General features: G+C 42.0%; 5 protein-coding genes across 5 annotated transcripts; 3 read left to right on the forward strand and 2 right to left on the reverse strand.

The window, feature by feature from the left end:
• Positions 1 to 10,681: 10,681 nt before the first annotated feature.
• Positions 10,682 to 22,693, forward strand: LOC311045377 (nuclear envelope integral membrane protein 1-like; the record flags this gene model as incomplete). Its single annotated transcript, XM_084057222.1, has 3 exons — positions 10,682 to 11,140; positions 12,804 to 12,870; positions 21,861 to 22,693. 3 exons carry the CDS (start codon positions 10,682 to 10,684, stop codon positions 22,691 to 22,693), a joined length of 1,359 nt encoding a protein of 452 aa, XP_083913348.1.
• Positions 22,694 to 24,224: 1,531 nt separating this feature from the next.
• LOC311045465 (GPI ethanolamine phosphate transferase 3-like) lies at positions 24,225 to 30,499 on the forward strand (the record flags this gene model as incomplete). Its single annotated transcript, XM_084057340.1, has 2 exons — positions 24,225 to 27,473; positions 30,491 to 30,499. 2 exons carry the CDS (start codon positions 24,225 to 24,227, stop codon positions 30,497 to 30,499), a joined length of 3,258 nt encoding a protein of 1,085 aa, XP_083913466.1.
• A 26,688-nt stretch (positions 30,500 to 57,187) lies between these two features.
• LOC311044116 (ATP synthase subunit s, mitochondrial-like) lies at positions 57,188 to 101,291 on the forward strand (the record flags this gene model as incomplete). Its single annotated transcript, XM_084055536.1, has 2 exons — positions 57,188 to 57,258; positions 100,700 to 101,291. 2 exons carry the CDS (start codon positions 57,188 to 57,190, stop codon positions 101,289 to 101,291), a joined length of 663 nt encoding a protein of 220 aa, XP_083911662.1.
• Positions 101,292 to 118,850: 17,559 nt separating this feature from the next.
• On the reverse strand, positions 118,851 to 119,735 carry LOC311044127 (phosphatidylinositol N-acetylglucosaminyltransferase subunit H-like; the record flags this gene model as incomplete). The annotated part of the gene is made up of 1 exon (XM_084055547.1): positions 118,851 to 119,735. One exon carries the CDS (start codon positions 119,733 to 119,735, stop codon positions 118,851 to 118,853), a length of 885 nt encoding a protein of 294 aa, XP_083911673.1.
• Positions 119,736 to 120,333: 598 nt separating this feature from the next.
• Positions 120,334 to 121,197, reverse strand: LOC311044137 (endoribonuclease LACTB2-like; the record flags this gene model as incomplete). Its single annotated transcript, XM_084055557.1, has 1 exon — positions 120,334 to 121,197. One exon carries the CDS (start codon positions 121,195 to 121,197, stop codon positions 120,334 to 120,336), a length of 864 nt encoding a protein of 287 aa, XP_083911683.1.
• Positions 121,198 to 124,406: the final 3,209 nt, after the last annotated feature.

Genomic DNA, 124,406 nt, shown 5'->3' on the forward strand with positions numbered 1-124,406 from the left:
TAATGTGTGGGGGATGGGAACAAATCTCTTCTCAATTTGGACATCGACTCAATGTGTTCTAATCGGACATGCTTTAGTGGTCGCAGTGGTTGGACATCAGCACCGGAGATTCTACTTTTTGGTTCTTCAAACTAAGAACTTCTTTTCATTTATAAACGTTTCATAAACTCACGGTCAAACAATGGACCTTTAGGGACTAAAACAATTATCTCACCGGTGTTAAAGGGCAGCAGCAGGTCAATGGCTATGGGACTGGAGAGAGAAAGAGGGAGATATACGTGCGACCTGGAGAAAAGGATGATTTGCATTCATGGTGAGGCCTTTTTTTTGGTTTATTGCCAGTAATCAGTATTATGATGATGAGGGTAAGCAGGGTCCTTTGTGCAAGAAAGCCCTGCCGCTGGTTCTCATTACGACCATAATGCTGCTACTTAGCTGTCGCCTCTTTTCACAACAATTGCCATTGATTTTGGCAGAGCCGTGCTGCTGCACACCAGCTGATTGGAAAGTCAGGTTCACGGCACAAGGTGGCGGCTGTTGATTGGACCCTGAGGGGGCGAACAGGGAATGGGCGATGACACGGGACAGAGGCAGATGGTCTTTTCCCTCCGTTGATTGACAGATATAAACAGGGAAGCTAGCAGAGGAGGAGATAAAGAAAGAAGAGGAGCTCATAGCAAGAGACAAGTTGTCACAACCACAGAAGGGGGGAGAGAGAGAGAGAGAGAGAGAGAGAGAGAGAAAGAGAGCATTTTCTTCTTGCCACTACTTCTTCAGATTTTATCCAAAACTCACACAAATTGGTACACATTATCTCTGTACACTAGTGATGCGCGGGTCAGGTTTTTTTCATAATCTGCCCGCACCGCCCCGCCCCGCCACGGAGCTCAACCCGCCACAACCCGTTCCGCAAAACAATATTTAAATCGCCAAAAAAAACACACAAGCAAGTCCATTCAATTGCTTTGCAGAGAGAGAGAGAGAGAGAGAGAGATTGACCTTGCGTCGTAATCTATAACCCGTCCGCCCGCCCTGCGGTTCAACCCGCGGGACCTGCGGGCTACGGGTCGGCCCGCGCATCACTACTGTACACATTATCTCAATTAGCTTCAAAGTTTGTGGGAGGGGCCCATTTGACCAAAAAAAAGGCTATTATTCATGAACACATATTCCGATTGAACCCAAATTTGAAGCACACATTGAGGGGCCTCTACACAACACAGTGCCTCAAGCGATTTCACTTACACTTAATATAGGGCACCACTGCCACCACAAATGCTAAAAATGTCAATGATGGTTTTACTTTCTTTTTTTATCCACCAAATGAGGTACAACTTATTTTGCGACCCGTGGCAATGAGCGTCAAACAGGCTTTCGTAATGGTGCCTATTTCTTACCAATAAACACCATATATCATGAACGCAACATCCAATCGATCCCACTTTGGAATTGCACGTTGAAGGGCATCTAGCGCACCTCCAAAAGAACTGTCAATTCTGCCCATAGGGGTGCCGCAAATAATGTGAAAGGTTTCCCCGTACTGTATGTTGTACAAATGCTATCCCATTCAGGTGACCCATTAGCTCACACAGGCTGCAGATACAAAGTAGACAACATACAACAAAAGAAAGGCAACAACAGTGATGCAGCTTGCCAGGTGTAGTTGTTGAACTGTTCATTTTTCTTTTTTTCTCACACAGATGATTCTATGTCATCTCAATCATCCAACAGCTGCTCTGTGTGGACTTGACGTGGCCTAGTGATATTTTAAAACTACTATAAGCTAACCTACTTCTGATTCAGAGGCATACTGTATACGTTAACCCATTTGCACGATGTGCTGTGTAGAAGATATACACTACCTTCAAGCTTACCTTGCAGTGGAGAATACACAACCCATTTCTGTCCTGGGGAGGCCACATGCACCTGCATAAATTGATGTATGCTTTACCAAGGCACGCACGCACACGCGCACACACACGCACACACACACACACACGCACACACACACACGCACACACGCACGCACATGCGCACACGCACACACACATATACACACACACACACACACACACACACACACGCGCACGCACGCACGCGCACACACGCACACGCACACGCACACACACGCACACGCACACGCACACGCACACACGCACAGGCTGTTTTGAGTTAATTTCAGCATGAGAAAATGTATATCTAACGTGTGTGTGCGTGTGTTGTGTCCAGTGACATTTAATGGCATTTATGTCAGGTTGTCTGGAAAGTATTATATTTTATTTTACATTTCATCCAGCCAACACATTAGCTCTAAACGATATTGAAAACGGATTCAGTAATGATGAATGACACCTCCTGTTCTCTTTGCTGTGCTTCAGAGCCAGATGGACAATGAGCTGCACGTACCTGTATGTTCATTTCCACATACCTGGTTATTTTTGGACCATAATGCCAGGTCGCCCTCTGAAATTAGACTATTAACCACTAAACCACATGAACCCTTGTGTCCGGGCCCTGTTCTGGGCACACAGGTAACGCCCTGGGCGGCAGTGGCTCAGGGGTAGAGTGGTCGGTAGAGTGGCCGGAGGGTTCCAGTTCGATCCCAGGCTCCCCTAGAAGAGTTACTGTCGAAGTGTCCTTGAGCAAGACACCGATGGTGAATGTGTGTGTGAATGGGTGAATGTAATGCACAATCTATGTAAAGTGCTTTGGATAAAAGCGCTATATAAATGCATCATTTACCATTATGACATGCCCAGAATAGGGACGCTAGGGTTCGTATGGTTAATCTCAAGGTGACTTTTGTGTTGAAATGAAATATTATATAAGATGGGAGTCTACATTTCGTGGTTGATAAGTCAGTGTCCATAACGCCCAACAAACCAACACACTCACTAGCTAGTCCTACAGTACGATACATGTTTTTCAATCACAGTTGTCTGACAGCAGTGTGATATCAGAGTAGATGCTGGCCTGTCTGCCCAGGTCAAAATTAAATACTTCCTTGCTCAACTGATTTTCTTTTTTCTTTTCTTAAAATGTCTCCCCAATGTATTGTCATTATGCCAACCCCCTGTCGTAATCTCCTCTGATACATGCAGGATTCACCAGGCACTTAATCGGATCTTTTCATCTGACAAGCGTTTCACCGGGATGGTGTAACGTGTGTGGACAAATTCAGGTAACGCCCCAGTGGCGTAGCCAGAACGCTAGCACAGGCTGGGCCTAGGCTGGAGCGGGGGATGCTTTTTTTGCTGGTTTGTGATGGATTTCGGATACCTATATATACACTGTTATCAAAATGGCTGAATATGATATTAAAAAATGAAAAATGCAAAATAAAACTATAATGTTTTTTTGTTTTTTTTTGGGTGGGCAGAAAAAAACAAATGGGTGGGCCCAGGCCTACCTATGCCCACCCGTGGCTACGCCCCTGTAACGCCCTCCCCTGCCAGCAAACACGTCCATTTGTGGTCATTGGAGTGGCTGGCCAGGCTGGAGGCACCGGGGATGAAATCAAACCCCAGTCTCCACAATGGTGAGCAGGTACCTCACCCCTGCGCCACCAGGATGCCAAAACACAGTACTGCTCTTTCCTCAACCATGTCAGAAATACCCACAGACATGGGCATCATGGGACGTGTTACCTTTATTTATTTAGCAATTAATTTCCCCAGCCAACAGTTAGACTGAGCTGAATAAAATCCTACTTAAGTGTGATGATGTTGTTTGATAGAACCCCCGGTGAAGCCATTTCTCTTAGTACAAATGACCTTGCAGCACAGCATGCGGTCACCCAGACAACCTGTAATCCATTTCAATGTATTCCCAGGAGAAACGGGAGCCTGACAGAAATATGAATTCCCTATACGAGCCTGAAGCAACATCAAAGTCCAATTAAGGTTTACTGGGTCCAATGTTAGGTCTCTGAGGGGTCACCACTTCTATTCTCACATTGTTTTGTGTTCTTTCCCATTATTCTCCAGATGAATGGTGGAGGTTGGTTTGAGGTGCTTTCCCTGAGGTAGTTCATGCGGGGGTTTCTCGGCAGGTGGTCTGCTGCCCTGCCCATGGTAAGAGAACTGTAATTAACTCACAGTGAGTTATGTCTGAGGCAGACACAATGGACTAGCATACTGGCTCGCACTGAACCTGTCTCCTAGCAGCGGGACATGGCTATAGGCTGTGCCGCCAGGAACGCCCTTTTAAACCTGTTAGTCCCTTTTGCCCTTTCAGAAGTGTTTTTAGTTTCTTTTTTCCCCCACACCATTCTGTATGCCAGTGGTTCTTAAACATTTTCATGTCAAGGTCATGAAAACGGCTTGACGGAAAACTTCGCTCTGAAAACTGTAAATACACAAGAAAATCACAAGACAGTGGAAAAAATTAATCAGAAAGACAGCTGACAGATGACTAAACTGTATTTAAACGCTGTTTCTCTTGTCTGCTCGCTGCATTCAGTTATGCAGCTGGTGTGCCAAGGCTCATGATGCGTTTCATATTGCATTAATCTGAATTCCCAGACCGGCGAGGAACTTCTGGGCCAAAACCCCTGTATTTGTGGGCGGGATGTAACTTACGCTCAGAATCTGAGCGGACACGCCTCTTACCGGTCTGAGAGCTGCACAACTCGTCTAAACAGTCCGACTCAATGAGAAATGACTTCCCGTCGCTACTATTTACATGCAACACCCACTCCATGTGGATCCCGCCCCCTTTTCTTCATTGGCTATTGATTTCAATCAGAAGGCAGTTGCCGCGCCCCTGCTGTCCAGGCTCTCAGCCCAAGCCTCCCAGACTAATATTGCATTGACCTGCATGTTACATTTACAAAATCCTTATGTTATGAAATACATATCTATTTTTATTCAATATTAAATTAGTAATAACACTAGTTTGGAGGTAGGGGATAAATAGGTTAATTTGAACATAAACATTATTATTTAGGTTAAAAAAATACATTTAAAAAGACCGGTTGATAGAAGCGATGAATGAGGGCCCTTCTCCATCACCCAGTCCCCAGTTGGGGCTGTGCTGTCCATGGCTCCCTGACTGCATATACATCTAATGGCACTCCATTATCGCAATAATATGACTAATATACTGTAATATAAAGAACATCACAGGCCAGAACCCTTTCCGTGCAACGTGCGTATTCATGTACAGCAGAGATCTGCCATTATCGAGATCTGAATGGGTTACTGATTAAGCAGCATCTAAACTCCTAAATTCCTCGGTTTTAAATGATTGCAATTATGTCACCTGTTGACCCCGTAATTTCAACCTTCTTCGTGTTAGGGTTATGTTAGATATTACATGTTGGGTTACATCATTTGAAGTGAATAGTGGCTGCTGCATATGTTTAGATTGCTTGTCAGATTGTCAGACTATGTTGCACTGCAAGTCTACGATGAAAACCACTGCCTTACGCAAGCTGAGACCTGACGTGAGATTTGAGCGTTGGCTACGTTCGCGTCAAATTGACGACAGATTGATAAATGCCGACAGTTGTGTTGAGATGACCGTATGCCCATTCATTTTGGTTTTCGCAAGTTCGATAAATGAGGGCCAGAGTGTTTATGCCAGTGGCTGGCCCCATGTGTCACAGCCAGCTCAGAGTCTAATTAGTTTAACTCAGGCCAGGCCGTGTGGTGGCTTAAATCAGCATCACCTACACAACATGTTACTTTAGTATGGACTGGGATTTCTGTATCATTGTCAGCTTAGCTGTGTTCGCTATGATTGGTCTACTTTTGTTGGTGCGCGCACACGTGCGCACACGCACGCACGCACGCACGCACGCACGCACATACAGACATACAGATCAACCCTGTTCTAGGGGGCCCCTTTGGAGCCACATCGTAAAAATATGTAAGGCCATTAACTGTTTATGTATGGTATGGTATGGTGTAGAGCTTAGAATTCACAATAACATGTACACAGGTATATGTCCTTTAACAGTTCTACTCATTGAAACTTCACATTTTCCCAGTAAAGCCACACAATACATAACTGTGTAATGAACTAAAAGATTTTTTTTTTTTTTTGGTAATCAAATGTGTCTCTTGTTCCATCCCACTTGTTATGTATTCACAGCAGGGTGCTAGTTCACTGAGGTGTGTAAAATGGGGTTAAATGGAGAGCTGTGTCCTCACAAAATCTTGGCAGGTGTCTGATTAAATCTTTTCAGGGGAAAAATCAATAGACGGACACTTGTTTAAGCCCGTTTAGAAAGGTCTGCCTTTCACCTCACACTATTCAAACTTCCCTTCTCCTCTTTTGACATTCAACAGACAAAAAAGTTTATTTTCTAGGTTAGGTGTTTCGTTCTTTCATGCTGTCATAGGAGAAGCCAAAGTTTATAAATTATATCTGCCATGTTCATTTTCCTGACCCCAGTCAATAAATGTTGTAAAGGTAAACAGGAGAGGAGAGGAGAGGAGAGGAGAGGAGAGTAATACAAAGCGACAGCACAGTGAATTACACTGCACTGCATTTACTATAGCTTTCTATAGGCCAGACATAAACAGGAAAACAAATTGACCAAACATTACTTACAGTATACAGTAAATACATACAGTTCATGCAGCATACTGTAGGTCTTCTGAAGCAAATATTCACATGGTTGCCTCGCTGCCAAATCTGTCCCCTGTTTACATCCCTAAACAGAAGTTGACCTCACACAGAAGAACACATGCTTGTGACCAGGCCACAGAATGCTGTGGTGATCAAACACAATCGAATATTCAACAAGGCTGTGAAATACAATTGTATAGTAAACATATAACTGACCAACCCCTCGATACAAGAGGCAGTGATGGAGAATTTTAAAATCCTAATGGTTTGAAAATAGTCAGGTCATGCCTGATGTTTGAATCAGGTAAAGAGCATCAATAAATGCATTTCATCTTTGACCCGCACGCACGCACGCACGCACGCACGCACGCACGCACGCACGCACGCACGCACGCACGCACGCACGCACGCACGCACGCACGCACGCACGCACGCACGCACGCACGCACGCACGCACACACACACACACACACACACACACACACACACACACACACACACACACACACACACACACACACACACACACACACACACACTCCGGTCTTTGTTGACTCGGTGTTAGATTTTTTTCCAACGTACTTCTCTTTTTTCCTCTCACTGTTTCCAGTTGTTGCTTATCTTGTGTGATTGGCCCTGGCCTCCGTAATAGTTTAGGCCGTACTGTTTGCTCTCTCTCTGGCCGTCTACCTTCACCCCAATCATTGCACCACATTGTAGAGGAGCTACAGTAGCATCCTCGGCTGGCTTCTTCCTGAACCACTCCTCTGCCCCGTGTCAGTCACACAGAATTCACTTAGCCCCACATCCCCCCACACAGCCCACTGTTCTGCATCACAGAGTGGGCTGCATCACAGGAGGCAGTAAGAAATCAATGAAAAATACTGTGAAATCACTGTCCCAGTCTATCGTAACAAGGCTGAGCATTAACCCTCTTCTACTTAGATTCTCTGTCTGTCTGACTATCTAACAAGTGCTGACAGCAGGCTCCGATTAACTTCATTAGCCCATGTACATGTACTAAATATATTTTTAAAGGGCATATGGGTGCATCTTCAGCTCCATTTTTATTATCCAATCTGAACATGCATAAAACTCTGCACAGCATGTAATGTTACTACTTTTACTCAAGTAACACATCTGAATAGCCTACTTCTTACATTCTAGACGCTAACTATTATTTTCTTCTCCCCTAGGCTAGTCCCTTACTTCTATTCCATTACATCTCAGTGGCAAATATTGTACTTTTTACTCCACTACAGTTATATGAAAACTTTAGTTATTTTGTAGATTTTGATTATACAAAACACATTAACCACTTGAGCCCATATTTGTTTCGGCCATTTGGAACAATGCATTGTGAGTTTGTAGATCTGCTATTTTGAAAAGAATGTTCATACATTTTGAACTTGTGAAATGGGACATTCTGCACAATAAGTACCGTACTTTTACTTTTGCTAATTTAAATACAGGACTTTCACTTGTAACTGAGTATTTCTACATTGCATGTATTGATACTTTTACTTAAGTAAAACATGTGAGTACTTCTTCCATCACTGTCTGCAACCATATCTACTGGATTGACATCCGGTATAACTTGGTGGATGAGCATCAGCAGCTTTTTAAACTTTAGTTTTTTTAATATCTATTATCTCTCCTGTCTAAGGAATCGTAATCCCTACTCCTCAGTCTCTCTGATTGGAGATCTGTGGTAGATAAAGGCTGCCTTATGATTATCAATCCAATCTTTAATAAGACGATTTTGGAATGAAATAGACCCTCAGTCATTTTGAGTGAATCTGCCGTCGTACTCACCGACACGACACCTACTGTAGCAGTAAAGGCTACTACGGGAGATAAGTGGCTACCTCCTATACAGGCTGGGATACAAGTGATATTATATTTTGATATTACTGTTTAGACTAACGATAGGTCCTTGGTTTACCTATGATCCTAGATTACTATTTCTATGGGTTTGATGTATTACCACATGTTTACCTGCTTAGGCTACTGTAAATCGCTCTCGATCAAGAGCATCTGATAAATGCCTAAATTGTGAATTGTAATTGTAAATTGTAAGTGATGATGACAATGTGATCAATAATGTCCCTACTCAAGTAAAAGTATCAATACCCTATTGTAAAATAGTCTCTCTCTCTCTCTCTCTCTCTCTCTCTCTCTCTCTCTCTCTCTCTCTCTCTCTCTCTCTCTCTCTCGTTTTTATCATTCTTTCTATTGTTCTGTCACAAGTACAAGTTCGGCATTCAAAATTGGAGTAAAAGTACAAAAGTATTGGCAGAAAAATGTAGCCTACTTAAAGTACCAAAAGTAAAAGTACTCGTTATGCAGAAGTAGAAGAACAAGTTTTCTTGCTTCTTGCTTTGAAAATAGCAGATCTACAAGTTCACAACGCGCCGCAAAGCGACGCAGCTATTTTCACTCACTGGAAACACTCTGCTACACCAGTGGGTCTCAAATTGTGGTCCAGGGACCCTCATGGTTCCTTGAGGGGGTCCCAAATGGACCCTTATGGGTTCCATTTGTACACTCTCAGAGTTATGGGGGTCCTTGAAATGAAAAAGTTTGAGAACCATTGTGCTACACTAAATGGAACAGAGCCTTCGTTAGTATCATTGGTAGGCTAAGTAAGGAAGAGGCCAAATTTCTTTCCAAAATGGCTGCTGTGCATAGAGCCTACAGTGTCGTACAGTAGTAACCATATAACTGACCAATCCTCAACGCACGAGGTAGAGATAGAAAATTTTAAGATCCAAGTAAGTCATGCTCGTTATTTGAATTAAAGGACAAGAGCATTAATAAACGCATTTTAGCTTTGATGTCTCACTGCACTCTGTATGTGAATCAACGTCCTTTGATTTCACAAACACACAAACATATCCTCTGGTCTTTGTTGACTGAGATTTTATTCAACCTGCTCTTGTTTTTTGGCACTGATGACAATGTGTTGTATATATCTCCTCACCTTCAGCCAGTGCTGTGGCACATTGGACTGTTTTGACAGCAACACTTTAGATCGTGTCACCACTCCAAGGCAGCTCCATAGAACCGACAGAATCTTCCCCACTGTCACTGCCTCAGACTATCCTGTCATCCAGTAGGTACAAGCACACATGCACGCAACGCACGCACGCACGCACGCACGCACGCACGCACGCACGCACGCACGCACGCACACACACACACACACACACACACACACACACACACACACACACACACACACACACACACACACACACACACACACACACACACACACACACACACACACACACACACACACACACACACACACACACACACAATGCAACAATGAGCTGGTCCCAAGTGACATTTGGAAACAGAAACAATCAGAACCACTTTTGTTATGGTTTACTCTGTAAAATCCTCCTGAGTGTTAATTTAAAAGTGAGAGTGTACAAATTGGTAAATTAAAACAGCCAAGATGGCATCATGTGCTGCACGTGTACTCTGTCTAATATCATCGTGTATAGAGAGGGCGACAAGCTCTTTTTCTACAAGAGAGAAGACAACTCTGACTTTGTGCCATGCTGGAGGTGTCGTTTATTTAATTTGATTTGAGGAAGAGAATTTAAGCTACCAGTCACATACAACAAGTTTCAGCAGCAGAAATTCCAGGTAGCATACAGTATATAAAAAATTATAACATGGATTGACCTAATCTTTTTTTTACTCTGGGAAACACTTGTTTTATCATTATTGCTTTTATTTTTACTGAAGAGTTTGACTATTCCTGATTGCCATTGTGTCCTCCTCTTACCTCCATATCTTTATTCATTAAGGATCAGTGGAAGGAGCACAAACACTCCCCTGTTAAGGCCAATGAAGTTGTGATCAACCCAAGTTCAGGAGTGGAGACCACCCTCTATTTATCTCGGCCACTCCCCGTTCAATCTTTGCAATCGCCACAATATAAATACACCTGCGATTGTTCAACTAACAAACAGAACGTATTAGGTATCGTTGCTCCCTGATATTGTCCCTGTTATTTTGGTCCCTGATATTGATATAAGTGCTTCTTTTCAGTACTGCTAAAAATACCATCTAGCTCGCTCTGTCAGCGATGAATGAGCAGGAGCTCATTCTTAACGCCTCAGATGAAAATGTCTTTTCTTCACCCGTCTCGAGAGCTACAGTGCCAGAGTCCAGCCCCTCCGGCTCCGTCCACCGGGGAACGGACGGCGAGCGTTCGCTCCCCCCAGGGAACATCTATCTGTGCAGCGGGTCCGCTTCGCACTCCGGTCGGTCCTCCGACTCTCGCCGCGACGTGTCTGTTGTCGGCGGCGGTCGACATGGGCACACCGTGCCCCTGCTTTCCATCTTCGATTGGACAGTCGCCGGCTTGCAGCGGGTGCTTGCGGCGAGGGGCATCCCTTTACAGCAGAACGACGGGAATGCCGGATCTGTTCAGCGACTATCTCGCACAACCCAGGTGCGCCGCACCTCGCCCTCTTCCAACCACCCCCTTCCACAAGCTTTGTTGTACAGTGTTCGAGGCCAGGGCTTCCCTGTCATGCGACATGTGTGGAGATTTTCGCTCATAATAACATGCCCAAAATAGGGACGACTGGTTGAAAGTGGTTAAAAATGACACCTTTCAGGGGTGCCTCTTTGAAAGCACAAAAGCTGCAGAGTACGATAACGGCAACCGTTCTTATATTGACTGCCACTGTCACAGAAGCTATGATGAAGGACAGAGAGATTGCATCACCCATCTGCGACAGTACAAATGGTTGCTGCCTGACACTACTGTCAGAGAGAGCCTTCAGAATGTAGGAGGAGGAAGAAGTGAATGAGGGGTGGACAGCCCTGGAACTTCTTGTCCATGACAGGATAATGACCTTCCAGATTGTAGTGAGACACTTTTCATCTGTCCATCGGAGGAAGGGGACTGGCACCACTGATCCTAGCCCCTTTTCGGAAACCTGCATACCTTTTTTGTATTTGGGATGACGGTATCCAGGGTTCTTTGATAGTAATGGAGTGCGAGAGTTAGCAAAAATACATTTTAAAATATGGATTAAACATGTTTAATGGCAATGCCGATCAGCGCCGATCAACACGGCAAGGAACCCTGAATACCGTCAGACTCATCCCAAATACCAAAAAGGTATACAGGGTTCTGAAAGGGGCTAAACAGTTCCCATTTAGCCTGGGGCAAAACAACTAATGAAACAGCTTACATTTGGGAAATGTTACAAATCAGCTTCAATCAATTTTAAGATCTCACTGAGGAGAAAAATGCATTGAGTACAGCCACATAGCTGTATGAAAGTCCCTGGCCGCCAATTGGTCATGTTACTGTAACACACTGAGTGGTATTGTGAGTTCTTGAAGACACAATTGATGATATTCTGTACTTTATTGACTACATATTGGTGCACCAAATCTATCTGTAGCCCAGCCTTAGGTCTGCTTTGTCAGGACTCAACTCAAAGTTGATGAGTTGAAAGTTGAAAGTTAATGAGGTACGGGTCCATCGCAGCAGCCAACTTCACTGCAGCTGCAGGTGAAATACTGCTTGGCCTCTGTATCATAACAGCAGCGTAGTGTGAACCACAGTGCTGAGTGTGTGTGTGTGTGTGTGTGTGTGTGTGTGTGTGTGTGCGTGCGTGCCTGCGTGCGTGTGTGTGTGTGCGTGTGTGCTGGTGATCCAGCCTAGCACATATCACGGATTGGTTGTTGGAGGGTTTCGATAACTTGGGGGCTGGCACAAGTATTGTGCTGTCTCTGCTGCCATGTATGGCAGCACCGCCGTTACTTGTGCCCATGGAGTGCTGAGTTTCACGCGTGTTGTATCATGAGGACATATACCCATGAGTTTGTGAATGTAACCTCTAGCTGCACCTAAAATATTTGTGTCCCTGTATGCTTTCCCTGTGTGTGGACATAAATAAATTGTTAAACTGTGTGTGTGTGTGTGTGTGTGTGTGTGTGTGTGTGTGTGTGTGTGTGTGTGTGTGTGTGTGTGTGTGTGTGTGTGTGTGTGTGTGTGTGTGTGTGTGTGTGTGTGCGCGCGCTTTTTACGCCTAGTAGATTCTAATCAGCACAACCATACCATGACTTACCTAGCCATTTTATCCACACAATGTTTACCACAAAGTGCATGCATCTAACAACATGCTTTTTGGGTTGATGCAGTGCCACAAATCATCCCTGCAATGTCACATTTTGCCTCTTACCAGCCAGGGCCGCTGACAGGCGGGGCTAAAGGGTACAGATGTCCCCCCACCCGGAGCGGGGGGGCCTCAGGTGTGGGGGGCCCCGCCGTAACAGAGACGTCGCAAATTTATTTATTTATATTTGTGTGGCGAGTGGCGACGACGAGGCCACTGGACGGGTTTAACTGCGAATACCACCCAACTCACTCCAAATCCAACTCACTCCATGAAGACTTAAGAAATATTCGGCCAACTCACTCCAGGGCTCGGCCAACTCACTCCAGGGCTCGGACAACTCCCTCCAGGACCAAAGACCAACTCCCTCCAGGACCAAAGCCAACTCACTCCATGCAATGTCACCAGTGTAATATTGGTTCAATGTGTCAGTGGTGTGAAGTAACTAAGTACATTTACTTAAGTACTGTACTTAAGTACAATGTTGGGTATTTGTGCGTTATTTGAGTATTCCCAACTTCCAATGCTTTTACCTCTACTCCACTACATATTGGATCCAAATATTGTTTTTTTACTCCACTAAATGTATTTGTTTTACTAGTTACTTTGCTGCTATAAATGATGATATTATAAAAAGCATGCATTACACACTTTAGCCCTGTGTTTGTGTGTGTGTGTGTGTGTGTGTGTGTGTGTGTGTGTGTGTGTGTGTGTGTGTGTGGGTTGAATCGGTGGAGACTCTTACATTCTAACCCTAAACCCTAACCCTAACCTGGGTGGAGGGTGATTATGCGGGTGAACTCAGTGGAGGAGGGCCATTAGGTGTAAGCAGTGGGGTGGAGTGAGTTGTCCTCTGCTGTGGAGGGAGTTGGCCAAATTTTTGGAGTGAGTTGGGCTCTGCTGTGGAGGGAGATGTCTGGAGTGAGTTAAGCTCGATTTGGAGTGAGTTGGTTTTGGAGTGAGTTGGGCTGTTATTAGTGTGGTTGCCCAACAGGGCAACCAGACTATAGTTATCTTCACACTTTATTATTATTGAGTATAGATAAACAATACTTTCAGCCGCATCTCCTCCCACAGTTTTTATCCCCTAATGTTGTGCCATATATCAAAATGACCGTCTTGAACGGGAATCATGCGCGTGTATAGGGCTAAGAGATTGGTTAAATAGTTTAATTGATATTAATTTATTAGTGCATTAAATTTCCCCATCCGCTTTAATGTAAAAGTGAAAAAAATCAAATTCAAGTATTTTTTTCTCAGAAACCGTAAGAGCTAGAGTTACCAGATTTGGAGGGAAGGTTCGTAATATTGTCCGAAATTATTTAAAAAAATATCACACCAATCGGCCTCATGGTGGCGCTATAACAGCCCCCTTTACGTTTTGGCCTGTAACTCTTGAACCGTAGGTCGTAAAATCAAAATTTATTTTTCCCTGGATTCCTTGGGTCATTACGCAACTTTCTATATAGGCCACGCCCATTTGCGTCTGGATAGATTTTCCGCCATTTTGAATTTTCTTCAAAACACACTTTTAGCTCCTCCTCCCATATATTTTGTCCAAATTTCACAAAAATCGGTACACATGATCTCTGGACCCATGCGATAATCTGGACCGAAACAGAATTTTGATAGTCCATACCGTTCGTCCGTAAATGGCTTCCAAAGTTAGCGGAAGGGGCCCGTTTTACAAAAAAGGCCACAAATCACGAACGAAACGTCCAGTCAATCCCAAATTTGAATCACATGTCAAGGGTGGTTTACTCAACAAATCCCCAAAAGCATTTCCACTTTGATCCATAGGGGGCGCCACAAATGCTCAAACTGTAACCGTTTGATGCAAAAACCTTATGTTGGGGGGATCAATCCTCTCAAAATGAAACGCAAGTGATCTCAGGAGTTATGTGACAATGTAATTGGCGCAGCCTCTGATGGTATTCCTCCCAGCGTATTCCTCGAGTCCCGACGGCAGCGATCCGCGACTCGCGTCGGCGCAACCACACTCTGCAATTGCCCTGAATTGCGACGCGTCTAGTTTACCTTAACTGCGCGCTGCGCCGCGCTGCGACTCGCCGGCTGGTGGAGGGGGGCGGGGGGATCACACAGCTGAGCTAGCTACCCATAATCACTGTGTATGCGCGCTGCGTGCGTCGCGACGAGAGAGAGAGAGAGAGAGAGAGAGGGAGGGGGTTGCCAGGCAAAGTCCATGTAAAAAGCAAACATTTGCGAAAACCTGCCCTTACAGTATTGATTGATTGATTGAATATTTTATTGGCAGAAAGTACAGTTAAAACACTTTGTCTAAAAGGTCCGTCCAAAAAAGTCCTTGTGGTCTTGTTTCCATTGAGGTCCTTGGTATTCAATTCATAAACATGATATTCATTGACCGGTTGCTTATTGCTCTCACAGAATACATGGCAACACTAGAAGGGCCGGGGTCGGATGAGAAAAGTAAACAGGATTTATGATGATACAGAAAATAGCATGTTTTCAACTAGAAATGATGAATTTAGGAGATATTTGGACGTTGGAGGGACATCTATTGTGAGTGAGTAAAGAATGTTTAATGTGCATAAATGGCCGCCGTGCCTAAGTAAAAGTGCAAAAGAATAAAATGCACTCGTATCAAAAGTAAAAGTACTCATTATGCAGAATGTCCCATTTCAAGTTTTCAAATGTATAAAAACCTTTTGAAAATAGCAGATCTACAAGCTCTGTGAGCTTGTAGATCTATGTGAGCTGTAGATCTCACCCTATAAAGGCTAGTAAAAGTACTCACAAGGACTGGAGTACTTTTACTTTTGTTACTCAAAGTACATTTTTATACCAATACTTTTGTACCTTTACTGAAATACATTTTGAATTGACTTTTACTTGTAAGGGGGTATTTCTACATTGCATGCCAGTATTTATGCTTTTACTTAAGTAAAACATGAGAATACTTTTTCCACCACTGTTTATGAACAGAACTGACTATATATTGGCTTGAGGTGGCTAAAGTGGCCAACGCGAAATCGCGCAAAGACACCCGACTTAATGTTTTGAGGTAAAAATAATAATAATACATTAATTCAAAAACCGCGAGCGTTATAGCCCCTTTCGGAAACCTGCATACCTTTTTTGTATTTGGGATGACGGTATCCAGGGTTCTTTGATAGTAATGGAGTGCGAGAGTTAGCAAAAATACGTTTTAAAATATGGATTAAACATGTTTAATGGCAATGCCGATCAACACGGCAAGGAACCAGCTGAATACCGTCAGACTCATCCCAAATACCAAAAAGGTATACAGGGTTCTGAAAGGGGCTAAACAGTTCCCATATAGCCTGGGGCAAAACAACTAATGAAACAGCTTACATTTGGGAAATGTTACAAATCAGCTTCAATCAATTTTAAGATCTCACTGAGGAGAAAAATGCATTGAGTACAGCCACAGCTGTATGAAAGTCCCAGGCCGCCAATTGGTCATGTTACTGTAACACACTGAGTGGTATTGTGAGTTATTGAAGACACAATTGATGAGATTCTGTACTTTATTGACTACATATTGGTGCACCAAATCTATCTGTAGCCCAGCCTTAGGTCTGCTTTGTCAGGACTCAACTCATAGTTGATGAGTTGAAAGTTGAAAGTTAATGAGGTACGGGTCCATCGCAGCAGCCAACTTCACTGCAGCTGCAGGTGAAATACTGCTTGGCCTCTGTATCATAACAGCAGCGTAGTGTGAACCACAGTGCTGTGTGTGTGTGTGTGTGTGTGTGTGTGTGTGTGTGTGCGTGCGTGCGAGTGTGTATGTGCGCTTTTTACGCCTAGTAGATTCTAATCAGCACAACCATACCATGACTTACCTAGCCATTTTATCCACACAATGTTTACCACAAAGTGCATGCATCTAACAACATGCTTTTTGGGTTGATGCAGTGCCACAAATCATCCCTGCAATGTCACATTTTGCCTCTTACCAGCTACTTCGGCCTAATGCAAAAGCAAAAGAGGAGGCAAGAGCCCATGCTGATACTTTGCAGTGGAAAAGCGACATTACAAAACCCTGGCCAGGACATCTGCGCTCCCCGGAGCACCCCTTTCTAGTTTTAGATGTCGAGTAGCCAAAACCAAAGATTGCTATACTCTTGAGTGCAGCAGTATATCAGATGTAACAAATATAGAACCTTGAATCTTCAATCAAGATCCTTGCCGGTTAAATTTGCCGTGGCTGTTTGTTCTCCTAGATCTGACACACTCGGCCTGTTGGCGGGATTAAACCCTGTGGAGTTTGATTTCTCTCCTGATGGTTTTTTGTGTCATTCTTGTGGGTTCTTAACTGTTCTGAGCCAGTGAGCGTTGCAGTCTCCTCGGTGTGGTGTAGACAGATAGTCTATACAGCTGGCTGCTTCAGTCTTCTTCTTTCCTGTTCTTTTAAGAAACAACTTACTCACACACACACACGCACACGCGCGCACACACACACACACACACACACACACACACACACACACACACACACACACACACACACACACACACACACACACACACACACACACACAGAGAGAGAGAGAGAGAGAGAGAGAGAGAGAGAGAGAGAGAGAGAGAGAGAGAGAGAGAGAGAGAGAGAGAGAGAGAGAGAGAGAGAGAGAGAGAGAGAGAGAGAGAGAGAGAGAGAGAGAGAGAGAGAGAGAGAGAGAGAGAGAGAGAGAGAAAGCATTGGAGAGTGAATGACAGAGAGGGTTGAAGGAGAGAGAGAGAGGCGGAGGGAAAGAGATGAGGCATGGGATAGATCGGTGTAGTGGTCTGCAATGCGTCGCTACGGCGTATGGCCACCTTGTTTGACCAACACGCACACGCCCGCAGATGCACGTGCGTGACCGAGAGACTGTATGACCGCTACATCAAATCGAGCTCTGTGACTGTGAATGCCTGGCTGATTTGCATGCATACTACCTCTGTAGTAGTGTAGCATACAGCTTTGTTGTTACCCAAAGCCTAATCCTAAACTGAGGGAACATAGGGCTGAGGGAACATAGGCATGACCCCCAAACGGTGATGTTAACATGGTCTCAGCCAGAGCAATTAGAGTTAATTTCACCTCTCTGCTGTCTGTGCGTGTCTTCATGAAAAAATTGAACATAGCCATACACGTGACGGTAGCCATATTATGGTGATGCTGATTTAATCAGCGTCATGCTGACTCATGCACAAACACACACGCACGCGCACGGCACACGCACACACACACACACACTCCATTAATTGCATAAACCTATCGTTGTTTTAGTTCTTCCACCTGTTGACATGCATTCTATTGTCCTACCTTTGTATACCTTCTATAAGGGGACAGAGGAGACAGAGGAGAGAGCAGTACAGAAATACAGTCTTGCACGTACATGCACACACACGCACGCATGGACGCACGAGCATGCACACGCACACGCACACACACACACACACACACACACACACACACACACACACACACACACACACACACACACACACACACACACACACACACACACACAGTTTTCTGATTATGATAATCACTGGCTGCACATAATATCATGCTTTTCATTTGTGCAATTTGCATGGAGCTTCAAAACATTACTTTATGTATTCTACTTAATTCACTATAGGCAGGCGGAAATGTCCATGCAAAACAAACAACTGCAACATGATCTCTGAAATTGTGATTGTTAGTTTTGAATGGAAATTTCTGTCTCTGAAGTTATTTTGCTTTACGTGTTAGAAAATATTCTCTGAGCATTTAGTTCTTTCTGGGACGGGGGGCATAGCAACTTAATAGTGCTAGCTGAAGATTGAACAAGGAGGCCACTCCTGTTTGTTTGTTATTTATTTATTTATTTAGTTATGTTTTACATCAGAGCATCAGCAGTACACCAGTGATACAATTTCAGATATCATTGGAATGTTGATGAGCCTGCAAGTCTGATCATTTTATATTTGCACTGTCTGATCCAGAACTGATTATTTAAAAGCTGTTTAAAAATGGGCAGAAATGTTTTTAATAAAAATGGTCCAACCCCAACTTCCATGCAGATGGCATCACATTATCTGAGGATTCTGCATGCATTGTGTGCTGTGCATCATCATACATTTACTTGACTCTATATTTATTTAACCACATGGATCTCTTAGCATCCTATTCTGGGCATGTCATAATAGGTGAATATTCGGCGAAAATAGGTGAATATTCACTTGAAATAGTAGGAAAAAAACAGTAGGACACCAAGTAGAGCTCAAGGGGACGCCGCTCAATGCACAGTACACAGTACATAATGGTTTAAGGGTTTAATGTTGCACACAGAGTCTAGCACTTGTGCCCTGTCATCTTTTCTCCTCTCTTCCCTAGCGGTCACAAAAAGCAGAGTTCCAGCTCTGCTTCAGGCTGTTAAATAACAACATGATGAGAGGGAAATAAACGCTGGTATTTTCCACACAGAGGGAGAACTGGTACAGATGCATCAGCAGCACGGCCCACAGTGGGCTGACGGTACTTTACGGCCAGTAGGAGGCACTGTGGTCACTTAGCAGATCTGCACCAGCTGTGTTTGAAGACAGATGAGTCTTGCAGCGGTGATAATGAAACCATCACAGCCTAGCTTGTGTGTGTGTGTGTGTGTGTGTGTGTGTGTGTGTGTGTGTGTGTGTGTGTGTGTGTGTGTGTGTGTGTGTGTGTGTGTGTGTGTGTGTGTGTGTGTGTGTGTGTGTGTGTGTGTGTGTGTGTGTGTGTGTGTGTGTGTGTGTGTGTGTGTGTGTGTGTGTGTGTGTGTGTTAGTGCGTGCGCGCAGTACTCTTATGTTCTGTGCACAGAACTGGTAGGATTGGTGTTTTATGCTTATACTCTTGACTGGCTTTGTGTGCTTGTGTGTACACATTATGGATATGTATCTTATGAGCAACTACATGTAGCCTGATTGATTGATTGATTGATTGATTGATTAATTGATTGATTGAGATTGGTTGAGATTGGTTGGTTAATTGGTTAGTTGGTTGATTGATTGATTGACATCTTTACTAAATGCACACACAAACATTTGTCAGAATGACAAAACACAAAAGCTTGGGAGCTCCATTGTGGTGGTGGGGAGGGGGCAGTTATTTCAGAAGAATTAAAATGAATAATAAATTCATAAATGTTTCCAATGTTACAGGTTCCAATGCAAAAATAGTTAATGCAGCGTCAAAATGAGTTTAACCACTTTAACTCTGTATATATTAGCTATATGAAAATAGCCAATACAAGCTCGCAACGCGATGCGGCAAGTTGTGAGCTTGTAGATCTAATTTAAAAACATATTGAAAAAAATGTGGATTTGGAACATTATAAAAACAATTTAACAACACAAATCTTGTATGGGGGTCCTTGGCACAAAATATTTTCAGATGGGTGTCCGCGGCCAAATACTTGCCGTCATATTGGAAGGAAATTGGGCCTCTTCCTTCACAGGTGTTACCAATGATGCTAATTAAGGCTGTGTTCCATTCTGATCAAATAGAGTCAGGGTGCTGAGATTGTGCATGTTGGCTCACTGGAAACACTCTGGGTCTCAAAGGGCCGTCCAGCGACCCTCATGGTTCCTGACAGACAAACAAGTTGTAAAACGACAATCCAAATCAGACCCATCAGCATGACATCATTAGATAATGATGCCATGGAAGTATCTGGTTTGTCATTATTCTGTTGTAATAATCTTTCCAAAAAACGTGGTCCGGCAACATAATGCTTTGTGATCTTGTAGATCGGCTGTTTTCACTATAAGTGGTTAAGAAAATGTCCCCCCCTCTGTTTTTTTTATTTATTATTTTGGTACAAATGGAACCCTGAATATACTATAGTAAACAGTAGTTCAATGGTTCAATCCATATGCATAGATGGATGTGTTGGAGGTACCATTCCTGTGCTCCTGTTTCTGAACTCACCTTGAAGGTTCAAGGACTCCCTCGAGTCCTTGCCGATGCGCGTGCCGAGTTTTAAGTCAGTTGGTCCCATATATTGCACATGACCATAATGAGCATATATATGAAGATCGCTGATGTCATCAGTATATTCCCATATATGGGCATACCCCCTTTTGTGCCAAATATGGAGCTGACTGATATGTTGCGCCTGATGCCATGACGACAGATGAGGTTAGTTAGACAACACACTCCATATTTGGGCGTAGCTACATTGTGAACTCGTTGAGTTATATTGACGTGAGTGTGACGACGTGGTCCGCCAGCCGACTGGCCGCTCCTTCCCTTAAGCCAATTTTTATATAAGATAATATATACTGTTCTGAGTTCCTGTTTCCTGTACTTCCGAGTTCCTGTTTCCCTTAAGCCAATTTTTATATAAGATAGGGTTTATCCACACATAAGATGCAAGTCATCGGAAGTCCCATCCACTCCCATGTTATGGGAAAAAACGGAAAAAGACCGTCCCGATGCGTGTCTGAATCTCATATTCGGGTTCCGCTCTTCCTTGAGTAACGGCCAAAAATGTCCGGAACCGGAACAAGGGCTTGCGACAACTAGCGTCAACTTGCATCTCATGTGTGGATGCACCCATAGAATGAGTTCCTGTTTTGTGTACTTCCGAGTTCCTGTTACTCAGTCTCGGGATCGCAGCTGTTCAAATGCTGTCATGTCATACAGTTTGTTTACAATAGGTCCCCATGATTACACAATATGTTGGAGAGAGTCCACCACGGAACTACATATTTGGGCACGGATGACTCGTCATGACCTCATCATGGCGACAGTAGTAAGCACAGGTATAAAAGCAGTGCATTTTCAGTTAGACACTCAGATCGACCTTCACCACTCAAATATAGATTTAGCAGACCATTGAGCTATAAGACTTTTCAAACCTTTCTCAGTACCATTGCTATAGTCATTGAAATTCCTGATCGAACACCACAACAGCGGTTCCTTTTACCAGTCAATAAATAGTCAATAATCACATTTTTTTCCTAATAGTATATTTTACAAGGGCTATTATGGTTGGTGAAAATACAAAGATCACGGTTTGGCTGTTATTATTGCTTTCATGTTTACCTCAGATATTGTGCCAAGTTACAGGTTCCAAACCTCAAGTAATCAATCTCCAGCATGGTCACCAACTTGAAGGTTCAGGTTCTGATCACTTTGGGTCTAACACCTTCTGCTACATCAATTCCATTGTGCCCGACTGGAAGCAAACCTGGACAAGAATTCAGGTTGGAGTGCAGAGTTCAAACAAGCTCAAGGTGATAGTTGCTGAAGATGAGGAGAAGCTGCAGCAACTGGAAAGCTTCAGTATTTGGAATGTGTTACAGCGGTTCTCGCACGGCCGTTCCAATGAAACCACCATCAACATCAGCGTATACAGCAAAAAGAAGTGCTTTAAGATTGAGCCTGCGGATGAGAAAGCTCATTACACAGTAAAGACCATCATTCGCAAGTTTGATGTATTTCTGTTTGTGGTGTTCCTTGCTGGGGTGTTATTGTTTGTCTTTTCAGACTCACTCAGTGGGAGTCAGGTATTTTACTACTCAGCTGGTGTAAGCACGGGATTGATGGCCTCCCTCATAATTCTCATATTCATCATGTCACGCTCTTTGCCAAAGAAAGGCCCCTTCTATGTACTAGTAGTCGGTGGGTGGTCATTCTCCGTTTACGTCATCCGGCTTGTCTTCCGGAACCTAAATGTGATTCTGCAAGAGCACTGGCAGCTGGTTCTTGGTTATACAGCGGTGGTGGGGTTCATCAGTTTTGCTCTGTGTTACCTTTATGGTCCCCTAGTGGATGAGAGGACCATTAACATCCTGTCCTGGACCCTGCAGCTGTTTGGCCTTATGTTGATATATGCAGGGATTCAGATTCAACCTGTGGCTTTTGCTGTCATTCTGGCAGCTTTCTGCTCCAAGTATGTGGAGTACCCAGTATCATTGGCACTGTCTGCATGGGATTTGCTACTTTAGTTAATCTTTTTTAAAGACTTAGTGTTAGTTTACTTTTTAGCATTTCAATTCAATTCATTTCAATTGGTCTTTATTGGCATGAGAAAACATGTGTTTGCAATGTAAACATCTCTATCTCTCTATAGATAATAGAACAGGTAAGTGTAACAAGTACAACCAGGTACATATAGGTAAGCATAATAGGTACGTATAACAGGTGAATATAACTAATGCAGTGTTTCAAGGACAAAGAAAAACAGGCAGAGCTGAGAATGATTGAGGGGAAGGTTGAAGACCTCTGCTAGCATGGTCTGGTACCAAGAGACATGTGGTTACTGACAACCTATATGAAGTGCCTGACATCAGTGGAAGGAGTCGACTCGAGAGGCGAGTGAATAAACACTGCATTGGAATTGGAATTCCAGGCAAGTTACATTTCAGTAGGGAAATGTACAGTTACTAACACTTTGCTAGACTTTCAATCTTAAACACTGGCAGATTTTCTATTATTATTATTACTGTATGTATAGAAAAGGATGAAAATAATGCATGCATTGTCAGAACTGGTTAGTACTATTATAGCCACAACAGGGCACTCATTGTCGATTGTCAATAACTTTTTTTCATGTATCAGAATTGAGTGCTTCGTCGATAGCTATAAACTATTGCAGTGACCCATTATTTTACCTTGGTCACACCTTCTGATAGTTCTACTCAAATGTTGTCTAACTTGAAATAATGACTCGTATAGCCTAGTCTAGTGTCTCATGTAGCCTGCCCCTGCGCGTCTGATATCTGGCATAGATGGGCGGATTCAAACTCTCCGGAGAAAACATCTGTGGGCTCCCATTGGTTCACCGATCTGTGCCTTTAGGCTTGGTTGGCAAAAGATACAACGGATGCGTTAGGGATGCCGCTGTCTTTAGTTCCTTCGCCTATACTGGCAGCGTGCACAAGAAATTTGATGACCAGTCTGTGAAGTCAGTCATTTATAACAGGTGTTCACAAACTCAACAGCTCGAGACCCAAAAGAGGAATTTAGTGTCTCCCGGGGACTCAAACTTACAAAAATACATTATGAATGAGTTACTTAAGCCCTATTTAATAGTGAAATGGACATTGTTTTTCTATATTTTACAAATTTGGACAGGTCCTTACTTCTGAGAAAACAGAAAACAAAACCTGTACATTCTATTTTTTTCAGAAGCATTTATTGGTTATGGAGTCTCATCCTCTAGTCTAACCTGTCATGATGTCATTATATCCTGCACAGCCATGATGTCATCGGCATGTCTTCTCCTTCCTCACTATTAATGGCTAAATCCTGAAGCAGTCACTTAGAAGGATGCATGATATGCATTGAACCAGTTTATGTCTGAAAGAGTTATTTTCTTCACACAATATCACATTACGGTAAATCGCCCCGACCCGTGAACTGTGGTGGCATCCTCTTGTTTAACTGAGGTGCCTGACAGCGCCCTTACTGTGTGAACCCACACATACGTTCACATCCTGGCCAGGTCGAAAGAGGACAGAACCGGCCACTGCAAGGATGCAGAGCCTCAAAATCCTGTCCCTACTGCTCTGGGTGTGTGCTGTGTTCTATGTTGGCATCTACTTATTTGTGGGTGGATTTCTGCTGGTCAGGCTGGAGGTGAACAGGACCAGCACCTGTGAGGACGTGCTCCTCCCGGCAGGCGAGCAGAGAGACTTCTGCAATGCCAAGCCCCGCTTCCGCCGGGCTGTGCTTCTCGTCATCGATGCGCTGAGGTACGACTTTGCTCGCTTTGACCACGCCAACGGGGCGCCGCGTCACCACGAGAACAAGCTACCCGTGTTCGAGGAAACAATTTCTTCGAGGCCCTTCCACAGCCGCTTGTACAACTTCCGCGCTGACCCGCCCACCACCACCATGCAGAGGATCAAGGGCCTCACCACGGGTTCACTGCCCACCTTCATCGATGTCGGGAATAACTTTGCCTCCAGCGCCGTCTTGGAGGACAACCTCATTCACCAGCTTGTGCAACTGGGGAAACGGGTGGTGTTCATGGGTGATGATACTTGGGAAAGTCTTTTCCCTAAGAAGTTCCACCGCTCTCTGCCCTTCCATGCTCTCAACGTCAAGGATTTGCATACAGTCGACAATGGGATTCTCCAGCATCTCTATTCAACAATGGTGGGTGATGACTGGGATGTCCTGATCACTCATTTCATTGGAGTGGATCACTGTGGCCACAATTTTTTTATCGACCACCCTGCCATGGCCGACAAACTCACCCAGATGGATGGAGTCATCAGATCGGTGATGGAGCGCCTGCAGAACGACACCCTCCTGGTGGTGATGGGAGACCATGGGATGACGGACACGGGAGACCACGGTGGAGAAAGTCAGAAGGAAACTGATGCTGCACTCTTCCTCTACAGTCCTTCACCTCTCTTTTCAGGGCCCCCATCCAAGAAAGAACCACAAGTGGTCCCACAGACAGACTTGGTTCCTACCTTGGCTCTGCAGTTGGGAGCGCCTATACCTTACAGCAGTTTGGGCCAAGTCCTCCTTCCTCTGTTCCCTCCTCAAAGCCAAAAAAGTAAAGGTGCACTCGGGGGTCCCAGCCAGTTGGAGGCACTGTGGATCAACATCAAACAGGTCAATCGTTTTCTGGAGACCTACTCCAGCATGGCCAAAGATCTCCCAAAAAACAGCCTCTCTAAGCTGCAGGAGGAGTTCTCACACATCTCTACCGAGTACCTCGCCACCATAACAAACGGTCTGTCTCCTTCCCCAGAGCTGGTTGTCTCCATGCAGTCCTACCTCACATCTGTCAGAGACACCTGCCAGGCCAGATGGGCCCGTTTCGATCTGCTCAAGATGGCTGCAGGGTTAACCATTCTGCTGTTTGCCTGCCTGCTGTGTTTTATCCTCTCCGAGCTGTCCTGTGTGCTGGTCAATGAGAGTGCTCTGCTAAAGGCCAATGTCGTGGCAGCACTGTCGGTAGGATTTTGCATTGCTGTTGGTCAGCTGTTTGTCCAGGGTCATGTTGAGGTGACGTGGTGCCTGGCATCCACTGCCCTAGCCTCAGAACTGATGGTTTTCTGGTGGGCTCATCAGGCTAAGGCTCACACTGGTAACGGAGCCAAAGCTCAAAAGCGGGCCAGCTGGCAGAGCATGCATCGCTTCGTTGTCCCGCCTCTCTTGTTGCTACTCCTGCGCGATGCCTCCCTGTTTTCAGATAGCTACGTGATAGCCGAAGGCCAGGTTGTCACCTTTTTGGTCTTTTCACTGGCTCTGTACGTTCCCATCCATCTCAACTGGGACAGACTGCTACTGCCACCCAACCGGGACCTCCATAAACTTGCCAGGCTTCCGCCCTCCTCGGCCCTTTCCCCTGTTTCTATAAGGAAGGAGAGCTGCACCCTCATGGCCTGTCTGGGGCTCCTGGTGGGCAGTCTCTACCTCTCTCTCTCCTTCCACAGCTGCTGGGAGGAGCAGGACTCGTGCCAGCCCTCCCCCTTCCTCTCTCCCCTCTCCCGGCTACAGGACAGCCAACTGAAGAATGTCCTCTACACTCTCTCTCTAGCCTCGCTGAGCTTGTGGACGTACCTGCTGAGATGCTGGCTGCGTCACTACGGTATTCTCGACTCCTCAGGCGGTGCAGCGTTCACAGCCCGCTGGATCCTACCACTGCTGTCCCTCTGCCTGGGGCTTAACTGGGCCGTCAGTGCCACTCTGGAGGACAGCTTTAGGAACGAGGCCGAGCTCATCAGCATGGCCCAGGTGGCGCTTCCCAGAACCATCTTCTCCCTCATGGGTGTTGGGATGCTGTTGCTGTGGCTGGACCCTCTCACTGTGTTTGTGAAGACCAGGGCCACGGCATCAGCAAAGGCTTTGTCCTTGCCCCCGCCACCCCGCTACCGAGTGACTATTGGCATCACCCCGCAGACGGAACTGCACCACCTCATCCCCCCAGATCGCGTGCAAGACGGTGAGCCAGGCGGGGGAGCCGAGACAGACAGCAGACCCGCTGTGGAGGCCTACGGTCTGGGGACCGTTTACTCCGCGCCGCTACTGTTGTTCTGTGGACTGTTGGGCGTAGGTCTACTTCTGCTGCACCCAGAGGGCATGGCTTTGTCCTTTCTCCTGCTTCTGCTGGAGATGGGCGCCATCCTACACATCCACGCCACCTCTACCAACCTCAGAAGTCTGCATGGGACACATCCAGGAGGTTTTTATGTACCCTGGACTCCAGTGGTGCTGTGGTCCCTGGCCGCCACCCAGTTCTTCCATGCAACAGGACACCTGCCCACCTTCTCCTCCATCCAGTGGGACGCCGCCTTTGTGGGCTTCCCTGGTGGACACACGGGCATCACATTGCCAGCCACACTGGTCACCCTCAACACCTTTTCATCCCACATCCTGTTTGCGGCGAGTTGTCCATTGCTCCTGTTCTGGCCACTGGTGTGCAAGGTGCGTGGCAGTGGGAGGGCGGTAGCGGAGGAGGGAAAGGATTCTGCGATGGAGATGAGACTGAGAGAGAACCCGCGCCAGTTCAGCTCTGCCCTCCTGCAGCTCTCGGCACGCTGCCTCTTCATTCATGGCACGCAGCTCTTTGCGTCCGCCTGTGCCGCTGCTATCCTCAGGAGACACTTAGAGATTCGGAAGGTGTTCACACCTAAGTTGATGTTCGAGACCTCAGGCTTCCTGGTCACCAGCGTGTTTTTGCTAATCGGCATCACTCTGGTAATGAGAGTAGATGTAGCTGTTGGTGGCTGGTTCAAAAGACTCAAGCAAAGCACAAGCAAGCAAGTAATCAAGCACGCACGCACGCACGCACGCACGCACGCACGCACGCACACACACACACACGCACACACACGCATGCACACAAACAAACAAACAGAATCATAAATAGTTACTAACATGAGGACATTGTGTCACATGAGGTGGTGTCCTCCGGAAGCAATATCAGGGGTTAAAGTGGGCCGGTACTCCATCGTGAGCTTGTACAGTATATCGGCTATTTGCTATGCGATATGGTGCAACAATCAGACATTGACCGATTAATTGATAATAGGCTAAGCTACTTTATTGACGGCGGTCCATATTTTGTCTTGCATCATCAGTGTTGGGCAAATTACTTTTTAGTAACCAGTGTACATTTTGACAGCAAAATTGTATTTAGTTTTAGTTACATTTTAGTCATCTGAAATATTTTTGTTTAGTTTTTGTTGACTAAATATCATAACATTTTGGTCGAATAAATCTGCAGTTGATTAATCGACTTAAGTGATTAAAGTGTAATGCATTCTTTTAAATGATTCTGAAACGTGCATTCTTTTCAGTACATATTTGTTTCAATTTGAGAACTGTGAAACTTTACACTCATCCAGCGTGTAAATCAATCTTTTAATTGATAAACTAAGTTTGTCAAAACGCTTCTCAGATCAGTACAAGATGGTTCTTTAGCTTGCATTGTATTTCAAGTTTAATGTAAACACATGAGCTTATATGATTGTGTGCTTTACCTTGAATGAGATTTACAATGAGTTGACTTGGTTCTACTGGATCTTTTGTCGACTAGTCCCTCCCTAACTTATGTGTCTAGTTTTTTTATTTGTTGTTAATATAATGAGTAGCTTGGGGGAATCCAAGCTAGTAGAAACTGCATTGCAGGCTTTCTATTCCTGGAAAGTTAGCATGCTATTATAGTAGAAGCCATTGTTCTAAAACAACATACAAAAAAAATAACAAATATGGAATCTTGTTTGAAAAGGCCAAACCTGCCTACTGATGATGTCACTGGTAGGTGTTTTCCTGTCCACAGCCCTCATCTGAGACACAGACCGAGTAGACAAAAACGGTACCATATTATAATGAGCATTAGTGGGGACCAATTACTGTATATGAATATAGGTTGAAAATGAGGGACATGGTCCTTTAATGCAATTTAATGATAAATGTTTCATTATTTTGTATGCGTTTTATGTGTTTTGTTGTGGACCCCAGTAAGACTATAGCTGATTGCCATGGCATCAGCTAATGGGTATCCCTTTCAAATAAACAAATTAACTGTGTAGTACCAGAGAAAGAGAGATCAACCAGGTGCTCAAATTAGTTTCGTAGATTTGTGCTCCAGTTTTGTCGCAACATGTTGTTTTTTTTATTTTTTGTAATATGTGATTAAAGTATATTGATTTTACAAAACAGTAGTACTAGTCTGTATTAAGTAAGCAAGGACAATGAATGGTAATACTGACAACTAGAAAATGTGCTCCTCGGAGCACAAGTCTCCGCCAGCAAATATTGGAATTTATTCCAATATTTGCTCAAGATTGGAACTTTGATGATAGTGTGTACGTCAGATGGCACATTGACTGCATTACCGTGGATTGCCTTGAACTTGTTGGCAACTTGTTGGCAAGCCAACAAGTTTCATGAAGGCAATACGTTGACTTATCAACCTTTCCTCTAACGGGTGCAAATCCTGCAGTTCTCGGGGTATGGCATCCAGTAATAAGTTGTTAGCCCATAAGTTGTTCTCGGTGTCAGCTGCTCGTCTTCGTGCTTTGTCATTTTCAGATGCGAGTGTTCTTCGTCTTCGTTTCTTAGCTTTGTCCTTCTCCTGTTGGCGTTGCGCCTTTGCTTCTTCATCGGTTTGCAGACAATGATTAGCTTCTTCAGTTTGCATAATAAGAGTTAGTTGCACTGTGTCATCAACTGTGATCTCAGTTTGCACTGGAATGTACTGTTCTTGATTAATCCTGTCTAAGCTATATATATTACATATTGTGATGACACCAGTGTGTCTACATAATGTATTGCTCCGCCATTTCTCAGCCATTTCGTGATTATTCCTGTCTTACCTCACTTTGAAAGAGACACAGACTATACGTCATGCGTCTCACTAGCCAATCAGAGCACACTCTTTCAACGTATTGTCACGTGTCACGTGAGGCTTGACCAATGTTAGCTTGGCCGAGGGGGACGGGACGGAAAGTGAAAACATAGTCTCATGGCGGAGACAACAATCATTATTGAGAAATTAACCCTACAGGCGAGGTGCTCTTTTAAATGTGTATTGTATTGTGAGTCTTTTGCATGTTTCTTTCCATCATTTTACATTTTATTTGGGTCCAAAGGCCTTGCCCCTTTTTCTTCATCCTTTTTTCTGGCATCCCAATGTATCTACAGGTCCTGGCTTGGCAAGGGAATTCACAAACGCAAAAAAACAACACAAGCATTTGTGTATCTAAATCAATCGACTGTGTTTTAAAAAGGAAAATGAAAATGACGTACACCAGACAATGAGAATCAACAGAGCAACTAATTGTGTTTATTTTATTCAGTTATGTTGATACAGTACTGTGAGATTCCTCTGCTTTAGTATGTCATCCTGGATTAGAGTGAATAATCAATACATCTATTTTGTCTGATATCACGTGTTAACTCAGGTGGCTTCTTTAAAAATAAAAATAAAACGTTTTCTACTGTTCTGTATCGTTCTAGTCCTTGTGATCTTCAGATGTGCATTTTGGCCAAAGAATTACTAAATGCGACTAAGCCCCCCCCCCCCCCCCCCCCTCCGTATGAATCGTCATGTGTGTTTTTAGAGGGCTTGCACAATGTACAAGAAAGCGGCTTTTCCCTGTATGAATCTTGTGTGCACTTTCAGAAGTCCCCCAAGGTTAAACATTTTGCCACACTCTGTACACACTCTGACTCCTCATGGAGCACATTTGTTTTGAGGATTTCAGGTCCTGTGACGGCTTGTGACTCAAAGACAATCTTTTTCCTCACACATTTTGTGTCTTGTCTGATTTCAGTGGGTTTAAAGCCACTACAGATTTAAAAATAATAATAATGGTGCATTATACACCAGTGCACTACATGATTTTAAGACCTGGAGAATCATCTGTGTCATTTTTAGATTTGAGCCAAAAAGCATTATTTTAAACTTTGGATATTCAAAAATAGCAGATCTACTATTTTTAAATCATGAAAATGTGTGCAAATCTTTGAATATATATTATTTAAAAACAAACATTTTTAATTCAAATCTTTGCTTTTGGGGGTCCCTGGAACAAAATATTTTGAGATTGGGGTCCGCGGCCAAGTACATATACATTTTGGGGTCCTTGACATGAAAAAGTTTGAGAATCACTGACATAGTAGCATACGTTTTTAAAAAAAACATTTTTTTTCAGGATTTAGAAGATATTTTGTAGAATCGGCCTCAGGTCTTAATGGGTTAAGATCATTGTGCCTGAGTGAGCACCGCAGCATCTCACATGGTCTCATCTCTCATGATCAAATGATGTGGAAGCACATGTGAACAACAGAGCCAGTAATGGACTTGTGGTAACGGACTAACAGTTATATGTCTGGGAAGACACATTATAGAGAGACAGTTGTGTTCTTGCCACAATGCCACATATTGACAAGCCTCAGCTGTCCAATCAACAATGCACCCATAATAGGTCGTGTTGATAGGTTGCCATGTCAAAAAAAAAATCTCATTCACTTCACATCTGTCTCCTTGTCTCTCTCTCGAACGCGTGTGACTTCCGCCATCCCACTCTGATAATAGCATCATCCAGAAATATTTGATATTTTTGATGAACCCTCTCATAGAGTATACAATAGGACATGTGACAGTTTGGTGTCACGTGCATGATAGAAAACATGCTAACTCTGCTGTCGCTCCAGCAGAGTTACTAGTGTCCCTATCTCTCTCTGGAGGAGGTTGCACATGAACCCTGCAGCCGCACTGAAGCGGTCCAAGACAAACACTCTGATAAGCTTCACACAACAAACTTCACTTTGCTGTCTTTCCAAAACACTCTCCTCTCCCACCGACGTCAGGTGTTCATTTATCGACAACCGTAGAGACTCCATTTGTTGCATTGTCTCAATGCCTTTCGCTACCTGTAAAGATAATAGATAGATAGATATAGACTTTAATTAAAAGCAAAACAATAGCTGTGTAGTCTCTGCAGAGCAAACCAACCATGCTTTATATAAACTTGACGTAGTTAGGTCACAGTTTGCAGACCTGTTTGCAGACCACATCTTCCACACATGGTGCTATCAAAATCACTGACTGAACACTCACCATCTATTTTATTCAGGTGACAGGTGTTGAACCCATGGACATTTTTAAATATAGCAATTCAAACTAGAAGAGTGTCTCAGGGGAACGAATAAACACATACAGTAATCTAAAAACAATAATACATATGTTAATCAGTTAATGTAATTAAATAGCAAAGAAAACTAAACGTGGGTACTTGTTACAACTCAGTTAATTGATGGTTAGCTCTATATGTCAGCTCTGTTTGAAGAACAGAAGTTAAAGCAAAATAAATTATTACCTTTCTGCGTCAATGGCGTTATAGGCCCCCTTGCTCAAGGCCAGTGTGTCATTTCTAGACTTCTAACCAAGCGAACAATTTCCCAGCCCATGTTCCTATATGAGGCATTGAGTTCCTCGTACACTGTGGACTCATTACAAGTACACACAAATAGACTTCACAGACAGGAGAGAAATAATGCAAGAGTACCGTTTAAACGCTGTTTCATTTAGACTGAAAAAGTGCACCAGCATGGATTCGATTTGTAAAAAGAAAGAGGGGATATTTTATCAACTAGTGAAGCGTACGGATTTATTATTATTATTTTTTAATGTACCTAATACAGGACCACCAGGGTTAAGGTGGTAAACATTTTAACATGTATAACTAAATTGTTAAATTGAGATATTATTATCAAAGATAAGTATCAGACAGTCTACATTTCCCAAAAGGAAATGCATCTATTTAATTCTGTCTGACCAGAAGGATAAAACATATCCCCACCAGCCATAAAAATGAATGACCAGAGAGGGGATATCACAAGCAGAGGCATGCATGCCCCCACACCCCCCCTGCTCCAGCTAATCCAACCCTGAGAATACCAGTAAAATCCTTTTAAACCCTGTGATTGTTTCATTTAGACTGACAAAGTGTACCAGAAGCAGCGGTGTTGTAGCATTCATGGGATTTCCTGTTTCCTGGCTCAATCCATCAAAGAGCTGCACTTGGAGTGGTTTCACGTTTCTACTACGTGAATCCAGATCTTAAGCTCTTACATGTTCCACCACAAGGTTCCCAGAGGAACACCCTCGAGTGGAACAATGTTCAAACAAAGTAGTGTGTCTGTCCTTAACTGTGTGCATATCTAAAGGACTGGTAATTCCACGCTCTGCTATCCACGCCTCGACTCGTCTCTCATGTCGTTTGATCTCTGCTCTCCTCATCTCCCCATTTCCCCCTTCTCCTTTACTCCTTTACTCATTTCCCATTTTGCCCCATGCTCTCTCTCTCTCTCTCTCTCTCTCTCTCTCTCTCTCTCTCAAATTGCTTCATGGATGCTGCTACTGCAGGAAGGGCTGTGTTAAGCCCTATTCATATGTTTTGGGAAAATAGCTAACCTACTAGCTCGGAACACATCACATCATGGCATGTTGTGAGTTTGTAGATATTAATAAATTGATACATTAATAAGTGTGACATGGCCAAAATAGGAACACTAGGTTTAAAAAGTGGTTAAGGTGGTGTGTTTCTTTGTTTTTCATGGCCCCATGCATCATTAACCTTGGCTATCACACGTACGCGCACACACACACACACACACACACACACACACACACACACACACACACACACACACACACACACACACACACACACACACACACACACACACACACACACATCTGCAATAACATTTTACTTTTGCCAATCTGTGCTAGAATATGTTTCATTGTAGTTGGTTTGCCTGCTCTTCTATTGAGAAACGCATGACCTGTGGTCAGGCAGGACCACTACTGACAAGTGGTACTGCTCAACGCTCAAAAGCATTATCCACTGTCCACACAGGCTCTCTGCATTAGCTCAGCAGTGGATCTTAGGATCTCAGAGGAGATCTCAGCATCTGTATGTCAGACCCGTGTTTGAAACCCGGGTAGCTAGGGTAGCAAACACTTCAAACCCCCTGAGCGGTACTTCAGCAACTACTGAGCAACATCTGACGTGTGTACACTGGGTACACTATTGCAACCGTGACACCACCTTTCGAACCCTTAGATAATGACAAGTATTATCATTATTATTATTACATTTATAGGTTTTTTGTGTTCACCGGCCATAGCGGCTATGGCCGGTGAACAGGCCAAATTTCGAGGCCCCACTGTGCGGCCTGTGGGGGCGTGAAAATTCAGGGGGCGGACTCTACATGTCCTCTGGGCCCCCCTCTAAGCGTGAACACCACTTATTATTATTATTATTCAGTATTATATGTGAACACATGTAGAGGAATAAATGTTTGCTGTGCGTTCAAACACAACTCATTCACTGCCAGAATAAATACATAAATAAATCGTCCACTGCCAGCGATCTTTCGATTTTCTTACCTTTTGAAGTAGTCACAGAATATTTATCTCCAGTATGATCGGTCCCCTGATCGTTGCTAATCACGGGGGGTTTCACTAAATGTGCACTGCTCTTGTTGTTAGGCAAGTGAACAAAACACAATCTTTTTACAGTGGCGTGTCCTCTTTTGACCATAAAAGGCCCAAAATAGACAAACCACCATTTACAAATGTAGATGTAGACTAGTTTGGGTCTTTTATGGTCAAAAGAGGACACGCCACTGTAAAAAGATATGGTGTTTTGTTCACTTGCCTAACAACAAAAGCAGTGCACATAGAGGTTGCACATACACTGACTGGACACTGACTCCTGCTTGAATGCAATCCGGCCGTTTGTGTGCAGGAGAGGCCACCCATCCTAGCCTGGTAAACCCTCCCTCCGGAAATCTCATTTCCATTTGATTTCAGGAGTGAGTCTGGCCTGAACGCCCATTCTGCAATATTGGCTGTGTACGCCAAACTGACGAGCCTATCAGCTTCGTCGCACATCGTTCTGTGATTGACAGCGACAGTTGGCCAATCAGGTGGCGAGTACGAGTGAGCCCGAATGGGACCGAGTGCAGCCGACAAAATTGGAACGATCCGCCATTGTTTCTGTGGCCAGTTACTTTTGTTTTTAAAACGCTCTCAAACTTCGTTTTTGAGGCACGGAATTTACTTTTAAGATATCGTTTGGATAGAATTTAGTTGTTTAACTTCATATATGTGGTAAATTAATCATGACAGAGCCTATTTAAAAATACAAATTTAGAGAACCGGGAGGGGCGGGCAGTGCCACGCATTTATCCGAATAAGGCAACCTATTTTGGGCATGGCCGTCTCAAAAGTCCCGTTGCGTCACATTAGTCTGGAGGTCTGCTGATTGGCTGGAGGGCAACAACGATCATTGGCTGAAGGGGTTGTCAGTCAACGGTATTACTCCCGCCCAACTCCAGCCCACAGCCAATATTGCAGAATGGGCGATCAGGCCAGACTCACTCCTGAAATGAGTGAAATCAAATGGAAATGAGATTTCCGGAGGGAGGGTTTGCCAGGCTACACCCATCCATAATGCGGTCTGATAATGGCACCAATCTTGTTGCTGCTGAACGAGAACTTTGTGAAGCAACACAAAACTGGAATACTGTGGATTTTTAAGTTCATTTTGGAGGGATCTGGGAAAGGCAGATCAGATCAGACAGAAAAATACTGAAATCTGTGCTAAAAGAGCAGGTTGTTGATGATGCAGCTCTCCAAACACTGTCGCCATTATAAGGCTACCTCAGCATACAAAGTCGTCCAGGTGCCCTTTGAGCAAGCAAGTGAACACAAGGATGCTTCAAAGGTGGACATTGGTTTTACAGCAGAGACAGCACTCAGCAAACTGAAAAAGATCTCAGAGAGGCAGGTGCTTGAGATAAAAATAGATTGTACAAAATTCCTCATTTCACTCTTGCTCAAGCTTGTTAACAGGACACCTGTGCAGTACCCACTTGTTAGAAGCATGCAATGCCTGGAGCAAGACAAATGGTTGCACAAAGAGCAGTGTGGGAACAAAAGAGTCCTGCAAACCCTTGTGGCTGCAAATCAAATGCAGGAGTCAGTATGTGATGATGTCTTGAGAGAGCACAAGGAATTCTGTGATTTCTCTCTGGCCACTCCAGGGTTCAGAGAATTTGACCCCTCCTCAGATAGAGTGGATACTTTGTTGCATGAGAACATGGGCTCCAGCAGTGAATTCAAACATCTGTGGGTTGTGGTGAAGGTGCTCCTTGTGATGTCCCATGGACAGGCAAGTGTGGAGATGACATTTTATGTGAATAAAGAAGTTGTGGTGGAAAATCTGAAGCAACAGTCTTTAGTGGCACAGAGACTCATCATCGACCATATCAGGGCAGTTGGGTGTGAGTAAGGTTAAGCTCACAAAAGAACTGCTCACATCAGCTGCAGGTGCAAGGCAGAAGTATGTTGCCCACCTTGATGAGCAAAAGAGAGAAAAGTAGAAAGACTCTGGCTATGAAAAGACACTCTCATGGATGAATTAGGTGAGCTGAAAAAAAGAGGCCTAGAATTGATGCTGATGCCAAAGCCATGGAGAAAGCTGCAGATGAGTATACAGAAAACGCATAGACCAGCAAACGTCATTGCAAAGTCCAACAGCCAAACAGAAAGAAACAAGCCTGCTAGACATTTTGATGAGAAGCTAAGAGAAATGAAAGAACGAGAATCCCTAAGTGGTCACCGTTTAGCAGTTAAATTGCCATGGTTAATTGTTGGAATGTGCCGTTTGACTGTCATTATTGTGCTTAAATATTGTAGCACATACTGTACTATGTTCAGTTCCTAAAATAAATTGCACTTTAAGTTTACCACTCTTGATTTGTTTTACATAATTATGTTCTTCCCTTATTTTGTCTGGCAGTATCCTCTTGTTGAAATTGAAATTTACTTAAATTTACTTAAATGAATGTAATTTAAAACATCCATGCATCCTTCATTACTTTTAAATGCATACATGGGGCAAATGCAAGGCAATGGTTAGGTGGTGTAGCAAAACATTTGGCACGTAATTCGGAATGGAATTGTGCCATTCTATATTCTTGTCACGGTTTGAGTCAGGGCAGAATGTAGGACCCGAATGCAGGAGAGACAGAGCTGAGCGTGAACAGGTCGGTTCAAAGTGCTTAATAACTCAAAAACTAATAATACAAACTAAAGGCACTGAACTCAAGATATATTACAAATAACACTGGACAATGAACTAGCAGTAACAAACACACCGTTCATACACAGGGCTTAAATAGACAGGGACATAACAGGACACAGGTGAACTCAACAGACAATCAACACTGGGATAGGCTGGGGGACTAGACGACACAGGAGGAGAACATGACATATCAAAGGGTAGGTGAGAGAAGATAGGCAACAGCTACAAAGAGAACCTAAAGCTACAAAGAGAACCTAGGAGTAAAGCAAAACCTAGCAATGAAACAGGGAATGCAACATTACTTCAAAATAACAGGAACACTACTGAAAAGTAAAACACTATAACTGGGAAACAACAAATACATGAAAACACAACAGGCATGTCACGGATCGTGACAATTCTTTATTGTCTCCGCCAGGCCGAAAGGCATGGCGAGAGAGTATGTTTTACCCCCTGTCCGTCCGTCCGTCCGTCCGTCCGTCCATCTGTCTGTGAGCAGCTAATCTCCGGCACCGTCGGCCCGATCGCTGCAAAACTGTGCACACACTCTCCCTGGATGACAAACCAACAACCTACCTAGCCTGGCGGAGACCTGTGCTCCGAGGAGCACTTTTTCTAGTTTTTGCTACACTGCCTGTGTTTGGGCATTGCACATAGGATTAAGAGACTGATTATAGCGCTGAATGATTGTTATTTAGGCCTGGAAATTGGGTTAAATATTCTAGAAAAAGTTTTGGAAAAGTTTTGGAAATTGGGTGCCACAGGTGCACCATTGCTCCGCCCCCTCCGTGTTCCCATTGGCTGGGCTTAAAACAGCCATAACAGTTCCCAGCATGCTAAATACCCCAAGCTTGGTAGGTGCTCTTCAACGGCCAATAGCGAAGGCTGTAATTGCTTAAGCCCCACCCCCTCAGTGTTCCTATTGGCTGGGCTTTAAAAAGCCATAAATCCAGTTCCCAGCATGCTAAATGCCCCAAACGTGGTAGGTGCTCTTAGACGGCCAATAGGGACAGACGCGGATGTCTACTCGGGCATGATGATACATTTGCATCATAAGGACCCCAGTGGACACTCGCAGCTACGCAGATGCAGAAAGTATTTGGCCTTATGCAGAACCTTTGTTAATATGTACTCTATCAGATAAGCCATTCTAGAAAAAAACTAGAGGGTGGTAACAAAGTGACCACTTAAGCCCTGTTTAAGAAATAGCAAAAATAGCAGATCTACCAGCTCACAACGTGGCCCATCAAGACACATGGATTGTGATGCACTGCAGAGCCGATCAAAAAAATAAATGTTTAATATATCAAAGATGGAGAACATATGCATGAAATAGCTGAATTTTAGGTTAAATGTGAATGCTAGTCGCTGGTTATTACCACCCCAAAATTCACCCCTGGTATATGTCTGCTCTGAAGGAGAGAGTTGATGAGAATATGTGTAGATGAGAATGAAAGGGTATAGAAGGGCATTGGTGGGCAGAGAGAGAGAGAGAGAGAGAGAGAGAGAGAGAGAGAGAGAGAGAGAGAGAGAGAGAGAGAGAGAGAGAGAGAGAGAGAGAGAGAGAGAGAGAGAGAGAGAGAGAGAGAGAGAGAGAGAGAGAGAGAGAGAGAGAGAGAGAGAGAGAGAGAGAGAGAGCGAGATGAGTAGAAGTAAGAGCTCAGGTAGGGACAGCATAGCCGTGATGATGACTGAGTCTTATTCAGTTTTCTCTTGTGTCGTTGTTCAGCGCAGTCCCAGATAGAGGAGATGTATGTCATTTTCAAGAATTGATGGACCCAATCCACACTGTCACTCACAGCAGATCCACTCTGCCAGTGGTGGCAGTAACAAAGTACATGTACTTGAGTACTGTGCTAAGGATAAGGATAAGGATAATTTTTTTTTTTGGAAAAAGTACCTTATGAATTAACCCATTAACACCTGAAGCCGGTTCTACAAATGTCTTCTAAATCCCAACAGTATTCTGAAAAACGTATGTTTCTATATCAGTGGTGCTCAAACTTTTTCATGTCAAGGACCACCAAAATTATTATGTATTTGGCCGCCATGTCAAAATATTTTGTTCCAGGGACCCCCAGAGGCAAAGAATAGAGTTTAAAATGTTCGCTTTAAACAATACATATTCAAAGATTTGCACACATTTTCATGATTTTTGAATAGCCAAAGTGTAAAATAATGCTTTTTAGCTCAAAAAGTTAAACTCAAAAAGTGGCACAGATGCGTTCCAGGTCATGGGTTGGGTTAACCACTGAAGCCATATTTCAAATAATAGCAAAATAGCACATAGTAGCACATACTAGCATATAGTGAAAATAGCACAATCTACAAGCTCACAACGCGTCATGAAGCAATGTGTCGTGAGTTTGTAAATCTACTATTTTCACAATTATTGTTTTTTTTATAGATTCTTTGGAATTCTTAAGTTTTTTTTTTCAAAGCAACTACACCAGTACTTTAACTCAAGTACACATTTGACTGAGCAACTTTCACTTGCTGTTGAGTAGTTATTTGACCAGGACTATCAAGTACCGGGATTGAGTAATTTGTCCACAACTGCACTGCACTAGCTCAGCGCCATGTGATTATTTGCAGGAGAGGTTCTAACTCCCCGTGACTCAGCCTCTTCCACACCTATCTGTTCTCTCATCCCATCCCCCTGTCTCCTCGTCCTCCCTGTATGGCGGTTTGTTTTGTTGTTATGGATAAACAGAAAAGTGGCTGAGTCAGGACAGTCAGGGAACAGACCGCAAGCCGCGGTTTCTCTGCTGGAACTCACTGGGAGATGTTATATTTTATTCATGTGGTGCCAGATCACTGTTCTTCTCCCTGGTAACTCACTGACAGCGCCACACGCTTATGAACAAATTGGCTCTGAGTTAGAGTTGGTGGGAAAAGTACTCACATTTTTTACTTAAGTAAACGTATCAATACTGCAATGTAGAATTACCCTGTTACAAGTAAAAGTCTGGAATTCGAAATGTACTTGAGTAAAAGTACAAAAGTACTGGCATCAAAATGTACTTAATGTACCAGAAGTAAAAGTACTCATTGTGCAGAATGTCCCATTTCAAGTTTTCAAATGTATAAAAAAATCATTTGAAAATAGCAGATCTACAAACTCACAATGCGTCGCGATGTGACGCATTGTGAGTTTGTAGATTGGCTATTTTCAAATGGCCGAAATGTATATATAGAGGCTGAAGTGGTTAATGTACGTTTTGTAATAATGATAAAATCTACAAGGTAACTAGTAACTAAAGTTTTCAAATAAATGTAGTGGAGTAAAAGTACTATATTTGGATCCGAGATGTAGTGGAGTAGAAGTAAAACTATTGGAAATTGGAAACACTCAAGTAAAGTACAAATAACTCAACATTTTACTTAAGTACAGTACTTATGTAAATGTACTTAGTTACTTTCCACCACTGAGTTAGAGTAATGGTAGAGACACACGCACGCACGCACACGTATGCACGCATGCACACACGTACGGTACGCACGCTGCAGTGGTCGGTGTTTGTAAATCTGGCAGTACATCTGTACTTGATTTCCTGTAATGGGAAAGCTGTGAGTTCTCCAGTGATGCAATGTGAAGATCTGTCTGATTGCTTCATTCCCAAGTGACTGTATGATGCCATCATTCGACAGTAGACCGTGGAAGGGGCAGAACTGTGTGTGTGTGTGTCTGTGTGTGTGCGTGTACGTGTGCGCGCACAGACCTGAGGCCGATTCTACAAAATGCCTTCTAAATCAGTAGTTCTCGAACGTTTTCATGCCGTGGACCCCCAAAATGATATGTATTTGGCCGGGGGCACCCATCTGAAAATGTTTTGTGCCAGGGACCCCAGGAAAGAGAAGAAAATCAAAATGATTCAACATTTTTCAAACACTTTCAAGATGTTTCAAAAATGTTCAAAAATAGCAGATGATTGATTGATTGATTAGTTACAAACAGTTTGAAAAAAAAAAATGAAAAAAAGCACAGAGGTATAGTTCCATACAAAAGGATGCTAAAAGGATAACCCAAGAAAGCACTATGGGTTGTTTCCATTGTATTGGGGGAGACATTTAAATACAAACAATAATATACAATAATATGCAAAAACATCATATAAACGAGTAGTAATGAAAAATAAGCATATTTACAGTAAACAGTTGGGGGTGGGGGGGGGGGGGGGGGGCATTTTCTGGTGATAAGCTTGGACTTTTTACAAGGGCCAGTTACGAATTGCAGCCATAAGTGCTCTCTTGGAGCGGTTTTGAAGGAGAGTAAGGAGTCACACTTTTGTATGACTGTTGGTAGGGCATTTTGGTGGCATAGACCACATTTAACCCCTTGTTTGAGCCGAATCTGGGTTGAACGAGATTGGTGGAGCTCCCTCTGGCGTTGTGCTTGTGAGTGTCTTTGACGTTTTTGTAGTTTGACAGGTACATGGTGGTCTCTGTGGTGCTGCGTATCTCGTAGACCAGGCCCACTGCCGATGTACAAGCTCGCAGGGTGGCACGAAGTGACGCACTGTGAGCTTGTATATATCTGCTATTTTTGAGAACCACTGTTCTAAATCCTAAAGGCCTTTGCAGACAGGGTGCGATTTTTCGCACGGAAAAAACAGACAATATCATTTTTTAATGAACACATGGTTCTCTATGACCTCATGCACACCGGCTCCGAATTTGCAGTGCGGCAAGTGGTCGCAAGTGGCTCAAACCCAGTTCGATATGTGCGTCTTTTAGCATGCGGTAAAAACTGATTGACCCTGTCTGCAAAGGCCTTAAGAGTTTTCTGGAAAACTTTTGTTGCTGCTGTATATAGCAAAAATCTAAAATGACGCAGATGCTTTCCCGGTTTTAATGGGTTAAAATGACAATAAATAAAAAGTTATACACGCCACAACGATGACCAGTCAGGATGTAAGACTTGGTAAAGGTGTTAGAACAATAGAATAGAAACAATAGACAATACATTGTCTATTGTTATAACTTATATCACAATATCGATAATAATATCGATACATTGCCCAGCCCTATAGCTGTACATGTACAGGAGTCAACATGCCATGTGCCTGTCTCGCAGCTTTTAGTTTCCCCGTCCTCTGATGTCTCCTGCTGTACTGAACACTGTCTCGCTGCTTTTAGTTTCCCGACCTCTGATGTGTCCCGCTGTACTGAACAGCCTGGCTGACCGGCGCAGCAGACATCCAAGGCTGTCAGGCCATAAATCAGACAGACGTGACTCTCAACATCGTACATTGGTTCAGTGTGCCGTGAACCCCGCCCTCCCTTCCCTCCCCCTCCCCTCCATCATCACCACCGGCACCACCTCCTCTACCGGCCATGAATCATATTAGGAGGATAATGAACCATTTAATGACCTATGTGTTGATTTATCAGAGACACTGGAGAGGCCAATTTAAAAATATATCGCCATAAGTCAGCCACTGACCCGGCCCGCTGGTCGGCTGGCTGCCCTCTGTGTTGCATTTTCATTTTCATACAGTGGTGTAGTGGAGTATGAAGCAGTGAGCATACTGTCAACCAAGTCCCCCCCCCCCCACCTATACCACACCCTCTTGTGTTGCCTTGTCACGGGGTGCAGCCAGCAGAATACAAGAAAGCTGTGGGGGGGGGGGGTAAAGTTTGTCCAACAGATGGGGATGATTGGATGTTGCGTTCACGATATATGGCGTTTATTTTTGTAAGAAATAGGCCCGACCAGTAAATATTTGAAGTCAATTGCAAACAGTATGTTGTTAAAACCCTGTTTGACGGTCATTGTTGCATGACTCACAACACCATTTTGTACCTAATTTGTTGAAAGAAATCACATTTCTGCAACAAACAGTGATATTTGTAGCATTTCTGCGGGTGAAATCGCTTTTAGCTCTGTGTTGTTTAGTGGCCCCTCAGTGTATGATTAATATTTGGGGTAATATATAAAAAAAAAAAACATTTTTACATTAATCACACAATATTTGCTTATGTTTTGCCGAATATCTCGCCCATAATATTCAAATAATACACGTTTTTCAATGTGTAGTATTTACTTTGTTTGGGGAAAGGAGGACCAAATGTAGCAATGTGCGTATAGCCTTTTAGGCTAACGAGCTAATGCTAGCTGTTACCAAATGCAGAGTTTGCTGTCGTAGCAGCTTTAATCTGTCCATGAAAAGAATATCTATTTTCTAGCTGCTATCTTATGTTTTTCATTGTGTGGTGATTATTCCGTTTGGGGAAAATAAAACATGACGACGATATTAGTTACAGTACACACTAGATACAGTCTACACAGAACGTGTTGCAATTGCCCTGCAGCAGATGAATAGGTATATAGCCTCTAGGCTTTGAATAAGCGTAAGTGCCCCAGGAGACTATAAAAACCACATGCAAAACACGTATCCCCACCCTCACTCCCGATGTGAGACCCGATCAACCCTGTCTCCATCGGACTATGGAGAGCACTTAAAGAGTAACCTGCCATTCAGAGATAACCAGAGTGCTGGCCACCCCCACCCTCACAGCATGAACCAGCCCCACCTCCACCAAACCAACAGCCTGCACAACTAACACAGGCTCAGACACAAAACAACCCCAGAACCCTGTGAGACTTGACAATCAATCTGATCATTAAAGTCAGGCTTTTCCAAATTACATATTAAAGAGCCATATCAGGGCATCATTACAGTATATCTGCCTCATGGGGTCATGGTTAATCCAGGGTTATGGTTGTGGTTAGGTTTGAGGGAACATAGGGCTGAGGTACGCACACCTCTATAGACGGGTTTCCTGTTTGTAAACATGAGAGGATATGCGCGCGCAGTGGAGGGGTGAGCCTATAGAGGGCGCTATTACCCGCAGCAGCTCTGGTCAAATCTACATTCATAAAATAAATGGTCTTCACCAGGTTTAATGAAAGAACATGTGATTTGTCGGAAGTTGGATCTGTTCGTCTTTTATTTGTATACAATAGCAGCATTATGCCTATTATGCCTAGCCTGAATTTTCATTTTGTTTCACTCCGAATCGCCTGAACATATTTTTTTAATGGGCGTGGCTAGCGATTCCAGGGCTGGAGCCAGGCTATATTATGCCTATAATAGCAGCATTATGCCTATCTAACTCCCAAACACAACAACAGAGTGAAGGGCACTTCCGGGTTCGTTCTACCCCGGGCATGCGCAGATTGCGCATTCTGCTCTGTGATGACGTCGCGCGGAAACCTGTCTATTAGACCAGCAGTGCTGTTCCCTCTACTGATATCATGCATTGCTGTCCATTAACCCAGTAAGACCGGGAACGCATCTGTGTCCTTTTCAGATTTCTTCGGCTATTCAAAAACAGCAGATCTACAAGCTTGTAGATCTGCTATTTTTGAAAAAAAAAAAAATTAAAATATGTGCAAATCTTTGAATATATACAGTATATATATTTTAAAGCAAACATTTGTAACTCAAATCTTTGCTTCTGGGGGTTCTACAAATGTCTTCTAAATCCTAACAGTTTTCTGAAAAACTTATGTAATATCAGTGGTGCTATTAACCTTTTTTCATGTCAAGGACCCCCAAAATGATATGTATTTGGCCGCGGACCCCCATCTCAAAATATGTTGTTCCAGGGACCCCCATGAAGCAAATATTTGAGTTACAAATGTTCCCTTTTAAAAAAAAATATATATAACCAAATATTCGCAGAAATGTTCAAGATTTTTCAAAAATAGCAGATCTACAAGCTTGTAGCGCGGCACTCGATGCCGCGCTATGAGCTTGTAGATCTGCTATTTTTGAATAGCCCAAAGAAATCTTAAAATTACACAAACGATGCTTTCCTGGTCTTAAAGGGTTAAAAAAAATATCCATTGAAAGGCTCTGAATCAATGACACAAATAGCCAGGAGACAGTGTGCAGCTTGTATTCCTGTGAACAGCCAGGGAGAGAGACCTTACTCCTAGGATATAAAGTAACTAGATTCTCAGGGAAAAAAATGTACCTGCATACTATACGGTACATGAGCACATTTCCAGTAGTCCTTCTCGGACAGCTTTGTGTAAATTCCCACCTCTCTGGTGTTGTATCAGAATTTTTTTCCTTCACAGACCATTTCTATGAAGTCACCAGAACAACATACTTAAAGTCCTAAGACATCCAGTTGCGGAAATGTGTTTAATTGGCATCAATCCAAAATTGCTGCCAATTATTGTCAAAAAGACATGATTGGTGAGTCCATGTTTTCATTATTCTGAGATTTCAATTGACTTCCAAATACATTTTTGAGGGATATTCAGATAAAATATATAAAAAATCATTTTGAACCAATATAATGAAAGTGCTTTGGATAAAGGTCCTACAGATACATAAATGCACCATTTTAAAACATATAATAATAGCCTGAAATATATCCACAGCTCAAAGTTACATTTCCCAATGAAAGCTTTTTTATATTTCCTCTTCCAACTCATATCACAAATTCCCACTTCTGTTTCCTGTGTAGATTCCTCAATACAAAAGGAATGAAGAATCCTGTGTGTGTGTGTGCGCGTGTGCGTGCGTGTGTGCATGCATGTGTGTTGTGTGTGTGTTGTGTGTACACCTCTGTGTGCATTGTTGTGTACACATAGGGATTACAACACTATACCCATTCCAATCTATCACCTCAGACTATAAGCCTGGAAGAGGTGGAATAGAACAGGCTGCATTTCTCAGCTCAGGTGTTTTAAATGGAGAAGAGCATCTCAGATGGTCTGGTAAGTGATTCCCATGGAGGGATTGTACTGGGGTTTACATGCCTGTAATGTAAAGTGTGCGTATAGTGGTGTGAGATTTTCCTAAATAGGAAAACCTCTGCAGAACTAAGTATTATCCAGAGAAAATGACTGACAGAAGTAGAAAAAGAAATCCATCCATCCATCCATCCATGCATCCGTTCCTTCTCTCTCCATGCTGAACTCTTGCACTTTTGTATACTGTAAGTATTGTACCTGTTGGTTCCTCCATGTGCCTTGCCTGAGTTTAAAACACTCCATTGACACTGCAGCAGCTCATTCTGTCAACGTGGATTAATTTGATCTCCAGTCTGTTTGGTGTGGCTTCGAAGTTTCTGTTTGTCTCAGAGAAGCTAAATACAGAATACAAAATACAAAACAGACACTGATTATTGGTTGCTTCTTCCGATCCCAGCACATGCACTTAAAGTCAAACATGTAAATACTACAATACTGTTACTGTATGGAAATGGAAACATTTACATCGCTGTATTGTGGATATTTATGTACATCCTTTCATCTAATCAAAATGAGAAATGTGTGGTTCCATGCCTGTGTCATCCGTTGTATTTTAAATTACCAATTCAATACATTATTTTATCTATTTATTCATATTTGTCCTCCTTCCAAAATAATGTGTCTGTGTGGTTTCTGTATGTGAAATTAAATTGTATTCAGTGTTCAAATTTCTAAACGAAAGGGAAATTCATTTATTGATTGATTGCACAGAGAGCTATGGGCGGGATGCAGAACAGTCTCTGCTCAGCCACCCCCCCCCCCCCCCCCCCCCCCCGCCCCACACACACACACACACACACACACACACACACACACACCCTCCTCAAGGGATTTCAGTTTTATTCCTGAGGCGCCAATTTGCAGCAGAAATGCCAATTTCTACACACACCTCAGATGCAGAACAATGTTGTATGCATATTCATTCATGCAGATGGAATGAGTAATTAATTTTAATCGTGTCCTCAACTGACCCTGAGTTTAAACACCTTTACAATTACAACCTGATTACTATGAACCCACAGGGAATACAATCTCTGGGTTCTGTGTCTTTCTTCAAGGTCACAAGACTGGAGACCAAGCATTCTCTTCCTAAGCAATGAATTGATCATGTGAGTTGGTTTTAGCCTTTATAGCCGCATGAAAAATATCACCCTCTGAAAATATGTCTTTGGGGCCAAAGGGACGGAGGCTGAGAGTGTAAACAACCTTTTATCATGTGCAATTAATGAGCAGCTGTGATCAATCATGCCTCCTCTGTGTGTCACGTATATTAATGACTCTCTCAGTCACCAGAATAAATAAATACATTTTATAAATAAATAAATATATGTATATACTGTATAATTGATGTGTGTGTGTGTGTGTGTGTGTGTGTGTGTGTGTGTGTGTGTGTGTGTGTGTGTGTGCGTGTGCGTGTGCGTGCGTGTGTGTGTGTGTGATTAACAGCACAATATACCACAAGAAAAGAATACGATTTCCCATTGGAATAACCTGTTGGATCCCAACCAGGATTCAAGTCAGCCCCTTCCACTGAAACAGCACTCCTCACAGTCACTGCACGTTGCCCGGGCTGCCTCCCACTCTTAAGGCCTCGTATGTCTTTACTTTTCTGCAGTAACTGACACCGTCAACTACCATCTTCTTCTAGACAACCTTTCAGGCAGAAGCTGATATAGAATCTGATAGAATGGTTTGCTTTCATCCCCCCCGTGCCCTCTTGACCAGAGTCCCCCAGGGGTCTGTAATTGGCCTTTTTTCCTCCCCTATATACCAGGTCCTTTGGATGTGTCATCTCTAACAAGCTCCGTTATCACCGCTATACTGTTTCTCATTCCCTCCCTATATGCCACACGGGTTGAGAAGTGTATCGATGTATGCCTGGCTGACATCTCAAAGTGGATTTCTTCCCACCACCTCAAGCTCAGCGCAGACAAGAGGCTTTTATATTCTTCCTTGTAAAGTCCTGGCCCCTGCAGGATCTTTCCATTTCTATCAACAATTAATATCATCTGTTCCAACTGCCAACTGCCTGGAACTTTAGACATTGCAGTGATCAATCAATCCTGTAGATTTGCACCGTACAACATCTGGAGTATCAGATCCTATTTCCTATCAAGGGGTTTGCCCTGCTCCTTTTCAAAGCATCGGTCATCTCCAGGCTTGACTACTGCAACTCCCTCCTTGCTGGTCTGCCTTCATGGTCACTCAAATCCCTTCAACTGATGCAGAATGCCACGTTATGCATCCCTACATCTCCTAAAATTATGGGTTTTTTTTAGCTGCGGACCCCCTGTCTCAAAAGAAAAATTAGAAAAAGTGCTCCTCTGAGCACAGGTCTTCATCAGGTCAGGTAGGTTATTGTGGGCCAGCAATGTTCGGAATTCACCAATCAGGATGGAATATGAAAAATCAAACAGATCCGTCTTGATCACATGACTATAGAGATCATGTGTACCGATTTCCGTGAAAAAATCTGAATATCCAAAAATGTGTTTTACTTAAGTCCTACTTAAGTTACCTGGTGGCGCTATAAAAGGCAGATGTGAAAAATGCAGGGCAAAGGTTTTACCGCCAATAGGGAGTGCGCATACAAAGTTTTACGCAGATTGGTGCAGCTATAGGTAAAAACGCAAATCGGCCTGTTATAGCGTCACCATGAGGCTGATTTTTAAAATGTTCAAGTGCCATTTCTTCCTCGGCCTTGTGGCAATGTGTGTGCAAAATTTCACGGAAATTGCACGCTGTGTTCATGATTTGAGGCATTTTGTTCAAAACGGAGCACTCCTGCAAACTTTGGATGCCAATCTTAGTCAGGCTGGAATATGAAAAATCTGAAAGATCCGTTTCGTTTAACGACTATAGAGATACTGTGTACCGATTTGCGTGATGTTTGGACAAAATTTGTAAAAAAAAATGTCAAAAAATCATGGTGGCGCTATAACAGGCCGATCTGAAAAAAATGGGTCAGAGGTTCTGCTCTGGCATCCAGGGAGTGTGCGTGCACAGTTTCGCTGCGATCTGCCCAACGGATTCGGATATTAGACAGACACTCACACACACACACACGGACGCACGGACGGACGGACAAGGTGCAAAACATAGTCTCTGTCACGCCTTCGGCCTGGCGGAAACAAATATTTATACTGCTGACACATTTTGTATTTCTTAAGACATTTATTCTGCTATCAGCCACTGTCAAAGCTTGTTCATTTCACTCCAGTTTTAAGGAATATTTTAAATGATTCACACATGATTAATGCATCTACTATGGATAATGGCAGAGAATGGTTCTTTTGAATGATAAGAGGTTTTTGTGTGTGATAATGAACTCTACTAGCAGTTAAGAATGTGAACCACCTTGCATTGTAGAGCTCAGCTTAGTGCCACATGGAAAGAGTCACTCAATGCCTAATGGTAATAGCATTTTTTATCAAATTGCTTGTCATGGTAGAGAAATGAGGCCAAAAATGCATTTAGGGAAACTTAAAACTGCTACTCCACATCTATTCAGACTTTACACTACACATTATGTGTTGCCCAGCTTGTGTGTGTGTGTGTGTGTGTGTGTGTGTGTGTGTGTGTGTGTGTGTGTGTGTGTGTGTGTGTGTGTGTGTGTGTGTGTGTGTGTGTGTGTGTGTGTGTGTGTGTGTGTGTGTGTGTGTGTGTGTGTGTGTGTGTGTGTTTGTATTACTATACTTGTGAGGACCAAGTATAGTAGAATTTGAAGAAATATACATTGTGAGGACCGTTTTTTTTTAGAGAGATAAGTTTACAATTAGACAAACATTCAGGTCAGGATTAGCCATTTAGAGGTTAGGTTTAGGGATTGGAATTAGAGTTAAATATGATTTATAGTTGCGTGCCAGTGTCGTGCCCCGAAAAATAGCCGATCTATAAGCTCACAACGCGATGCGTTGTGGGCTTGTAGATCTGCTATTTTTCGGCTTTAGGCTTACGGTTAAAAATGGCAAAATATATAAAAATGTTTTTAATGACATTCATAAAAGGGCTGTCCTAAAGCGTTGATGCCCTCACAAGTATAGTAATACAAACCTGTGTGTGTGTGTGTGTGTGTGTGTGTGTGTGTGTGTGTGTGTGTGTGTGTGTGTGTGTGTGTGTGTGTGTGTGTGTGTGTGTGTGTGTGTGTGTGCGTGCGTGCGTGCGTGCGTGCGTGCGTGCGTGCGTGCGTGCGTGCGTGCGTGCGTGCGTGCGTGCGTGCGTGCGTGCGTGCGTGCGTGCGTGCGCGCGTGCATGTGCACATTGTGGGAAGCAGATGCTTGCTTCTATTCGCTCTTGTCTTGTTTGCCTGTGTGTTCCATGTATGCTATTGTATCCGTGGTTACTGCTAGATCTAGGGGGCTCCTCTACAAACACATAAAAAGCCCCTCATTGTTCCCCCTGCTCCCAATCACTGTAATCTGAACCCAGCAGTGAGGCCTCATATATGAAGAACACATTTACTGTGCAACTGTAAAGTCAACCTCCCGCCTCCAGCGTGAATCACACTGATAACCATCTGCAGGCTTCTCATTGTGGAAGTCTTATAGGAGAAGATGACTCACAGGAACGATGGATGTTACCGATTCATGTTCCTGCTGTATGTATAGGCCACATAGAAACCCAGCAGTGTGGGAAAGAGCCTGGGTTTGTCTGAACAATTACACGTTTATGTAAGCGATGGTGGGAACACCGGCATGAGTTAGTAGTACAGAACGTGTACAGTATGTGTGATAGCATTTCTGTCTATACACACCTGAGCAACTTAACTCAGTGGGTTGACTGAGGTGAATAAACAAAGCATTTACACTCCTTTTCCGTCTGGGTTCAAAGGTTGAATTGTTTGCCCGCAGGCAAATTCCCGTTTGAAAATCAAATGTATGGATTTGGCTTTACCTGGCCTATGCCATTTTTAACCAGTTTGTTTAATGCAGCAATGGCTGAAGGGACATTTCTCTGTTCATGCACACCCCAGGTCGGATTAGGCTGACACTTTCCATGTTGTGTTATGGTCCAGGGAAGGTTGTAGACAAGCCAAAATATTCAAAACCCAAAATATTAAACTTTTAAAACCTTAATCTGCTACTGTATGTCAATGTAGAGGCAAATACAGAGTATTTATAGTTGGAACGTCAATATAACATCAGTACTTGGCGGTCAATATGACGTCACAGCGAACCCTATGGTCATGGATGTGGGCATGGCATTTACCCTGCTCATGGGAAGTTAACCACTCGAACCCCGGCATCCATTTTCTGGGGAGAACATTCCACCAAAAACAGCTGATGTACAGGTCCAGTTTACTAACTTTAAGTGGTTAACTTCCAGGCCTGGATGTCGATGCCTCACAGTGTGAAGAATGTCATCTGACATGCTGTCTTTGTGGTTCCTCCACAGCTGAGTGGAGCTGGCAATCTCCTTTTGACAGGCTTGGAGTATACTGACGAATAGCTAGTGGATCCATGAGGTTGAGTGACAGGCAGTAGTTTGGCTAAAGTTGTATCCCAGAAGTAAAAAGAAAAGAAAAGAAAAATATATTTTGCACCTATTTCACCATTGCAATATAATATATATGATATAAAAGGTCAGCATGAACAATGTGTCGGAAACATTTCATTGATACACACGCGAGCATCTTTTTTTTGTTTTATCGTTATTGGCCGACTTTTTCTTAGAGAAGATGTAGTTGTAATTGAACCACTTAAACCCCATACTTGACTAGAGTCCCCCAGGGCTCTATACAAAGCCCCCTCCTGTTTCCACTCTACACTGAATTTCTTTGCCGAAAAAAGCCGATCTACAAGCTCATCTTGTAACACGTTGTGAACTTGTAGACCGGCAATTCTTGGTCAATGTATGTTTTACAATAACAATCTGAATATCTCTGCTGTCCGGCAGAAACCAGCTAACTCCAAAATGTTCATTTTTCAGGAAATGAAAAAAAGAAATAACAAAAAGTGGAGTTAGGAGGTTTTGTTCATCATTGATAAGAACAGCTGTGTCAGAAACTGCAAGGTTCATTTCCCCTCCACTCCACAAGGAGACACCACAATGGGATTCAGACTGGTACCTGTGGTGGTGACCTCACTTCCTCCCACTATAAAAGCAGGACTGGATTCCCATTTCCTCCCTTGTCCTTTGTTCCAAACACATGCAGCCGGCCTGTGTTTGCCATGTGCTGCTGATGTACCTCTGATGATTGCCATGCGTATGTTAAACCTGGTATAATGTAAGTTCCAGTGTTTTACTTCTAGTGATGTGGATTATATGATTATATTTAAGAGTTGATGAACTTGAGTTATTTGGATATTTAGATGTTTAATATTATGTAAATACTACGGATAATTCCTTTTAACAGGTCGTTCATGAAAGTCCTTGCGGTCTTGTTTCCAATGAGAACCTGTGAGCAATTAGGGGTTAAGAGTCTTGCTCGGGGACAAATTTCATTTCATCGACACATATGCTGTCCTGGCCTGGAATCGAACCTGGGGCAACCAGGGCCTCTGGCTCCCTAAGCAGGCTCACTAACCACTCAGCTATGGAATACGTAAATGAAATACTTCGCCTATTATTATTTTGATGATATACCTTAATATATAACATGATTTAAAGGCCATATTTATGTTTGACGTTTTATCTGACATGATATTATAATTTGTTTCTTTGTGTCTTTGTTTAGAACCATGGCATCATCATGAAACCCAATGTCAACCCTATTCATCATTATCCGGCTAAAAATAAACTGGATATTTGATTGCAACTTTGTTTCCTGGTGGTTTGTGGCTCCAGTATGAACCTTAAATCCTAACAAGCTGAATGGACCTCCAAGCTCACAATGAGGTTGGAGGTCAAAAGACCAATCAAACCAATTTCAGAGAGTCTGTCTAAAACATGGCAAGGACACAACGAGACTGACTCCACCCAACTGAGATTGTATCCAGGGCACAGTAGCCTTGAGAGAGGTGGAGAGGCAGAGGTGGAAGAACTTATTTGTTTTTGCTTAAGTAAAAGTACCAATACCACAGTATAGAAATTCTAGTGGTAATAGCGGACTGTTACAAGTAAAAGTCTGCTATTAAAAATGTAAAAGTACAAAAGCATTGGCATCAAAATACTTAAAGGACCAAAAGTAAAAGTACTCATTATGCAGCTTGTCCCTTTCACACGTTTCAACATGCATTTAAAAAATATATATATATATATCAAATGTACAAGTTCACAACAGGTCACAACACATTGATTGGCTTTTTAAATAGCCAAATGTATATAGAGCTGAAGTGGTTGTATGTTTTGTAATAATAGTCAAAGCCTACAAAGTAGTAACTTAAGTTTTCAAATAATTGTAATTAAGTAAAAGCACAATAATTACCTCTGAGATGTAGGAGTAGAAGTAAAAATATAGAACATTTTAGATACCCCAGTGAAGTAAAAAAAATACCTTGTATTTAAGTACAGTACTTGTCTACTTGAGTAAATGTAGTTAGTTACTTTACACCACTCCAAAGAGGTCATTTTACTTAATTTAATACTTAATCGTGACGAGCGACTTCTATTCAATCAAAACGCTTCAAGGTCAAGTGTGATGTGGTGACACATGATTTGTCACAAATGTCATCTAGAATGGAGTGGTTGGAAATGCGACATTCAAATATGACATGTCCTTCACTGTGTTTGCCTCTCAATAATAACTATCTGCTGTTTGTTTAAATAAACCTTGGAGCATAAAAGTGAGTTGCAAGCCCTATTTTTGTTTCTATATCACTGTTCATTCAGTTAAAGCTCAGCACCAAAGAATGGAGGATGTGCGTTGTTTGTTTTTATGCCTCTGAATAACAACATTGTATTTGTGAAGGTACTGTACTGCATTAAGTTGTTTACCAGTCAACCTGAAGCTACAGGCTTTGACTGTATGCCAGACTGCAGTGCCTGTCCTTAACTTTGTAGCCATCATTCTGTTTATATGTGTATTGTGTAAACAGAGCAGCATGAAGCCAGACTATATCAGTGATTCTTCCTTTTGAATTTCAAAAGACACTCAGTTTGATATGCATTAGACCACAGACCCCCATTTGTTTTGTTTTTCTGTTGTTTTTTTTGTTTAAATCTCTGGGACCCCAATCAAAATTACAATGTCAAATTTTATTCTGAGTGTACAAATCAGGGCCGGTTTTAGCCTGCTGCACTAGGGTGGGCAGGAAGAAATTATAGGTGGGCAACTAAATATCTATCAAGTGTCATATCAGTTTATCTGTCTATCTATCTTAGGGTTTCCAACTCCCAGAAATTAAAATAAGGGACACCTATTCAGGCCGTGCGGCAAAGCCACACCCCCCCAAACCCCCTAAATGCATAGAAAATGTTCCAAAAAAACTCTCCATAAGACATCATATTTACTTTTTCAATTTCTGACAGGTTCAATCTATTTGCATACATCTACACAAAGGCTAGTAGTGTAAATATGAATGGAAACATATTAGGACATTTTTAAAGAAAGGTGGTCTTTTTAAAACAAATTAAAAAACAAATCCCGCTTACGTGTTCAGTAATTGAAGGAAGTTTACATTTAGTGTTTAGTGCTGCTATCATCCTGTCACTTACTGAAATTCAGCTAATGTTGTCTGTGAATATCATGGAAAAGTGGATATATTTGACTTTTCTGCCACAACGTTGCAGCTGACCCAATATATTTCCAAAGTTGCACAATTAATTATTGAGTGAGTAGCCCACACACAGAACACTGAATCCCTCCACAAAAATGCATTGTGTGTTTTCTGTGGCTGTGTACAGTGTATGGCAATAAATGCAATGTATGGAATATCTGCCTTTCAAGGTCTAGGATATATAGGTAAGTAGACAGCAATTTAAGAACATGACGTTAAGCAATCTGAGCGATTTACTTATGTCCTGCACCTGTGGTGCACTGCTTTGAAGCAGTCTTTGTTGTTGTTGTTGTTGTTGTTGTTGTTAGATACAGTATATAATCAATATGGTTCGTGTCCATCAGTGGATTGTATTTGCACCCATCTGTATTTTCTTCTGGAGCTGGGCTCACCAATATTCTGCTGGCGCCAGGCCTGAATCCCTGACACGAAACTCTGACAGACTATAGTTGCTCATCCTCTGACTGCAGTACTGCAACTGTATTTTGATAAAAAATACTTTAATATATTATTTTCTGGAGACAGTAGGCTTTGAGTCACTGTAAGCTCTTCATGTCACAGCCTCTGTCCCCTTCCATTCCCCTCTCCTCTTCTCCTATTCTTCTTTGAGACGCCGTCGAACTCCCCTCTTTGATGGTCCTGAGTGGACTCACCTGCGGGTGCCGAGCCTGGTCTGGCTGACGAGCCCTGCAGGTACTTTAAAGACTGTTCCAAAATTCTGTGCTGCCTGGTGTGTAGTTTATGTTCAGATCTCTGTGTTTGCTGTCGGTTGTACATGTTGGTATCTTAGTTGTGGTATTGTAGTTATGTGTCTTTAAGTTTCCATCAAGCTTCACCCATATTTCCTGCGTGTGGGTACTAATTTTAGGTCTTGACACTCCAGACATGGCTGTGATGGTATCACACATTCTAAGGGAGTAGCCCTGCAACATGACTGTCATACCAAGACAGTCATGGAACCGAAAGTTCCTGGTTTAGAGTGGTGTTCGATTCTTTTTACATTTTTTTTACAACTCTCACATGTACATAAACGTTCAGATTTCAAATATAAAGCGTTTACCCACGAGCCACGGATGTTTACAAGTTGATCCGACCCGCGATGAGTACCCGTATCTCCCGTATTGTTTTTGTAACGTATTAGAGTGCAATACACCTCCCAACCATTAGTGTCGCATAGTTGAAAGCATCAGAGAAAATTTGCGTCATGTGAGCCATGGCTAGGGTTGGGAGGACATTGGTTTGGTGAATCTGAATATGAGAGACTGTGAAAGACTGATATTAGCTGCTGGTGTTTTGCTGAAATCATCAGCTTGTGTAATGCCAAATGCACACCAGTAAATGGGGGACCGCTCATACTTCCATTATTCCGACGTCCCAATAGTCCGATAAACGTTAGGTTAGGTTTAGGGTTAGTTAGCCAGTCGAACCAACGGCTCTTTGGAATAATGACCTGGCACCCAGTAAATGCACAAAATCGGTTCCTCATTAACTGTTAACACTACAAGACAGTCAGAGCATTAAGAAAACAAACAGCAACATGGTAATGAACATAGCTGAGTTAATGAAAAGCATGTCTTACTGTTGAAAAGACCATTAAGGGGCCAATTGATCGCCATAGCAACCGTATCCCACGCACGTTCTGGTAATCCCCCATTAGCCATGTAGGAGACCGTCTCTTCACACTGCAAATTATTTGTCTACATTAGGCTGATGGAGACAAATAATGAGTTACCTACCTTGCTTGGTGTGTAGATTAATTGGGTATATGCTGTATAAGTAGCATGTTGTTTGGTAACTATTAACTGTCAAGAAATTATTTTGAGGTTATATTGAAGGTGAAATAGATATTTGTGTTGAATTGGACCCTAGTTAGCTTTGTGTTGCCTATTTTAATTGTTAGCATTCATATTATACACCCAGTATGGTAATGCATTATTTTATTAAAGCTGATAGCGCGCGCACAATTTTTTTTCGGTTAGTTACTTTATTTCGGTTTTAGGGTTAGGGTTAGGGTTGGGAACAGGCTGACATGCCACATAAACAATGATGCCGCGCCCACCGGAGAAAATCTCACACACACACATGCACGCGTGCGAGCACTGTGCCTGCCCTGTCAACTGAGCGGTCCTAGCGCCCTTTGCATACAGCACACAAACACGCAGCCAGATACACTGCATTGTGCGCAAACAGAAATATATTTTTAATATTTTTTCCCTTTACACCGGAGTCCGGGACAAACAAAGTCCCGTACGGGACACGCCCCTTTTGGCTCAAATACGGGGTGTCCCGGCTAATATGGGACGGTTGGCAACCCTAATTGGCATTGCGACGATAATATAAAAAATCCGGTCTCCATATCTTGACCCCTTCCAGCACCCCATAAGCTATTGGTGGAAACTGCAAGCCAGCTAAATGAATCCGTACATTTACCATTTAAAATTACACCAGCAATCTGTAATCAGACACACTGTACTCTCGCAGGTTGGATGGGGTGCTGCCAGCATCCACAAACGAGTACATTAAACTTTGAAAGCAAATGCTTCGGCACTTTCCAACGTGCCTTCCCTTTCATGTTGTGATGTGTTATTTTCCAGTAGACGATTAGTGCTGCTGATGAGTCCTGTAGCCTTGTTAATTGTGATGCCACATTTTGGAAACCGCTCCGATAGTCCATGCGTGATGCCCAGAATCTTCTCTAGGGAACGACGATGAAGGTACATTAGTTTGTTTTCAGACTAGAAGCCTCAATTGACCCATCTCTGTGGGATGCTGTTTGCTTTTAATACAGCCAGTATGGCCTCGACATATAGCAAAGCTTCATTTTGTTAACTACGCTGTACCAGTATTAGGGTGGCACACATCTGCTCTGGCTGTAAGACCTTCTGTTTCATGTGAGTTTGATCCTCCAAATCTTGGAATCCACATAGAAACGTCATGGGGCGCATGGCATCCGATGGGGATCTCGGTCTTGGCTCCAATCAGACGTACACTGAGGTGGCCAGCCTGTAAGATCAGTCATCTATGATGCAATATGACTCCAAATTTGGGCAAGGTTTCAGCGGGATCAGACCTCCAATTGAATTCCGAAAATAAATAATGGAAGTACTTTTGTGGCCTACTGGCAGCGATTTTTTTTAGTTAACCTCCAGATAGACAGACGTGCGCCAACTGGCTCATCGGGATCAGTTAAGGGTTCAGTGTTGTGCTCAAGGACGCTTTGATACGAATCCAGGGGTAGCCAGGTATCAGACAGGGCACATTCCCAAGCGGACACTCTAACTCCCGAGCCACTACCACCTTCAATATGTTTTAAACTAAAATGTGAATATGATTAAAACCTGCTAAATGCAAATAATGTGACAAAATGTTGGCTTTATTTGTATATACAAACTCAATTGCTGATTTTTAGATCATTCTTTTCCCAGTATGTAAATCCGTTGTCAAAAATGTGACTCCCCCTGCCAATACCTTTACAAATAAAAATAAAGTGACAGCAAGCGAAGCAACTTAAGAGTCCATGGAATACTCAATCGATTCATGAGTCTTGTACCATTGTATAGAAAAACATCTTCCATTCGTAGAAGCAAGTGAAATGAGGTTGCACAGGAGTCATTCATTGTAGTTACAGCTACAATAAACTGTCTTTAACGTTAACCGATTGTGCTCTTGCTGCTGGTAATGTTAACATGAGCTCTGCTGTCAGTGCTGTTGCTGTTTGTTGTCAGCTTAGCCACCCAGTTTGCGAGCCAAAGCGAGCTGTGAAGCGACGGCGCTACCGACTGCGCCACCGCGTGCCCTCGTATTTTCTAGAATCTTGATGACGATCACCGCAACCTGAATATAGGTTGCTGCTGATACTTCTCCAATAAGACACCCTGAAGTGGGCACAAAATCATTTGGCTCTGTAACCAGTGCCACCTTCCTCGCAAAGTCACATACGTGTTTCTTTGAACACATCTGTTGCTGATTGGGCTATTTTGAGGAACATCATCTTGTCAGATTTTACAAGCATTTCCTTGACATTTGAAATTGCACTCCAACTTGATAACTTCTCTTTTTCAATTCAAACCCTTTTCTTTCTTTCTCTCTTTGTAAGATCCAGCAAATAATGAAAAACGAATACTTGGGTGTGGGTCGTGAGGGGGAGGCATGCGTTAATCCGACAGACCTTTTCTCCGACTATGTGGCATCCGCGTGCGGTTAGGGTTAGGGTGCGGGTTTGGTTCGGGTTTAGTATTGGAAACGTTGGAGCGCTGCGCTGTCGGAGGAATGCGCTGTCGGACTAACGTACTGCACCCGTCGTGAGGCTCTGTCTCCGAGTCATAGAATAGGATTGATTCTATTGTTGAGAGGAACAGCAACCTTGAAGAAACCTTGAAGAACCATGAAGAAACCTTTGCTCTCTTCATGTTCGAGCATGTCATCATTATCCCAGCCTTTAATACTAATACGAGCAAGACCTTTGGACAGCTACAGAACGACAAGTGCCTCGGAGAAGACCAAAGGCAACATAGAAAAAAGACTCTGGCACACTTACTTTAAATGCAAAGTTACGTTTATTGGGAAACAAAAATGTTAAATATGTATAGCTATTTGTATTTGTGTATTTTCAATGCCCTTTATATCTTTTGAATGCCTGGTGTATGAAATGAGCTATGCAACACGTGGCTTGATATGAGTAAAACTATCATTGATTTATGGGGGGGAGAGATGCTTCTTTTTCCAAAGTAAGAAATAAATTGCAATCTTATAGACGAAATGTTTAATGAACAAAAATATGTTTATGGATGTAACAATGTATACATCTATAAAGGCAAGTGCCAAATGCATACATTATTATAAGTGCTTGGCTCACTTGCCAACGCAAACTTAAATGAATACTAAGAACACTATAAGCACAACTGTTTCTTACACAGCGAGTCTGGAGGAAAGGATGGAGGGGTGGGGGACTGTGCTGCTAATGTGTTGCTATGGCAACCTGAACAGACCCCCACTGACAGACTCATGGCCATGACAACTGTTACCTAATGTCTGTCTTTGTCAGCTGTTACCCAATATATCTCCCTCTATGTCATTGATTCTCAATCTTTTACATATCTTGAACCCCCAGTTTGATATGTATTAGGCCACAGACCCCCATTTGATGCAATTTATTATTAATATTATTATTATTATTATTATTATCATTATTACTCATCTCAGGGATCCCAATCTCCATTTGGTGGTCCCTGGACCACGTTGAGCAACAGTTCACTGCTAGAGCATGTCAAGGACCCCCAAATGAATATGTATTTGACCGCCGACCCCCATCTGAAAAGATTTTGTGCCAGGGAACCCGATACAAGATTAGTGTTGTTAAAAGGTTTTCAAAATATTTAAATACAAAAATAATAATTCAGATCTACAAACTCACAACGCATCACATCGGAAATATTGAGAGCTTGTACATCGGCTATTTTCAAATATCCGATCTATATGGGGTTAAAGTGATTAAACTGATGTTGATGCTATATTGCAGGCCCTACGTGTATTTTGTGTGTATTTTAAACTTGCTTTATTGTTTGTATTTCTTTTCTGTTTTGTTAGGCGACCTTGGGTGACCTGAAAGGCGCCATATAAATAAAATGTATTATTATTATTATTATATTAACACATTTTTTCTGGGGACCCCCTGGAACCCCATCAGGGACCCCTGGGGTCCCCAGACGCCACTTTGAGAACCACTGTGCTATAGAGTGCTAGAGGGCTATAACTAAATGCAATGTAAACGGTTAACCGTTTAAACATCCCACCTCTATTTCACAGGGCATGATTTTCACATCCTAAAAATGAAGTTGAAACGACATCGTTCTTTTAGTCCTGTCTTTAATTCTGTTCTCATTCCATCAACATCAATCGGACTTAAGGTGAACTTTGACTTCCTTGGAGGCTTAAGTATGGAGTAACGGATACAGGAACACATGTCTCTATGGATGGTTAGGGCACATTCTACACAGGAAACAGCTTTATATCAGGAGAAAAAATAAAAACAGGTGGCATAATGTAGTAGCAGGTGATGTTTAGAGCATTACCATCATACGCTGACCTGTGTACATAAATATGCCGCCATTCAGTAGGCCAGTTTGTTCCTCAAGGAAAGGTAAAAACAGTATAATTCACATGACGTAAATCTGCATCAGGTAAGGAAATGTATTCCAGTGCGGCAGGTTCAGTCTGCACCACTGGAGTGAAAACAGGAGGCAGCCTAGTGGCACTCTTGGGAATCTGATCAAATATTATAAGTGTAGGGTCTTGTAGTGGTTCAGGCCTTGTTCAACAGTCTGGTGGTAGCTGGAGATTGTCCTTGATGATACGCTGAGCTGAGCTTTGAACAGGCACTGCTTCACGTATAATTCCTGGAGGGACAGAAGCTCACGTTCCCACGATGCACTGGGACATGTGCACCACCCACAAACGGGCACAAAATGGCTTCTTTAGTGTTATACTCCCGGGCCGGCAAGACTGTTTGCTGTGTGTCATTCCCCTCCTCTCTGTCCGCCTTTCCTATCTCTCACTGTCACTATTGATATAAGGCACAGACAAAAGATAATAATAATTTTAGATTGCTATGTTTGTTTTTTGACATGCAACGAAGTAACGTGTTTACACTGGAGTGTCATGTACTACATGTTTGTAGAGAACAAGAGTGACAGCGAATAGTAAGAAGAAAGGTGGTGTAAAAAAAACAACCCTGAAAGAATAAAATAAATAAAACTGCTTCAGAAAGGAGAAGAGGAAGAAAAGACAGGAATGTTACAGAATGCAAGTGAGAAGAGATGAGACAGGCTGTTAAGAAAGAGGATAAAATGAGATCGTCTTCCAGACGAACAGTGATGGATTGATGCTCGAATTGACTCTGACATGACCTCTCTGATCTCCACTTACTGTTATGAATCATTATGCCCATACACTATATATGTTACATATAGGGGTGAAATCATTAATCCAACTAGAAAGGGCCATCCACGGAGCACTGTGTGCTGAGTGGCCTACCCAGAGCTGTGTAAAGTCGTGGGTTGCAGCCGTCAGGACCTGAGGAAGCTGCAGGGGAAATAGCGTTTCTACGACATATGGTGCAACTTTGCGCATTTGTGGCACCACCTATGGGCAGAAGTGTTTTTGCTTTTTGAGGTGCGCTCTATCGCGGCCCTTCAACGTCTTATTCGAAGTTTGGGTTGATTGGATGAAGTGTTCATGATATAAGGCCTAAAAAAAAAAAACGTTGGTTTCCGGTTGGCTGTCATTTTAGGGCTGAGTAGGTAGGGAATTTATTTTATTTTATTTTTTATTTTATTTTTTTGTGGGAATGATGGGTAGCAAGGAATTTTATTTTATTTTATTTCCTCGTGGGAAGGATGGGTAGGTATTTTTTTTTTTTTTTTTTTTCCTATGGCAATGATCGATAATGCTTCTTTTTTAATATATTCTATGTTTTCCTGAGTTACCAATTTCTAAATCATTAAATGGTTCATGTACACTGCACTTACAAAATAGTGTCTGAAAACAACAAACAGTAAACAATTGAAAACTTTGAATAGAATGTCCACACACTGGTTGAATACTTTTGAGTTTTAATTCAACTCTAAGTAAAGTACCAAAGTAAAGTGCTGTATCACTCACATACCAAAAATATTAATACAAAACAAACATCTTCAAGTAATAAAGTGTTTTGAAGCAGATATTTTAGCTACTGGCTATCCCTGGATCAAACTGGCTAACCAATGGCCTGAGGAGCTGGAAAACCAAGAATACTGACTGGTGAATGAATTAAACCAGGAAACAAAACATTTTACCCCAGGGTATGAGATGAGCTCAATTCAGAACTAAGAGCTTTAACATTGAAGCCCATTCTATTACTGATATACAGTATACATCTTTACTGCTTAAAACGCTATCATTGCACATCCGTTGCGTTTAGGCATGCAGTATATTCGGCTTCAGGGAGGTTCAAAACCATCTAGCCAGAAACACTGCCAAAGCATCCCTGCATTCTGACTCAGACAACTGAAACAAACAGCTGAGTAAAAGATACAAAATAAAGTGCCATATATCACATTTAGAGGTAGAGTTAGAGATGCACCGATTGGAAAATCCTTGGCTATACCGATTTCCGTTTTTTTAAAAGTCTGACCTGCCGATACCGGTTTTACCGATACCGATTTTCTATTTTCTAACTAGATTTTTTTCAGGCTAAGTACAAGTACTTAATTTTGTGTATTTGCCAATACAGAGTACCAATAAGATTAAACCAGGAAAAGAGCACTTATGCCATATCATAATAGTACAATATCCAAAATCACAATCACGACGATATCCAGTCTAATATCATGATATGGCTATAATATTGATGCCCTAAAACTATGCAACGAAAGGCCTAAAGTCATTACAAAAACAAGAAGAATTTTAAAAAGAATACTACTACTGTAGCCTATATCATTTATTTATATTTATATTTATTTATTTGTACCATAATACCATTGCTGTTATGGCTGTTGCTGTTAGCCGTTAGAGCTGCATGACTTTGGCAAAACTTATTATGGGTCCATATTGAGATCAGTTATTGAAATTATTATTTATTAAAAATGGTAATCTTTTTTTACTAACAAAATCTTATCTTAATGCAAAATGATTTTCTTATTTGAACTAAAAGCAAAAACAAATAAATAAGGTTTTCGCATTCAGACACATAGAAGGACATGTCTGCATTTAATTGTTTTCAAGGTGAGAAATTTACCTTATGTCACTTTAGTCCAGGGGTCTTCAACAGGGGGTCCGGGACCCCTAGGGGGCCCTCAGAGTTACTACAGGGGGGGCCACCAAATCTTTGTGTGATATATTTTTTACATTAACCACTAGCATCCCATTTCTGAGGTGGACTAAAGCCAAAAATAGCAGATCTACAAGCTCACAAGCTTGTAGATCTGCTATTTTTGGCAAAGAGGTATATAGGTGTAGAGGGGGAAAAAGAGCAGACCAAGTAAAAATGTCATACAATATAGAAGGGGGTCCCTGTTTCATCTCTCAGCTCACCTTATGTCACTGTTTTGGCTTGTTTTAACCTCTGACTAAAAATGTTACACTACTCTTTGTTAAACTTTCGGACGAGTCTTAACGAGCTTTAATAGGCTACAGCTGGATAGATGCGAAGACGTCTGTATCGGCACATGAATTAAACCAGTGGACCAGCGGATCACAACGTCTTTTAGAGTTGTTGTCGGAAGCTGTGTACAGCATTAAGGACTTTTCAGATGGCGCCTAGTAATTTATTTGGAATAAGAGGCAACCCTGAGCCCAAAACCCGGAATGAGCAGCTACTGTCTGTGTGAGAAGTACGCGCACACGTATCGCATCGCACACACACACACACACACACACACACACACACACACACACACACACACTCTCTCTCTCACCACCCGTCCATGCCAAAGTTGTCTTTTCAACAGCATATGCAACGAGGGTCAAGGGGTGATTTTTCTTTGCAACTGAGATGTGGGTCCATGTATCCGCTCGGTCATGTCTCCCTGCTGCAGATGAAAACTGACATCGGCACTGTTTTAATTATGTCTGCAAACGTTTTAGTAGTCAATCGAATTATTTTAGGAGGTGGTTTGCACGGGCAGACGACAGACATTGTACACAGGTCCATGGCTGGAGGAGGACGTGCATGTGCCGCCGTCTCCTCGCGATGACGCAATGACGCATGAATAGTAAAACAAAACATTTGCGCACATGATATTTTAGACGAAAGAAAACTTTGATTAAACTTCGCGAATGTGGTCGCACCAAATATATTTTTTGTAAGACGTTTTTGATCGACTCGGTCGGATTTTGACTTAATTTTATTTATTTTTTTATTTTCACTCCAAATTCCAATAAAATCATCTGGGTCGCACGTATTTAATAGGGTCGATCGCCAACCGGAAACCAACATATTTTTTTGTTAGGCCTAATGGTGTTTTTCGTAAGAAATCTGCCCCTCTCTCTCTCTCTCTCTCTCTCTCTCTCTCTCTCTCTCTCTCTTGTGTCTAAGGTTGAAACACTAATTACTTGTTAGGTTACTGCAGTTTCTGTTTGATCTGGATGAAAGAAAAAATGCATGATTAATACATTCAAAGCGAATCATTTGAAATATTATTATCATCATGTTTCATGTTCAATGTATCATTCCAAGCCACAACATCAATGAAACACCTAGGAGTGCAAAACCTGCCCACACCAACATATCTTACTAAGCAATGCCTTGATTGATTGATTGATTGATTGATTGAGTGATTGACCATTTTCCATTTTTGAGATATGACCGATAGTGTAATTTTGACCTTGACTGTGAACTTGACCTTTGATCTTTTCAACCCTATTTGGGGTTGAACCCTATACTTGGTGAAAATGGCAGATCTGAGCATGAGGATCGCCATTTCCTTTCGCAAAGATATTCAGTGTGTAGAGTGAAAACAGGAGGGGGCCTAGTGTAGCACCCCTGGAATCCGGTCAAATACTGTAAGTGTAGGGTTTAAGTGATTAAATCATCTCTTCGGGGCAGCCGACTGCTCAATGCCACAAAGTTATTCCGTTCACACAGATGGGACCGATTACAATGCCCTACAGTAGTGCAGGCAGGGTAAATATTATCATAATGGAGAACTGATGAATGGAAAATCATCTGAAAACTATAATATCATTAATGTAAATAAATTATGATTTACATTTCATCATAATTAGCTTACAGGTTACATATTCCGCTCTAATTGCCCACAGGAGAGATTGATTAGGTGTTAAGGCCATTACTTACAACACATTCAGACACAGTAGAAACCTCAGCTCAAATGAACCAATGCTTGTCCTTTTTATGGGAGAAACTAAAGCTCGAAAAGAAACTTCAGGGCATTATCCATGAATATTTGAACACGTTATGTCTTTGATGGGAAATTATATTCAGAGGAAAATGGCAGAAAAGACAAAGAATACGAATTGAAACAAATAAATAAGAAGGCTGAGTGAGAGCAATCCCTGGAGCAACACCTAGTGACACAGTCAAGAGAAGAAAACAATAAACAAATATTGAAGCTGGAATTACTTGTGGCCATTGAATAAACAAAAGTATTTGATCAGGTAATGAGTGTGCAGAAGGTGGAGGGATTAGGAATTGTTACCCAGGAATAGTAATGGGTAAAACCAACAAGAGACTGGAAGGAACCAGTCTTGAGTATCAGTGATATGTCCTTCAATCCAAATTCTGCTAAATAGGCCTCATTTAGCAATTTCATAAATATCTGTTTCAGTTTAATCGAATGAATTATACAAATTAACAGACACTGCCATGTTTACCACATGCTCTACATACCTTGTTAATTGTATTCACATACAGTTCTACAGAACACCAGCAGTGGGTTCATGGCCTCTTTAGTTAGCAAAGACAAGGTTACACTGCCTGCGGACTCACTCCCCATTGTCTGCCATATACTGTATATTGGCTAGATTGTACATTTTTACTATGTCTATTTTATTCTTTATTGTCTCCGCCAGGCCGAAAGGCATGGCGAGAGAGTATGTTTTGCACCCTGTCCGTCCGTCTGTGTGTGTGTGTCCGTCCGTCTATGAACAGCTAATCTCTCACACCGTTGGCATGTTCGCATCGAAACTGTGCACACACACTCCCTGGATGCCAATTCAAAACCTCTGCTCTTGACAAGGGCCTGTTATAGCGCCACCAGGAGGCCATTTTTTGACAGTACTCCTACAGATTTTTTCCAAACGTCACACAAATCGGTACACAGTATCTCTATAGTCATTAAACGAAACAGGTCATTCAGAAACAGGTCCATATTCCATCCTGATTGGCTAAGAATGGCTTCCAAAGTTTGCAGGAGTGCTCCGTTTTGAACAAAATGCCTCAAATCATGAACACAGCATGCAATTTCTGTGAAATTTTGCACGTACAGATGTGCCACTTCAAAACTTCACACGTTACTGTTCTTTCCCTGAAAGTCCCCTGAAAAGGCATTTTTTTCCTCCCTTTTCTGCCCTTAAAATGCACTGTTTTGCCCCTGAAAAGAAGTTGTCACTACACACCCCCGTTTTTCCCTTCAACAGACATCCATATACATGAGAACAAAAGAATGTGTGTTTAAGAAGGTGTCAGACTCATTATGAGGCGAAAGGTGATTTGACCAGTTGCTCAAATTAATTAGCATCATAAAAGCAGTGATCATCAAAATAATTCAGCATTTTAAATGCCCTTCTTTGTCCCTCTTATTGCCCTGGGAATCCCCTGAAAATGTACTGTCTTGGCGATGGCAGGACATGTGAAGTTTTGAAGTGGCTCATCTGTACATTCTCACTAGGCCGAGGAACAAATGCCACTTGAATTTTTTTAAATCAGCCTCATGGTGGCCAATTCGTGTTTTTACCTATGACTGCACCGATCTGTGTAAAACTTTGTATGTGCACTCCCTAGAGGCCAAGGATACGGATGCTGGGGTTTAAGTCGTTAAGACTCTTGTAATTTGGTGGGTTTGGGGTCTGTCGCCACCTTCATGAATCCTTTCCACTAAATCTCAGAAGGAAATACTGTACTTTTCACTCCACTACAATTATTTGAAGGCTTTAGTTACTATAGTTATTTTGCTGATTTATATTATTGATACAAAAAATACATTAAATGATTATGTCTTATTATAGATTATAGGCAGCACATGAAATAATTAAAATCAGTCCCACCTTTACCATCTGCAAGATTAAAGTAATGAACACAATGCATTATTAATTACAATCCAATAATATGATTGTAAAATTGGTAACTCTGAGTACTTTTAGGTTTAGTACTGAAATAGTATGATGCCCATACCACACAACTTTTTTTCCAAGTGAAATTAGAATGTAGGGTTTTTACTTGGAAGACAGTTTTTCTGCACTCGATATTGCAACTTGTACTTGTTTTAAAAACAAAGAAAAACAAAAAAAACCTGAGTAATTACTCCAGCGCTGCCAGAGTGATCACAGTTGACAAAAAGACTGCACTGAATATGGAGTTGGAATGGCACTCAATTCCCCCTCCCCCCTTTTGGTCTGGCTTTTAAAATGTTGCAGAGCAAGAAAGGGCTGTTGTTGAATGAAAAGCAACTCATCTCCATTTCTCTTAAAATGTAGGCCAATGTCTTTCTGTATTCATGAAAAAAACTGGAAAAGTATTCACAGAACCCTATTAACCATGAATGTAATCTGTAAAATGAGAGACAAACATGGCATAGTCCCAATCGGTTTTTAACCCATTAAGACCGGTAACGCATCTGTGTGTCATTTTTAGATTTCTTTGGTTATTCAAAAATAGCAGATCTACAAGCTCATCGCGCGGCACCGAGTGCCATGCTACGAGCTCGTAGATCTGCTATTAGCGGTGCCGGGCTTTGAGCTTGTATATCTGCTATTTTTGAACAGCCAAAGTATAAAATAATGGTTATGGCTCAAATCTAAAATGACACAGATGCGTTTTAATGGGTTAATGCAGTGGCATTGTGCCCTTTTTCTTCTCCAAACCCCCAAACTCTGATATTATGTTGACCTATGGTAAAACGGTTTTCAGTGCCAGACTAAAGTCTGTCTCCTTGGCCATATGGCGTTGCTACACAGCAGGTAGAGTGTGAGAATCTGGATAATTTATTGACGTGTGACACTAATGAGATGAAGAGGCATGCCAACCTCTTCAGCTAACATGTTGGCACTTCCAAAGGCCTCAGAGCTATACTGGCACGCTGAGTGTCAGGCTGATTGTCGTTGTAAGAAAAGCCAGTTTTCTTGGATTTGTTCAGCACTGTAGATGTTTCTTTAAAGTAATACGAGGTAACTTTTTCAACAAAACTAAAGTTAAATTGTATATCTTTTGTGAGTGGCAAATGTTTCACAACACCCACTCCATGAATTTCACCCCCGAAAGCCTTTTATACATATATTTTCTATTGAACGGTGATAGGGGTGTCTTTCCCGCGAAAATGACGTCATCTGGCCGGAAAACGGAAGCGGAAATGCACCGGTTTCCTGTTTGGCCAGGAACTACCGCACCGGTTTCCTGTTTGGCTAGGAACTACCGCGCTAATAGATGATAATAAGGAAACTCACGCTGATTTTAAGAGATTGTATGATTTGAAGATCGAAAAACAACAGAAAAACAAAACACAGCTCACGGTAACTAAAGCTCCACTGGCTAAGAGAAACGATCCACAGATCGTATAAAGCAATTAAAAGAACACTTTTTGAAACGCTTCCGTCTTCCGGTGAAAACAAATGGAATTCTGGGTAACAGAGGAATTAACGAACGGCCTGCAGTGACGGTAATGACCAGCAGAGGCTGCTAAAAATCGTTATTCCTGGCCGGAAAACGGAAGCGGAAATGCACCGGTTTCCTGTTTGGCCAGGAACTACCGCACCGGTTTCCTGTTTGGCTAGGAACTACCGCGCTAATAGATGATAATAAGGAAACTCACGCTGATTTTAAGAGATTGTATGATTTGAAGATCGAAAAACAACAGAAAAACAAAACACAGCTCACGGTAACTAAAGCTCCACTGGCTAAGAGAAACGATCCACAGATCGTATAAAGCAATTAAAAGAACACTTTTTGAAACGCTTCCGTCTTCCGGTGAAAACAAATGGAATTCTGGGTAACAGAGGAATTAACGAACGGCCTGCAGTGACGGTAATGACCAGCAGAGGCTGCTAAAAATCGTTATTTGTGGACCTGCACTGTATAACTTTAAAAAATGGTTTCTCAAAGTGGGGCCCAGGGACATCATCCAGGTTCCTTGAAGGGGTTCCAGAAATAGTTAAAATAGCTGATCTACAGCTAACAACTTGTGGGTTATGAATTTTGGTTATGAATTGTGTCTTTATCCACTTTCAATCTGACATCCCTATTTTGGGCATGTCATCGTTGGCAGAAATGTTCAACGATAAAGTGAATAGCAAAAACTGCAAAGATATAAGATCACAATGCGCCATGATATGATGCAACAGGAGCTTATAGATCTGCTATTTTTATTTTATTTTTTTACATTTTCACAGCCAGAGGCTCTGGCTGTTTCATTTACATGAAAAAGTATGAGAACTACTGCGTTACATACCTTTTCTGTCAAAAGTTGAATCATGGCTTTAATTTCCATATGGCCCGCATAGATGAACATAAATTATGTACATGTTAAAGGTTATTTCCACCCAGCCTTTGCCCTCCACTGACTCATGACGAATGAAGTGAAAAAAGAAAAAAAAGAAAAGACAAAAAATACTTTTGGTAAAGTCATTTAAAATGTGAAGGCAACGATGGGGAGAAGGCGTTTTGTCTACAGACATGCCTCTGGGACATATTTAGTTACTGTTATCTCATATGCACTTTGAAGCTGTAAAAGAAATGCTTAAAAGTCTGTTTTCTGTCTGATTGCCATGGGAGAAAAATGGAAACAAAGCTGCCTGTGCCCTTAACCACTTCAAAAGGGTCCCTATTGTTTTTCCAGTTGTTTTATTGTTTTCATTTATATATATTTCAAAAATGGCAGATCTACAAGTGCACCCTTACTACCAGCTCAGTGGGATTGTGGTTTGAGCGTGCGCAATGAGACGGGGAGGTCACCCCCGGGGTTACGTCCCTGCATATACTAGCATCATGTCCAGGGGGTGTACTTGTACTCATCTTGTACTTCTTCTCATCTCAAGTTATCCTCACGCTAACATAGTCTCCTGGCCTGTAGGCCACGTGGCTCGGGAACCAGAGCCACGTGTTACAATGTTACACAAGCTCACAAAATGTGTCGCAATGCAATGTTTTGTGAGCTTTTAAGTAAGTATCAGCCATTTTATCTATGTGAAAATAGGCACAGTTAAGAGCACAGTGGTTAACAAACCATTCTTTGTGGACTTCTTTGTGTCCACAAAGAATTGTGTGCCTTTGTGACTTTGTGTCCACGATTCAGCGGTGACAACAAAGAGCATGTCTGAACTATGTTTTATTTTTATTTTTCACTTTTTTCCATTGTATTTTGTGTGAACATGATGGCCCTGAAAATGCTTTCTCTAAAAATGTGTCTGAACAACTCCACAAGAGATGTGGCCCTGGTGGAGTGGCCAGACACGAGAATAAATCATTCATTTGAAAATGAATCATTCATTCTGTAGCCATGTAGTGAAACTTATCTGCATATCTTAAAAGTGTTGGACGTGGGTGTAAAACTGATGTGAGCACAGTTGACACGAACCAAAGTGAAAGCTGGAATTAAATATTCATGCCAGAAACACTGTCTTCTTCACTTGTGTGATTTGAGGCACTCAAAAGAGCATTCCCGATGAACAAAGAGTGTTTGGTTTAATAGTGCATTTTCCTCTCTGCACTTACATTGCACACCATAGCTTACATAAGCAACACCTTCTCACTCCCAACTTGTCACATGGATATCTGGCCAGGACCACTTCAGTCACGGGGTCAATGCACTGGGTACCCTTTTACAGGGGTGAGCTAAGTACTCAACCCCAATACTTGAGTAAAAGTACCGTATAGATACTACTGGTCAAATCATTCTCAACTAAGTGAAAGTTGGTCATATTTGTGCACTTCATCTCAGGGGCAAATGTTATACTTTTTTTTTTAACTCCACTACATTTATATGACTGCTTTAGTAACTAGTTACTTTGCAGATTTATATGATAAATAGCCTAATTAAATAATTAATTTAATCGCTGACAACTAAATTGGGGAGAAAAGGGCTAAAAAACACAAAAAAAAACAAAACTGACAGATGTACAAGTACTTGTATGTCTATTGTCTACCATTTTGGAATAGCCAACGCTAAAATCTAAAATGACACCGGTGCTTTTCCGGTTTAAATGGGTTAAAAAGTTAATTGCGAGCCCTTCTTTTGCTCATGATTGGCTCAGCACAGAGGTCAGAGGATGTGCGTTGTTTTTGTCTTCAGATGTCAACATGATATGACAAGATTGGAGTGAATATCTGTTGACATACGATGTGGAGAACAACCACAACGAGGTTGTCTGCAGAGATCCTGGTTGTAGCGTGGGACTGTACTGGCTGCGGGAAACTACTGAGGTTGTGGCTTATAGGGTTACAACGCAGTGGTTATCACAGGAACATGACCGAAGACGTGTCCAGAGGGAGGTATCTATGTCTACGAAGCAAGTTCAGCCCATTTTCATTATCTGGCTTCACTAACCCTAACAACCGCAATCGCATCAAGCGGTTTACTTCTCATCTCAAGAAGTTTTCATTTCAGGCGGAGTGCTTGGGTTTTTGTCTGTTCATTTGTGTGTTTCCGCAGACCCCCATCTCAAATGTTTTGTTCCAGGGACCCCCAGAAGCAAAGATTTGAGTTAATGTTCGCTTTAAAAGAATATATATATATTCAAAGATTTGGACACATTTTCTTTTTTTTTCAAAAATAGCAAATCTACAAGCTCGTAGTGAGACACTCGGTGCCGCACTACGAGCTTGTATATCTGCTATTTTTGAATAGCCAAAGTGTAAAATAATGCTTTTTAGCTCAAATGAAAAAGTGACACAGATGCGTTCCAGGTCTTAATGGGTTAAAGCAAATTATTCAGAAAAATAAATAATAATAACAACAATAATAATAATAATAATCACAAAGATGAGGTATTCACTCCGTCATTCGAAAACATCAGAGAATTATAAGAGAAAGAGAGAGTGTGCAAAAACGAAACAGCATGTAAAATGATTGTTCATTAATGGTAATCGAGGTAAACGTTTGAAATAACAGTGACATTTATTTGAAGTCATATGGACCAGCCCTATGCAAACCCTATACAGTGGGCTTCTCTGAAATGAAATGCATCAGCCATGTCTAATGTGTCAAGATTTGGTCCATGTTCTGCCCTGGTTTATTTTGATCAATGTTCTGAAACACTCACACACAAGCGCACACACAGTGGATGACACACATACACTCACCAGCATCAGACATAGTACTATACAGATAATATTTTTTTCACTTTTTACGTTAGCCCTGCCGTCCTAAAATATGTTTTTGGTATGCATATTGGCTTTTCTTGAATATCGTCACTGTTGGCCAGAAACCTTGTATCTCCATATTTCGACTTGTTTTTTTTTGTGGTAAATTAATGCCGCAAATCGAATTAATTAATCACACAAATCTGTACATAATTATCCCTTTAGTCAAGTGATCAAGACAGATCCGTCCGATCTGTTTTCACATTCCAGCCTGATTGCCGAATTCCGGACATTGCTGGCCCACACTAACCTACCTGACCTGTGCTCCGAGGAGCGCTTTTTGTAGTTGGTAATCTGTTGTGTGTGTGGTTGCAGGTTTGGATTTGCTGGGTCTGGTGGGGGATCCATACCTCTGATGTTGGTATCTGTCCCTGGTCATTCATTTTTCATTGCATGCACACACCTACACACTAACGCTTACATGCACAAATGCACACACGCCCGCATCCACAAACGCACTCGCACGCACGCACGCACGCCCGCAGACGCACACACACAGAGAGAGAGAGAGAGAGAGAGAGAGAGAGAGAGAGAGAAAGAGAGAGAGAGAGACAGAGAGACTAAGAATGGAGGGGCATGAGAGAAGAGAAAACATGACACATGCAGAGAGAGTGATATGGGCGGTCCTGATAAGTCTGATGGTAATGAGTGTGGGGGCAGAGTAAACCAGCTGACATTCAGTATTCAAGATTCCAGACTTTATTGCCATCATTCCAATCAACCTGGTTGATTGGAACGTTTCTTAGTGAGCTCACTTCAACAAAGACAGAAACAGTAAAAACATAGAGACTCATAAAACAGTACAATGTACAAAGTATAAAACAGGAATATACAACCCATGCAATAATCATAAAAGCATAAAACAAATGGTTAAAATAAAATAAAAATCCAACACATAGGATCTAGATAAAACACTAGCTGCTGTAAGGAAATTGGCAGGAACATCAAATGGTCCACAAGATAAAATGCTGCATGTGTGCTTTAGAAACCTCTGCACCAACCATTACCGACCTACAGTATAGTGTCCTGCAGTGCTACTCTATGTTTGGAGTTTTAAGGAAGCGGACAGCTTCAGGATGTGTGCTTTTCTGGAACTTAATATTCTGTTCTTAATGGTAAAATATCAAACCCAAACCTCCTGGACTGAAATAATAATGAATAATTGATGTGTCCTGAAGGAACATGAGTCACTGAACGCACAACCCTGGTGGTCAGCGTTCAGCGACTCGTGGCTGAAATACTTTATGATGTGTCATGGTTCAACCGAGCAGACATAGAATTCTGGTTTATTTAGCCTAAATATAAATGCAGGGATCCCTGCAGAGCTTTACATCTAAGGCAGGCCACCTTAGGAGAGAGTTGCTGTCCGCTTCGGCTGATACATTCCCACCACAAAAAAATAAAATAAATGGAATATTTCATGGTATTCGGTATTCATGAACGCAGCGGCTAACCGTGACTTCTCCAGGCCAAAAGAAATGCTAATGAAGGGAGCAGCTAGTGGCCACACGTTGTGCCCCGTTGTGCCTCCCTCACACAATATGCCCCTGCCCCACTGTGCTACATAAATAAGTACACATACACACATCATCACCCACAACATGGAGGATAGGAAACACATACTGTACAGATTCACATCAACCTTCAATTTCATCTTACTTGTAGAATTGAAAAAGTTGTGTTTTGTGTGTGTGTGTGTGTGTGTGTGTGTGTGTGTGTGTGTGTGTGTGTGTGTGTGTGTGTGTGTGTGTGTGTGTGTGTGTGTGTGTGTGTGTGTGTGTGTGTGTGTGTGTCCGCCAGTGGTGGAAAAAGTGCTCACCATTTTTACTTACGTAAAAGTATCAATACTACAATGTAGAAATAATCATTAGAAGTATAAGTCTGGAATTCAAAATGTACTTGAGTAAACGTACAAAAGTATTGGTATCAAAATGTATAAAGTACCAAAAGTAGAAAGTACACATTATGCAGAATGTGCCATTTCACAAGTTTTCAAATGTATGAAATATATAAACATCTCTTAAAGTAACCGATCTACAAGCTCACAATGCGTCGCATTGTGAGCTTGTAGATCGGCTATTTTCAAATGGTCGAAAATGTATATAGGGCTTAAGTGGTTAATGTATTTTTTGTAATTATAATCAAAATCTACAAAGTAACTAGTAACTAAAGTTTTCAAATAATTGTAGTGGAGTAAAAGTATAATATTTGCCTCTGAGATGTAATGGAGACTAGTAGAAGTAAAAGTACTGGAAATACTCAGTAAAGTAAAAAATACCTCAAAATTGTACTTAAGTACAGTACTTGAGTAAATGTACTTCGTTACTTTAAACCACTGGTGTCCGCAAGGCGTTTATCCGGTGTCCCTCAGCCGACCATGTAGTCCCACTGCCTCCAAAGTTGAAGAATACCTTAATATAATACCCGTTTAACACTTATTGTACAGTACCACTTCCCTGGGGAAACATTTCTTCTCTTAAACTGGTCACACCTCACTCTTTTTTTGCTGTAACTACAGAAAGAGGCATTAAGGCAGTGGGTTTATCACCGGTTCGTTTCATTCTAGCCTTTTATTGCGATCGATCAAAAGAGAGAGAGAGAGAGAGAGAGAGAGAGAGAGAGAGAGAGAGAGAGAGAGAGAGAGAGAGAGAGAGAGAGAACTATTGATCATGATTGATTTGGGACAATGCACAGAACTAAAAGGTCACATTTTTCAACTCAGGGGAACTCTTCTGCCGCTCCCAATATCTACCTGTTGACAGGCAGACAAATGAATAGGACAATTTAGAAGATAGGTGATATACATTTCTTTTTTCGTGCAGGAAAGGAAACTAGACTTTAATAAAAATTAAATGACAAGTTACACCGTGGGGACATGAGTAATACGAAGGATTCCATGGACTAAGTCATCACAGGGAAGATGGCATTATCTGTCTTAGAGGATATGGATTATTTCATATGCCAGGATTAGGTTTGGGTGTGAATCGTGACATAATAATCCACACACAGAACATTGTGAGAGAAATGTTGTTTTGCACTAGCTCACCAAAAAATGACCTACTTACAAAACGTTCAAGCTGTTTATCAGTGAAATGCCAGCACACCTGGGTGAGCTATCAGCACACCCAGTGTTAGGGTAGTTTTATTTTTTGAAGCCATAGTCAGTTCTGCTGACATTAGAGACTACCTCGTAAAGGCATGCAGAAAAAGAACTTACACGTTAACCCATTCAATCCGGGAACAAGTCAAAGATTTCTTTGGCTATTCAAAAATAGCACCGAGTGCCACGCTATCAGCTTGTAGACCTGCTATTTCTTTTTTTTAATCGTGAAAACCTTTGAATATGTATATATTTTTAATCTATTTTTTTTTACTCAAATCTTTGCTTCTGGGGGCTCCCTAGAACAAAACTTTTTGAGATGGGGGTCCGCGGCCAAATACATATCATTTTGGGCCTTGATACGAAAGAAGTTTGAGAACCACTGATTGTAGAAACATACGTTTTTCAAAAGACATTTGTAGAATCCCCAGAAGCAAAGATTTGAGTCACAATGTCTGCTTTAAAAAATATATATATTCAAAGATTTGCCGAATTGTCAAGATTTTTCAAAAATAGCAGATCTACAAGCTCGTAGGGCGGCACTCGGTACCGCGCTACGAGCTTGTAGATCTGCTATTTTTGAATAGCCAAAGAAATCTAAAAATGACACAAATGCCTTCCTGGTCTGAATGGGTTAAACTCTGTAGCATGCTAGATGTCTTATTAAACACGACAGGCTTTCCTCTCCCCTCTGTAAAGTGAATTATATCAGCTGGCTCTCATGCAGTGTGTTGGAACTTGTCAATTGATCTTCATTTCGGAGACAGCAGTGTCTCTTCGACTCTCTGGGATGTGCCGCGGTCTCCTTCAGCCTCCGCCCAACAACACTGACAGTGAGAAAGATGGAAACACTCTGACAGCCATTGGATAGATGGAGTATGACACCATGACAGTTTAGCCGACCGTAAAAAACTGTGACAACGTTGACGTCTCTTGCGGGGCTGTATGACCACATTACTGCAGCACCCACTGCACAGCCCATATCTCTGCCTTATCACTTTTGACAGATGCTGTTTTGTTAAACAGGTTTTTGCTTTTGTACATTAATGACCTGTGTTTGCTTATACATCTGACATAAACCAGTGTGCATCAAAGGGTCTATTTAAAGGACATGAGTCATCTTCTATAGCCCTTGCTGAGCATAATGGCGCCTCTTAAGTAGCAGGCATACCACATAAGTAGCCTACGGCTGATGGCATGGCTTTGAACCTTGTTCATAGATTGACAGGTAGCATGGTCACCATGGGAACCTGAAGGTCCTTAGTTTGTTTTCAGTCGCTGAACACTGCTTCCAATCATTGGATTGGTTAACCACTTACAATATACTTCATTGACCGGGGTACCCCAGGGGTATGTACTTCATCCCCTCTTCTTTCCCCCTCTACACCAAATCTCTTCACCCAAAATAGCTGATCTAAGCTGAGAAAATGAATGTTCTATTTATTAAAGAGAAATATGGGGAGACCTCAGTTACTGAACAAACACTCTAGAGCAATGAGTACTATCAGAATATCGATATTCGTCTTTTTGACAAAATACTTTTCTTTCTTTCTTTCTTTTAAACAAAAAATGTCACTTAGGCTTCCAGCACCTTTAAACGTTCTCTTCCCTTCCCTGTCCTTTGCGAACATGACAGGTTGTATAAAAGACAAACTAGCCTTGTCCAGAGAAACCAGCCTGACAGGGTCTCAGAGTGGGATAATCTTTCCGCCTAATGGGTCTCTAGCTATTACTATTCACACAAACGATGAAAGAAAGCAGTTTCCTGCTAATTACTGGTTCCATTGTAGTGGAATTGTCCGTGTCATTCCATTGAGATCACTCTGTGGTAAAAACAAAAAATACAAATAAATCATGTTTTCCAAGATGTAGAGCGAGAATGAATGAACTATGGGAACCATATCTTCTGAATGTGGTTTAAAGACACCGTTACAGACATTAGTGGGCGAGGATCCCACTGCTGTGCAAAGCATTTAACAAGGGACTGCAACACACCGAATACCAAATGCATGCATGTTGCTAACTATTTGCAGAGTGCTACGTATAAGGTTCACCTGGCTCCAAAACCTGGTTACTGAATTAAGATTAACCACTTGAACCCTGGCATCCTGATTCTGGGGGGAACATTCGCCGAAAATAGCAAATCTGTCAAAATAGCAAAGTATCACAACACCAGTGGTTCTCAACCATTTTTGAGCTCTGCCCAGACCACTTGAATATTTCAAACAATCGCCACCACACCCCATAACAACATACTTTGTATTTAGTACATAAGAAGGTATAACACAATCATTTCTATTTTGTTTAATTTCTTCATTCATTAGCATTATATATTTTAAAGCTGGATTTATTGAGTGCCGGTGATGCCACACCAAAAATTGCAGATTAGCTATTTTCGGTGCGTGACACCCTGCACAACCAATATCAAGCCCTTAACAGTCAATGTTTAATTCCAAGCTTTCCCCCCACAACCCATATTAATTCAACAATCTAAAATTTGATGGACTATATGAAAAATAACATTTCCCCAAGGACCACCTTTAATTAGGCCAATGCCATGTACCACTGGTTGAGAAACAGTCACAACACATTGCATTGTGAGATTGTAGATCGGCTATTTTCAGCATTCATTTTTTTTTTATCATCAACGTAAATAAGAACTAATTAAAATAAGGTCACTAACATAAATCCAACAGTCAATCTGCACGAATGGACAATTTGAAACTGATTAGGTTAGGTCATGTGTTAACAAGAGGTTGTACTATAAGCTTGTTTGAGGGTGGTAGCTATGGTAACTAAACATGGCACCTATACAGCTGTCCTGGGTGACCTGGGTTTCTGTCACTCATGTAGGTATATATAATGTGGATGGCTGCCAGTGTCACAGCACTGAAACAAAGGTTATTTTTTTATTTCAAAATGAATTCTGAACGACAGGAGTTTCTGATTGCACTGTATCTATAATGTAAAGCTGCTGAACACAACTCACATTTGATTAAATAGTCAAGGCAAGGAATAATCACACACACACACGCACACGCACGCACGCACGCACGCACGCACGCACGCGCGCGCGCGCACACACACACACACACACACACACACACACACACACACACACACACACACACATACACACACGTACATGTGTGTATATATATTCTTGATTATTCGATTAATCCGAAAATAAATCAACAGAATGGTGGGTGATAAGATGATGGATAGTTGCAGCCCCATTCACATGCACAGTGTGATTGTACAAGGACCTGAACACCTGTCACAGATGGTATATGAGTCACTAGCACAGTAATGAGACATTCAGAGTCTCTATCGTTGTGTGTGATAAGAGATAAGCTTCGCTGATCTAAAGACCTTGTTGAGTGAAATGAAACACATCTGAAGTACCCCCGTCTACCCCCCCCTCCCTTCCCCCCCTCCCCCCACCATGACTTTGACGTAGTATCTTCCAAGAGAATGGCTCCATAAAGTATTAATGAAGTGTGTGAGTGTAGAACACACCAAGAAGAAGACCTCTCCCTCTGGAGGCTTATGAACCATGGCAGGCTCTCACATGCATGGCTCTCTTTCAAACAGTCACGCATGCACAAGACATACACACACACACACGCACACGCACACACACGCACACACACGCGCGCACACACACACACCAGGGTTTCCGTTAGCCAGTATTTAACGGCCATTGACCGATAAAATGTTTAATTGGCCGTTAATTATAAACATCACCGGCCACCGTGGTTGATTGGGAAAATGCTGTTATTAGGCTATTTTATCATTTAAGCCTATTATTGCTATTATTATTTGGATAAAGTAACAACATTGCATGATTGCAATACGTGGTTATCAACCATTAAACCTATCATAATGGTTTAATTCCCGACAGCCTGCTGGTGCTGTGCCGCAGAGTGCGCTGCAGTTATCTGATAGATCAGCCTATTCGTCGTATACGATGGTGTCGCGCATTAAACCTATCAGATCTACAAGCTCACAACGCGTCGCAAGGCACCACGTTGTGAGCTTGTATGTCTGCTATTTTCGATATGCAACAACACTGTCATACGGCAAAGTACAAATCAGGCTTCACGCAGCTGTCTACGGCTTCTCCTAATCAGCGCTGCGTAGGCCTACAGGTCTTCTTGGTTCACTCGGCTGTTATGATAACAGAACTGGGTCCTGAGGTGATAGAATCTGAACCAAGCACCCAATTGACAATAATAAAACAGGGACCCGAATGTGTTGTGGATATTATACAAGCAAGCACAGTGACTGTCTGTCTGTCTGCAATGGATATAAAGTGGTGAAAGTTGGTGACACATTGCAGGCAACTGAAGCAAGTAGCCTAATCAACCTCCCTTGTGCCATCATTCATGTTGACATAATTAACATTGACAAAGCAAAACAAAAGCTGTAGATTTAGCATTTTGAGGTTGAATGAGATGTAAAGGCCAAAACGTATATTAATCTGTTTATACTGTGCGACGGAGTCGCGCAAGCAGTTCACTCACGGCCACTTATTTTTTGGCAAGCGACACCTCTGCCTGATAGAGTAGATATATTATTTAGTTAACTATAAAAACAGGAACATATTGCATCTGTGATAAAGTGGAAAGAAGCGCATTGCTAACGGTACGGTGTAATTATCAGTGGGGTGCATGTACAGTATCTGCAAACATGCTTGTGACGTTAATTATAATATGATCGATTAATTTACTTTTTAATTCTGAAATGTTTTAGATTTTGTTGTTGAAAGTTTCTGAAAATCTTTTGAAAAATATAAAAACTGCAGGAGACAAAAAACATTATAAAAAATGACAAAAACAAGATATTTACTCCAATGTACTTCCCAAAATGGTTCACGGCCCCAGGTATATATTTGGCATTGCACTGTATGTGACATTGTGCCATCTGAACCCACAACCTTTTGAATTAGTGCCTCCTTGTTATAGGACTTGTTTCCTTTGTTTCTTTAGAACCTCTAACTCTTCCTTGAATAAAACGTTGGGAGCTTGTTGGGACTTTCGCCCACTCTTTCACTCCAGTAAACGTGTGATGTGACAATAAAGTTGAAGTTGAGTTGAAAGTCTCTGACTTGAAGCTGCACAGGGTATAACTCTGAAACGACTAATTCTGCGTTCACACCAGCAGCGACAGGAAGCTACAAACTGATGCCCGACACTACAAAAGCAAAAAAAATAGCAAAAAGAAAAGTTGAGCTGGCTACAACTTTTTTCAACGCTCCAATGACACAGTGAAGCATCAATCAATCATAATATGTTTTTGTTTCACCTTTTCCATTCCCCTTCTGGCTCTCCACAATGTCTGGGGGAAAAGAACAAAAATCCATTTCAGAATCATAAAACGGCATTTAATTGTACTGAGGTTTTGGTAATTATTGTTGTCAGAAAAATTATGTTACTCTCCCATTCTGACATTTTCCTAACATGAAATATGTCAAAAGACGTTTCTATTCATTCAATTGATCAAAACAACACAAGCAGCTGTCAGAAGTGCGTTGCTGAAGCGAGGTGCGGTCAGAGGAAGAGGAGCGTCGTGGAGATGAGACGTCGTGGATCCAATTTGCCACTCTGCCTCTCTGCAGTGATGGAATTATAAAGCGGTGTGATGTTATGAAATCCTTATGAATAAGTCATGCTGCTTTTGAAACTATAATCCTCAGAAGTGACAACACTCCACAAGTTTGTTCTAAATGAAGAGGAGCTGCTGGTATTCAATCAGCTTTGCTAAAATGCTCTTTCCGTCTGTGGGCAAAGTGATGGTTATACATTTTATTCAAAATTAATAAATAATGTACGTGTGTGTGAGGCTACTACTCTAGGTCAGGACACCAGGAAGATAACTTAATAGTGAATGATTGCACCGTAACATCCCGAGTATTCATTTAAGAGTAGAATTAATACTAAATAATCTCACTGTGTTGTTTGAATTCGTTCCTGGTCTGGTGCTTTATTCATTGAGGCAGTGGACTGGCCTTTTTCCTTGTCGTTATGCCAATTCCCTTTGTCGCTGCTAGTGCTAAAGGAGATGTAAGTAAAATGTTGTTGTTAAAACAATCGTTAAATACTGTAGCTCTATATTCCCATAATAATCATTGCTCATTCTTCGTCGTCTTCTTCTTCTTCTTCTTCTTCTTCTTCTGAACAGAAAATGCATGTACTGTAGGTGGGCACACAGGATAAACAAGTGAAATTGGAAGTGATGAAAAAAAAAGAGCAGACAATATTGCAACACTATAAAATTGAAGCTAATGGGTTCTCTCTCTCTCTCTCCTGGTTGTATGAAATTAATGGTGTCCCACCTGAAAATGTAGAGCTTGAGAGACCCCTGTTACTGAACAAATACAAATACTCTAAACCCCCCCTAATGCCCCAAACTGACCACTGTACTAATATGAATATTATGTATGTTTGCATAGCTACGTCATTTGTTTTAGCTAGTAGCTAATGGAATATGACAGTAAGCATGCATTAAAACACCATTAGCCCAAACCCGGGGGCATTCTAAAAATACAGTAGACACAAACAACAGGCTCTATTGATGCAGGTGAGAGCGAGACCAATGTTCTGTAGGCCTATTTCTTTGGACCAAATATATGACTATAATGAAATATCATATACTTTAACAGACTGAAAGTGATTGTGTTTCCAGAGCAAACAGTCTGCAGTTTACTCCTTGCCATCTCATTAGCAAAGTGCTGCAACATTAAGTGTGAATTAATGAGCCATCATTTTATGTGGTTGCCCACATTTTCTTCTCACAAGCTGTACACTACATGGAGGGCACTTTAAATTATGCATCAGATGTACATTACACTAACTGGGGCCAATAATAGTTCCTTTTTCATTAAGTTGTTGATTTAATACCAACATAAAACTATTTGTTTTATTATTATTATTATGGTGACAGAATGTTTTTTACTTTTACTCAAGTATATAAGTACATACGTTTTACTCCTTCTATTACTCCTTTACATGTGGTCCAACTCTTACCCATTTAGACCTGAGGACAATTCTAAAAATGCCCTCTAAATCCTAACCCAAGTTTTCTCTGGAAAAAAGAGGAGAAAGGAAAAGAAAAGAAGGAGAAAAACAAATGCATATATATATATATATATATATATATATATATATATATATATATATATATATATATATATATATATATAGTACTTTCATCACGACTAAAAGCCTGCTATCGTCCTACAGTACATGGTGTCCTAGCTGTCTCATTTTATAATAAGTAGTCCAAAGGATTGGCCTGCTCAACTCACATAAACTTAGATTTATGTTGGGTGCAGATTCTTAAACATACATCATCAGCAAGAGAACTTTAACCCTCATACAATAAGTTTCAAACATATTATAAAGCAGCACCAGCAGTCACAGAACATCCACATTCATTAAATAACTTTCAAGTTTATAATGCAGCAGCAGCAGTTACAGAAACAAGCACGTTTCAGCCTGTCTGGCCTTCTGTCAAGCTAAGAAACATTGGCACATACTTTCGAGGGATTCTGTAGTGGGACAATGCCTCTGAATGTTGCTAATACATCTGCTAACAATCTGAGAGATAGGTCGGTAAGAAACAATTCATACAATGTGTAACCTAATTTCTTGGATACCACAGGTAGCTTTGCCAGTAATAACTGTGTTTTCTGTAATGCCATGATCAAGGGTGACTCATTTATACATCCTTATATGGGTAAAAAGATAAAGGTAAGGCTTCACCTTTTGAAATTAGTTTTTGTTACATCAGCAAAACCAATACAGAATTGAAAATAAGCATCTCTGAACACAAGAGCAGCATTAAAACATGATGAAAAGTATCCTGTAGCAAGGCATGTCAAAGTCCATGGAGCATGAAAGAAGATCTCACGCGGACAATGTCAATGTCATATGGAAACAAACTTTCCGGAGAATAGGACTACAGAGAAAATGAATGGTCACTCCAAAATCTGAATCAGAATCAACTTTGTGGGGATTGCAATTGCCACCACCTAAACATTGGTAATTGATGGAAAATAGCCAATTTACAAGCTACCCCAGTGCATGGCAAGGTCTGCAATGTTTGTGGCAAAACAACATACTGTATAATGCACAGAGACCAGTTGAAGCTAGCCTCCAGAGAAAAACTAACATTTAGCAGCACCACCCTGAAAATGTACTCTGAACCAAGGGCAGAGTGTGATGTAAGGGACAGCAAATACACACTGGATTATGAGGCTGTAAATACAAGACAGTTTTCACTGCTGTCATGATGGTCCACATTGTATTAGAGGAGATGGGGTTCATACACTTGGAGGACAGCCTCATAATGCCTCTCACCAGAAGTGCAGTCATCTGAGCATCTATCGTGACAGACAGACAGACAGACAGACAGGAATTTATTATTTTACAAAAGTTATTTTAATTTGGCATGCTACAGTACCATGCATTTAACCACTTTGCTTGAATACAATACTATTGTGCAACATGACAAACCCCTGTTTTTTACAAATCCATTTGTTCTTAAACGCTTTGAAAACTTGTTTTAATTTTCCAACTCATTTCTGTTTTGGTATGAGATATGTAGGCTACACTAGGGCGCGCGCGTGTGTGTGTGTGTGTGTGTGTGTGTGTGTGTGTGTGTGTGTGTGTGTGTGTGTGTGTGTGTGTGTGTGTGTGTGTGTGTGTGTGTGTGTGTGTGTGTGTGTGTGTGTGTGTGTGTGTGTGTGTTTTATGGGGGGGAAACTGATACGACACGCTCGGTATAGGCTAGAACCATGTGAACCATGAAATAAGAATTGTCTAAGATTGGGGGAATTTTAAATGTTTATGGAAATCACTGGAATTGTTGCTGTAATGTGAAGTGTGGGCCCTGCTCTGCACGTAACACAATGGAAATGATTAAGTGCATCAGATCAGCGTAGCTATAACATTGGATCGCAAATTGTTTTGTAGATTGTAAAGTTGCAAAGTTGTTTGTGGGCAAAACGGAGGCCTGTTGTGGCCTGATCAATATAGTATGTTATGTGATAATTGAATCATGTAGAGCAAAAATGTGGTGTGTTGACAAAAACACTCCATTTGATAAAAGCACTCGAGGATGATGAAGAAAATGTTTAACACATAACAGTTGCTATTCACCTATTATTGAAAAGAAAATGCATAGTGGGCAATGCCTAGCCTTTAACTGCCTTCCCAGCCTTTTCTCATTTCATGAGGAGTAAAGCCTGGTAAAGAACTCTGGCTTGGCCTGTATGTTGTACTGTATGTACTTCCCCAGAAAGCTGTCTTTTGTGACCATTCACGACACAGTTTTCATTCCCTGTGAATGTAAACAGATCTGGCCAATGCGCAAATCCAAATGGTTCAATGCTTAACTCAAGTGAATAATAGCTTAGTAGGAAATAATGTTCCAAAGACGAACCTTCCCACCAGCACCGCAGCCTTGAAGCTTCCATCACCATGGCACAGTGACTGTCAAATAAAAGAGAAAAGGGATATTGGATTTGTCATTTCAACACCAGCCCCTCATCCACTGATAATATATTCAGTCTAATCATCAGGCATGTGCAAAGATAGGGCCACAAATGGCTGCGAAGAAGAATATTATGTAATATTGCCACGTGAAATATAATTCATGCCATCCAATGCTGCTATGACAAACAGTTACATTTATCGACACATTTATTCAACCACTTTAGTGTTTGTGCTCGTTACTCAAACATTACTGCTATCATAATAATACATGCACTTTATATAGCGCTTTTCTTTTTTTTTTAAATGTTTATTTATTGCTTTTGACCAGCAAATAGTACATAGGAAAAACAGTTGCCATAGGATGTCAAAAGTAGTTTTTTTTTTTTTTCCCTTGTGCCCTTACATCTACCCCCCACCCCAATCCCACATACAACATTCAGACATGTAACATACACTTAACTCAAAACAAAATAATAAAAAAATAAATAATAAAAAATACAGAAAAGAAAATAGTCAATTCATATGTATTATTTCCCTCACTACCCCTCCTAGCCCTCCCCATGGTACATATGGAGTGTGTCCAAGAAAAGAAACATAGCAATCTATTATTTTCTTCCTTTAACATGTATTAACCTAGAGCTTGTCAACGTGTCGATGGCAGTGTTTGCTTTATCTGTCCTGTAACGTCTTTAATTTAGTTATATATTTAATCATAGGGCCCCAAACCTGATCGAATTTGCCCGGTGATCCTCTCAGATTAAATTTTATTTTCTCCAAATTTAGGTACATCATGAGGTCTTTAAGCCATACAGATGCTTTAGGGGCCAGTGGTGACTTCCACTCCAGTAGTATCCTTCTTCTTGCTATTAAAGATATAAAGGCAATATTCTGCTTTATACCCCTTCCGATATGTTGGTGATCTGGGCAAATTCCAAACACCGCCATCTCTGCACCCGGTGACAACTCTATGTTCCAGGCTTCAGCAAGATGTTTAAAAATGGCAGTCCAGTAGCCTTGTAGGCGGGGACAAGACCAAAACATGTGTGTCATATTTGCTGGGGACATATGGCATCTGTTACAGGAATCTGTGATACTTGGGTATATTTTAGAAAGTTTAAAATTAGTAAAATAAATACGGTGCACCACTTTAAATTGTATTAGGTTCAGCCTAGCACATGATGTACTGTCATTCACTCTCATTAAAGCCTCCTCCCAAAGATCATCATCTATAACCCTGCCCAGTTCATGTTGCCAATCTGTTTTAATTTTGTCCAAAGAAATAACTGTATGAGTACAAATTGAGGTGTAAACCTTTGACATTAAACCTTTCCCCCTCATGGAGATGTCCAAAACTGTGTCAATTAAAGAGTTGGGGATAGCATTTGGAAAGGAGGAGTTATTATTTTTCACAAAGTTTCGAACCTGGAAATATCGGAACAGATGAGAATTTGGGAGGTTAAACTTTTCACACAGTTCGCTGAAGCTACAGAATATATTGTCTATATAAAGATCCCTTAACTTAACAAGGCCTGATCTCTGGCACAAAGAAAAGGCTGCATCATTTTTGGATGGGGAGAAAAGGTGGTTGTTCAGAATAGGGCTATGGTTAGACATTCCTCTGAGTCCTAGGGCAACTCTGAATTGAGACCAGATTCTTAAGGTGGAGACCACAATTGGATTAGTTGAGAATGTTTTAGGTTGAATAGGTAATTTAGATGTAAGTAAGGCTAGAAATGAGGTGGTAGGACATGTTTTAGCTTCAAGGTCGCACCAGGTCAGTGTAGGATCCTGTATCCAGAGTATCATTTTGTGTATATTGGCTGCCCAATAATAGTTTCTGAGATTAGGTAGAGATAGTCCACCTTCAGAGCTATGTCTCTGTAAAAACTCCTTCCTTATCCTAGGAATTTTACCTTTCCATAAAAAGGATGAAATTAGTTTATCTACTGTTCCGAAGAAGGATTTGGGTAAAAAGACTGGCAGGCTTTGAAAAAGATACAGAAAGCGTGGGAGCACATTCATTTTGATGCAGTTTACTCTCCCGGCAAGGGTTATATGTAAGCTATTCCACCTTTCCAAATCCGATTTAAGCTTGTCCATTAGAGGTGGGAAATTATTTTTGTAGAGGTCTGATAAGTGTCTACAGATATTCACACCTAAATATTTGAAATAGTTTTTAGACATTTTGAAAGGGAGGCACGTTTCTGGGATTTGAAGGGCCAAGCTGTTTATTGGGAAGCATTCACTCTTTGAGAGGTTCAATTTATAACCTGAGAAAGATCCAAATCTGTTCAATAGTTCTACTGTCTGGGGAATAACGGTTAACGGATCAGATATAAATAATAATAAATCGTCTGCATATAACGAAAGAATGTGTTCTGAGCCCCCTCTATAAATCCCTTGAGTGAAGTTGGCAGATTTAAGCGCCATAGATAGCGTTTCCACCGCCGCGGCGAAGAGCATAGGGGACAGGTTGCAGCCCTGGCGTGTGCCTCTGCTGAGTGAGAAGTATTGGGACCTTGTGCCGTTCGTATTCAGTGATGCCTTAGGTGAAGAATATAGAAGCTTTATCCAGGATATAAATTTAGAGCCCATACGATACCTTTTAAGGACCTCGAATAGATACCCCCACTCCAACCTATCGAACGCTTTCTCTGCATCCAAAGAGACAACCACCTCTGCTGTCTCAGTGGATGCAGGGGAGAGAATAATGTTAAAAGCGACGTATATTAGAGAAGGAGTGGCGGTTCTTCATAAATCCAGTTTGGTCTGATATAGCGCTTTTCTAGATACTCAATGTCGCTTTACAAACCAAACATACTCTCCGATATCACAGCTGTACATAATACGCCTATGCTTAGTAGAGTTGCGCAATGCCACACATCATCCCTGCATTATCACATTCTGCTTCTTACAGAGCCCTGGGTAGGCCACCCAGTCTGGCGGAGATATGCAATTCTGTGTTAAAAGGGACAGAGGCAGACATATACAGAGATTTCCATATACAGTATATCTATCTGATCTAATGTAGTTATTACTTAGTCATAATTACAATTACAATGTATGTATTTAGCAGACACTCCTATAAGGGCAACTTACAATAAGCCAGTGTTAATTTTGTTGACTGAGACTAAGTCTAAAAGACTAAAAGACTAACATTTGATATTTACTTGGCACCAACACTGATCAGGGGTCTGCCATCAGAATAGCCACACCAGGCGCACCATTGCGCCGCCCCCTCTGTGTTCCTATTGCCAGGGGTTTAAACAGCCACAACTCCAGCTCCCAGCATGCTAAACGGCCCAAACTTGGTAGGTGCTCTTAGACGGCCAATAGGGACAGGCTGCAATTGCTTAAGCCCCACCCCCTCTGCTTTCCTATTGGCTGGGCTTTAAACAGCCATAATTACAGTTCCCAGCATGCTAAACGCTCCAAACTTGGTAGGTGCTCTTAGACGCCTCGTAGCGGCCTGAAAATCTAGTTTATTAGAACAACAAAAAGATGAATGAAATGGGGTTTCCGCCAGACAGCTACGATGTATTACAATTCATCTTTTGAATGTATTTTTCTATGTACATATTGACATAACGTATATAGTATACTGTATACTTTACTTCATATTTATTCAGAGCACATTTGGAAATAATCTGTCAAAGAGAAACAGAGAAGGTATAGGCTACATGTAATAGAGATAATAAAAAAAAAACTAACATTTTAAATCCACCCAGCTAAGACCTGTAGGCCTACGGCCGAATCCAATCAAGCTGAAAAGGTAATTTGGTAAATTGAATAAAGGATTAGTGTGCGCACACACATGGATGAGAACGATGCAAATGAACAGCAGAGGGGACTGTATGAGACACATGCAGACTTAGAAACGCCTCAGTACCGTCCCTCTTGTCCCCATATTCTATAGGCCAGTGCTTTTCAAAGTGGGGGCCAGGGCCCCCAGGGCTGCCAGGGGGACATATGCATGGGAAGGAGAAAAAAACAAACAAACAAACAAACAAATATAATTATAATAATAATTATGATGACAATAATAATAATAATAATGATAATTAGCTTGTGAATTGGTTATTTTAGCAGTTTTCTTTCTAGTCTCATTTTTTTTAAAGCCATTTCGCAACAGAGCGCTGCAGCCAGGGGCTATGGCAATTTGGGGGTCCTTGGCATGGAAAAGTGTGGGAATCCCTGCTAAAAGGCAGAGTGAGTGCACACACACACACGCACACGCGCGCGCACACACACACACACACACACACACACACACACACACACACACACACACACACACACACACACACACACACACACACACACACACACACACACACACGTCAAGAAATTGTGATCCATTATGACATGTTACACCCAGTGGGAGAGGCTATGGGGTTGAAATGGGCTGCTTTGGCCATAGTGGGGTCAATCCAGACAGAATAAACATTGTGCCATGGAAGAGGAGACTGTGAGGAAACGGAGAGAGGACCATGCTACCTCATGCTAATTGGCAGCACAGCTTCAGCGAACACAAATCAAGACATAAATGTCACAACACGAACTTGGACTGCTATTGAATTTCCCCTGCAGTATTAGTAAAGGTCTCTCTCTCTCTCTCTCTCTCTCTCTCTCTCTCTCTCTCTCTCTCTCTCTCTCTCTCTCTCTCTCTCTCTCTCTCTCTCTCTCGTTCCATCTGAGCATAATTCATATTTCTAACCACATCACTTCAGGCTTTACATAAGAGCTAATGTCAGTGGTGGAAGTTAAACCAACACAAGTCATGGGTCGCTATAGCTAAAAGCTTCAAGTGCAGTGAATCACCACAGAACATTTCCCACACAGTCAAGTATACACCACCAACAAATGACCTTGGGAACAAATAATGTCTGTGATACAAAATAACATAACAGACTGTCATTATGCTCCTATAATAAGAATGGCTGGGTAAATACAGTGGCAGAATTTCACTTAAGTCTAAATATATCAACAACTATTAATACATCAACTATAGCATGTGAGGTGATTGTAATTTTGGCTTACAGACATGTATGATGTCATAGACTGACTGTGTGAATTCAACATTATTCCTTGCAACATGAGCACCATTCTTTCCCTCTTGGAGTGTTATTGTCTCCGCCAGGCCGAAAGGCATGGCAAGAGAGTATGTTTTACCCCCTGTCCGTCTGTCCGTCCATCCGTGTGTCCTGTCCTGTCCGTGTGTTAGCAGCTAATCTCCGGCACCGTTGGCCCGGTCGCTGCGAAACTGTGCACACACACTCCCTGGATGCCAATTCAGAACCTCTGCCCCAAATTTTTCACATGGGCCTGTTATAGGGCCACAAGGAGGCCGATTTGTGCAAAACCCATTTACTCCTACAGATTTTATCCAAACATCACGCAAATCGGTACACAGTATCTCTATAGTCATGTGATCAAGACGGATCTGTCCGATATTTCATATTCCATCCAGATTGGCTAAGATTGGCTTCCAAAGTTTGCAGGATTGGTCCGTTTTGAACAAAATGGCTCGAATCATGAACACAGCGTGCGATTTCCGTGAAAACTTGCACGCACATTCCCACTAGCCCAAGGAAGAAATGGCACCCTTTTCACATTGGCCTATTATAGCGCCACCAGGTGGCCACAATAACCTACCTGACCTGGCGGAGACCTGTGCTCCGAGGAGCACTTTTTCTAGTTTCCATACTTTTCCTTTGGAATTATACAGCACAACATGCAATGCAATAAGACAGAGCATAAAGATGGAGAAACAGTAAATAATTCTGCCTACTCTGTGTACTGTGTAGCAGTGTCTTTGACATTTACATTTGTCCCATACTGCAATTTTTATTTTGTAACTACCACGTGAACAGCTACACTTGAATGCAGAAAAAAATAATTGTCCCATTTAGTTTAAACCAAATCCACATAGTGTTACTCAATGAAGCTATGCTGACATTTTAAGAGCATGGAAATGATGGTGAAAACATTTTTATTGGAAATGTGCTGACCTATGGTAAAATGTCATTGCATGTAGGAGGAGGCACAAAACAAAACAAACCAGACCTGTACTTTTTTCTCTCTCTGTGTCGCTCTCTCTCTCTCTCTCTGTTAAATGTCAAAAAGTTTCGAGCCATTGAATAGGGATTGATTTGTCATTCTCTGAGTGTATTTGTGTATTGTAACATTTCTTGGCGATGAGTTGCAGAAACGTCATTTAAAATTCTGATTACTAACAATTGTCCTGCTACTTTTAAATGTTTTATTTGTTGACACACCAACAGTATGGGTACGGATGAACAGTTCTCCCCGAGTCACACAATTTTCTTAATACTCTTAATCGATACAGCCCCAAACTGTTGGTGTTCTGTGTGAACTTATTGTTTTGGAACAGTTTGAAGATGGAGATTGCAGTTGCATTAATTGCCACACAACAGAGCAATAGCTAGAAAAAAAAATCATTTGTTGAGGCTTGACTCATTGTCTATCTATCACAATGGGCCAGCACAAAACAACAAATTGAGCTGTTTTCAAAGCTCTTGTCCATAGTTTGTTCATCAGAGAGGGTTCACTCAAGTGTTTTTTTTTACAGCAACATTCACCCAATACAACCACAGTATTGTACTGGTGGTCGATGGGAGCTGCCCAGTACCAACCACAGTTAATATTTGACACTTGACTTCATCAAGGATAATGTATCAATATACAACATAATACGATAAAGTATAAAATAGGATGCCTAATGTTGGGATGTCTTGCTTTCTTTTTTTCCTGTCTTTCTTTATGTCTTTCTTTCTTTCTTACTTACTCTGACTTCGCAGAAGAAGTTGGCACAAATATTTTACTTGTATCTGCCAACATACAAATAAGATGCTACATTAACTAGCTGAATTTCACACTTTACCATACCTGGTCATAAACCATACGTTCAATACATAATATATATATTTATAATTTAACTTAGAATAGCACTTAACCATGAATCATTACTCTAAGGGTGCGTTCGGAAATTGCGCACCGGAGCACACTCGCCTATTAGTTTGTATTGGCCAGTGCACTCAGTGCTGTATTTCCGAACGCACCCTTAAGATACTGTATACTGAAATTTATGACATTGATATTTCTGCTCTTGAATTAAGGATTCATTCTTTATTCTTTATGCTTACCTGGATTGTAAATACTCTGACTTGTGTTCTGTTGTTTAATTGTTTAGTTTTATATTATTATTGTATCAGTTATCTTGTTTGTTTACTTGTTTCGTCATTTTATATTTGTTTGGTTGATTTGGTTGTTGTAGTTGTTTTATTTTGTTTTGTTTTGTTGTCTAATGTTTTTTCCCCCCCCAAATGTGTATACATTGTATCATTGTGTTTAGAACCCCCTCGAAAACTAGATGCTACATCTCAAGGGGTTATTCCTAATAAAAAATCAACCAGGACAGATAATGCTTGTGTTCACTCACATCACATCTCCTTAACAAAACCTGATTAATGACAGTGTAGAATGCTGCAGGCTTTTTATTAGCTGTTAAAAGGATGTTGTGTGACATATAATGCAAATGCTTTGAAAGGATTCATCTTTGGCTGCCATTTCACAATAGAGAAGTGTCCATAACACAATTGACAGTTTTGAAGCCCCCATAGTAGAAAACATCAACCAATGACATATTTTAAAGTGAGGAAACTGAATATTCTGTCTCCCTGGTCCTGTGTGATAATGATAAAGACAAAACGGCAGTCTGAAGATGTCAGCAAATATATAAAAAAATAAAATAATCTATAGGCCTAACTACCTAATACTTACTATTTAGCATTCCCCAGGTTGTGTTAGTAAGACCACTGTATCTTGTTTAAGCTGCAATCCAGAACGTGTCAGTCCTGTCTGTACTATGGTAGACTATATTAACAACTTAAACTCTATACACTGACTGGCGGCCCCGGATTTAGAAGCTCACAATATGTCACTGTGCCTTTTACGATGACATGCCCATATCAAGGATACAACAGTTTGATTCAATATAACTAGTAAATCTGCCATAGTCGGATGTGTTGTCCCTACTCTTCTATTGATACATTTAGACCCTGTTGTCAGGTAGGACACTGGTAAACAAGTAGTACTGCCTGAAGCTCATAAGCGCATTATCTTGCCTGGACCGGCGGGGATGAGCAGTAGCAGTAGAAATGTCTCACGCGGGAGGTATATTGTACATCACCTCATTAATAGGCTCAGTACATAACTGTTGTTCCAGGTTTCCAGAAGGTGGCATACCGTACCGTACCCCGTTTCCTGCTCTAGTTAAGTGTCCCACTGCCGTGTTTGTTTGAAAAACCAATGACACCTTTATGTCTGTTTACCGTTCAAATCTGCTGCCGAGCCAATCAAATTAAACGATATGGGAAAATGAACCGGAACAGGAAACGGGTATATGTCACCATGGGAACCCGATTGGGACTACAGTTGTACACACAGCCTATATTGTTGTCTTAATTGTTGTCTTAATTGCAACAACCCACAGCTGGGACGTGTGTGTGTGTGTGTGTGTGTGTGTGTGTGTGTGTGTGTGTGTGTGTGTGTGTGTGTGTGTGTGTGTGTGTGTGTGTGTGTGTGTGTGTGTGTGTGTGTGTGTGTGTGTGTGTGTGCGTGCGTGCGTGCGTGCGTGCACTTGTTGTGTACGTATATTTTGCTCTAGAAACATTATTAGACCAATTTCAAACTAAACGATATGGGAAAATGAACCGGAACAGGAAACGGGTATATGTCACCATGGGAACCCGATTGGGACTACAGTTGTACACACAGCCTATATTGTTGTCTTAATTGCAACAACCCACAGCTGGGACGTGTGTGTGTGTGTGTGTGTGTGTGTGTGTGTGTGTGTGTGTGTGTGTGTGTGTGTGTGTGTGTGTGTGTGTGTGTGTGTGTGTGTGTGCGTGCGTGCGTGCGTGCGTGCGTGCGTGCGTGCGTGCGTGCGTGCGTGCGTGCGTGCGTGCGTGCGTGCGTGCGTGCGTGCGTGCGTGCACTTGTTGTGTACGTATATTTTGCTCTAGAAACATTATTAGACCAATTTCAAACTATTCCAATGTAATCGATTATACAAAATAATCAATAATCAATCATTTCATAAAATAATCGATTAGTCATCGATCCCTGGGCACGTCATTGTAGGCAAAATCAGTGACGAAGGCTGGATAGCCTAAACGTTGGTCCTTTCTTGTAAAGACATGGAGAAATGAAATAAACTAACTCACTCTCGTCACTCTGAGTGCGTCACTTGTTTAACCCATTAAGACCGGGTACGCATCTGTGTGTGTCATTTTTTGGTTTCTTTGGCTATTCAAAAATAGCAGATCTACAAGCTTGTAGATCTGCTATTTTTGAAAAATTGTGAAAATGTGTGCAAATCTATGTTTTTTAAAGCGAACATTTGTAACTCAAATCTTCCCTTCTGGGGATTCTACGAATGTCTTCTAAATCCTAACAGTTTTTTGAAAAAAACGTAGGTTTCTGTAATATCAGTGGTTCTCAACTTGTGTCAAACTAATGTCAAGGACCTCCCAAAATGATATGTGTTTGTCCGCGGACCCCCCCGCCCCCATCTCAAAATATTTTGTTCCAGAGACCCCCAGAACCAAAGATTTTAGTTAAAAATGTATACGTTCAAAGATTTGCACACAATGTCACTTTTTTTTAAAATAGCAGATCTACAACCTATTTTTTTATAGCTATTTATTTTTTTAATAGCCCAAATACATCTTAAAATGACACAGATGCGTTCCCGGTCTAAATGGGATAAATGTCATTGTTCTAAGAGGATAGCACACCAGAGGAGTCAAAGCGCGGTGGTATTAAAAAAGCCAAAAGAAAATAGTTTCACAATTTTTTCACCACACTCTTGTGCGATTAAGTAAATAGGGCTTAAAGGATTAATTGATATACCGTGTAAAATAGTTACAGCCCTAATTTCACGCTAACTCACACAATGCAGAAAAGCAGGATGACTTACTGAATGTTCGTCCAATGGCCATGAGCCTGAATGACAGCCTTCCAATCTATTGTAGGATGAACACTGGTTGTCAGGTCAACGGAAATCAATTAAAGAGAGTGTTTATTGTCCTCTCTCCTGTGGGTTTGGGGTCTTTGTTTACAGGTTGACAATCTCAACACGTAGCCGAGTGGAAAGAGCAAGGCTATAGAATACAATGACACAATGTACCTGTTTTTCCCTTTTACACAAACTGTTATGAATTAGATTTCTGTCACAGTCCTGTATACATCAGGAAAAACAAACAAAAACAAATGTAAACGTGGAGATACGAGGTTTCTGCCCGACAACAAAGTTTCTGTAGTTATGAGTGGTGGACTGAGCTCCTACTGCTGATGCAATGTGAAGTCCAGCCTCTTGGGGAAACAATCTCATTTATTTGATGTGCTGCTAATCTCCCTTGGCTGATAAGACGAGAAGGGGAGCTGGACCACGACTAATAATGTACTGCTCAGAACTGAACCTGCAGGAAGTAGCAGTGGTGGAAGAAGTACTATATATATATATATATATATATATATATATATATATATATATATAGGCCTGAGGTTCCGATTCTGCAAATGTCTTCTAAAACTTTTTTTTTTAATGTTTTTTATGTTTCTATGTCAGTGGTTCTCAAACTTTTTCATGTCAAGGACAACAGCATTATATGTATTTGACCACGGACCCCCATCTCAATATTCTCATATTCTCATATTTTGTTCCAAGGACCCCACAGAAGCAAAGATTTGAGTTACAAATGTTCGCTTTAAAAAATATATATTCAAAGATTTGCACACATTTTCTATTTTTTTCTAAAATAGCAGATATACAAGCTTATAGCGCGGCACTCGGTGCCGCGCTATGAGCTTGTATATCTGCTATTTTTGAATTGCCAAAGTGTAAAATAATGCTTTTTAGCTCAATTCTAAAAACAGATGCGTTCCAGGTCTTAATAGGATATAGGCCTATGTATATATTTTTGTTTTATGTAAGTAGAAGTTTCAATACCACAATGTAGAAAGACTCAGTTACAAGTAAAGAGGCCTAAATTAAACGTTTTACCTGGGTAAAAGCTCAAAATATCTATACAAGCTCCTAGCAGACCCAGAAGCTTGCGTCGCAACAAATTGTGAGGTTGTGGATTGGCTATTTTCGAATAGCCGAAGTATAAAATAGGTCTTTAAGTATAGTAACTACATTTTTCAAATAATTGAAGTGGAGGCAATATTTGCCTTTGAGACGTATAAAGTATACTTCTTTTTTTTATTTTATTAAACACTCATGTAAAGCAGAAGTACCTCAAAATTGCACTTAAATGCAGTACTTGAGTAAATGTCAATGATACTTTCCGATACTGGGAAAGAGGCATGGCTTTAAGGGAAAAGACCATGGGCTCTCTAAGCAGAGCAAACCATCATTAAGCTCTATATTAGCTGTGCTACACTTTAACATAGAAAATGGAAAGTATGCACTGGCTGCTCTGGGTTATCTCTTCTCAATTAGGTCAAATGGAAATGTATTTCCTTTCAACCTTTAAAGCTAAGCAGGTAAATTAATAGAGTCATCTGGCATAATAAGCAATCAAATATGCTTGAGTGCAGGGTTTAATTTATAATAAAATAAAATAAAAGAGGGGGGGGGGGTTCTTAACCACATAAGCCCAATGTGCTTCTTCGGGCGACAAATAGCGAAAATAGGAACCCCCCAGCACACCGAACCCTGACAAAAATAACATAAGGGTTTCGAACTCCACTTATGCCACTGTGAGTTTGAGCTGTTATTTCCTAGTATTTGACAATTTCTATCTCTTTTTGGTCTCAGGAAAAGGAGGTAAAAAGAAAAAGTGTCCATGAAGAGGAAGGGGGGGAAAAAAACAGTTGGCAGTTTTCCATTGTTGGTTTAGTTTGATTGGTTCGGTTCACACTTGAGTGCCCTTGGAGAGTGGGCAAACAGAAGCTGTGCTTCAATTGGCTGACAAATAGAGGCTTTAATAGAAATGGGGGGGAGAGAGAAGCAAAGCAGACTCCCCAGGGCTTCCCCCAGAAAACACGGTGCGCAGAAGAAAGACATACAACAACAATTATCAAATGTATTTAAGTATAGAAATAATGATTAGAATTCATTTTGCAGAAACTGGTGCCATGCTGAGTCAGCATCCATCAGTGCTTATGACCAGAGTTGACCTTTAGGACAGGAGGTGCTCTCTAGATTAACCACGGAAACCGCATATGGTTGACTGGAGTCTCTCAGGGCTCGATACTAGTGTATTTTCAGTTTTCTACTATTGTGGGTAAAGCTTTTGCTGAAAATATCCAATCGACAGGCTCACAACGCGACACATTGTCGATCTGCTGTTTTCTACGAAAGCTTTCCCTACAATACGGATAGTGGGGTTTAAGTGGTTAACCACATGAGATTAGCGTCCCTATTCAAATATTATGTTATGATATGGTGAATATACCATTTCTCGACAAAAACTCATTCTTTCCCTACCTTTTCAACTGGCCACAGACATTTTTTATCCATTATTATCGCTCATCCGGCGGAGACAATGACAAACTCAAGGCTAAACTATGAAAGGAAAGTAATCAGAGACTTGCGTTGCAAGGATGTTTGATAGAAAGAACAAACTAGAAAACAAACTAGAAAAAGTGCTCCTCGGAGCACAAGTCTCCGCCAGCAGACTTGTGTTGGGAATGAAGGCTCTGTTCAAAAAATAGAACATGTTACTGTGTCATAGTAACATGACACAAGTGTCCTATCCGTCTGTATAAGTGTCCTATCCGTCCTGTCTGTATAAGTGTCCTATCCGTCCTGTCTGTATAAGTGTCCTATCCGTCCTGTCTATGTAAGTGTCCTATCCGTCCTGTCTATGTAAGTGTCCTATCCGTCCTGTCTGTGTAAGTGTCCTATCTGTCCTGTCTGTGTAAGTGTCCTATCCAATTGTTACAGTATCCGCCATTTCTCAGCCATTTCGTGATTATTCCTGTCTTACCTCACTTTGAAAGAGGCACAGACTCTTTCAAAGTGACACATGTATTTATAGGCCGTTATACGTCACTAGCCAATCAGATCACACTATTTCACCGTATTGTCACGTGTCACGTGAGGCTTGACCAATGTTAGCTTGTTTCACGGAAAGTGAAAACAAACTCTCCTGGCGGAGACAATAATCAATAAGAACACAATTAAAATGGCATAAATAATAATTGAATCTCTTTTTTTTTTTACTGCCACACCTTTTCGCCAATATGTCAATCGTTTTTTTTCCACAGCTACCTGACAAAGTGGCAAAGGTTGCCTCCCTCTCTTTTCATGAACTGCCACAGCATTTAATCTGGAATATAAACTTTCATATTTTTCATAACAATGAAAGCAGCGAGAGGACTTATAACTGATTATAAATGTATGATTGACCAACTGTGAAATAGCATGGCAGAGAAGAGGGCTTACAGTTGACTAAAGAGAAGCAGCTTCTTCAATAGGCTTCCTGTAATTGCAACACAACTCATTCTTTCATATATAAAAAAAATGGGTGAAATCAAATGTATTATCTGCATGAGAGGCCTGTGAGTGTGCGCTGCATTGTATTCAAACACAATCTTCTGAGCAACGACGTAGAGCAGAGAAGAAAGGATATGTCCTGCGGCAATCGCCACTAAATAAACCCTGGGAGCCGTTTCCTAATAAGAGGCAGTCATTTCCCACCAGAGGAGAATCAAATAGAAATGACATGAAAGCCCAGAGGACACAATAATCCCTGTTGTAAATGAGAAAATGAAATAAGAGTCACAGTGCATGCCTTCACATACAGACGCTATAGTAAGCTAGGAGGCAGGGTTAAGGGCCATAATATAATGTCCAGTATTCAAACCCAGATCTCCCGCACGGGAAAGGACGCTAAAGCCAAACATATTTTTCCACTACCCCGTCCTATCTAATTTTTCAAAAAATACAATTTTCTCTGCTTTTTTGTTTTTTTCTGCGTTTTTGGCGAGAACAAGCTACAGTATACTACTCAACAGCCGATGACTAAAGAGCGGAGGTTCGCGGTGACACGCTCCCCCCCCCCCCCCCCCCGATGAAAGCAGAGACACTCCTGCGTCTTTTGCGACACTCAGTGTGTCGATAGTCCTGAAGCGAAAAATTCTGTGGATTTATTTAGTACTCTGGCAGTGAATGACTTAAGTAGTACTCCTTACATTTTCAAAACAGGCTAGTTACTTTAGTTTTAATGCATGACAACAAACAAGTACCTTTTAGAGCCTGTACTTTTTTACTTTACCTTGAGTAATTTCCTAAAGTCGTTTTTTACTGTACTTCTACTTAAGTAAAGAATGTGAGTACTTTTCCCATCTCTGCCAAGCAGTAAAACTAACTATGACTATAACTATATCGTTCCGCTCTGTCATCATTTCAGTTGTGGTGGGGACTCTGCCATCCTCTTGAGTTAGTGTTTGGAGTGGAGGGCCCTTCACACTTTACATGTTTAGGTGTGGAGATGACAAATATCTTTGACAAACAAACAAACAAACAAACAAACAAACAAACAAACAAACAAACAAACAAACAAACAAACAAACAAACAAACAAACACACACACGTGCGAAGGCAAGCACACTCAGTGGGATTAAAAAGTCACACAGTAACAGCAGTAACATAATCATCAGAGCTGTCAGACAGGTGTGAAATGCTCCCTGTGTGGCACAGCACTCTGGGAAATTACAATCTATTTTACTTTTATACCATTTAATGTTTGTACTGTAATGAATGTCAAATTGCAATCCTATATTAAAACGAGACCGGGTGTTTGGACCTCTGACTAGAAACAGTTTCTGACTATAGCTGAGTCATGGTGACATGAGCGTGACGCTCATGTCACCATGACTCAGCCATAACCATATAAGTTCCCAATGCAGCTACGCCCAAATATGGAGTGTGTTGCCTAACCTCAATGTGTCGTCTTGGCATCAGGCACAAACACATCAGTCAGCTCCATATATGGCCCAAAAGGGGACATTATATATTTTAAACATAAGGCTTTTTTTTATTAGACTAACACGTTTATTGTTGCTGTCGGAACCTTGTATTTCCAAATATCCAATGTTTTTCCATAAATTAACGACTTTGTCATAAGAGTGTCGCACAAAAGTACTGACAATAGCAGCTCTACAAGCTCACTGTGAGCTCGTAGAGCTGCTATTTTCATTATATTATAAAAATAAAATAAAAAAATAATTATAACAAAAAAGGAACGGTTTTGGACATGAAGGTTTCCACCCCAAAGCTACTTTAAATTAAAATGCTCCTGTATATGTAGTTTGATTCCTGTACCGTACATACTGTAATGTCAATTCGTATTCAGTGCATTACAGCAGATGGAAACAGGATTTAGGATTGGGGGAGTTTTCTTTTAACCCATTATGAAAGAACATTCTTATTTGGAGTCATTCAATTCAAAAGATTACATGAAACTCTTACACATTTTTCCACAGCGTTGGCCAGCATGCCATTGCATCGGCATAAAAAGCCATGCAGGATGTGCGCGCAAAATGGTTGTTTTGTCGGCAACGGTTTGTGTTGACGTGCTCGGTCAGCCTATATAAGGTGTTGTGATGCCGAATCTAAATGGTGGAGGTAAGGTTAGATTACACTCTGTTCACGTCACCGCTGACCACTGTTGAAACAAATTCATTACATTTTGTTTCTGTAAACGCAAACCTAAAATGCTTATTCCTGGTCTAATTCTTCCAAGACTGAGGCTTTTATCAAATACTCCACGGACTGCACTGTCTCAGACGAACGTGAGCAGCAGACAGTTCTGGGGATGGCTCAATGCAGTCTTCAACCAGGTTGATCACAAGAGAATCCAATCCGTGGGACCAGACAGAGCTGCCTCAGAGTGGCTCCTGAGGTGCGGGGCCAAAGTGAGGTTCCAAGGCTTGGAACACTTCCATCAGGACTACAACCGTCTGCCCAGTGGCCCTCTGGGCCGTCATATTATTGAGGCAATTGATGCCACGGACTCCTGCATTATGCACAGAGGGTTCGATTATTTAGACGGCCTGAAACACTTGAAAGACGTCAAGTTCAACAAATGCATGTACCTTGAGGACACATGCCTGGAAAGGCTGAGCTCCATTGTGAACCTGCAGGACAGTTTGTCCAGTTTGGAGATCGTGTCCTGTGGAAATGTGACGGATAAAGGACTAATCGCCTTGCACAAGCTCAGGAATATGGAGCATCTCTTTCTTAGTGACTTGCCTGGTGTCAAAGAGAAAGAGAAGACGGTAGAGAGGCTACAGACAGAACTTCCACGCTTGGATATAACACTGGACTTTCAATGAATAACAAAATATCAAACATGTCATATTCCAAGAAAAGTAATGCCTTGAGCGACCCTGCTAAAAACATTTTTATTTGAAGTTTGAGCTGCTGGGTAAATTAAATTCTCTACTCATAGTGTGTTCGCAGAAAGATTGCTCAGATGTTGTCCGCTGGACCTTGGAGGACATTGTTGGTGTGGATGATGTTCAGGTTAGATACTTTTAATTCACTGAAACATACCATTTTATTTTAAAATCTTGTTTTAGTTTTTAACATATGTAAAATTGTACCTCAGTCACCCCATAGGGCCTATCAAAGCAAGGTTTCCTCAAGCAATTGTGGGGTTTGCTTTGATGGTAAGATGCTGACTATTCAGTAACATAGTCGTACTGTATGTTCAGCTATTCTGTGTTTGCCACATGCAAAGAACACTATTCTTAACCTACAGCATGTTCTGTACATGCATGATGATTTCACTGAGGTGAATACATTATGAAATGATCTCATCACTAGCAGTGGGTATACTAATATCCTTTGAATTGTGGGATTGAAAATTTCAAACTAAGGAAAACATGCAGCAAATTAGGCGATGGAGGTGCCTAGTTCTCCTGCAGAACCTGCATGCTGTAAGTGTCTTGAACATTGAATATTTATGAAAATGCCAAAAATACAGGGTGGCAGAGGGTGTAAAGTACCACCACTGTGGAGTCTAGGGGTTCGAATCCATCGTGAGCATCTATGTGAGCACAATTGCCCACGTTCTGGGGAGAAAAGTTTTGACTGTCAGATTTGTAAGCAAAAGCTTCAGTTAGTTCAAAAAGATGATTTGTCAAACGGGTTGGTTGTTTGACTGTGGACATACTTATATATTTTCAAATCATGTAATGTATGATTCACTCACCAAGGTCTGAAGAACAGAGCTCATGAGGTCAAAAATATATACATTTAGTTAAACCAACTAGGCTCTGTGCTCTGGCCTAGTACTGTATATAACAATTAAGCCTCTACCCTCATTCACCCCCTCTGCAAATTCTGTTACCTTTGTTGACAATAGGGCACGAATGTCACATGAAGCCCAGCACGAACGCCATGCGAAGCCCGGCACAAATGTCACGTACTAGACAGACACAGAACATACACAATGACATACGCCTTTTACAAGAACACTCTTACGTACAACTCGGACATAACTAAAACTACAGAAAACCACTGCAGTAATTGTAGGTAATAATGTAGGTAGTAATTGTCTAAGATCAATGTAATACTATAATTGCAAAGTTACAAAACTAACAAATGACCCATATTTCACTAAATAACACATTTTGTAAATGTTCTGTCTGGGTGCAATGTCCTGATCCCTGGTGTGAAGATATTTGTAGCCGCAGGGACCTAGAATGGCAATGTCAGCAGGCAGGTTGGCTCAAATAACTTAACCACATGAGGTGTAATGGTTCAAATGGAGTCTTGTTTACTGTGTGTCCATACAAATAACCCACTGTTGTGTTATTTTCGTTTGTAGTAGAAACAACAGTCTTTCGCCATCCTAGCAGTGGTGTTCTCGCGACTTTGACCCAAGACCCTTGAGATTTTAACGTACAAAATCAGCACACTTCTCTATCAGTCTTTGACCTCTTCGCATACTCCGAAACAGCTGTGAAACAGCAGCTGTAGTTTTTTCAATCAAACCCAGTTCGATTCTTGCATTATTATTTTGGATGCATTAAAGAATTAACAACCTTAACAAAATTGCATCAGACTCTCTGTGCAGGGGCCTTAACACAACTGTTTTTGCCAACTCAACTTTCAAATATAAACTCGCAAGAACACAAAAAACAGAGAATGCACCTATAGGCACTTTCACACTTGGGGTAAAAGAATGTATATAGCATCCAAGGTTGAGCTAGTCCTGGATTGACCTGCTTGCAACAGCTGGGATGTTACTCTAACACACAACACAAATACACCAGTCTTCTCCCTGGCTACTTGGCTAATTAATCAGGGCTGGTTAAATAAACGTGTCGAGAGCAATTAGGTATGATGGTGAAATGCACCCACCAATTACCATCTGCAGGGGAAGGGAATTCATGCCACAGCTTGATGGAGTGTGTGTGTGTGTGTGTGTGTGTGTGTGTGTGTGTGTGTGTGTGTGTGTGTGTGTGTGTGTGTGTGTGTGTGTGTGCGTGTGCGTGTGTGTGTGTGTGTGTACACGCGTGCATGTGTGTGTCCATTCAGGGGTTGCCACTGCACGCCAAAGACATTCATTTTTCACCGGAAGTCACGCTAGACGAGATTGAAATCTCGAGATTGAAATCTCGTCTAGCGAGACTTGTGACGCATTCAAGACAATCACGTTGCATAGTGTTCTGTCACTATGAACGCCAGATCTCTCTCTCTCAAAAAAAAGCTATCAGGCCTATTGGCGCATGTTTTTAGCTGTGGCGGACCCGGGATGGAGTTATGACATATTTCTACTGTACCATTCATCCTAGGATATCATAACATCATGACACAGCAAGAACACTGTGGTCCAAAATTCCCCTTTAAGATACGTGTAAGATGAAAGAAAGATACGTGACTAAAATGAACATGTAAATAAAACAGTTTTTGGCCACCAGAACCTCAGTATTTTCATCAATGTGGATGTTCGCTTTTCCAGGTCGGTACCGTACTCCAGTAATTTTTTGTCTTTGTTATCAACCCCCAAATTGACTTGTGGGGACCATATACTATTAATAACTAATATGTTGTTCAGTGGCAGTACTTTTGATACTTTGATACTTTTGATACTGTAGTATTATCATAGCCTGATTATCAGACTGAAGCTGCGTGGAGCTTCAGTCTGACATTGGCTCGAGTGTAGGCGATTACAAGGGGGAGGGGATTCGAATTTCCTTAAACCAATCCTAAGGGATCCCCACCCCCACCTCCGACTCTCATTGGACAATACATTTTGTACCGGAGAGGTCCTAGGTTCACATATACAACACCAGACCAAGAGGCAGTCCACTCAGAGAGTGGGCGGGGTCTATGGTATGGAACCAGGCTAGTATTGTCAAGTAGGGCATTCATTTATGAAAAAACAAAAAGTTAGAATATGGAGATAAGAGCTTTCTGCCCGACAGCAACAATATCATATCTGCTTTCTCTTCTCTCTCTCAGTAACAAGCATTATATAAATGATGATATCCACCACACAGTCTTCTGTTGGCTACAGTCATATAGTGCAACCAATTTCTAGAGAATATTTGGTAATTTGGATTCATAACCCCACCCCTCCATACACAGGCACACATACATATGCAAGCATGCACGCACGCACGCACACACGCACGCACACGCACACACACACACACACACACACACACACACACACACACACACACACACACAGACACAGACACAGACACAGACACAGACACACACACACACACACACACACACACACACACACACACACACACACACACAAACTCATAATCCCATTCTCTCCGGATATGCAAGAGACTGGAAAACAACAGCTCCTTTCCAAGAACTTTGACAGCATTGATGGACTTCATTCCCCCCAATATACCAATATACATACTGTACACACACACACACACACACACACACACACACACACACACACACACACACACACACACACACACACACACACACACACACACACACACACACACATCTCAGCTAATCTCCGGCACCGTTGGCCCGGTCGCTGCGAAACTGTGCACACACACTGCCTGTATGCCAATTCAGAACCTCTGCCCCAAAACGTTCACATGGGCCTGTTATAGCGCCACCAGGAGGCTGATTTGTGCAAAACCTATTTTTTTAAATATTACTCCCACAGATTTTATCCAAACATCATGCAAATCGGTACACAGTATCTCTATAGTCATGTGATCAACACGGATCTGTCCGATTTTCCATATTCCATCCTCATTGGCTAAGGTTGGCTTCCAAAGTTTGCAGGATTGGTCCGTTTTGAACAAAACGCCTCAAATCATGAACGCAGCCTGCGATTTCCGTGAAATTTCACACGCATATTCCCATTAGGCCGAGGAAGAAATGCCACTTGAAAATGTTCAAATCAGCCTCATGGTGGCGCTATAACAGGCTGATTTGTGTTTTTAACTATAACTGTACCGATCTGCGTGAAACTTTGCACGCACACTCCCTAGAGGCCAAGGAAAAACATCTGCCCTGCATTTTTCACATTTGCCTTTTATAGCGCCACCAGGAGGCAGACTTATGTAAAACATTTTCTTTGATATTAAGCCTTCAGATTTTATCCAAATCTCACGCAAATCGGTACACATGATCTCTATAGTCATGTGATCAAGATGGATCTGTTTGCCGCAAATCATGAACGCAGCGTCCGATTGCGGTGGAACTTTGCACGCACATTCGCACTACGTTGAAGAACAAATGCCACCCTTTTAACATTGCCCTATTATAGCGCCACCAGGAGGCCGATTTTTGCAACACTTTTCTTTTTTATATTACTCCTACAAATTTTGTCCAAACATCATGCAAATGTTATCTCACATTACACATTATCTCACATTACACATTATCTCCATAGTCAAGTGATCAAGATGGTTCTGTCCGATAGTTTGTATTCCATCCTGCGAATTCTGAACATTGCTGGCCCACAATAACCTACCTGACCTGGCGGAGACCTGTGGTCTGAGGAGCACTTTTTCTAGTTACTATTTCTATACATTTGATGTATTACCTTGTGTTGTCCTTGCTTACTGTAAATCGTTCTGGATTCAGAGCGTCTGCTAAAAGCCTAAAATGTATTTGACAGATGCTGCCCCAGCTCGTATAGGAGTACGTGCAGTGAACAATATCACCCTCCCCACCCGGCTTCCCTCGCCCGAACACGGGCCAATTTTGTTCGCATAGGTCGCCCGACAAAGCCGGATGCACCACGGTGGATTCGAACCCAAAACCTCCGTGGTGGTGGACAGGGACCTTACCACTGTGCCACCTGATCGCCTTTGGATGTGTTTACGATACGATACGATAATACGATACGATAATACTTTATTGTCAGTTTGCACTGAAATTTGTCTTGCGACCCAGAAACAGCCATGTATGCAACATATAACAGTACACACATTTGACATGACACAAGAAAACAACAAAATACAAATACATACATAAAGACATGCAAAGACAAGAGCAATGTCCACCACTCAGCCTACCCCTGGCTTATAACTCCTGATTAAGCCTCAATGTCGTCTGATGGACAAAGGACCTCTTCAGTTTGACCTTATTGTATGTAGGAACACTGTATCTCCTTCCTGAAGGCAGCAACCTATATTCTCCATACAAAGCATGGCTAGTGTTTGAAGTGATATTCCTTGCCAACCTTATCATACTGTTATCATACGTAGATGTATAGAGCCTCTGAAGTGGTTGTCCAACAATCTTTGAACAAATGTTCACTTGTTGCAGCAGTTGTGACTTTAAAGCTACAGACAGACATCCATACCAGGTGGTACTACAGTACTGCAGGACACTCATAATAACAGAAGTGAAAAACAAAAGAAGAATCTGTCTACTAGCACCAAAAGATCTCAGACGGCGAAGGAAATAGACTCTTTGTTTTGTCTTCTTACCCACTGATTCAATCTGGTCTTTCCATGACAAAAGGTGGTCTATTACTACTCCTAGGTATGTATACGAACATACCTGGTTGATCTGTTCACTATGAATAGTAATAGGGGATCTGTGTATCTCTAGTGGGGCACCAAAAACAATCTCTTCTGTCTTTTTTGTGTTAATGATAAGAGCGTTGTTATCACTCCATTCCACCACCTTATTTACTCTGTGTTGGTGCAGTCCAGGATCACTGGAACTATCCAAAAGAGAAATCAAAACTGTATCATCAGAGTACTTTAGAATGTATTGGTCTGGCTTGTCAGTGCGACATTCAGACATACATTTCTCAGTACTACAGCTGTCAGTATAAAGGGTGAACAATACAGCTGAGCTTACACAACCCTGGGGAGCACCAACATTAGTGGTTAATGCTGAGGAGAGGGTTTTGTTCACTTTCACCCTCTGTACTCTGTTAGTAAGGAAGGAAGCATACCAGTGAATTAAGTATGGATTCAGTTCCAACTGTACCATCTTTGACACCAGAATATCAGACTGTATTGTATTATTTATTTTGTATTATTATTTATTTGACAACAGGACTATGATGACTTGACTTATGACGGACCTGACAGTTTAATGCTGTTTGCTGTATCTGTATTTCTTTGTTGATACTTGTTGGATGCACTAAACAAAATTCTGTTGTATGTAATGTTATGTATGGACTGCACATGGGATCCATTCTGTGAGTGAGTTAAATTCATATGCATGATTGCACTCTTTGCGCCTGACATTACTGGCATTGTCCTAGCATTGTCCCCTACAATTCTCTCGATCAATATCCGTCCTTTCCAATACCGATGTAACTGCTTGAAACAAGGATCCGCCATGTGTGACTCGTAATTGGAAGACATTCCAAGAAGCACTCCTCAATGGCCCCTTCAGTGGAGACGTGGGCTATCTCACAATCACAGTAATCACACCAATAATTGCATTCCCGTGTAAATCGCTGTCTCAGTCCATAGTCCACATAGTACTACGGGGTCGGGCGGGGTTCGATTCCAGCTCGGGTCTAAATCACTACACTGCTTTTCAATCGGCAGTAGAACATTCTCTGAAAGCTTTTAGGCCGCTGTGACTTTATTGCTATCCCTTTCATCAATCTAAAATTGGATTCATTTTGCAGTTGGAGCAATTGCATGGAATGATGTTCTCGTGCGTCCATTACACTCAGTCATATTCATAGGGAAACTCAGTTTAAAATACATGGATGTAATTAATGATGTGTTGGGCCTTGGTTCTTGAACATCCTCGTCTCTTCAAGTTCTTATAGGACAACCTGTAGTGACTGTGTACTCATTACCAGAACTACATATTAGGATCCTTCATCGGTGTGAGGTCATACATTGGGTTTCAGCTTATACCAATACCTTCTTCATTACATATACTCCACAATCTGAATGTGTACACACACTTATACACATAAGCATACAAGAAAGGTTAAAACTCATGCATTTCTAAAAGGAGTCATACCCCTCGGTTTCAAAATGTTCCGTCAGCAGGATAGGCTACACCAGTGGTGGAAAGTAACTTAGGTACCGTACTCAAGTACACGTTTGAGGTATTTGTACTTTACTTGAGTATTTCTAATTTCTACTCCACTACATCTCAGAGGAGAGAGGGAGAGAGAGAGAGAGAGAGAGAGAGAGAGAGAGAGAGAGAGAGAGAGAGAGAGAGAGAGAGAGAGAGAGAGAGAGAGAGAGAGAGATGGGGGGGGGGGGGGGGTGACGACATGCAGCAAAGAGCCTCAGGTCAGATTCACACATTTTAGTACTTTTACTTTTGGTACTTTAAGTACATTTTGATACCAATACGTTTGTACTTTTACTCAAGTACATTTTTTATTCTGGACTTTTACTTGTAACAGAGTACTTCTACATTGCAGTATTGATACTTTTACTTAAGTAAAACATTTGAGTACTTTTTCCACCACTGGGCTACACCATCACTTTCTGATGGATGGCATGTCCAGCTGAAATAAATGTGACCATGACTGAATGTTGGTTAATATCAGTTTACTTTGCAAGTATGTGTCAAGCACCGCATCTCTACTGGCAACACGCTTGACAAGCTACAGTACAATTTCCATTCTGTTATACTGTTAATTAATGTAAATACTAACCTCAGTGAACTGAAATGGGGCTTATGTAAGGAAGTAATGGATGTACTGAAAAAGAAACCCCATGGATTAGAATTGCTCAGGAGAAACTAATACAGCTTATGTAAAGTATACTACTTTACTATGTATACTGCAGCTTATACAAATGTGTACTGGTTATCACTGGGAGGGGAGAGAGAGAGAGAGAGAGAGAGAGAGAGAGATAGAGAGAGAGAGAGAGAGAGAGAGAGAGAGAGAGAGAGAGAGAGAGAGAGAAGGATGGAAAAAACATCAACTATGAAATCCTGAGGACACTGGAGTATCACTGTCACTGAGGCCTGTATTAAAAACTATTACGTATGAGATAGGCCTACTGTGTCCTCAGATCATGTATCCTGTGTGGTTCACTGGGGACTCTTATTGGTTTCCTTTTTGTGTGCTATGAATTCAAAGGTAGTGTGATATGTTTTGGTCACATTGTGTGTGTGTGTGTGTGTGTGTGTGTGCGTGCGTGCGTGCGTGCGTCACACAGCTGAGCTAGCTACCCATAATCACTGTGTATGCGCGCTGCGTGCGTCGTTCGCGACGTGTCTGTGACACTGTGTGTGTGTGTGTGTGTGTGTGTGTGTGTGTGTGTGTGTGTGTGTGTGTGTGTGTGTGTGTGTGTGTGTGTGTGTGTGTGGATGAGAGAGAGAGAGAGAGAGAGAGAGAGAGAGAGAGAGAGAGAGAGAGAGAGAGAGAGAGAGAGAGAGAGAGAGAGAGAGAGAAAGAGAAAGAGAAAGAGAAAGAGAGAGAGAGAGAGAGAGAGAGAGAGAGAGAGAGCGAGAGAGAGAGAGAGAGAGAGAGAGAGAGAGAGAGGGGGTTGCCAGGTAAAGTCTATGTAAAAAGCGAACATTTGCGAAAACCTGCCCTTATACAGTATTGATTGATTGATTGATTGAATATTTTATTGGCAGAAAGTACAGTTAAAACACTTTGTCTAAAAGGTCCGTCCAAAAAAGTCCTTGCGGTCTTGTTTCCATTGAGGTCCTTGGTATTCAATTCATAAACATATAATAATCATAGACGTATTGCTTATTTCTCTCACGCAATACTTGGCAACACTATTTACAAGTCACTGGGGAGAAAACACTTGAGGATTTATGATGAGACAGAAAATATCATGTTTTCAACTAGAAATGATGAATTTAGGAGATGTTTGGACGTTGGAGGGACATCTATTGTGAGTACAGAATGTTTAATGTGCATAAATGGCCGCCGTGCCTAAGTAAAAGTGCAAAAGTATAAAATGCACTCGTATCAAAAGTAAAAGTACTCATTATGCAGAATATCCCATTTCAAGTTTTCAAATGTATAAAAACCTTTTGAAAATAGCAGATCTACAAGCTCTGTGAGTTTGTAGATCTCTGTGAGCTGTAGATCTCAGCCCTATAAAGGCTACATTTCGAGTAAAAGTACTCACAAGGACTGGAGTACTTTTACTTTTGTTACTCAAAGTAAATTTTTATACCAATACTTTTGTACCTTTACTGAAATACATTTTGAATTGACTTTTACTTGTAAGGGCGTATTTCTACATTGCAGTATTTATACTTTTACTTAAGTAAAACATGTGAATACTTGTTCCACCACTGGTTATGACCACCACTGGTTATGGTTATATCCTCAGCCCTGTGTGTGTGTGCGTGCGTGCGTGCGTGCGTGTGTGTGTGTGTGTCTGCCTGCCTGCCTGCCTGCCTGCCTGCCTGCCTGCCTGCCTGCCTGCCTGCCTGCCTGCCTACTTACCCTACAAGATCTGCCTCCACACAGCTGTTTTCTATTATAAAGTGCTGAAGTCACTTGACAAGCACCATGTAATCCCCATGCAGAGATTCAGGTGTCACAGCAGCAGCAGCCAGTCAGAATGAAACACAGGACAGGAGTTAGGCTACAGCTAAGAGCAAGTGTCAAGAGCCATATCATTCATTTGAATCAGCTGTATGGAGGGGGATTTTGCCATTCAGATTTCAACCACTAGGGGTCTGGCAGTACCAGGTCTCCTGGTTCTAGTTTATTTCTGTCAATTTGTGTTCCCACATTATTATTGACTTACACGGATCACTCTAATTAATTGAATGACGTGAAAGGAAGTGATGTGCACAATGTGGTATGTGGGTTACGAATTTTATCCGATCAGGAGAGAGTACCCAATTATCAGCTTAGTGTTCTGTCCAAATTGTGTCTGCTCATTTCTTTGTGTCATCACTTCCAATTGCACTTCTTAATCCTGTATCCTGCATGAGTTCTCTCTCCTGATTGGATAAAATAGGTATCCCGACCTGAAAATGTCTGTTTACTAAAGAGTTGGAGCGACAGGGAGACCCCTGTTACTGAACACTCTATAGCAATAATTTAATCAGAATATAGAGTACACTTGTTCATGTCCATTCAGATATTTTGGACTCTGGTGCTCCATATGGGGGTCATCCCTATGTTCCCCCGGTTCTATGTTCCCCACTTACCTTAGGGAATGGTTAGGGTTGGACTTCAGTGCTAAGCCTTTTTAGAAAGTTCATCCTTTCAGAAAAAGGCAGAGCAAGGAATTTTTGCTCTCGCCATCTTACCTTTGAAAGAAAGTATTTTTGGGATCCTGTTACTCTTTAATTTTAAGGTCCTTATAATTTCACATTCTGTTTAACTAAGTCTTTAACCTACATTCTAAATCTTTGCCATAAGTTCTTTTTGGCTGTCTCCCCTTTCCTAGAGGGGGGGGGGGGGGAGGATTCCCAATTAGGGTTAACCATTTAACCTTTCTTTAAGGTTTAGGTTTTTAGGCATGTTTACAAACTATAAACTTACCTTAGGGTTAGAGTTTAGGGTTAGGGTTAGAGTTAGAGTCTTTGTCAAGTCCTGCCAGCAGAAGGAGTTTCGGCAAACAGAACAAACTTGTGAGGGAAACACCAGCTATCGTATATTGAATGTGAATTCAAATTCTGTCACTCAGTCTGAAGATGATGTGGATGAGAGGTGTGGAGACCAGAACCAAGTTGATACCCTTTTACAGCAGCACAGGACAGCGATGCATCATGGAACAAACTGAAGTCAGACAAAGATGCTTGAGTTCAATCTATTCTGATTTATTGAAGGAAGTCACAGCGTATAGACGGATTTCCGCGCGACGTCATCACAGAGCAGAATGCGCAATCTGCGCATGCTCGGGGGAAACGAAAACGAGCGCCGTTCACTCTGTTGTTATGTTCGGGAGTTAGATAGCCATAATTCTGCTATTATAGGCATAATAGGCATAATGCTGCTATTATATACAAACAGATCCAACTTTCGACAAATCATTTTTATTGAGTAAACAAGGTATTACAAACTGCACAATGTAATCTACTTTCATTAAACCCGGTGAAGATCATTTCTTTTATGAATGGACATTTGACCAGAGCTGCTGCGGGTAATGGCGCCCTCTATAGGCTTCCCCCTCCTCTGCGCGGTCATATCCTCTCAATGTTTACAAACATGAAACCCGTCTATTTATGTTAGTACACATGTTCATACAACAGTTGCGCAATATAACAGTCTGATGTGACAGTCACATGTGACAGTCTGGCACAAAACATTTTCAGATGGGGGTCCACGGCCAAATACATATCATTGTGGGGGTCCTTGGCACGAAAAAGTTTGAGAACCACTGATTTAGAAGGCATTTGTAGAAAAGTGCATGACACATTTACCTGTCACTCGGGTGATGATAGAGGGAGCACAATGACAGGTGGTAGACAGGAAAGAACAATATGTATGTGGTTATACAATATTGCAATATTCAGCACGTATGCACTTTTATATGACATATAGGGCAAAAGGTCAAGTACAAAATTTGCTATATCTGCAGAAAGGTGTTAAGACTTAACCCTTCAGCTACTGTCAGCCACAGCGAGGCCTCCTGCTATATATAGTATAAGGAACTTTAAGTGAACATTATGCTCCCTTACAACAGGAGACATTGGCGTAGATGAGCGAACATTGCATTGTGTCAGGTTACAACATACATATTGTTTTATTGTCAATAAATTACTCCTATCGTGACTACTAATTGAAGCCGAGGCCGAATTGGGCCAAATCGCATGGATGAGCCCTGACAGCACATGGTTGGTGCTACAGACTCCAAATTTCGCACACAGATAGCTCAGACCTTTGCCTACGATCTTAGCTAGGCCTCGACCCAACCCGATATGCGGTTTTCCGGAACCAACGCGAAAGGTTCGGAATCTCCATATGTGGAGATGACTGACATCGGGCTGTTTCGGAGCAAGCGCTGACTCATTGTGACATCACTTCATAAAAGGCTCTGACATCACATACGCTAGATGAGTCAACACAAAATCTCTCTGAGTGTCCATATATGGAAACATCAATGCGGTTTTCCGGAACCAACGCGAAAGGTTCGGAATCTCCATATGCGGAGATGACTGACATCGGGCTGTTTCGGAGCAAGCGCTGACTCATTGTGACATCACTTCATAAAAGTTAGTCTCTATGGCTTCAAAGCATGTGTCTGGTAGGATCATGGAGTTCAAAGGAATTAAACCGTTTAAGATGAGTGGCCAAATGTACCACATCACTCCCTCAGCGATCTTTCCTGACAGCACTAACAAACCCAAATTCTCACAAATCTTTGTATTTGATCAAGACAATGAAATTAAGAACCGCCTTCATCAGGCTAAGGGAGATGGACTTATTAAGGAACACACTCTGACCCTCATTCAAAATGAGTTAAAGACAGTTAACCCTTTAGTAAGATTCTTTAAAACCGGAGCCGAGATGTTCAATGCTAATCCAACTCAGGACCTGAAAATGGTGTTCAAGTCCAAAAGCTCACAGGGAGCTAAGAAAAAACATCTTAACCCTGATGTCCCTGACGTTGTTATTTTTGCACCAGGAGACCAGACACAACCTCGAGACATTGTTCTGTACAGAACTCCAGCTGATGCACCTAATCACAGACAAACTACACATATCAATTCACTCCACCCTATGTATGACCCAGCTGCCTATCCCTTGATCTTGCCATATGGAGATGCTGGCTTCAGCATCGACAATCCCATCCTCAAGGTTAATGCAAATTCAGCCAGAGGCAAAGTCACTCTTCAGGAGTTCTTCAGATTCCATCTACAACAAAGAACTAATTCTTTCAACACCCTTCTGAAGTCAGGGAGACTTACTCAAGAATACTTCTGTGATCAATACTCCAAAATTGAAAGTTGCCGGATGAAATTCTACAGGAGTAGGGAACAACAAGACAAGTACAGGGCCCACCAGTATTCAGGTCTGGATGATGCCCTAACTGCACAGCAAGCACAGCCAGGACAGACTGAGGCCACCAGGATTGGTCAACAGATAATTCTTCCAGGCTCACACACTGGTAGCCCCAGATACCAATTCAAGCGCTTTCAAGATGCCCTTGCCATAGCAGCCAGATATAGAAGGTTTGACCTCTTCATTACCATGACGTCAAACGCAAGGAGTGAAGGTGTACTGAGTAACATCTTTCCAGGACAGCAGCCCACTGACAGACCAGACATTGTTAACAAAGTTTTCAAAAGGAGTTTGGATGAGCTCCTCCACGACACAAAGCTCGGCGTCTTTGGGAAGATGAAGGCTAGAATACACACTATTGAAGGACAGATGAGAGGACTGAAACATGCCCACATACTGCTACTCCTACATGAGATTTTGACTGTCGATGACATTGATCAAATAATTAGAGCAGACATACCTGACAAACAAAAGGAGCCAGAGCTGTATGAGCTGGTGTGTCGATTCATGCTACATGGACCCTGTGGCCCGGCCTACCCTAACAGCCCCTGCATGGTCAATGGTATCTGTACTAAGAAATTCCCTAAAAACTTCTGTGCCAACACACGACTGCCTCATGATGGTCATGGCTACCCAGAGTACAGACGGCCCATTGTCGGTCACACCCATAAGAAGAATTACTTTCTGTTTGACAGCAGGTGGGTCGTTCCTTACAACGCTTGGGTCCTACTTAAATATAAATGCCACATCAATGTTGAATTTGTTGGCTCCTTCCGTACCATCAAGTACCTGTACAAATACGTCCATAAAGGAGTTGATGTTGGCACTCTCGATATTGAAGACAGGGATGAGATCTCCAGATTCATCAATGCCAGAACCATTGATGCTCATGATGCACACTGGAGAACAATGGAATACAAGATCCAGGACAGAGTCCCTGCTGTCACCAATCTCGCTATCCACACAGATGGCCAGCAGAGCATAATCTTCAGAGAAGGCTATGCACAGGAGGCCCTAGCGGCAGCCAAACCAACTACATTGCTTGCCTTCTTCCAACTAAACAGCAGGGACCCTGACGCAAGGCAATATCTTTACATGCAGATTCCAGAACATTACAAATGGGATGCAAAGGACCACATGTGGCAAAAAAGAGTCCACCAACTCAAGGATGCAGAACTTCCAAGTACAATAGGCAGGATGTCCAATGTATCAGTGCTCCAAGGAGAAAGATTCTACTTGAAACTGCTCCTAGGACATATCAGAGGACCACAGACCTATGATGACCTTAAGGTATATAACGGAAACCACTATGACACTTTCAAAGACACTGCTCTAGCCATGGGCTTGCTTCAGGACGATGGAGAATGGATTACCGCCATGCGTGACGTCTCAAGCTACGCTTCCTCAAGGAAAGTAAGAGAAACCTTTGCCATCATCCTCCACTACTGTCAACCTTCAGAGCCCAAAGATCTGTTTGAAAGATTCTTTGAACAGCTTAGTGAAGACTTTGTCCATGAGGAGGCCACTGCACAGAGGTGCCCTACAGATGCAGTAGACACAACATTTATACACAATCAGGTACTACTTGCAATTGAAAACGAGCTCTCGCAAATGGGAGGTAGTCTATCCAAACACAATGATATGCCACAGCCAAGACCACTAACTGAGCAGGAAAAACTGACACAAATCTTCAGATCTGAAAAATTCAACATAACACAGCAAGAACAAATTGTAAAGTCACTTGCTCCTAAGCTCAATGGAGAACAAATGGCACCCTACGAAGCTGTCTATCAGGCAGTACATGCACCAAAAGAAGAAACCATCACACGGCAGTTCATTCTAAACTCCCCAGCAGGTTATGGCAAAACCTTTACCTTTAAGGCAATTGCAGCTAAGATTCGCGCAGAGAATGGCATTGTACTGTGTGTGGGCAGCACAGGCTTAGCGGCACAGAACCTGGAGGGTGGTAGGCCAGCTCATTCAAGATTTAAGATCCCAATCCCCATTTTTGAAGACTCTGTCTGTGCCATCAACGCCGAGTCCTCCCTGGCTAGGCTCATCAAAGAGAGCAACTTGATAATCTGGGACGAGATATTCAGTGTTAACCGATTTAATGTTGAGTGTGTGGAAAGAACACTGAGGGACCTCATGCACTCGCAACAACCTTGGGGTGGCAAAACTGTCCTTCTGGGTGGAGACCCTAGGCAGACACTCCCTGTTATTAAAAGAGCAAGCAGAGCCCAGATAGTTACAGCATGCATCCAGATGTCACCACTGTATCCTCTCATGAAGCACCACAAGCTTAACATCAACATGAGGACAGAAACAGCTGAAAGGGACTTCTCCAACTATCTTCTTGCTTTAGGGGACGGAAAACTCCCTCACGAGGACACAGAAGTTCAAATCCGAATTCCACCACAACACTTGGTTAAGGATCTGAATACTCTGATTTCTTCCACCTTTCCTGACCTGCAAAATGGATGTATCAACAAAGACAACCTTCTCAAAGGCACTGTATACACTCCTCTGAACAATGACATCCGAGAAATCAACAACATATGCTTGGCTGACTTACCTACAGAAGAGAGAGTCTACCTTTCAGCCGACTCAATTCAGGAGGACGACCACAAGGATTACGTGACTGTGGAATTACTCAATTCACTGACACCCTCTGGAATCCCTGATCATAACCTCAAATTGAAAGTAGGCGCACCAGTCATGCTGCTTAGAAACCTGCAATCAGGTCCTGACCGCACTCTCAAGAATGGCACCAGAATGGTGGTAATGCAAATGATGGACAGAGTCATTGAGTGTGAGATTGCAGTAGGCACAAACAGGGGTGAAACAATCTTCCTACCAAGAATACCTCACTATGACAGAGATGAGCTTCCCTTCACCTTCATTAGACGACAGTTCCCTATCCGCTTAGCATTCTCTGTTACAATCAATAAGGGTCAGGGCCAAGAGAATGAACGAGTTGGCATCTACTTGCCTAAACCTGTGTTCGCTCATGGCCAACTCTACACAGCCTTCTCTAGAGGAAAGAGAGCCAGCGCTGTAAAAGTTTTCATTGTGGATAATGACAAGGGCATTACTGACAACATTGTTTATAGCGAACTCCTTTAGGATAATGGGCATAAATGGACACAGACAGACACAGAGATCTCCATATACGGGCATAAAAGGGACACACCCAGACACATACAGAGATGTCCATATATCACAGACACAGATAGCTCCATATATGGGCATAAATGCACACACAGATGGGCATAAATGGACACAGGCAAACAGATGGCCAAAACGGGTCCTATGACAACAGGTATAATGGGGTTTGATTTAAAGGGTGGAGCATTCATTCCCTATTTACATCGTTCCTGTGTAGGCCGGTCCCCGACTAGACCCTCGGCAACCCGAAGGGCTAGACGCTCGGCCGCCCGAGCTTCTAGTTACTGTAATCACCCTAGTATATGTGGAACATATACTAGGGTATAGGGTAACAACATAATAAGAAGCAAATACCTTAAAATTCACTCACAGAAACTAATGACCAATGAGACCATATAACAAGGAATGCTGCCACCTGCCATGATGGTTGTTTGGGGGGGTTCAACAAATCCGTTTTCTATAACCTCTGTCTCTGTCATGTTACTTTTGATTTTACTTTGACTTTTAATTAAGTAACCTACAGTATAACCTACAGTATGTCTAGACTGACGTCGATGCTGGTATGTCTGTATGCTGTCAAAGTTAATATAATTGTATGTGGACCCCAGGTCCTAGCAACCAAGGCAGCTGAAGCTTAAAGGGACATTTCGCCGATTTTGCATCAAACCCCTATTTTTATCTAGGTCTAGGACCCATAAACATGATCCTGGTGTGTTTTATCTGTATTTTTAGATTGTTAACCATATCCTCAGAGACTATGAGTCATTTGACTGTAGTAATGCAGCAGTCCAGTCAAACACACAGACTTCTATATTTTTCTGGCCATAGGGTGCAAATTTCAAATTTTGCTACTGTTATCTACTACAAATATTATTAACATTGAGTGACTGTAAGTTCTTCCAGGGGTGAAATGCTCCTTTAATGGGGAACAGGATAAGTATTAGTAAAGGGAAGTAGTAATAGAGATGCAATAATCCTGGAAGTAGTGGTAGTAGTTAAGTAACCACAGTACAGTTAGTAGTAAATGGAGAAAAAAAAGCATTGTGACATTTTCTCTCACCTCCACCTTCTGTTCATTTATGGCAACATGTCTCCTACACACTTGCCGGGGATCTCTGGGCTGTTAAATCTTTGGATTGGGGACGCTGAGCTTCGTTTGTTCTCTGAGCATCTGTCCAATATGTCAGGCAGTCGTGGTCTAACCACGGCCAGAAGGTCCTTACAGAAAGATACCCTTCACGTGTACAGATCTGGAAGTCAGCTACAGCTGACTTCCAGATATTCCAGAGCACAGTTCATAGCAAAGCAGGCAAAGGTACTGGATGGCATCTACACCAGAATGCTACGAATGGCACTTGATGTTACGTGGGAGGACCACATCAGCAATGTGGACCGGTACATGGGCTTTCCGCAGGTCTCGGACAAGGTTAGGGAGAGAAGGATGAGGCTGGCGGGGCACTGTGTCAGGAACCTGGAACTGATGGCGAGCGAACTGACATTGTGGGAGCCAACCCGAGGCACAGCTAGGAGGGGAGGAAGGCGCATCACCTACATAGACACACTGCGGCGTGACAGGGGAGCTAGCTACACTGCAGAGCTCCAGACCTTGATGCTGGATAGGAGGGAGTGGAGGGCGGCAATACAGGAGTCCCGAGTTGGTGTCATCTTGTCCACGCCCTCGCATCACATCATCAGACAAGATCTCCTGACAGCTTTTGTAAACTTTTTCCAAGCAGCTTAACCTCGGCTTTGAGCTCTGAAACAATGGGACGACACCCGCCACGGCACTGGGGTCTACAGGGTCCTTCAGCAATATGCACAGATAGTAGATGATTTGGTGCATGTAAATAGCTTCGTTGATGACGATGTCCTTGATCTTGCTCATCTCGATGAAAGTGGTGCTCTCTCGTCCACAGGCGTAGCTGGATGCAAGCTGAACACCCAGCGAGCCGGTGAGTAGCACAGACTCGCGGTCGATCTTCACAAAGTGGGTGTAAAGCATCAATCCCACCAGGGTGGTCAGGATGGCACTGGACAGCGCCGCAGTGATCTGTGTGAAGAACACAGTATATGCCAGAAGCCACACAGAACATTTGGAGACAATCACCTTTGTGATGGACCTTTTAGGGGAACTGACGGTGAACTCCCTGCAGAAACTGGAGTGACTCCGACAGTTGAGAGAGATGCTTTTACCATAAATGTTGGTGAAAACCTCCTCTTCCATCATGAACCAAAGTGCAGGGGGCTGCTATCCACTACAAGCATTGTGAGGCTTCGACTATCGTCCGAGGGCTCTCCTTTTTCTACCCACTTGTGAAAACAATGATGCAAACAATTACGACACAATGATGTAATATTTATTTGCAATTCTATTTTTTTATCTATTCAAAAAAACGTTGTATCACTGTATAAAATAAAGTTAGTGTTGCAGACCCACTGATATTAATATATTCTGTCAACAACACTGACCTTATTGGATAATATTTCTGTATGTACTGTAGGGCCATAGTACTGTAGGTAGTAATATAGTAGGTGACACTGGACACCACACAATACTCTAGAATCTAGAGTCTAGATATTTACTAGTATGGAGCAAAAGCCAATGGACACTATAGGGGGCCTGAAATCTGCAAGGTGTGCGTCTGATGCACAATCTACACCTACCACCTTGGAAAATCAATCACAACCCCATCCCAATATGAAGGACCACTCTCAAGAGTCTGACACTTGAGGTTGGTCCTTCATATTGGGATAGTTTTCATGTCTCAAATATAATCTTCACTTTGAATCCAGTTGAGTGGATTTTGGTGGAGAGTCGGTGAGCATCACACGTTGCTCTTCCACGCGTTGAGCTGTGTGGCATCATCCACCTGGATTATCTTGCCATCTTTCTCCAGTTTCTTCAAGTGATGGACGAGGTTGACCTCCGCCGCTCTGTGGAGATGTTCAGGGGTCTCGTTGTAGACTACTTTGACTAGCTCCTTGGATGAGAAGGCCCGCCCACCTCCAGCCTGGATGACGGACAGAATCTGCTGCTCTCTGAGGGTCCGGTGGCCGATGTACTCTCTGATCTTAGAGCTGGCGTTCTGAACCGTGGGACCGTGACCCGGGTATATGAGCTCAGCCCTGGTGTCCAGCAGGATGTGCAGTGACCTCATGTAGTCATGCAGGTCCTCAAACACGGCTGTCCCCTCGCCCAGGATGCAGTCTCCAGAGAACACCGCCCGCTCCTCCTCCAGCACCAGAGACATGTGGTCGTCTGTGTGTCCCGGCGTGAACAGTACCTTGAGCGTGGCTCCCTCTGTGTGGATCACATCTCCATCTTTTAGGTAGGTGTACTCCTTGTCTCCGTACTTCTCCTCGGCAGGAGCACAGCGAGGCAGTTTGCTGACGTGTACCTGGGAACCCGTAATGTCTCTGCAGATGTCAGTGACTCCTCCTGTGTGGTCGTGGTGCCAGTGGGTCACTATGATCTCCTGGATGGTCGTGTTGAACTGACTCAGGGCCAGTTTCAGGTTGCTGATGTACTCTGGGATGGCAGGCTCTCCCGTATCAATCAACACCCGGTTGTCCCCAGTGCCCACTAGATAAGTGTTGGTTCCCTGGAGGGTCATTGGACCTGGATTACATCCTAGTACCCGGACCACTCTGGCGGACAACTGCTGGATGTGTGGAATGATGGCACTCATGCTTGTTGTTAATTCAATCATCAATCATCAAGTATATAATTAACAAGCAGGCGTCCAATAACATCTTTCATAAACTACCAGGAACCTGAAAGTATGTTCTGCCCATGAGTGCGTGGTGACAACCATACCACCGTGTAAACAACATTTATTTAGCTTTGGTTCTCTTATGCAAGCTTGAAGTTATTATATGTAGATGCACTTCTATGAAGGTATACTGCCCTGCCAAGCCAAAGAGCAGTAACTACGTTTTTGGACACACCGACTTATTTGGGTTGCCCAAAGGTCAAATTAGCCTTTGAGATGTTGGGGGATAAACAATTACCTCAAGAACAGATGTAGAATTAGTGTGATATCACTTATATGCCAATATCTCATTTGGCTGACCAGTTGAATCACTTTTAAACCCATTTTTCAGTGATTTTTGTTTTCGTAGTTACTGCACTCTGCCTTGGCAGGGCAGTATAGCAATGGTAACTTTATCTTCCACACTACAGCTCTCAAAACTGAAAACAAAAAGGGGCCACGAAGATTAGCCTAAGCGTAAAGTAAAATACTTCTCACCAGTCCAAATTCCTTCATTTCTGTCAGGTCTCGCAATGAAAGCACACTTTAGTGGCTACGGTGTGAAAATCCTTTCTTTGTAGAGGACTGAGGAGTTATGACAGTGTTAGTATACCTGGGCGATGGCTGAAATTAAAAACTGAGCACAAGAAAAGTTTGTAGATTTAGTTAGATAATTAAGCTAGTCTGAAGCCAGTTCTTGTAATCACTAGTGGATACACTTATGCAATAACTACAACACAATGATGTATCACAATGATGCAAATAATGTAACACTAGTTCTTATTGTTTTGTTTGTTAATATGTATCAGCAATTGTATTTTTGTATATTTTATACACCTTTTTGTATAGCCTACTTTGCTGCACTGACCCAATTTCCTTTTCTTTGTTTCTGTTTATATCTCCTTACAACAAAAGTTAGTGATGCAGATCCATGCACTGATGTTTTATGACATACAAGCAGAAAATGTATGTTTTCAGCTATGACGAGCTGTGATGACAATATTGTGACATCACGCATATCCATATATGTGTGGGCTTATTCCAGGCACTGTGATGTAATCGTTGCCTAACACTGTCATTTGCACTGATGGCAGGGATCTCCATACTGTATATGGGCATTATATGGCTGCACGCACGCACGCACGCATGCACGCACGCACATACACACACGTACACGCACACGCGCGCACACGCACACGCACACGCGCGCACACACACACACACACACACACACACAGGGGTATCTCATGGGCATGTTATCAGCCTGCCGGTCATTGGTCATTGGTTATTGCGTTAATGTCCAAATATCCATATTTGGGCATATCTGCACACCCACCACAGACAAACAGTCGCAACCTGAACTCTAGATTCTTGCCACATGTTTAGCATGCAAAGATATGCCATTTGCCCTGCTCTTTGCTTTAATATGGCTACTTTGATTTGTATTTTGTGTTATTCTTTTTGTCCACAAAGACAGGGTGGGCGCTAGTCACAGAACAGTAGAATATTCAGAGTTTACAAGTTTTTTATATGCATGAAAAAGTATAATCGGTTTTACATTAGAATAGTATTGACACGGCACAGGCCGTGAAGCCATTTATGTCGTATTCTTACGGGATTTTCAATATGAAGATACTGTTTTAATCTCCATTTTCTCTTCTACTTTGTCTCTGCTCCCACGCACGCACATACCACTATTACCACCAGCACACATTGAAATGTATACAAAAGGCAGTTTAATTAAACATTTGTGGAGAGCCCTGTATAATATGTTCTGTAAGGAATGTGAAAAGTGTGCATATGCTACCACAGCCACACCAGTTACAATCACATGTTTTTGCAGCTCTGACATCAGAAAAAGGGATGATCTCACATTCAAACACCTTTGTCACCTTCAACCTTGCATTTCTATTTTGAGGCATGTCATTAGGCTAGAATTTCCAAAACCGTTACAAAATAGCAAAAATAGCGATGCAACACACTGTGAGGTTGTAGATCGACAGCAAAGTGAAGGACAGAATGCTGTCTGTGTCCGTGTTGAGTCAAATTAAGTCCTGGTGGTGCCCTTCCGTCAATTCCTCTAAGAGTTTGACATGGCTTGACACGACCTCGCTTTGACACCATCCGGTTTCTGGCTCGACACAAATTTTGACCTGAAGGTCAAACTTCTATTTCTTCCCTGAGCAAGCAGTAGGCTCTATTAGCTCAGTGGTAAATATTTCATCGGTTGCGCAGGAGACTCGGGTGCTGTAGAACAGGAAAGTTACTTATAGATGTGCAGTAGATTGCGTAGATGTAGACAGCACAAGATAGACTGCGTAGATGTACCGACATAGACCACATGAACGTGTTTCAGTGACACCAACATAATTATAAACTGACATCAAACAATCAGGCTCTGAAATTAATTACTGCTTGGCATATCAGTCCTCTCTCTCCATAACCCTCTCTCTCTCTCTCTCTCTCTCTCTCTCTCTCTCTCTCTCTCCATTAATGCATCTATGCTTTGAGAACCTGATGTCACAAGGACGTCTTATCTAGTTCTAGATGTAAAGCTGTACAGACAGCCTCCAGTCTAATGAGAAGCAAAGCCGTTCCTCTTATTCACCCTCTCTGCCCCTTTCCTTCTTCATCTTCCCCTTCCTCTCTCCTGCCACATGTCATTACTGTTGTTTTGTTAAGTGTCATCGGGGGGTTAAATCTCTCAGTGATATAGATTACAAACATGGTCTCAAACTGTAAAGACGACTCCGCAGGCACTCTATTCCATGAACTTTTTCATCTATGAGTAATTGCTTGACATTTCACTTCCTCTGTCTGTTATTTCTCTTAGTTCACTTTGTTATGTCTCTACCTTTCTCTATTATTCTACTGTTTCCTCGTTTACATATTCTCACCTCTCTTTACCTCTATCCTACATTCTTTATGTAGTGTGCAGTAAGTTATGAAAGTTTACACGTTTAGCTTTTGGTGATTATTCTAGACATTGAGCCAGGTAACAGTGTAGTGTTTTACTTCAAGAAACTGAAGTAGCTGTATCTTTTTGCAGGATTTGAATCTGTGACCCTTTAGTTAAAGAATGGTGGCAGTGAATGTTCCAATTGGTGACTGTTCCAGTTACAGACAGTATTTAATGTCTGTCTCTA

The sequence above is a fragment of the Gymnoscopelus microlampas genome (assembly GCF_963454915.1).
Source record: "Gymnoscopelus microlampas genome assembly, chromosome: 1".
NCBI lineage: Eukaryota > Metazoa > Chordata > Actinopteri > Myctophiformes > Myctophidae > Gymnoscopelus > Gymnoscopelus microlampas.